Source organism: Vulpes vulpes, unplaced genomic scaffold (assembly GCF_048418805.1).
Source record: "Vulpes vulpes isolate BD-2025 unplaced genomic scaffold, VulVul3 Bu000000642, whole genome shotgun sequence".
Lineage (NCBI taxonomy): Eukaryota > Metazoa > Chordata > Mammalia > Carnivora > Canidae > Vulpes > Vulpes vulpes.
The window spans coordinates 710,902-855,080 of NW_027325668.1; the positions used below are offsets into that span (position 1 = coordinate 710,902).

The 144,179-nt window shown below is 32.2% G+C and overlaps 1 protein-coding gene, 1 long non-coding RNA gene and 1 pseudogene across 8 annotated transcripts; 2 read left to right on the plus strand and 1 right to left on the minus strand.

Annotated features, from left to right (window-relative positions):
- The first annotated feature begins 7,152 nt into the window (after positions 1-7,152).
- Positions 7,153-11,694, plus strand: LOC140596397 (procathepsin L pseudogene; annotated as a pseudogene).
- Positions 11,695-24,353: 12,659 nt separating this feature from the next.
- LOC140596405 (uncharacterized) lies at positions 24,354-63,811 on the minus strand. Of its 5 annotated transcripts, none has more exons than XR_011998390.1 (6): positions 63,673-63,811; positions 54,377-55,434; positions 50,772-50,972; positions 33,623-33,670; positions 33,155-33,201; positions 24,354-24,384 (listed from the first exon to the last, which is right to left on the minus strand). It is a non-coding gene; the product is annotated as an uncharacterized lncRNA (long non-coding RNA). The 5 variants fall into 5 exon arrangements; XR_011998389.1 differs by lacking the exon at positions 24,354-24,384 and adding an exon at positions 31,549-32,319; XR_011998392.1 differs by lacking the exons at positions 24,354-24,384; positions 50,772-50,972 and adding an exon at positions 31,549-32,319.
- Positions 62,173-73,028, plus strand: LOC140596404 (small ribosomal subunit protein uS11). Of its 3 annotated transcripts, XM_072745065.1 has the most exons (3): positions 63,795-63,932; positions 64,099-64,224; positions 72,107-73,028. In XM_072745065.1, the coding sequence occupies exons 2-3, from the start codon at positions 64,169-64,171 to the stop codon at positions 72,570-72,572; spliced, it is 522 nt and encodes a 173-aa protein (XP_072601166.1). In that variant the 5' UTR covers positions 63,795-63,932; positions 64,099-64,168; the 3' UTR covers positions 72,573-73,028. The 3 variants fall into 3 exon arrangements, with proteins under 3 accessions (XP_072601168.1, XP_072601167.1, XP_072601166.1); XM_072745067.1 differs by lacking the exons at positions 63,795-63,932; positions 64,099-64,224 and adding an exon at positions 62,173-62,314; XM_072745066.1 differs by lacking the exon at positions 64,099-64,224 and having other exon boundaries at positions 63,546-63,932.
- Positions 73,029-144,179: the final 71,151 nt, after the last annotated feature.

Genomic DNA, 144,179 nt, shown 5'->3' on the forward strand with positions numbered 1-144,179 from the left:
AGCTCACTGTACACACATAAACAGACGCATTTTAAACTAGAAGATGAGCCTAGCTGAGCCCAGCCCAAATTGCTAAATAGCAGAATCAGGAGCTAAATAAAAGATTGTTGTTTTAAACCATTGAATCTTTGGGATGATTTTTCATATAGCCAAAGCTATCTTATTATACAAGCACACTTAATATTTCTAAAAAGGCAATTTGTTTGAATTTTGATATTTTTATTATTTTTATAAAGACCCTATAATAATGAACATGCAATTATCATTTAGTATAGAGTTATTTTCAGCTCTAGTCACACAGCTCTGTGCTTATTGTGTGGATGCCTGGAAATCCGGCACTGTCTTTCAGCCAAGATAAAGGCATTTACCTTTAGGCATTTACTAATGATTTATCATGTGCTATTTAATACCTGAAACTCCCTTGTGGCTCTTAGGCCCAGTTGGTTTATTGATAGCTTACACCTTGTGTAACCAGTTAGCCTGAATTAATTATGTAAACAGGGTCATGAAAGACCTCACTGGAAACTTTCTAGTTGCTCTCCCCAAATTAGTATTTGTTTTACAAATTTTGGTAATTCAATCTAGAAACAAAATACATCCTTGTGTTCATAGCAAGGCTTAAGGCAGGTGCTTCTGGAAGTTTTGGGGCCCCTAAATCTTGCCTGAAGTCTCTTTTTTTTTTCTGCTTTATAGTATCTTTTGCCCTTATTAAAAGATTTGCATTAATATGCTTTATGGTGACTCTATAAGTCTATTCAATTAACCGATGTGTTGTACTCTGCAGGCTGTGTGTGAGTGTTTAGGTGCTCTTCAAAAATTAAGAACAAGATTTGTGAAATTTTTCTTAGTATAGATCTAAGGAAACCATAGCTGCACAAGATCAAGATCAAAGTTAAATTTGTTTTCTGGTTTTTTTTTTTTTTTTTTTGCTTTTTGATAAGGGTCTTTGTGTATGTGTGTTTATGTGGTTACATTTTGTTTGAACTTCTGGTTCTGGAGCAGTGTAAAGAAGTTCAATTACAAAAAAGGGAAAAGAGAAAACATGAAAGTCAGCTTCAAACACAAAAAGTAAACATATATTATTCACAAGTATAAGGACAAGAAAATAGAAAATGATTTAACATTATAATCCAATGACAAGTCAAAAGAAAAATAAAACATTTAATAGAATCAACTTCACACATGACAACAATAGAACATGATTAAAGGATATTAGGGCTGTAAACAGAACACATGCCCAAAGTAATATCTTTTAAATACTGGATATGTTGCCTGAATATCCCTTGATAAAAATTCCCTGAAGTTGATGATTTAAGGATTCCTGGTGAAATTCAAACATGTTACTAAAATATGGAAACAGCTTATTAATTAAGCAATATATGCCCCAAGACGATGAGCAAAAATATTATTTTTTTTGTAAGTTTCCTAGAGAAGAAAGTTCTTGATAAAGTTGATTGTAGCACAAAAGAGTTATGATTAAGTCAGCAAGAATATTTGAAGGTGTAGTGGAATAAAAGGACTAGAGGGTATGCTAGAGCAAAAAGTCCTAGAAACACAGGAGTAATGACTGAGAAAAGAAACACGGAAGATAATGGTTATTTTGACAAAGGAAGTAGTTACTTAATGTGGATCATGGTTTCTTCATAAATGTACAAGGGTTTACATTTACCCCATGGAGGTGTACTACAGCCCCATAGATCTCTTAGAGTATACTACACCTCGAATACTGAGCTGAACATAGTGAAAATACTCAATGGTTTACTGTATCCAACATCCTCCAAGTGCAAAATACTACTAGAGAGTGGCTTAATTCCACTAATATTATGTTACTAAGTATTATGGGTAATAGATTAATGAAACCTTTTATCCTTCTTCATGAGAATTTGACTTTAGGTTAATTTTCTAACTCTGTTCCCCTGGCAACTTAATAAGGTGGTATGTCCTCTATGTTTCTAAGCAACAAAGATTATGATTGAAAATAACCTCTGTTGGCAAATTTAATCTGGACTCAGAGATCTAAAAACTACTAGATAAGAAGCCATAGCTTCTTATGAGTATGATGATTCTATGCATTATGTCTTGAGAGGCCTCTAGAAGCTATGTCTAAGAAACTGTAACAAAATATATTGGCTCCTATGGAGCATGATACTTTTACCTCATGTCAGATCCTGCACCCACCGGACACACACATCCTCTTCTTGCAAGTAAGTAGTATAGGCCACTGAAATGTGCAGAAAATGAATGCTTGATGTTTCCGTCAAGCATTGGAAACTATATTTTTCATTCTATATCCTCCTCCTTAGTAGTCTGGTATCATATATGGCTTATGAGAGTCTTAGAACCTATTCCTCGATTTGGCAAAATTCCCTGGGTGAGTGTTACACTTCACATGTATGAAGTAATATAGTATGCTAATAAAATATGATCAGTTCATCACTATTTTGAACTTCATCATCTACAAAGGCCAAATGAGGTTACATTCATAAAAACCTGGGGTTAAGAACTGGGGATTGGGAATTCAACACCTTTTGGGGAAACAAAATTCAACCCATAATAGAAACATAACCTTGCAGGACTAAAATCATAAAGGTCAGATATATTGCCTCATTATTTAGGCATCCCTGAATTTTGTCAGGTATTTTTAAAATTAGAAGTAGCATAGAAATAATAGATATTTCCTTCAATCACCATTGCAACTTTCTTCCTTCAAGAGTCAAATGATTTCCTCACAAGATGAGACCAAAATGAAGTGAACACTTCCAACCCCTTCTTACCCTCCAAAAGCTTATTCTGATGCACTTTCAAGACATCAAATTCAATAAACATGACAGATATTGAATAAGGAAACTGTATAAGCAGAACATTTAGAAAAATCTGCAATAATTTGTGAGAAGTGTCTATACAAGTGCAAGACACTGGTCTTTTTCACATATTCCATGAGTCAAGCCTTTGTTACAGTATATTTCTGATTTATATACTTGTTAAAAGAGATACAGAGAAATGGGGTACAGTCAGTTGTATGAAATCAGTAAATATTTAAAAGGTGTGAAATAGAATTAAAATGTCAAAGTCAGCTTTATAATTAAAAAAGCAAGTTACAATATGACAAATGACATATTCATTACAATTTGCTTCTCAGAAAACTAGAGGTTACCAATTAAAAACCTAAGTTTAAGTCTCTTAAGTTTTTAACAATAACAAAAGCTGTTAAGGAACTCTTCCAAAAATCATCCAGATATATGTTTTCATCATATTTTCAGTCATAATTTCACTTTTTTAAAGAGATAGTTATATTTGGCTATCAGAAATGCTATCTGAAACATATCCCTAACTTATTTAATGTTACATGTCATTGTTTTCCATTATGATATGCCATAAGGAAATATTTAGTGCCAGGTTGAGTACTCAGGAAAAATTATAAATACACACTTGGCAAAGTTCCTGGGTTAATGATCTATGGGATAAATACCCAAACACCTCACGTTAAGAAAACTATTTAAAATATCTTTGTAGCGAAATTTAAAAAAAATGTTATTGTTAAGAAGATTTATGAAAATCACATGGGATACTACTCAATAATTGTCAAATAAACCACTAAAGTTTACCGTATGCTTTTGCAAAAGATCTACTTGTGTAAAGTTTCTGAGCAAGTTTGTTCCACATTGTGCTAAATTATCATCCTGAAAAAACTCAGAAAGTTCCTCAAATAAATGATTCTATACATATTATGTTTCATTAAAGGTATCCAATATGTCACATAAAGCTATTGCTTTGGACACATATGTTTTAAAAAATACCAAAATGGTAGGAGAACTTAACATTTCTTTCCATATCCACAAAACTTCTTTTCTTTTTTTTCCCCATTTTTGAGATATTTGACAAGATTTACTGTAGTATAATATGTCTTAACTCCTACATTGAACTTGAAGCTATTAAAAGTTGCAATAAAGACAGGGTAAGTCCTTACACCTCTTCTAGGTGGACTGGGCTTATTATTATTATGCTGTGAAGGATAACCATGTTAGTCCTCTAGGTTCACATTAGCTTTCTTTCCTCATTTGAAAAGGAACTTGTCTATGCTATTTTTTGATTAACTATCTTCTAATTAATCCAAATAGTCTTTGCACTGCCACTCTGAAAATTCCAAAAATTCTTCAATTTAATCCATGTTTAAGTACCTGTGAGAGAGGAGGGAAGAGCAAGATGGTGGAAGAGTTGGGGCCCTCAACTCACCTGGCCTGACAAACTTACCTAGATAAATTTCAAAACATCCTGAACACCTACTTATTCGACCTGAGATTCAAAGAGAGAATAGCTGGTATGCTACAGAGAGAAAAGTTTTGGCTTTCTAAAAGATAGAAAGGCTAAATAAATAAATAAGAATAAAGTGGGGAGGGGCACTCCGAGGAGCACAGCTCTCACTCAGCCCGGCACCTGGCAGGGGATGGGGCATCTCCCCCAGGCACAGACACCTGAGAATCAGCACAGCAGGCCCCTCCCCCAGGAGACCAGCTGGAAGAACTGGGGAAGAGCAAGTTTATTGACCAAGCAGCACTGAAATCTCCATGACTGAGGGAAAATCAAGGGAAAATAGAATCTAGAACTAGAGGGCCCCTTTTCCCCCCCTTTTCCATTATGACTCATTTTCATATTAGACTAAAAATCTCCAGTATTTTTTCTCTTTTCCCACCTTAACTATAATATTTTACCACCTCTTCATTTTTAAGTTTTTTCCTTTTTGACTTTCATATTTCTACAATTATATGTCTTAGATGTATTTTTCACTTCTGGATTCCCTTCAACATAATTTAATTTTGGGAGATATATGAGTTATGGGTTTTTGTTTCTTGTTTATTCTGCCTCGTTTTGTTTTACAATGGTGTAAGTTAATACCTTTTAACACACGTCAACATACACCCAGAAACAAGTGGAATAATGTGCTGATTCATTCTGTGAGATTATATTCTCTCTTCCTTCCCATTCTGCGCCCCCCTCTTTTATCTTGTTTTGGTGTTCAAAGTTGGGGCCTTAAATAAGTATTGATGGTATATATAAATTTAGGATAGAGCATCCTCTAACATACAGAACAAAATACACTCAAAACCAAGAGGAATACCCTCTAGGACCCCTCAGGTAGACTACATTATCTCCACTATCATTTATTCACCACCACCATCCCCCGCCCCCCCCTTTTTTCTCTTTTTTACTTTCTTTTTCTTATTCTCTGTGGTTTTTGGCCCTTTATTTTTACTAATTTGTTTTAAAATTTGTTTTTCACTTTAGTGATCCTTTTGTTTTATGTTGTTCTGTTTTATTTATTTATTTATTTATTTATTTATTTATTTATTTATTTATTTATTTATTTATGGTCTCTGACCTCTTCGGAATCATCTAGGGTATATTTTACTTAGGGTGTGGTTGATATTTTTGTTTCAACCCACTCATACAGCCACTCTGCACTGGATAAAGTAACTAGAAGGAAGAATTCACCAAAAAAGAAAGAACCAATAACAGAGTTACAGAATTTGGATTTAAATCCAATGTCAAAAAGTCAATTCAGAAGTACAAATACAAAGCTACAGATGGCTCTGGAAAAAAGCCTAAAGGACTCTAGAGACTTTGTTATTGCAGAAGTGAGATCTAATCAGGCCTAAATTAAAAAGAGATTAAATGAGATGCAATCCAAACTGGATTTCCTAACTGCTAGGGTTAATGAGGTGGAAGAGAGAATGGGTGACATAGAAGACAAGTTGATGGTAAGGAAGAAAGCTGAGGAAAAAAGAGAAAAACAATTAAGAGCCAATGAAGAAAGGGTTAGGGAAATAAATGATAGCTTGATAAGGAAGAATTTACATATAATTTGACTCCAGAAGAGACTGAGAGATAGATAGGACCACAAAGTATAAAATTTTTTTTTTAATTTTTATTTATTTATGATAGTCACACAGAGAGAGAGAGAGAGAGAGAGAGAGAGAGAGAGAGAGAGGCAGAGACATAGGCAGAGGGAGAAGCAGGCTCCATGCACCGGGAGCCTGATGTGGGATTTGATCCCGGGTCTCCAGTATCGCGCCCTGGGCCAAAGGCAAGCGCCAAACCACTGCGCCACCCAGGGATCCCAGGACCACAAAGTATATTTGAACAAACCATAGTTGAGAACTTCCCTAATTTGGGGAGGGAAACAAGCATTCAGATCCAAGAGTTAGAGATTCCCCCCACCCCAATCAATACAAACCATTCAACACCTCACATTTAATAGTGAAGCTTGCAAATTTCAAAGATTAAGAGAAAATTCTTTTTTTGATAATAAATTTATTTTAGAGTTAGGAGTTCTTATGTCCTGTCTCCCTTTCTGATTTTTCCCAAACATTTAAGAGAAAGTTCTTAATGCAGCATGAGAAAAGAGATTCTTAATTTATATGGAGAGAAATACCAGATTAACAGCAGACCTCTCCACAGAGACCGGTCAGGCCAGAAAGGGCTGGCAGGATATATTCAGGGTCCTAAATAAGAAGACTTTCATTCAGAATTGGAGAGAAAAAGAGCTTCCAGAATAGGCAGAAACTGAAAGACTATGTGACCACCAAACCATCTCTACAATAAATATTAAAGGGGACCCTGTAAAAGAAAGAGGGAGCTCAAGGAAATAATCCACAAAAACAGGGACAGAATAGGTATTACGATAACACTATAAATTCATATCTTTCAATAGTTACTCTGAATGTGAATGGGCTAAATGATCCCATCAAAAGACACAGGGTATCAGACTGGATAAAAAAGAAAGTCCCATCTATTTTCTGTCTTACAAAAGACTCATTTTAGACCTAAGGACACTTCCAGCCTGTAAATGAAGGAGTGGAAACCATCTACCATTCAGATGCTCCTCAAAGGAAAGCTGGGGTAGCAATCCTCAAATCAGATCAATTAAAGTTTATCCCAAAGACTGTAGTAAGAGATGAAGACAGACACTATATCATACTTAAAGGATCAATCCAGCAAGAAGACCTACCAATCATGAATATGTATGCTCTTAATGTGGGAGATGCCAAGTATATCAATTAATAATGCCAAGTATATCAATTAATAACCAAAGTAAAGAGATACTTAGAAAATAATACACTAGACTCATGGGCCTTGGCGATCCGTGGGGTGCACCTGCGCAGCTGTGGATGCCGCAGGTTTTTGAAACATGAATTGTTCACTCTTCTTGACTGCCCTTTGCTTGTGAATAGCCTCAGCAGCTCCAAAACTCGATGAAAGCTTAAATGCATAATGGTACCAGTGGAAGGCAATGCACAGATTATATGGCATGAATGAAGAAGGATAGAGGAGAGCAGTGTGGGAGAATATGAAAATGATTGAACTGCATAATTGAGAATATAGCCAAGGGAAACATGGCTTCACAATGGCGATGAATACCTTTGGTGACATGACCAATGAAGAATTCAGGCAGGTGATGAATGACTTTCAAAACCAGAAGCACAAGAAAGGGAAAGTGTTCCAAGAACCTATCTTTGCTGAGATCCCCAAATCTGTGGACTGGAGAGAGAAAGGTTACGTAACTCCTGTGCAGAATCAGAGTCAGTGTGGTTCTTGTTGGACTTTTAGTGCAACTGGTGCCCTCAAAAGACAGATGTTCCGGAAAACAGGCAAACTTGTGCCACTGAGTGAGCAGAACCTGGTGGACTGCTCTAAGGCTCAAGGCAATGAGGGCTGCAGTGGTGGCCTGATGGATAACACCTTTCATCATGTTAAAGACAATGGAGGCCTAGATTCAGAGGAATCTTATCCATATCTTGGAAAGGACATAGAGACCTGTAACGACAAGACTGAGTGTTCTGCTGCCAATGACACTGGCTTCATGGACCTCCCTCAATGGGAAAAGACCCTAATGAAGGCAGTGGCAACTCTAGGGCCCATCTCTGTTGCTACTGATGCAGGCATTTCCAGTTCTACAAAGCAGGCATTTAATTTGATCCAGACTGCAGCTGCAAAGATCTAGATCATGGTGTTCGGGTGGCTGGCTATGGCTTTGTAGGAACAGACTCAAATAATAAATTTTGGATTATCAAGAACAGTTGGGGTCCAGAATGGGGCTGGAATGGCTATATAAAAATGGCCTAAGACCAGAACAACCATTGTAGAATTGCCACAGCAACCAACTATCCCATTGTGTGAGCTGATGGACCACAAGATTAGAGGACTTGAGGACAGCATATCTGGAGGAAGTTTATCTTAAAATTGACCAAACTCTTATTGTGTAAGATAAGACACTTGAATCATTGAGAATCCAAGTTGTGATTTGAATTCTGTGACATTTTTATCATTTTCTGTGACATTACCACTACTTTAATTACTGCTATATATGGCTTTATAATGTTGAAGACTTATTACTTAATTCTAAAATTTTTGACTTCTTATTTATTCAAAGGATATATAAACTTTACCTTTTGAAATAAATTTTAATTCAATAAGTAGAGGAAGAAAAAAATAAAATAATACACTAATAGTAGGAGACTTCAACACAGTCCTTGTCAGTAAATATCAGATCTTCTAAGCATGACATCACCAAAGAAACAAGGGCCTTAAATTATACACTGGACCAGATGGATTTCACAGATGTTTACAGAGCTTTCTAACTGAACACAACTGAATACACATTCTTCCCAAGTGCACATGGAACTTTCTCCAGAATAGACCACACACTAGGTCACAAATGAGGTCTCAACCGATACCAAAAGATAGGATTGCCCCCCTGCATATTTTCAGACCACAATGCTTTGAAACTAGAACTCAGTCATAAGAAGAAATTTGGAAGAAATTCAAACACATGGAGGTTAAAGAGCATCCTACTAAAAGATGAATGGGTCAACCAGGAAATTAGAGAAGAATCTATGGATTCAGGGAAACTAATGAAAATGCAGATACAACCATTCAAAAAATCTGGGATACAGCAAAGAGGTCCCAAGAAGGAAATACATCTCAATACAAGTCTCCTTCAAAAAACTGGAAATAACTCAAATACACAAGCTAAACTTGCACCTAAATGAACTGGAGAAAGAACAGCACATAAAGCCTACACCAAGCAGAAGAGGGGAGATAATAAAGATTCAAGCAGAACTCAATGAAACAGAGACCAGAAGAACTGCAGAACAGATAAAAAAAGAAGAACAGGAGTTGGTTCTTTGAAAGAATTAATAAGATAGATAAACCCTTAGCCAGCCTTATTAAAGAGAAAAAAAAAAAAAAACCCTCAAGGTAATAAAATCACAAGTGAAAGAGGAGGGATCAGAACCATACCAAGGAAATACAAATGATTTTAAAAAACATTTTATGAGCAGCTATAAGCCAATAAATTAGGCAATCTAGAAGAAATGGATGCATTTCTGGAAAAATCACAAATGACCAAAACTAGAACAAAACGAAATAGAAAACCTGAACAGGCCAATAACCAGCAAGGAAATTGAAGCAGTTATCAAAAACCTGCCACGACGCAAAATTCCAGGGCCAGATGGCTTCTGAGGGGAATTCTATCAAATGTTTAAAGAGGAAATAATATTCTACTAAAGCTGTTCTGAAGGATAAAAAGGGATGGAATACTTCAAAATTTGTTCTAACAGGCCAGCATCACCTTGATTCCAAAACCAAAGACCCCACCAAAAAGGACAATTATAGAATAATATCCCTGATGAACATGGATGCAAAATTTCTCAACAAGATACTAGCCAATAGGATCCAACAGTACATTAAGAGGATTATTCACCATGACCAAGTGGGATTTATCCCTGAGATGCAAGGTTGGTTTAACACTCATAAAACAATCAATGTGATAGATCACATCAACAAGAGAAAAAAACAAGAACCATAGGATCCTCTCAATAGATGCAGAGAAAGCATTTGACAAAATACAGCATCCATTCCTGATCAAAACTCTTCACAGTGTAGGGATAGAAGGAACATTCCTCAGCATCTCAAAAGCCATCTATGAAAAGCCCACAGCAAATATCATTCTCCATGGAGAAAAACTGAGAGCCTTTCCCCTAAGATCAGGAACATGACAGGGATGTCCACTCTCGCCATTGCTATTCAACATAGTACTAGAAGTCCTAGCCTCAGGAATCAGACAACAAAAAGAAATAAAAGGCATTTAAACTGGCAGAGGAAGGCAAACTCTCCCTCTTTGCACATGACACGTTACTGTGTGTAGAAAACCCAAAAGACACCACCCCAAGATTGCTAGGACTCATACAGCAATTCAGCCATGCGGCAGGAGTCAAAATCAATGCATAGTAATCAGTGGAATTCCTATAAACTAAAATGAGACTGAAAAAAGAGACATCAAGGAGTCAATCCCATTTACAATGGCACCCAAAACCATAAGATACCTAGGAATAAACCTAACCAAAGTGGTAAGGGATTTATGCCCTAAAAACTACAGAACACTTCTGAAAGATTTTGAGGAAGACACAAAGGGATGGAAAAATATTCCATGCTCACGGATTGGAAGAATTAATACTGTGAAAATGTCTATGCTACCCAGGGAAATTTACACATTCAATGCAATCCCTATCAAAATACTATGGACTTTCTTCAGAGAGTTGGAAAAAATCATCTTAAGATTTGTATGGAATCAGCAAAGGGAATATTGAAAAAGAAAACCAGAGCCAGGGGCATCACAATGCTGGATTTCAAGCTGTACTACAAATCTGTGATCCTCAAGACAGTGTAGCATTGGCACAAAAACAGACACATAGGTCAATGGAACAGAAGAGAGAACCTAGAAATGGGCCCTCAACTCTATGGTCAATATTCGACAAAACCAGAAAGAATATCCACAGGAAAAAGGACAGACTCTTCAATAAATGGTGCTGGGAAAATTGGACAGCCATGTGCAGAAGAATGAAACTAGACAATGCTTTTACACCATACACAAAGATAAACTTAAAATGGATGAAAGATCTAAATGTGAGGTGAGAATTCCTCAAAATCCTAGAGGATAACACAGGCAACACCCTTTTTTAACTTGGCCACAGCAACTTCTTGCAAGATAAATCTATGAAGGCAAAGGAAACAAAAGCAAAAATGAACTATTGAGACTTAATCAAGATAAAAAGCTTCTGCACAGCAAAAGAAACAGTCAACAAAATAAAAGACAACCTACAGAATGGGAGAAGATATTTGCAAGTGACCTATCAGATAAAGGGCTACTATCCGAGATCTATAAAAAAAACTTATTAAACTCAACAGCAAAGAAACAAACAATCCAATTATGAAATGGGCAAAAGACATAAATAGACATTTCACCAAAGAAGACCTACACATGGCCAATAAGCACATGGGAAAATGCTCTGCATCACTGGCCATCAGGGAAATACAAATCAAAACCACAGTGAGATACCACCTCACACCAGTGAGAAGATTAAGAAGATTAAGAAGATTAAGATTAAGAAGATTAAGAAGATAGAAAACAGCAAATGTTGGAGAGGATGTGGAGACAGGGGAACTGTTGGGAACTTGGTGGGAATGTGAACTGGTTCAGCTACTCTGAAAAACAGTGTGGAGGTTCCTCAAAGAGTTAAAAATAGAGCTACCCTACGACTCCGCAATTGCCCTGCTGGGGAGTTACCCCAAAGATACAGATGCAGTGAAAAGCTGAGACACCTGCTCCCCAATGTTTATAGCATCAATGTCCACAACAGCTAAACTGGCATGAGCCATGATGTCCACTGACATATAAATGGATAGAGAAGATGTGATATATATATATATATATCTAATATGTGATAGATAGATAGATATATAATATGTGATATATATATAATGTGTGTGGAATAATGGAATATTACTCAGCCATTAGAATGGACAAATACCTACCATTTGCTTCGACGTGGATGAGAGGGTATTATGCTGAGTGAAGTAAGTCAATTGGAGAAGGACAATCATTATATGGTTTCACTCATATGGGGAATATAAGAAATAGTGAAAGGGATTATAAGGGAAAGGAGGGAAACTGAGTAGGAAAAAATAGAGAGGGAGACAAACCTTGAGAGAATCCTAACTCTGGGAAATGAACAAAGTAATGCAGAAGCGGAGATGAGTAGGGGGTTGGGGTCACTGGGTGTCAAGCATTGAGGAAGGCACTTGATGGGATCAGCACTGGGTATTATAGTATATGTTGGCAAAAGAAACTTCAATAAAAAATAAATATTAAAAAAGTACCTGTGAGAGATCTCTTATTCTATAAATGCTCTAGTGGGGTAAGAGTATTTTCTCTTCTGGCAGAGGGGCTAACATTGAGGATATTTTTCAATCTATTGTTCTAGGACTTTCAAGAATATGCTCTCTTTTAACTGCCACAGCACAGGACGATATCAGAATTCACATATTCATGACTGTGTGGCTTAGAGCATTAGGTTAATTTCTAAGATCACAGATCTATGGTGAACTGTCACTCATGGATGGCTTGTATCATTTTTTCTGTCCTATGAAGCTGTGTATTTCTATCATTAATTAGCTATGTCATCATAGTAAAGTTACCACACCAATCAGAATTTCATTTTCTTTATTTGTAAAATAAAGGTTGGGGTGGGCAGCTGCTACCTTGTAAATTTTGATACATACAGAGGCTTTATCATCTATTACCTAAAATGAAGCATTTTTTAGAGTGAAAGGGCACTGCTTATAATTATGCCAGAGAACAGGCATACATGAGCGAGCAACGTCGTTCTGAACAAACTTCTAACTGGTGTGTTTTCATGCACTTTTAATCCAATTCAGTACATCTTCCATAGAATAATTATCTGTGGCTTCTCCCTCATCATGGAGTGTAAAATTCAAAAAGGCGAGAACCTTTCTCATTTGGTCACCCCTTTATTCCTAGAACCTAATACACATGCCTGGAATTTATAAGACAATAGACAATTTTTGTTTTTAATGTCTAAAAGAACGATTAGATGAGTCCACGGTTGTTTGGGAAAATGGATTAATGGTTAAAGGAAGAAGAAAAAAGAAGAGAATAGGTGTTAACCAAATATAACTACATAATACAGAATTTCTAAGTAACAGAGATGGCTATGCAGGAAAACACTGGACTTTGGTACATATTAGTAGAATCTACTCCAGATAATTCCTGTACTATCTTAGCTTACCCTAAGTAGCCATGATTTTTCATAGTAGCCCTTTTCGTCAGCCCTTAGATGTAAGCATATAGAACCTATTAGTTTATTGACAGTCAATATCAGAACTTGAGTCTCCTGATAACCTCCCTGTCCAGAATTTTTCCAATACAACATGCTCAGAACTGATAACAATGCTGCGTACCTATACACATTCTGTAAGTATGTTAATGAACACAGAGTCCTTAATAATTATTAGGACTCTGTTCCTGGAAACGATTTTTGGGTAGATAATGACTTGGGAAACAATTATAATTTAAAGTTAATTAAATAACTAAAATTTCACATATAAAATGATCACGTATTTGATAATACATGTTTAAGACAGATAAGAAAAAATGAAATCTTATGAGAGTTTAACAGCTCCCTCTACAAGATGGAACTCTAGGTGATATTTTGTCTGCCCCTGCCTATATATATATATATATACATACATATATATATATATATGTATATACACACACACACACACACACACACATATTCATTCACTCTTTCATTTTAAACATTTCTAGGGAGACAGTCACTTTCAGTAGTTCTTCAGTGATGGTACTTTGCTGGTGTAAACTCCAGGCCAGGCTCCGCCTCTGAGTGGTGACCTCTAACCTGTGCTCCATCTCTGAGGGGTCACAACCTCCTGGCCTTGGTCTCAGAGGGGTGAACACACAGTCTGCAAACCAAGCAAGAAAGATTTCTTTCTGACCCAGCAACAAACTGCTCAAAACTTGCAGCTGAAAACTATGCCAAACCGCATATACAGGTTTTTATACAACTAGAGATTTCTAGTTAAAAACCTAAGTTGAGTCTGTTCTTTAAGCCTATAAAAACTGTTAAGAAAGTTTTCCAAAAATAATCCAAATATATGTTTTAAAAATATAGTCCACTAAAATGTAGATATATATGTGCACATGTATTTATAGGCAGCGATATATATTCCTCCCTAGTGTTCAGATTTTCTATGTAAAAATAATTTAAAAATAAATTACAGGTAAATGCTTCTTAATAAGATGCATATAAGCTGAATTACCCAAGACTTTAAGTTTCACCATCCCAAAGTAATGACATAGGAATTTCTCTACCAATTACTGAAGTTTAAGAAATTCTCATTGAGACGTTTTGTTTTGTTTTCCTACTTCATTTTTGAGTTTTCAGATTTGGGGAACACCTGTTGAATAAGTTTAAGTACATGGATAAGGGGGGGGTGGGGAAAAATGGGAGTAGGGTCCCCAAGTCACCTGCGCTCACCCGACTTACCTAGATAACTTTCAAATCATCCTGAAACCCTATGAATTCTACCTAAGATTTAAAGAGAGAATAGCTGGAATGCTACAGAGAGAAGAGTTTGCACTTCTAACAAGGTAGGAAGCCAAGGGAAGAAAAAATAAAAAAGATTCCAGTGGCGGAGGGGCCCCACAAGGAGCCGGGCTAAGGCCAGGCAGCAAAAGCCTCCAGGACAGGAAAGCCCAGCCTGGAGAAGCAGGAAGTTTAAAAATCTGAACCGAATTCTTTCCAGAGGGGAAGGCGCTCAACAGGGAAACCGGGCAGAACCACAGGAGGGGCAATGGCACCTCCAACTCCCCGGGGTCACTAGGAGAGGAGGGCACCTGGGAGAGAGTGCACCAAAGACCACGGGTTGAGCTCTGTGAAGGGCTGGAGCACGCACCCGGCGGGACCTCGGGAGAAGCTCAGGCAGCGTCTCTGGCTGCAGGAGGCTGCACCCTGCTACCTTCGGGAGCCCGGGCCCCAGGAGTGCAATTCCAGCAGAACAGGCCCGGGGTCCCAGGGGACAAAGCAGACACAGCCCAGGATCCTGTGCTCCTTCTGGGACAGGCAGAGGCAGGGAGGGCAGAGGATAGCAAGGACCCTCCTGCTGCCAGGCACCCCCAGGCTGTGCAGATCAGCACCCCCTGCTCCTGGGAGCATCCAGGCGAGTGCAGACCAGTAGCCGTGGGAGTTACTGGGAGAGCTGACTCCAGAGCTAGAAGGGTGGCCGCACCAGTGTGGTTGTTCCTCCTGGTGTCACCCTGTGCCTGGGACAGAGTGGGGCCACCAGGGAACTGGGGCCTCAGGGGGTAAACAGCTCCCACTGAGCCATGCACACACCTGAGAGTCAGCACAGCAGCCCCTCCCCCACAAGACCAGCTGGAAGGACAGGGGAAGAGCAAGTTTTTGGCCTAGCAGCACTGGAAAGCCCCAGGGAAGTTGAGGGACTTATGGTATATAGAACCAGAGGATACCCCTCCTTGTCTTTTGTTTTTGTTTTTTCTTTTTTTTCTTCCTTTTTTTCCGGTACAATTCATTTTTAGCCACTCTGCACTGAGCAAAATGACTAGAAAGAAGAACTCACCACAAAAGAAAGAATCAGAAACAGTACTCTCTGCCACAATTTGATTACAATTTGATGTCAGAAAGCCAATTCAGAAGCACAATTATAAAGCTACTGGTGGCTCTGGAAAAAAGCATAAAGGAATCAAGAGACTACATGACTGCAGAATTTAGATCTAATCAGGCCAAAATTAAAAATCAATTAAATGAGATGCAATCCAAACCGGAGGTCCTAACGATGAAGGTTAATGAGGTAGAAGGAAGAGTGAGTGACATAGAAGACAAGTTGATGGCAAGGAAGGAAGCTGAGGAAAAAAAGAGAAAAACAATTAAAAGACCATGGGGAAAGGTTAAGGGAAATAAATGACAGCCTTAGAAGGAAAAATCTACATATAATTGGGGTTCCAGAGGGCGCCAAAAGGGACAGAGGAACAGAAAGTGTATTTGAAGAAATTATAGTTGAGAACTTCCCTAAGTTGGGGAAGGAAACAGGCATTCAGATCCAGGACATAGAGAGGTTCCCCCCAAAATCAATAAAAAACATTCAACACCTCAACATTTAATAGTGAAACTTGCAAATTCCAAAGATAAAGAGAAAATCCTTAAAGCAGCAAGAGACTAATTATATGGGGAGAAATATTAAATTAACAGCAGACCCCTCCACAGAGACCTGGCAGGCCAGAAAGGGCTGACAGGATATATTCAGGGTCCTAAGTGAGAAGAACATGCAACCAAGAATACTTTATCCAGCAAGGCTCTCATTCAGAATAGAAGGAGAGATAAAGAGCTTACAAGACAGGCAGGAACTGAAAGAATATGTGACCACCAAACCAGCTCTGCAAGAAATATTAAGAGGGACTCTGTAAAAGAAAGAGGATACCGAAAGATATAACCCACAAAACAGGGCCTGAATAAAATAGGTATTATGATGATACTAAATTCATATCTTTCAATAGTAACTCTGAACATGAATGGGCTTAATGATCCCATCAAAAGACTCAGGGTTTCAGACTGGATAGAAAAGCAAGACCCATCTATTTGCTGTCTACTGGAGACTCATTTTAGACCTAAGGACACGTACAGCCTGAAAATGAAAGGTTGGGGAACCATTTACCATTCAAATGGTCCTCAAAAGAAAGCAGGGTAGCAATCCTCATATCAGATAAATTAGAGTTTATCCCAAAGACTGTAGTAAGAGATGAAGAGGGACACTATATTATACTTAAAGGATCTATTGAACAAGAGGACCTAACAATCATGAATATTTATGCCCGTAATGTGGGAGCTGCCAAGTATACCAATCAACTAATAACCAAAGTCAAGACATAGTTAGATAATAATACACTAATACTGGGAGACTTCAACATGGCACTTTCTGCAAATGACAAATTTTCTAAGCTCAACATCTTCAAAGAAACAAGAACTTTAAATGATACACTGGACTAGATGGATTTCACAGATATTTACAAAACTTTACATCCAAACGCAACTGAATACACATTCTTCTAAGTGCACATGGAAGTATCTCCAGAATAGACCATCTACTGGGTCACAAATCAGGTCTCAAGGGATACCAAAAGACTGGGATTGCCCCCTGCATATTTTCAGATCATAATGCTTTGAAACTTGAACTCAATCACAAGGAGAAATTTGGAAGAAATTCAAACATGTGGAGGTTAAAGAGCATCCTGCTAATAGATGAATGGGTCAACCAGGAAATTAAAGAATAAAAAAGATTCATGGAAACTAATGAGAATGAAGATACAACTATTCAAAACTTTGAGATACAGCAAAAGCAGTCCTGAGAGGGAAATACATTGCAATACAAGCATCCCTCAAAAAATTGGGAAGAATTCAAATACACAAGCTAACTTTACACCTATAGGAACTGGAGAAAAAACAGCAAATAAAATCTACACCAAGCAGAAGAAGAGAGTTAATAAAGATTCGAGCAGAACTCAATGAAACAGAGACCTGAAGAATTGTAGAACAGATCAACAAAACCAGGAGTTGGTTCTTTGAAAGAATTAATAAGATAGATAAACCCTTAGCTAGCCTTATTAAAAACAAAAGAAAAAAGGCTCTAATTAATAAAATCATGAATGAAAAAGGAGAGATTACAACCATACCGGAAATACAAACGATTTTTAAAACATATTATGAGCAGCCATATGCCAATATTTTAGGCAATCTAGAAGAAATGGAAGCGTTTCTGGAAAACCACAAATTACCAAAACTAGAATGGGAAGAAATAGAAAACCTGCATAAGACAATAACCAGGGAGGAAATTGAAGCAGTCATCGAAAACCTCCCAAGACAGAAAAGTCCAGGGCCAGATGGCTTCCCAGGGGAATTCTATCAAACATTTAAAGAAGGAACAATACCTATTCTACTAAAGCTGTTCTGAATGATAGAAAGGGGTGGAATACTTCCAAACTCATTCTATGAGACCATCATCACCTTAATTTCAAAACCAGACAAAGACTCCACCAAAAAGCACAATTATAGAACAATATCTGATGAACTCAGATGCAAAATTTCTCAACAAGATACTAGCCAATATAATCCAACAGTACATTAAAAGGATTGTTCATCATGACCAAGTGGGATTTATCTGCTGGTTCAACACTCATAAAGCTATCAATGTGATTGATCATATCAACAAGAGAAAAAACAAGAACCATACGATCCTCAATAGATGCAGAGAAAGCATTTGACAAAATACAGCATCTATTCCTGATCAAAACTCTGCAGAGTGTAGGGATAGAGGGCACATTCCTCAGCATCTTAAACGCCATCTATGAAAAGCCCACAGCAAATATCATTCAATGGAAAAACACTGGGAGCCTTTCCACAAGATCAGGAACACAACAGGGATGTCCACTGTCACCACGGCTATTCAACACATAGTACTAGAAGTCCTAGCCTCAGCAATCAGACAACAAAAAGAAATCAAAGGCATTCAAATTGGTAAAGAAGTCAAACTCTCCCTCTTTGCAGACGACATGATACTTACTGTACACAGAAAACCCAGAAGATCCACCCCAAGATTGCTAGAACTCATACAGCAATTCAGTAATGTGGCAGGAGACAAACATCAATGCATAGCAATCAGTGGCATTTCTCTACACTATCAATGAGACTGAAGAAAGAGAAATTAAGGAGTCAATCCCATTTACACTTGCACTCAATAGCATAAGATACCTAGGAATAAACCTAACCAAAGTGGTAAGGGATCTATGCCCTAAAAACTACAGAACACTTCTGAAAGAATTTGAGGAAGACACAAAGAGATGGCAAAATATTCCATGCTCATGGATTGGCAGAATTAATACTGTGAAAATGTCAATGCTACCCAGGGAAATTTACACATTCAATGCAATCCCTATCAAAATACCACGGACTTTCTTCAGAGAGTTGGAAAAAATCATCTTAAGATTTGTATGGAATCAGAAAAGACAGCCGGGGGAATATTGAAAAAGAAAACCAGAGCTGGGGGCATCCCAATGCCGGGTTTCAAGCTGTACTACAAAGCTGTGATCCTCAAGATAGTGTAGTATTGGCACAAAAACAGACACATAGGTCAATGGAACAGAAGAGAGAACCTAGAAATGGGCCCTCAACTCTATGGTCAATATTCGACAAAACCAGAAAGAATATCCACAGGAAAAAGGACAGACTCTTCAATAAATGGTGCTGGGAAAATTGGACAGCCACGTGCAAAAGAATGAAACTAGACAATGCTTTTACACCATACACAAAGATAAACTTAAAATGGATGAAAGATCTAAATGTGAGGCGAGAATTCCTCAAAATCCTAGAGGATAACACAGGCAATACCTTTTTTAACTTGGCCGCAGCAAGTTCGTGCAAGATAAATCTATGAAGGCAAGGGAAACAAAAGCAAAAATGAACAATTTTAATCAAGATAAAAAGCTTCTGCACAGCAAAAGAAATATTCAACAAAATAATAGACAACCTACAGAATGGGAGAAGATATTTGCAAGTGACCTATCAGATAAAGGGCTACTATCCAAGATCTATAAAGAAGTTATTAAATTCAACACCAAAGAAACAAAGAATCCAATCATGAAATGGGCAAAAGACATGAACAGACATTTCACCAAAGAAGACCTACACATGGCCAACAAGCACATGGGAAAATGCTCTGCATCACTTGCCATCAGGGAAATACAAATCAAAACCACAATGAGATACCACCTCATACCAGTGAGAATGGTGAAAATTAACAATACAGGATACAAGAAATGTTGGAGACGATGTGGAGAAAGGGGAACCCTCTTGCACTGTTCTGAAAGTGTGAGCTGGCACAGCCACTTTGGAAAACAGTGTGGAGGTTCCTCAAAGAGTTAAAAATAGAGCTACCCTAGATCCCAGCAATTTCCCTTCTGGGGAGTTACCCCAAAGATACAGATGCAGTGAAAAGCCGAGACACCTGCACCCCAACGTTTATAGTGGCAATGTGCACAATAGTCAAACTGTGGAAGGAGCTTCGTTGTCCATTGAAAGATTAATGATAAAAGAAGATGTGGTATATGCATACAATGGAATATGACTCAGCCATTAGAAATGACAAATACCCACCATTTGCTTCAACATGGATGGAATTGGAGGGTATTATGCTGAGTTAAGTCAGTCAATCAGAGAAGGACAAACATTATATGGTCTCATTCATTTGGGGAATATAAAAAATAGTGAAAAGGGAAAGGAAAGAAAACGAGTGAGAAATATCAGTGAAGGTGACAGAACATGAGAGACTCCTAAGTCTTTGAATCAAACAAGGGGTAGTGGACGGGGAGGTGGGCGGGGGGATGGGATGACTGGGTGATGGGCACGGAGGGGGGCACTTGATGGGATGAGCACTGGGTGTTATGCTATATGTTGTCATATTGAACTCCAATAAAATACATATACATATGTATTATATGTATTTTATACATATAATATTATACATATAATATTTTATATTTTGTTTATTTTATTTTTATATTTATATTTTATATTGTACATATAATATTTTATACATATGTATTATAAGTAATATATATATGTATATGTTGTATGTGTGTGTGTGTATATATATATATATATATATATATATATATATATATATATAAATATAAATGTCCCAGGCTTTAAGCAGGATAAAGGCTCTCCTTACTTTATCTGGTGCTATGTGCTCTAATGAAGTAAAATTCTTGGCAACTGGGAATCGTCATATTCTTAAAGCTTTTGAAAGTATCATTTTTATATTTACCAGATGCCTTATAGAGTCCAAATTCTCATAAAGGGAGAAAATAGTCTTCCTTCCTAGTTTTCTTACACACACAAAAGGTACATGGATAAATGTCTAGGAAAACCTTCGACTTATGAATAAATACCTAAGGAAAATTAGAAAAATTCCTAAGTTTGTATCTGACTTTCATCTCATTGGGACCATATAAAAGTCAGTAATTTTAGGTTACTTGGATGACTAGTTAAGTGTCCAACTCTTGGTTTCTGTTCAGGTCATAATACCAATGATTGGGCTCCATGCTCAGCACAAATCTACTTGAGTTTCTTTGCCTCTCTCTCTCTCATTCTCAATCTCTCTCTTTCTGAAAGAAATAAAATCTTTTTAAAAAAAATAATTTTTAAATGTTTTAGATAATAACTCAATTTTCTCAAGCCATAGAAGAACCATCCCAGAGCAAATTAAACTTTAATGTGTATCAATGAATTCCAAGATATATAATATTATGAAAAAAGTATTTCTTCTTATTTCTGGGATTAATCAATGAATAATAAAAGGTACATTTGCCTAATCAATAAACAGAAGCAATTTAGAAAAAAAATAGAGACTGATGATTTAAATATAAGCCTCAGTTGCTACAAATACGGTGCAATATGGGTTCTATTACTGAAAGTACCAAAACTGGTGTATAATATATATATTTCATGAAATTCACCTGTAGTATACTCATCTGCAATGATACCCAACTGCTGTCATCCATTTTCTTTGTCTATAATACAGGTGAGTGAAGCTAAGTGATAAGAGATTAGTCATGATAGAAAGGAGGAACTAGAATTAAAATAAAAGAAAAAGCAAAAGCAAAGCAAAACAACAACAAAATGATATAAATGGTTCCTTTCTATAGCTTATAAATATTCTCCTCAGGTTAAAATTATTTTTAATACATTGCAAACAGGAGACAATTGTACAAATTCAATTGACAATTTCAATTGAAATGAAAGGATTCAAGGATTTTCATATCCCCTATGTGAAAAGCTGCTTTTCACTTTATTAACTTTTTAGTCAGCATCCTCATCTCTCACCCAAACCCTAACAGCTGATACTCTGAAGTAGAGCCTAATTTTTTTCTTTTTCCCATGGTAACTCATCTCATGTTTTTGACTGCAACTGATTCCATATATGAACAAATAAATGATTTAATAGCCTTTAAATCATTTGACATGTTAAAAAAGATATCATGCAAATCAAAAGTATTATCACCTTTATTTATTTTTTTTTTAATTTTTTTAAAATTTTTTATTTATTTATGATAGTCACAGAGAGAGAGAGAGAGGCAGAGACACAGGCGGAGGGAGAAGCAGGCTCCATGCACCGGGAGCCTGATGTGGGATTCCATCCCGGGTCTCCAGGATTGCGCCCTGGGCCAAAGGCAGGCGCCAAACGGCTGCGCCACCCAGGGATCCCTGCGACACAGTTCAAAGCACAAACCGTCCTTCAGCAGCTCACGTGAAAGCCTGCCAGTAGGCAGCAGAACCAAGTTACCAAAAAAGGCATTAGAAGAAGGAACCGGCCGCCGCCAGAGCCTGTGGTAGTGGTCCCTCGCCAGCCTCCGTGCAGAGCCAGTTTCACTCACCCCGTGGGAGTGGGATGTACCCCCACACTGGTGCCACCTCAACTTTGGGTAGGATATTAAGCCCGATTATGCCACATTCAATTCAAGTGGTTTTTTATTTTTTTATTTTCCTCACAGTCTTCACCACATCCAACTTATTATTCCCATGGTACTACTGTAGCTGGGGGTGCTTATGGGACCCCACACAGGAGTTCCTACCTTCTAACCTCTGTTCAAAGAACATGTGCACCTGCTTCATCCTCTTCCCATATGAGAAAATCCATTTGAACTATTCACACAATTGAACATCTTGGTGCATTAAAAAAAAAAAAGGGTAGAAAAAAGAAAAAAAAGAAAAGAAAAGATAAGAAAAGAAAAGGAAAGAAAAGAAAGGGTGTTTGAGTTTCCCTCTGAAGAAACGAAAAAGAAAAAAAGAAAAAGAAGCAGCAGGGTGTGGTGCGCCGTCCCCTCCCCCACGGGCCCAATCAGTACCTGCTGTGAAGGCGTTTGTGGCCTCTGACGTCCTGGAATCAGGATCCAGGGCAGGACGTCGAGCTTGAGCGCTGCACAGCGGCTGGCACGGACCCGGCCCACACCCGACAGGGGCAGCGCCACGTGGTTGAGGGCGTGGAGGGTCCGCGGCCGCCGTGCGCCAGGCCCCGGGGCCACCGCAGCTCCGCCCGGGCCGACTTCCCCTTCCCGAGGCCGCCTGCAGCTGGTCCAGGACGTTCCCCAGAGCTGGACGCCGTCCTGCAGCCTTTGTCCCCGGCTGCGGCGAGGCCTGTCCACGGGGTCTCCGGGCAGGGCCTGCAGGGCTCCCAAGTGCTCGCGGCAGAGGCCTCGCCGCCTGGACGGAGGCCTGGGCCTCGCTGAAGAGCGGGTCGGCTTCCGTCACACACACGGGGACGCGCTCCTGGGCCTCGTCCGCGACGCGGCCCCGCTCCAGCTGGGGCCCACAGACGCCCCCACCACTCGGCTGGGTTCTCAGCCCTCCGCAGAGGACACAGGGGCGACACCCCGGCCGCACCCTCAGCGCTCCGCGGGGGGCATCCGCGTGACCTCATTGCGCACGGCGTACCGGACGTCAGGCGCACGTCACGCACGCACGTCACGCACGCTGGCCGCACGCAGCGCCCCTCCTCGGCGGTGTCCTAGACGTGAGCCGCCGCCTGTCCTGGGTCTCGTCGACACACGAGACGCTCCTGGCGGTCCGGGGGAGAGCGCCCGGGTCTGGGCCGTGGGCCGAAGACGCCAGATCTGGCGGGTCCTCGCGGCGTGTGTGTTCTCCTCAGGGAGGCCGCGCTGCTTGCGTGGGGAGGCCTGGGCAGGCAGAGCACATGCACCTGCCGGCCGGCTCCATGGCACAGGATGACGGGGCGGGTCCTGGATGTGGGGAGCCTCCTCCAGGGCTTCCAGCCAGATCTCCAGGGGCACCTCCCTGCCGTGACAGGACCGGCTCCCTCCATTGTCCAGGGATGTGCTGCACTGTGGGGTGACTGGGCCCCTAGTCAGACCCTCGACCAGTTGGGGCTGCCTGCCCAGATGCTTGGCCTCCACGACACGTTGGACAACTGACGCCCCGTCGAGCTTCCTCAGCTGGGGATGGGAGTGCTCCAAGGCGGCCGTCTTCACCGGGAACTAGTCAGCTCCCTCCAGGCCTACTACGTTTCTGCAAGGTACGTTCTCAAAGGATCATCATAAGGATGATTCCCGGGCTTGCTTCAGGGGCAGGTTCTCTTCCTTGGCAGGAGTGTGGTCAGGAGTCTGCATCATGATCATTTCATGATATATACAAATATTGAATCATTATGTGTGCACCTGAAAGCAACATGACGTTACATGTCATGGATACCTAAACAAAAAGTGATTTTTTACAAACAAACAAAAAAACCCCCACAAAACAGAGAGAGAGGATACAGTAAGGTTTATTACTCACATAATGAAGCCTTCTTAAAAAAAAAACAAAACAAAACAAAAAAAAAAAAAAACGGTTATCTCACGAGCAGGTCCAAAAGCAGAGCCTGGAGATAACAGATAAAAGACACCAGTTAGGCTTTTCTTGAAATTAGGGGATCTGCTTGAGTGAATGTTCCCATGAATGGGCCTGGGATTTGCATGGTTGGAACTTCCTACTCGTGCCAAAGGAGGGAGCACCCAGCCTTTCTTATCAGCTTAGCCAGTTGTGGGGCAGATGACACAGGGCTTGAAAACTTTCAGCAGTTAAATGTCAAAGATGAAGTCAGAGTTTGTTAAGATGCCAGAAGACAATGGCCCTTAAGGGCCTTTGCAACCACTGCTTTCTCTCCCATGAATCATCTTTGATCCAGTGTAACAAAATGTGGGTGGTTTCTTGTATTCTGGACTTATGGTGTAAGCTGACGGGACCTTGTTTTAAGTACTTAACATTCTAAATTCAGAGACCCACCGGAAATTGGAATTGTTGAGAGGTGCCGGTTAGAGAAAGGACACACGTTAACCCTGCTCATTCATCCCTACCAATTACTATAGAATGAACATTGGAAAATAATACTATGGTTGACATGTTGCAGAGATTGCTGTTCATGGAAAGCCTTCCCACTTTGGGGACATGGAAGGGGGCTCTATGAATTTTATTTTGAAAGTTTGGTAAAGGCTTCAAGAAGAGGAAACAGTTTTCATTCTTTGTTTATACATGTGCTTGGAACAAGGATTGCTGAAATTCTCCTGTGCTAAATGAACAGAAGGAAGGAGAATTGGAAAGAGAAAAGAAAGAGAGGGGGGAGAGAATGTGTGTATCTGTGCGTATGGGTAAGCTGCAGACATGAGAAGGAGCAGAAACACCTTCTCCAAGGATACAGGGGGAGCATTCTGCAGGGTCCCACGGGACCTCGAAGGGCAAATACAATTGGGGGATATAGCCTTGCCATGACACCTACAGATTTGAGGAGTGAAGGGGCAAAAGGGACATTAAACATTAAAGGAATTCATCAGCTAAGGGTCAGCTGAGAGATGGGGCCAAACCCACAAATGTAAAAATGCCGAGGGGAGCTGCACACAAATACTTTGTCATGGTTTGTTGGAGCTCATAGACATGAATATAATAATTATATCAAGCAAAGAAAAGACTACAATCCCACGCTAGTGAGTAAGAAAATATTGGAGTTCCCTTTCTTAACTCATGCCTCAGTACACAAAAGGAGGGAAGGGAAGTTTGGGAAAGACAGACCATAATTTTCTCTGCTTAACTCCATCTTTCATTAGCTCAAGGTAAGACTAATCTGTGCTACACAGTTGGGAAGGTGAGAGAGGAAATGGTACTGTTGAGTTTGAGAGTAAAGTTTTAAATTGTAGCAAGTCAGCCTTAAATGGGAAAGTGAGGTCCTTCCAGAAACCAAGGGAGATCAGAGAAGCTTTTGAATCTGGTTTCTCATTTTGTTTTGTTTTGTTTTAATGAACCTTTAGCAGGAAATTTTATCAACATAGTACCACATGAAGATAGTTACTAAAATATAGAACTTCAAGAAATTATTCCAGATACAGTCACATAACTGAATCATTCTGGAGCTTTCGACCTCAGTATAGGTGTTCTATCCCTGTGGGGCTACCTCTGACCATCATTGGTATGTGTTTTGTACCCTTCACTGTGGATGGTTGAGAAAGTACAGTAAACAAGTGGAATTTGAAGGTCACTGTCCTCTGTTGTGTATGTGTGTGCATGTCATTCACATACAGAATTATCCAAATATGTTTATTATGGGAAATATGATCACCCTCCACCATGGGGTGGTTTATACTAAGAATAGTAGGCTATAGAATAAAAATTAAGAACATCAATATTTGTTAAAGAACTGTTCACACAGAAGTGAGAGGAAGCACATTTAAAAGTCGTAGGTGTGACCAGAATAACATGGAGACAAACTCAGAGGAGAAAGGGAAGAGTAAAGAGTGTAAAACCTACCAAAAAAGATTACCCTAAGATAAATACTAAGATGTTGCACTGATGGTAGCATTTCAGATATCCGAGTGTCTTAAGCTATTTCTGTGACATTTATGGAGGAGTTTGAATAATAAATGGCTGTAGAGAAAAGTTGTTGAACACTAGCCATAGGAAAGTGGAAATCCCTATATATATATATATATATATCCTTTGCAATTGTCTTATAAACATTAACAGAAAACTAAACAAGTGGAAAATATTTCATCTACCTAATTTTAAAAATTATCTCAGCCGGAAAAATGTAAAAAAATGGCTATCTATATAAAAGATAGTTCCTACCTGTTTTGCAATTTATGACATCATTTCATTATGACAACTGTGAGAGCAATAATGCAATGCTGTCGGAGCCATTTTCCAGATTTGGGACCTGGGTGACTGACTGTACAACCTATGGAAGACATTTCTCTTTTCTAGATCTTAGTTTATGAATCTAGTCAATTTTGACTAAACCTCTAGACTTTACATTTTTATTTTACTCACATGTCCACAAATAATTTATATTCACACGCAGTGTAGGAAAAATAAACCACCTGTGTTTCCAACACTGTTGTCCCACGTAAAAGCTGTGTAACTTTGGACAATTGACATATGCTCTCAGTGTCTCAGTTTCCTTGTTAAGTAAGTCAAAGTAATAATAATAGTCACTCTGTAATGTAATGAGGACAAATAAGATATTATATACAAAAACTTTCACAGAGTGTCTGGTAAAAGGTGATTTCTTAGTAAATGCTATCTAATATTATAATTGCTTGTAATTCTAAAATGGCCTATGTTACATTTGTGTAAATGTATGTCTATATGAGTTTATATGTGATAGGCATATAGTGTATAAAGAGAGATAAATATATCTATAGTCCTTTTTTAGAGTGTAGGAGCATATATTTCTTTTAATATATTTAACAATTTTGAACTTTATAAAATCATTTCCACAAAATCCATATGCGTAGATATGAAACTTAAAACATAGAATTTCTAGCTCTCGAGGATTCCCACAAGAGGGGAAAAAGATTCTCTTCATGACTGGAAGAATAGAAGCACTTTGAGACAAACATGTGCTTCAGACTATAATCCACTTTCCTTTCCTACCATGGCACAGACAGCGTTATGAACCAGAAAATTGTTTGAGCAGCCACAGATAAGGAATTACAAATCTGGAGGTTCAAGAGTTGTATAAAGCAGATGTAAGGTTAATTTGCATGGTTTAGTTCCCTCCCAGATTTTTTTCAATATATTTCAATGGCTTAAAACTCTGAAAAACTGATAGGAAATAAAAAGGTTTCTATAGGCTCTCTGATTTCTTGCTGACTCAGCTGTCTGAAGGCAAAGCCAATTACTATGGCTTGCATTTTCTTGTGCAGAAACCAGAACATACTCATAGTTAAATAGAGTCATTAAATATTTAGGGGAGGGAGAAAAGTTTTATGAATTGAGATGATGACAACAAAAAACTATGTATGGGTATTTTCCTCTTAAACAACAAGAAAACACTTTTCTGAGAGTAACTTGAAAATCTCAAGCATGAAATATGATTTGATTTAATATCCATTTAATGATTTTTTTATATTTTATTTTTTTATTTTATTTTATTTTATTTTTAATTTTTTTAATTTTTATTTATTTATGATAGTCACAGAGAGAGAGAGAGAGAGGCAGAGACACAGGCAGAGGGAGAAGCAGGCTCCATGCACTGGGAGCCTGATGTGGGATTCGATCCCGGGTCTCCAGGATTGCGCCCTGGGCCAAAGGCAGGCACCAAACCACTGCGCCACGCAGGGATCCCCATTTAATGATTTTTTTAAATGTTGATTTTTTGGTTGGCATGTAAGAAGAAATATCCTCTGATATAAAGCTAAATTTTATCCTTGGCGTAATAAAAAAACCAATATGGTCTTCTGAACAAAGAACTAGCTGAACAATTGGGATTCTATTATTGGCCTCACCAGTGACTTACTTGCTCAGTGACCTCAGACATCGCTTAAATGGCTTTGTGCCTCAAGGTTCCCAGCTGTAATATAGAGATTATAATGCCTGCACCTACTTCATGGGACTGTAGAACTATTTCAGTTGAGTTTGTTTAAAACCCCAAAGGTTTTTGAAACTATCAGAAATAACAGTTAAATTCAAACAAGGTTGTATTTCATTAATTTCTTTTTACTGTTTGATTTGGCTTTCTTGTAGTCTTATATAATCCTTTTTGTACTAAAATAAGTCACTAGGATGAAATTAATAGGTAAAGATTTTCGTGGGATATTAAGGAACAATTTTAACAGTGAAGGGAAATTAAGAATACACTTCTGAGATCCACTGATATAACTTCTACTCCTTGGCATATTTAACTCATGATTCAAAAGAGAATTGTAATATGATCATGTAACTTGGAACTTCTCACTAAATCTATAATTGGCAATTTTCTTTTTTTTAATATTTTATTTATTTATTCATGAGAGACACAGAGAGAGAGAGAGAGAGAGAGGCAGAGACACAGGCAGAGGGAGAAGCAGGCTCCCTGCAGGGAGCCCAAGGTGGGACTCGATCCCGGGACTCCAGGATCACGCCCTGGGCCAAAGGCAGGTCCTAAACCAATGAGCCACCCAGGGATCCCCTCAATCGAGATTTTCTCATACTGTCTCTATAAATGCACTGATAATGCATCTTCATTTCTCCAAATCCAGAAGACCTATTAAAGCCCTGTTCAAATGCCATGTCCTTCTAGATTCCTTCCCTCTTTGTAACACTATGTGTCATCCAATAAGGAGTTCTGAATAGTAGGAGGACTTGAGTAAGAGAGATAGCTCATTTTTTATATTCCTGACGTTTCATGATTTCTTACAATTATAAATACATTTGCATACAAATATATATGTATACGTTTATTATTTATTCAAAATTATTCTTGAAAAGAACTTTGAAAAGTTCTTCTCGAACTCCAAACTAGAACTCACTACTCCAACCACAGAAATATCTTATTTGCTCTGTTCTCACAACACTTCTTAGAGTCTTAGACTTTTGCATTTTTACGAAAACTTAGAATCAAGGTACGGTCGACATTTCTCACCTGTAAGTGAAATAGTCTCAACTTAATAATCCTTCCTCCTGCCATATCCCTTAGTCTATTTGGTGTCATACTTTGGTTTTTATTCTTTGTTTTGTTTTTACATATTTAAGCTTTTTATCGTTGATTTAGCTTCTTTTGGTCTCCAATATCATGCTGAAGTGCTGTCTAGTGTTCCTATGTGCAAAAGTGTACAATGTGTCTTACAAAGAAAATACATGTGGTAAGCTGCATTCAGACAAGAGTTATAGTGCTATTTGCCATTAATTCAAAGTTAATCAATCAACAATATATATTAAAGAAAGTATTTTTAAAGAGAAACATAAAACAAAGTTATATATTGATCAGTTGATAAAGATGTTGTGATCAGTTCTCAGGAATATATCCCTGCATTATCCTTAGGAAAAGTGGTTCTGTATTTGCTATTTTGGCATGTGTGGTCACTTTATAGAATATAACTACCCACCAATAATAAGAAATGGCTGTGCCTATTTTGTTTGTGTACAAACACTGCCTTCAGCAATATTTTAAAATCTCCCTTCTAATTCCACAGTAGTGCCTGTCTTGTGCACATTTCCAATTTTATGGTCATTTCAATTATAAACAAAAATTTGGCCAACTTTAAAGCTTCAGTTTCATATTCGTTTTAATGCTTGCCTCCTTCTTTCCCACAAAACTAGCCAGATAGCTATCCCAAGAATGAAACTGAGGCATACATCTTTTACTTTTTGTTATCTTGATATTCTGAGCCGCCTTCCGTGCCAAAATGGAATAGGACATGTAGTTACTCATATGAATATTGCTGTAGTTTTCTTTTCTTCACCCTGCTGCTCTTGTTAAGACTAACTGGTCATTGATACTGTTTCTGTGCAGCATCCAGATGCTGGCTCTCTTTTCACATCCAATATTGCACTCTGCACTCTGCATGTGATTATATCATTGTACACCAAAACAAATAGCCACATGTCTTTCTTCCTCAAATCATGTCATTCTTTAGATCTGGTATATGTGATATTCTATTATTTCTTCTTTTAATAGCTACCGTAGTAATCATTAATGTTATTGTAGATTTTTGCTTTCCCCCTTTTTGGGAAAATGATAGTATTATTCTTTGCCACTCCACACATTATATGAAGTCATGTGCTTCTTAGAGTAGAAACCTCTAAGAAGTAGGACATAATTTGCAATGTCCCCTTTCACTACCACAGCAATCTACATCTCACTGCAGACAGTAGAATCGTCACCAAATTATATTCTTGATGGAGTATAATGTTGAGACAAACCTCCCAGTTGATAGTATCAAAAGTAAAGTGGTGCCTTAAAAAATAAAGTATGTGGCATTGGCTTATAAATTCTCCAGATTGTAAAAGACAACGTTAATCAGAAGTTAAAGACCGCATTGGTGAAATATTTGATAAAATTGTTTTTTGAAGTAATTTACAAGGAAGACTGGATAACTAAGAAATGTTTAGATCTAAAGATTGGCATTGGTAGTATGTTTCAGTTTGGGGTGATTTCTTTAAGAAACGTATTTTGAAAAAAAGAGGCAAACTGAAAAAAAGTGGCCAGTTTGCAAGTAGGAATAAAAAATAAAATAGAGATTTCAGAAACTCAGTGATTTCAAATGTTGAAAAAATTTACCGAATTAAGACCCCAATACAAAGAGATAACACTGAGAAAACATTTTGACTCAGAAAGGCAGATCAGTGTTCAGCCTTGGTAATTTTGGTCTAGCAACGACGATGTGATTTAGCTGAATGTGAAGTTCGTAAAAGATACACATGATTGGCTCCTCCAAGTCAATAAGAGCTGGCTCTAGCATCCCCCCTGTCTCTCATCTTCCAATAAGCTATCTTTGGCTTTCTCTCATAGTCATAGAAGGAGTTCCAGAAAATAGGCAGAAGTATTCAATAACACTTGAGGCCTAAATGCATAACTGATCCACTGTGATTTCCCTTATATTTTATTGCGCAGAGCGCATCACAAGGATGTGAAAAATCATGAATGTGGAAAATGATTCCAAATCATAAATGTGGAAAGTGATTCCAAACCATGATATGAGTTTCCATAAAGTCCTATTACAATGCATACACATTTGCTAAATCTAATAAATGTTACTTAAGGCTACTAATAGGAGAGAGAATTAAGAAAGAAATATTAAATGGTAATAGTTCTAGTTTTTATTTTTTGTGATATTTCAATTACAACAATATATATTCCATCTAAGCTGTGAAAGATGAAGAAATTTACAAAATTTCATTTTACCCATTAATCATCTGCCAACCATTAAACTTAGTCTTGTAAAAGTTGTTACATTTTTATTTTTAAAGACTGTTTTTAGATAGATTTGCTTTGGTAACAAATAGCCCCCAAACTTCAGTGGCATAAAACATTACTTTTAGTAATTTTAAGCACATTTACTTTTAATCAGGAGCTATATGTTTGTATGCTTTATATGCCTTTCCATTACGGACTGTGATTAAAGGAACAATCTCTGCTTGGGACATCTCTGTTGGCAAAAAGACAAAGCAAGATAGCTGGTAGAAACTTAGAGTTACCTTTTCTACTCAAGTGTGTTAAGTCATATCTGCTCCCGATTAAATTGACAGCTTGTTATTGAAAATAGTAACAGTGACAATAATAATACAATAAAAAATGAACTTATTTCCTTAAACTAAAATATTATGGTGAATTTATATCAGATAGTCATAATAAGTAAGTATTTTAGGGAAGAGTAAGAGTGATAAGCTTATAGCAGACAATGGCTCATAGAAATCCTGAAATATTTCTGGAAAACATAAGGGAGGGAATCAGTATTGGGGTAGGCCATTTTTTCCTCCTTAGAAATAGCTCTCAGATCTTTTCTTCTTTATCCTTGTCTCCAGTCTCTCGAAAGTCCTTCTTTTTGTACAGTAACCCTTGACGTATCTTAAAAGGACAACAGAAAGCAAGGACCCCGAGTTTACATCCACATAAACCTAAAACTCTTCATACATTTTTCAAACACCATGACACTATATAATCTCACATTACCTAAACTTCATCACTAGGAAATAAGGATTCCATTAATTTGCTATTCTAATTTGTGAAAGAAACTTATTCATTCCAACAGGTCTACAACTGAAGTTCCAAATTCAGCTGCAACCTTATGCATCTAAAGACTAAGGGGAGTTTTATTAGTTTCTTAGGGCCACTGTAACAAACTACTAAAAATTGGGTAGCTTAAAACAACAAAAATTTATTTTCTCCTAATTCAGAAGATTGGAAGTTCAAATTAAAGTGTTGACAAGATTGGTGGTGACCGGAGGTTCTCTCCTTGTTCCTGGTGGTTGCTGGCCATTCTTGAAATTACTTGACTTGTAGATATATCACTCCACTCTCTGCCTTTGTCTTTACATGGTGCTCTCCTTTTGGATTTGTTTATGAATCTCTTTCTTCTTATGAGAACACCAGTCATATTGGATTTAAGCTCCACCTTAATCCACTATGTTTTCATCTTAACTTGATTGTATCTACAAAGACACCACTTTCAAATAAAGTCACCTGCATGGGTTCTGAGTGGATATATATTTTGGGAGATTACTATTCAAGCCAGTATAGGAGGCTCAACCAAATCTATTCAGGATAAACTCAAAGACCCACATCAAGACCCATTTTAATCAAACTGCCAAAAGCCAAAACCAGAGAATCTTGTAGGTAACAAAAGAAAAATGACTTATCATATATAAGGGATCTTCACTAAAATTATAAGCAGATTTCTCACCAGAAATTTTGGAGGCCATAAGAAAGTGAGCTGATATATTCCAAGTTCTAAAAGAAGAAAAAGTATAAACCAAGAATAATATATCCAGCAAAATTGTACTTCAAAAATATCATAAATTAAGATTTTTGTCTTATAAAAATCTGAGGGAATTTGTTACCACTACACATGCTCTGCAAGAAATACTAGAGTCTTGAATGTCAAAAGGAAAATATAATAGATGGTAACTGAAAGATGTATGAAGAAACAAGGATTTCAGGAAATATAAATATATAAGCAATTACAAAAGCTATTATTACTGTAACAATAGTTGGTAACTTTACTTTCTGTTTTTTGTAGGAATAAGAAATGAAAACTTTTTAAAATACTATTATTAGTCTAAAAGTATCATTGGAAGTTTGGTTTGTAATTCCACATTTTGTTTTCTACATAATTTAAAAAAACTGGTGAATTAAAAAAATATCAACTTACGGTTTTGGATATACAGCATATAAAGATGTAATTTTGTGACATCAGCACCTGAAAGGAATAGGGATAGAGCTATAAAGGAGCAGAGCTTTCATATAGTATTGACAAATTCAAATTAGCATATTATTATAGTTTCAGGTATAATTTTAAATATAATCCTCATAGTATTCACAAAGAAAATAGCTTTAGAATACACACAAGAGGGGGTTAGACAGGACTTTAAATGTTTCACTAAAAGAATCAACTAAACATGAAAGAATATGGTAATGCAAGAAATTAGGGACAAAAAAGCTATAAGACATATTTGATGTAAATCAAATAGCAAAATGACAGAAGTCTTTATCAGTAATTACATTAAATATAAATTGATTAAATTCTCCAATCCAAACATAGAGAATGGCTGAATGGGTTAAAACATGGTTAAACTATCTGCTGTCTATAAGAGACTCACTTTAGATCCAAGACACGAACGTGTGGAAAGTGAAAAGATGGAAAAAACCCTTGCAAATAGTAACCAAAAGAGGAGAGGGTGGCTATAGTAACACTAGAAAAAATAAACTTTAAATGAAAAAAAGGTAATAAAAGTTAAGGGACATTATATATTAATGTTCATACGGCATGATACAAAATTATAAACATTTATATACCTAATAACAATCAAAATATATAAAGCAAGGTTGTCTTCCCTTGGTAATCTAATCTTTCTTCTTGGAAGAAGCCTTAAAGAAATAGTTTTGCAATAATAGTTTGATGCTTTAATACTTCACTCTCAATAATGATTAGAAAAATCAGAAGAGATTTCTCTGGAGAGGGAAGAAGGAAATAGAGGACTTGAACCACACAACTAAACCAGTTACATCTAACAAACATATATATAGAGTTCTCTACCCAACAACAATCATTCTTTTCAACTGTACATGGGATATTTTCCAGGAAATTGGAACCCTTGTGCACTGTTGATCAGAATGCAAATTTGCACAGCCATTGTAGATAAACAGGGAGGTGTGTATGTGTGTGTGTTTTAAGATTTTATTTATTTATTCATGACAGACACACAGAGAGAGAGAGTGAGAGAGAGAGAGGCAGAGACACAGGCAGAGGGAGACGCAGGCTCCTTGCAGGGAGCCCGATGCAGGACTTGATCCCAGGACTCCGAGATCTTGCCCTGGACCGAAGGCAGGTACTAAACCACTGAGACACCCAGGGATCCCCTCAAGATGGTCAATTTTAATATATCATGTATATTTTACCACAATTTTAAACTGGAAAAAATGATTATTTACCGTTAAAGCAAAAATAATAACAATGTGGTGTGGAGTTTATAACATATGGGGAAATAAATGTGTGACAACAATAACAAATGGCCATGAGGATAGAAATGGAAGTATACTATTATAAGGTTCTCACACTTTACATGAAATGGTTTAATATTACTTGAAGTGTTGAAACGTTAAACATATATACCATCAACCTGCAATCACTAAAATAAGTATTTATAGTTAATTGGTGAACAAAAGTGATATGTGAATTCATAAAAATATCCAATTAGTATAAATTAAAGAGAAGAAAAAGGCAACAAAGAACACATGGAAAAATGGAAACAAAAATAGTAAGATTTAAACCTTGAATGGTTAAACATAACACTACTGTGTTATCTGAGACATATACCTGAGAGGAAAAAAAAAGCAATACCTATACAAAGATTTATATGCAAATTGTTTGTAGTTTTATTCATAATATTCATAATATTATTATTCATAATATCTTAAAACTGAGGGGCACTTGGGTAGCTCAGCGGTTGAGCATCTGTCTTTGGGTGAGGTCATGATCCTGGGTTCTTGGGATCAAGTCCCACATCAGGGTCCCCCCAGGGAATCTGCTTCTCCCTCTGCTCATGTCTCTGCCTCTCTCTCTCTGTGTGTGTCTCTCATGAATAAATAAAATCTTAAAAAAAATAAGACACACACAAAAAAGCATATACTATAGGATCTAACTAAAGAAAATTTTAGAAAATTCAAACCAATAAAAGATGTCAGAAATAAAATCAGTTATTGCCTAGGAAAGATTGGAGGTAGCTTGGTTGGGAACTGTGATTACCAAGGGAAGACACAAATTTTTGTAGGTTATGGAGATGGGTTCAATATCCTGATTGTATTAATTGTTTCACAGGTTTATATATTGTCACAACTTACCAAATTCTAACTATAAATTAGACTTTATTGTAGTTAATTACATCTCAAAAAATAAAACTAGCATAAAGGCTGAAACAGAGACATTAGCAATCCCATTTTAAACAACAAATATAAAGATTAAAAAATTACCTTTTATTATAAGACATAGTTTACATATGTTTTCTCTAACTAGAATTCCTATATGCAACATTCCAGAGAAGCTGTGTTAAAAGACACTGTGTTAAGAAGTAATGTCTAAAAATTTGTCAGTCTATACCATCTGTACCCATTGTATAAACATCTTTCTGTTAGATAACTTGAAGATTTATTATGGAAGCAGCAAATATAGTGCATGTTCACCAAAAATGTATCACATACTGTAGGAGAAGACACAGGCCATTGTATATCAACTAATTGGTCATGGAAAAACTATATATATTAAAAACAAAAAACTTCAACACATTAAGTCAATCATACTTTTGGAACAAGACACATTATTGGTTTCATTTTAAAATTTAGGAGATCCGTGGGTGTAAAATTCATACAATATTGTTTCTTGTGATTCCTTTTAAAAATGCAAATATCTCCTAGGCCTGCAAATTTCCTGAAATTCAACACCTTCTGCTCTGTTGAAATACACAGATATGTTCATCTTTAATTAATAGCTCACTACAGACTGAAATTTAGTACCCTTCAATTATTATGGTTTGATTTAGAGAAACAATACTTAATTTTTTTTTTTATAGTCAAACTTATGGGCACCTGGGTGGCTCAGTCAGTTAAGCGACCTACTTTTGATCTCAGTTTAGGTTTTGATCTCAGGGTTGTGAGTTCCAGCCCTGTGTTGGGCTCCATGCTGGGTGTGGAGCCTACTTAAAAAGAAATAAAATAAAACAAAAATCAATCAATCAATAAACAGTCAAATGTATTATATTAGTGGTATATGTTATTAAAACTACCTCTCAGAATGCATGGGTTGGAAAGATAATGAAAATGTTTCCCAGTTTGGGAATTACCTCCTTGTCATACGTCAAAAAGTTATTAGAATTAATTATTAATATTAATATTAATCAATTAATATTTACTTCCATCACTTTGTTCATATCTGCATAAGTCCCTATATTGCAGATACCTTATGTAGTCTTAATCTATATCTATACCTGTATGTAACCAAGTGTGCTGGAAATCTGAGACAAAAGAATAGCTTAAAATGGATGAGCATATTTTAGTCTATATGAAATTTACTATCAATTGAGACGATAGGTCTTAATTGATTTTAGTTATGTGTGTATGGGGGAGAGTGTAGGTAAAGGAAACATTAATTGTATCTTTGCCTCAAATTCTGACTCAATAGAAACTTGAATTTTTCATTTTAAATGTTATTTGTTTAACTATGTTAAGTTTATTTTTACCTGAGAAACTTAGGAATCACAGAGACACAAAGATAGTAGTGATCCCATTCTAAATAGTGTGGATATAAAATCTTTTCCTTATGGTGCTAGTTTGTACAGCTCATTTCCATGCCCTGTTACTCACTAATGCTATTATAGTTAAATTGGAATCTTTCTAGTGACAATCACACTACATGAAATGTTTCCTTGTAATTATATTAGAAGAAGATATGTTGTGAAAACTGTTAGCTTGACTAGTTAAAACTTGTAAAATGTATGTTATTCTTGCACTTAGCTACATATTTTTGGAAGAAAAAAAAGTATATACAGTGTTCCTTGGCACCTGTGCGTATGTGTGCTCTCTCTAAAACAAACAAACAAACAAATAAATAAATAAATTATTTTTAAAAAAGAATCTCTGATTTGTAGCCAATTCCAGCAAAAATGTGGGTAACCTGGGGACCCACTACTTGTGATTGGTGTTTGAGGTGGGACAGTCTGAAGCTTTAATCATTGGGGTCTGCATACTGATCCTGGGTAGTTAGTAACGGAATTAAAATAAATTGTAGGACATGTAATTGGTATCTGCAGAAAATTGGAGAATTTCTTGGTGTAGAAAATCTACATATTTGGTGTCTAAAGTGTTGCCAAGAGAGAAACAATTTTCTTTTAAAGTCAAAATATACTCCCATAAACCTGGAATTCCCCAGAAAATACATTGTCTCCATAAGGATGAAATAGGAATTATGCCTCCCCTGCCACACTATGGAAATGAAAAATGTCTGGATTCTTTATCATTGAGTGAGGGCAGAAAATAATTCTAAAATAAGCAGAACGCACTGTATTTATAACCAAGTGCCATTTTACATATATGCAAGTTTGTTTTGGACATAGATATTATTCTTTTTTCATGATGCCATAATGAGGTCATACATTATGGTTGCATATTTGTTTAAAAAGGTTGTAAGCTTCCAGAAGGTGGGGATAGTAGCGTTGAATTTCTCTCATTATCTTCCTGCTGCTGGGTCCAGAGCAAATGTGCAATAAATGACTTGGGTGAAGAACATGGATTATTTGTGCCAGAAGGAGCAGTAGTGTTTGGGGGAAAGGTCATGGCCGAATGCCCTTATGGATTTTGCTTATCTTGGGCAAGGGATGTTAGAATAATTGTAAAATATGGAGAAATTCCTTTTCACTCTGGAAATTTGGGTTATTTTGTGTGCAGAGACCGATATCCTGATGGCTGAGTTATAACTAGAAGAAAAACACTGAATGTGGTTGGGGACAGCCATTTCTCTTTCTTTTATGGGAAGAAATTATGGTTATTACCTGAGATTTCATAGCCATGAATAGAGTACTGATAGAAAGATTCTGAAGTATCTCAGATTTTTCTAGGTATTGTTCTAATCCAAAGAATCAAGGGTTCATAGGTAGTATGAATTAGGAAGCATACAGTTATAATGTTAAGGATTAAACAAACACAAAGACAATGACTCTGAATCCAGACTGCCTAGATTCATATACCAACTCAGCATTTTTTAAAGACTTTATTTATTTATTTATTTAATTATTTGACAGAGAGAGAGAGAGAGAGAGAGAGCACAAGCAGGAGGAGTGGTAGGCAGAGGCAGAAGGAGAGAGAGAGGGAGAAGCAGACTCCCTGCTGGACAAGGAGACTAATGCAGGGTTCCATCCCAACCCTGAGATCATGACCTGGGCTGAAGGCAGACGCTTAACCAACTGAGCCACTCAGGCACCCCTAGCCACTCAGTTGCCCCCCAACTCAGCTTTAACTAGCTGTATAACTTGGAGATACTATTTCTTTGTCTGTACAATGGGGACACCCACAAATTTCACCTCATACAATCATTGACAATATAAGTGAGTTAATTTAGATAAAGTGTGTTTAGGTCATATCTTGACACAATATTACCATATTAATATTATCTCTCTGCTTTCTTACCTGGACACCAGTAAGCTGAGGGGAAGGGAATATACTATTCAACTCTACCTGTTCCACAGCTCTAAAGGCTGCAACATAATAATAACAATAAAAATGATAATAAAATTTATTAACATCTTGTATATCAGTCGCTGTAATTTTATATTTATTTCTTTCCCTTATTACAATGAGGATAGTAACATCAATATGTCCATCTTACAAAGAAACTTATCATTAAAGAAACTTATTACCTTGCTTAAAAACAAACAAATAATAAGCAATGATGTTAAATTCCGGCTTAGTCTAACTTCTGAGTACTCTTTTAAAACCAGTTATGCCATCTTAAAAGGAGAAGAATTTGATAAAACATGCATTGGATAGATGAAAGAACAAATGAATTTCAAAAAAAAACCACATCATCTCTTTTCACAATAAATTTACTTTATGGATATGTTTAGTAATGATAATGACTTCACATTCATTTCAGCACTGGTAAATGTGTTTTTTTTCAGTATCTTTTAAAGGTACTACAGCAAAGTGGTCTCCATAAGGCAAAATAAAATGTGGTGCCCTGGTATCTGTTTCTTTAATTGAGCTTTTAAAATATATATCATTTGAATGAAATTATAATGATTTCATTAACCTATTTTGCCCTTTCTCAAATATACTGACTATAAATGTGATAGGAAATTACAACTGCCCATTGCTGGAAGAAAGCAATCAAGCTAGATTGACCAATATGATTATTACATGCCTGTCTGACAACTTTTTCCCCCTAGATACTGAAGCTGAAGTTGGCAGACCATATAAATATCTATTTGTCTATTTATGAAAAAATTAAATCAGGAAAACTCAGGATCAAAATTTTAATTAATCAGTTTTACAGAAGGAAATCTCAAATTTTTAGTTCTTAGGGATTTCCATTTTAATAGTAATTATAAAACATTCTGGCTTAGTTTGTTATACAGAGGTGATGGATATACATTCAGTGATTTTCAACGGGAAGCTTAAAATGCATTCCCAAATACCAAAATGTTTTACTGTGAAATAATTTTAAAATTTAGGAGAAAAAGAGACTATTAAGCTCTTAAAGGTGTTTAGGTTCATTTGCTAGATACCATATAAGCCAGATGCTATATGAGATATAAGGACTTGCGGATTTAGTAATTTTCTCATCTTTCAAATGTGAAGAAGTGTTGTTAGATATGCCGACATATAGATACCCAGAGGAAAAAAAGAAACAAAAAGCGATGTGGTACTGGAGAGGAGGAAAATAAAATAGCAATCAAATAAAGAACAAAGATGCACTGCATTGTATAGGGGAATGCAACAAAATATTTTCTCTTTCTCCTTCCACCCCTTCTCACCTCACTCTCTCTCTCTCTCTCTCTCTCTCTCTCTCTTTCTCTATCTCTGTTTCTGTCTCTGTCATCTCTCTCTCTCTCTCTCTCTCTCTCTCTCTCTCTCACACACACACACACACACACACACATTCACACTTACACTCTGGATTGTGACCTGTAGTTTAAAAAAAAAAAAAAAAGAAATCTAAAGTGTTTGGCTGCTGGCACAGAAGCCCCATTTATAGGTGTAGTCTTTTAGGAATAGAGATTACAGAGAATCATACATCAGAAAATGAAAAATTTTCTTTCCAAAAAATCATTGATCATTTTATTATATATATATAACTATTTAATTCACCCTACAGGCCATTTTTTCAAATAATTGCTACTTTTGCCCTTGCTTTCCAACATTATTCACTCATTTTACCCATTTGAGAAAAATCCTCCCCTTAATGAAATATATCTCAAAACAGCTAGCATAAAAGACAAAAGAGTAGTTAGAATATTGAGATTGGCTTATTTTTGTGGGTTGAAAGGATTTTCAACCCACAAAAAAGGGCTTGTTTTCAAATAGGTAGTCTCTACATACATACCTGTGAACAGGATCTAAATACCTCCTATTTAAATAATTTATTATTTGGTTAATGACTGAAAAAGAAATTACTTGTCTTCGTCCAGTAAAAAGTTATGCTCTGAATTAGTATGATGTCTTCTTGTTCAAACCACACATAAATACACAGAGACCTTGATTTTTGCTGAAGATGTGTCCTGAGATTTGATGTATAAACCCATAGTTTGCCCCCCTTTTGGTCTTTCCTGGCACTTGGAGTCCCCATCATATTTTAATATGCTTTATATTCCAATTAGCAGTCCGCTTAAAAATCAGGTTGAAAATTTCTTGTTTATGGGAAGGGACTTTTGTTTTCTCTGTAACACCATTAAGAATTAGAACTGCTGTTTGAAATAGCAGGAATAGACAAAAAAATCCATTGATATAATATTGGACGACGTCTTTCCATAGAATGCTTATTACAAATGATAAACAGGCCTTACCAGGAAGTCCAGGTCATTTAACTTTCTCAAATTATAATTATAATTACCTGTATTTTGAGTGACAGGACCAGGTATCTAGAACCTCAGAGAAGATGCTGTTTTCTCTCTCTCTCTTTTTTTTTCCCCATACCAACAAATTTAAGGGCAGTTTTGAAATAAGACATGTTAATTCTGGAAACGACAATATCACTCTCCAATTTTCTTACAATGCTGGTGCTTTCCTTCCCAGTGTCCAGTAAATTTCCTCAGATCCCTACACTGGGAATAATTAGAATACATATCTCTGTAATCCACATTCCAAGAAGCAAACTCAGAGCAAATCACAATTTTTCTTTTTGCAGAGTAACTTAGTTTATGTTTGTGAGGGGGAAAAAACAATAAGCATAAACTTACCTGTATCAACACATGATTGATTAATAACCTCAAACCCTTTCTGTTTATTTGTATTGGAAAATTGGGTACACGCTAACCATAATAATTTTTTTCTTGGTGAAATTCCAAACACTACTTTGAGTTATAAATAATTTTATGCAAGCAGATGTAGAACTTTTTTTCTTTCTTTCTTTAGTTAACTCTGAGTCTGGGGAGTTCTGCTCAGGAGTGAATTAGCAATTTTGCTTCCATCAGAACCACTTCTCTGCAGAGGTTTATTCTCCAAATAAACCTTTTTTTCCACTTAAAGTCTCCCTAGCAGCCACAAACCCTGTGGCTTCCAAATTTTGCACCTTCTAAGATTTTTCCACCAGCCTTCCTTTCCACTCTCATCTTCATCCCACACCTTTCTTTCATGAAATACCTTCCACTTAATTCACCAGACAATTGTAGAAAATTTTGCTGACCCGGAGTCACTGAAAGCCCAGAAACCAATATGTGGAACACAGGAACCTATATATATGCCTAGGACTTCAGAGTAAGGAGCTTAGGTGGTTCATCAATGAGGAATAGTTATATAAGAATACATATTAAATATACAGAGACAAAGATAAAAATAGAGGGCAGCCTGGGTGGCTCAGCGGTTTAGTGCCTCCTTCAGCCCAGGGTGTGATCCTGGAGACCCGGGAGGGAGTCGATGTCAGGCTCCCTGCCTGGAGCCTGCTTCTCCCTCTGCCTGTGTCTCTGCCTCTCTCTCTCTGTGTGTGTGTCTCATAAATACATAAATAAAATATTTAAAAGAGAGAGAGAGAGAATAGAGATATACTATAGAGATTTATGTACTATATATAAAGAAAAAGATATATGTGCCAGTAGGAATTTGTTTGAAAAGTGTAAATGGAAGAAAAAAAAAAGAAAAGAAAAGTGTAAATGGGCAAACTCTCCCTTAGTTTTTAAATTTTGTTTTGTTGTTGTTTAAAACAGTTTTAATTGTGCCCATTGTTCACAAGAGCGTGAAGAAATTGACACTCATGTTTAACAGCTGGTTTGAAAAAAAGTTCAAATTTTTCTGTAGTGTGATTTAGGAATATAAATACCAATGTATATTAGAAATCAGAAAACTGTGCAAAATATCATATGTAACAATTAGACTTCTAGGCACTCCTCACAAGAAGAATTTACAGATATGTTCACGTTCACCTCAAGTATGCTTAATACAACATTTTTATAGTAGTGAAATGTTGACAGTGATGTAAATACCCAACACAGAGAAATTATTAAATTAATAGTACACATGTACACATATACACACATGTACTGGAAAAATATATAGCTATTAAAATGGCATTATAGAAGACTACTAAATGATTAAGAAACTGTTCATGATCTATAAGATGACAAAGGGTCCTTAAATTATATATATATATAACAAGATATACACATGTGTGCATATGCATATATGTATATATACAAAATTAAACCTGGAATGAAGCCCACAAAAATGTTAATAATTTATCCCTGAGGTATGATAGTTTTGTTTTGTTTTGTTTTTGGTGAGAATATTTAAATTCTAATGTCTTAGCAATTTTCAATTATGTAACAGTGTTGTTGTCTATAGTTACCATGTTTCACATTAGATCCTCAGACTTCTTTTATCTTGTAGCTGAAAGTTTGTACCCTTTAACTAAGTTCTCCCTCTTTTCCCTCTTACCAGAGATGGATCCATCTCTGGCAACTGCTTTTCTACTATCTGTTTCTATGAGTTTTGTGTTTCTGTGTTTTGGATTTTTTGTTTGTTTTTCTTTTTAGATTTCACACATACATAATATCATGCAGTATTTGTTTTTTTCTGTCTGGCTTATTTCAGTTAGCATAAGCCCTCAAGATCCATATTGTCTTCAATGCCAGAATTTCCTTCTTTCCCATGGCAGAATAATATTTCATCATGTGTTTATATATATATCACATCTTTTTTTAATCCATTTGTCCATTAAGTGACACATATTATTTCCATATCTTGCCTGTTGTAAATAATGCTATTTTCATTTCCTTTGGATATGTACCCCAAAGTAGGATTGCAGGATCATATGATAGTTCTATTTTTAACTTATTATGGAAAGTCCATACTGGTTTCCTTAGTGGCTATAGATAATTATATAGATAAATATATAAATTCTTTGTTGAGTGAATGAATGAATACAAAACTAATGGAATAATTTAATGAAAAGTAAATGTTCAGGGTTAATTATAGTTATATTGCCTGATCTGTGCATACCACCCTCTCCCCTTTATTCACTCCTGAATACAAAATTCTTCTATCACTCCATGTCTCTCATAGTGTTTAACACAATGCCAGAATGGTGTAAGGTGGAAAATCGAAGCCTATTTATAAGGTGGGATTCCCTCTATGTTAAGAAGTTCTGTGTATATGATACCTATGTGTTTTACACCAACAAACATGTTAAAAAGTAACATCTATTATCATAAATTGAATTCACTGCAGTTTTTACCACTTTTCCCTTAATACTCTTCTAATTATTATTTTTTATTTTTATGTTATAATTTCTCTGGTCAGCCCTTCTAGTGAATGATTTTGTCTTCTAGCACAGTATTTTTCTACCTAGTGGTGGTAAAGAAAGTTTTATTTCCTGATTTATCTTCAAATGCAGACCAATAATTACATAAAATACAATAAGAATTTTTAGAAAGAAATGTTAAAAAAAGACATGCCAAATAAAAACCCAAGCTTTTATATTTCATTCTAAATATAGGAATCCACTTCCATAAATAAGGAGTCCATAGGCAAAAGTGATGATAAGGGAGATTAATAACTATTTTTTCATGGAAATCTTGATAGATCTCTTTGAAACTCAGTGTTTTCACCTGCAACATGGGAATTAAGATAACTAGACTGAAGGATTATTAAAAACATCAAACAACTCACGTAAAATATCATGTAAGCAGGTTATCATGTATGCATGTTTGTGTATGTGACATCATTACGATTATTTATTTTCATTACTTGAGCCGTCTGATTCTCAAGCACTTCATAGTGTGTTCCCTGGTCTCCTCCACTCCTGGTTCCCTCAGGCAGAACATTATATATATTTTAACCAGAAGTTTCTTTTCTTTCCAAAAAGACCACTTTATTTTGACTCTGTTCTACTACTTCCCTTAGATGTTTGAAAACTGTTTTTAATATCTTCATCCTCAAGCTCATCAATTTCTGTTTTATACAGAGAGATTTCCTTTGTTATTTCTAAGTAGGATACTTTCTTGGTTTTGCTTTTTTAAGTGGCTTTTTATACTCCTATGCTGTCATATACTGTACTTCACCATATCCTTTTCAAGATTTCCCTTTTTCTTCCTTCAAAAATTTATCTTCCGGAAAGCATTCCTATCTGCTCATGCTTTCACATGAGTTAGTGAAATGTGAAATTTGTTCCCCAAAGTAATGTTCCAGTTCACTTTGACACAGGAAAATACAACAATAAACTGTAATTGTTCTCCTGTAAACAGGTACGTAACCCTCCGTTAAGCTGCTCCTGTGTGTGCAATGGAACTTGAAGTAGCGTGAGTAACCTGCTTGTGAGGAGACCACATAGAACTAAGACACACACACAAAAATGATCCCTGGAAGCTCTTTGTTCAGCCTTGCTCTACTTTCTAATAGTGGATTTTGCCTTCATTTCATTTGCTTTTCTTCTCCACGTTTTGTTTTGCACCACAGTCCTCTCTAAAGAGTGCAAGCCAGTAGTTCTCCTTGAGTCAGTCTCTCTGCATGGTCACATTCCACAGTGCCACTTTTGCATCTGGTAGCACATTTATGGTTTTGCTACTTTGATCTGTTTAATTGTACTTCCTACTGTTCTCTAGAGAACTCTCTTCGTATCTGTCTACAACCTGTGCTCCTCCTGTAAAAAGCAATGTCAGCTGCATTAAATAAAATTCATTTTTGAGTGTATATTAGAGTCCCAGTTTCACTTGTGTATTTTACTTTCCTGGAAGTACCTGAGAATCTCCTTGTAAAAAAGTCTCCAGGCCATATATACAGACAGAAGCTATAAAAGCAGGCTTGTCTCATTTCTCTGGCACCTTGCACTATACACCCTTCACACACAATCCCCCACCACTGCGTATGGGCTGCTGATGGGGTTGCTGGGAAATGTCTTCACATATTTCATCAGTGTTCAGACAGATGGTCTTAAACAGAAACTGTTTGTGTTGTTGTTTTCCTAATCAAACATTTGCTTCATAGAAATAAAATTAATATTCTTCCCACTTTCCTCTTAAAGCATGGTATCTCTTCAAATTCCTCAACCCAATAGCTTTTCTCCTTGCTACCGTTGTGCCTATCATATGTTTTATGCTATGCTTAGAAAATTCTTGAAATCAAGGTCCAGTTTCATTGTCTACAACTTTTAGTCTTTCAATTTTCAAAAATTACCAAGGCGAGATTCTGTTTGCAATTACTATTTTTAAATAGTGTAGTAAATCATATGTAAGATGTGCTTAAATATGTAAAACATTTCTTTAGAGTACTTACTTCCTTGAACTTAGTTCTTGAGCTGATCATTTCCAATAAATAAGCAAGTGCTTATTATTTTGTTGCCACCTTGCATCAGCTCAGACTCCTTCTTTCCTATTTCTGAAGTTCCTTTATAAATATTGCTACCATCATTTAGGGAGCACAAGTATCACCATTGTTTTTCTTTAGTGCCAACTTAAACTGCAACTTTTTTTTTCCTTTTACTCTCCATACTCTATCTCTGCACAACCTCAGATGTCTGTAGGAAGTGTCTTTGTTCTTGTCTGTTTTTCTCTTCTCTCACCATCCTATCTTTACAGACCTGTTATTTCCATTTGGATTACTGCTTCCATGTCCTCACCCTGACTTTCTCAGTCTATGTACTCCTTTAAAGATTTCTGCAGCTATTTTACTCTTTAAAGCTGTTGGCTTGATTCCTTCCCTGGGGAATTTTCTTTATATCATTTTTAAAAATATGAGCCACCACTTTGTGACAGCTGGAAAGGTGAACAGGAATTCTCTATTCTTGATTATTCCTCTTATATTTTTAAAAATTTCTTCTTCTCATAGGGACATTCTCAGCCTCCAAATACCTCTGCCAAATTTCTCAGCTGTTGAGAGATTAATTTCAGCTATTACCATAGCAGGATCAGAAAAACTAACATCTTTCACATTGCATTATAGAACCTCTATTTTCCCTTGTGTGTGTGTATGTATATGTATATGTATATATGTGTGTGTGTATATATATATATATATATATATATATATATATATATTAAAAAAATCTATCAGCTCCTATCATTTTTCCAGGGATCTTTTTGGTAATACAACTATAAATGTGTGTATGTAAGTTAGCATCATTTGATCTCATATTGAAGATTGGCTTACACTTTGATTTTATTGCCAAGTATCTTGGAGTCAGAAAAACCTCAAACACTAGCCCCAGAGGGAAGGGTGGAAGTAAGCTCTGGTGGCAGTTTAATGAATGTTTACCCTTTTGAATCAAAGAGTAGTAATCCTTCCCCCCATTGATATTATCACTTACTATAGATAAGCATTTCCATTCTGTGTCTCTAATTTTCCTGCCCTCAGTCTTACCCACTGATTTATAGAATACATTATTTGCTACAATTATCATCCCATACAATGTTGCTTCTGACCAAGGCATTCACTTTACAACAAAAGAGTAAAGCAAAGGACTCATACCCAAGGGAATCACTCACCTTGTTGGGTGCCTCATTACCCAGAAGCAGTTGGTCCAGTTATATAGTGGAATGGCTTATAGAAAATACCTGGTAGAATTGAAGAAATGTTCTAAATTTTTTTTTATTTATGACCACAAATGTTTTTTTCTGTCTTAGAAAACAGATTGGAAACTCAATGGTTGAAAGTGAGAATGACTCCTTTCATTATAATCCCTCAGAACACCCTCAAAAATGATTTTGTCTCCCCTCCCTATAATTTACTGCTTTGATGGTTTACAGGTGTTCGTTTCCAAAGGCGGAATTGTTTTACAAGGGCACAGTGATGGTTTCAATGAACTCGAAATTAAAAACAAAACAAAGAAAAAAAACCTTACTCTTACTGAGTTTCTAATGCAACCAAATTAATAGGTAAAGGCCAACTGTTTGTAGTTACAATCTTAATAGTAAGGTGCAATATAATTTCTGCTACACAGTAGAAGCAGAGAGGATTATGTTTGTCCAACTCATGGGTTCTCAAGGCCACAGCAATCAAATATCAAACATAGCATGATATTTAAGGAGTCAAAGTTTGAATCACCTTACTAAGCAGAGTATCACAAACTTTTGAGGCACTGACTGAGTATAAATGGAACATAGCGTGGAAAGTGAAAGAAACAAGTTTTAAATAGCAACTAAATACCAGTTGTTAAACAAAGACTAGACAAATAATCATATTGTCTTCATTGTTCTGTATCTTATCAGTTGCCTTTTTTAAAGCTTTTCTTTTCTCAGCACGCCATGACTACATTGGTCAGTAGAACTTGCGATTCTTGATCTCAGGATTGTGAGTTCAAGCTCCATACTGGGTATGGAGTATACAATAAATAAATAAACAAGTAAATAATATGAATTTAAAAAGTGAAGACTTTCTTTTTTTCTGCACAATTTTTATAAAGGGTTGAGGGAATGACTTATTAATCAGTCTTTACAGGTTATAGAAGGGGGTTTGTGATTACACTAGAAAAGAAATAAAGACTATCTAATGCTATATATAGTATAACATATGATGAGGATTTCAGGAAAAGAGCAAACACATTGTCACTTGCACATCATCTTTGTCAGTCACATGATCTTGTTGCCATTGTTTGGGAGATAAGCTTGAATAGAAGGCTGTGTACTGGCACTGAGGAAAAGGATTGTTGGTACTCAGAACCATTCTCACCACCTTCCGTGCTCTCTCCTATAGCTTAGAAGCATGTCTAGAACACAAATTTCCCAGGGTGCTTTGTGGCAGGGCTTTGGTTTAGATTATAATAATATGAGTGACTGTTAGATCTGGAAGGCAGAAGTGAAACAGTTCTATTCTTCCTTTTGCATCAGAAAGCAAAAGCATGGATATGGTGAATGTGAGAATTTTTAGTGTCTGCTGGCCATTAAGAATCATTCTCTTCAGTGTTACAGCCTGCCCTGCAGCAACCAACAGCAGTGACTTCCCGTACCTTTTGAGCAGGGTTGGAAATAGGAACTTCATAATTCCCCCAAAGCTATCAACAAACCTGAGATCTATTGGTGGTATGCCCTGACCTTTTACTTCTCAGTCCTTTCAACAGATTTGTAAGCACTTAATTTGCTGTGCTAAACTCTAAATTGCTTGCAATATTTAAAGAGGTTTATGTTATCCTAATAGAACCATCAATGACAAAAGGTTATACATAAAGTGAATGAGGATTTATAAAGATTTATAAAATAATACTACATGGACTTCTATGCTCATTTAAATAACACTATGCATGTAACAAAATAATTTCTAGTAAATAAAGGGCTCTTAATATCAGTAATCAAATAATATCAATAAATAAAAGGCAAACATCTACAGAGAAATTAGACAAAAGTTGTTAAGAACCAGTACTTAAGAATGCGGTCATTGCTATCCCCTGCTAATTTCTTCTCTGAAAATCCAACTCAACAAAAATAGGCCAAAAAGCAAACCAAAAAAAAAAAAAAAAAAAACCTCACAGAAAGAAACAACAACAAAACCAACAAAGGGGAATAGATAAAGCATCCATATAATGTTACTTTAAGAAAAGGGGTAATAAAAAAAAAAAAGAAAAGGGGTAATAGGAAAACTTCCCAACAGAGAAAAAACATGGAAGAAAACCGAGACATTAAAGCAGATAAAATTTGAATCCAACACTCCCAACATTAACACAAAAATATTAAATATGTAATCACAACTTTTACAAAAAAAAAAAAAAAAAAAACACTAAGCACACAGGAAAGAATGGCCAGTAAAGAGGAAGATAAATAGGAAGAAAAGAAACAGAACAGTAGGATACATAGAAAAGTGAAATGAGAAAAATTAACAAAAGGAAACTAAATTCAAATAAGTAGTGAACAAGTAGTAAAGAAAAGACAGGAACCAAATATATAACATGTGCAAAACTGAATATGTGAAGGAGAAAATGAAATAAACAAATGTTCCGTTGAGTTTATTAGGAAAGATCCATTTGGCTTCTTGGTGAAAAAGAGTATGTCACTTATAAAGGAAAGGAAACAAGACAGATAAATTGAAAATGAAGGTCCAGGTAATCACTTTGGCTGCAATATTCATTGATAGAAGATCAACACTTGCAAAGAGACTCAAGGAAAGAAAATATGATACAAGGATCTTATATCCAGCAAAGTCATCTTCCAAGTATAAAGTATATAGACAAAACAGTTTTTACCGTAAAATAGCAGGATACATTTTTCATACAAGCCTTTCTGGAAGAAAGGCTATAGTTAGGTAAGAAGTGAATGGAAAGATCCTGGCAAAAGACTATTAGGGAGAATTTATTTATTTACTTATTTTTAGAGATTTTATTTATTTATTTATTCATGAGAGACACAGAGAGAGAGACAGAGGGAGAAGCAGGCTCCGTGCAGGGAGCCTGATAAGGAACTGCAGGATAGTGCCCTGGGCGGAAGGCAGGCGCTAAACCGCTGAGTCACCCAGGGATCCTCCAGTGGAATGAATTTAATATATTCAACTAAAAATTGAAACCATAAAAACCAAGGCAGGAATAGGAATAATAGGATAGAATATAAATATTGGATATTCTGATAATATCAAATGAATAAAGGAAAACAAAATAATTTGGATATTAAAATAATTCTCCTTATTACCTTATGCACAATAGCTTGCAGCCAAAGGACATCTTTTAAAACGACAAATTCGGGCAGCCCCGATGGCACAGCGGTTTAGTGCAGCCTGCAGCTCGGAGTGTGATCCTGGAGACCTGGAATCGAGTCCCACGTCTGGCTCCCTGCGTGGAGCCTGCTTCTTCCTCTGCCTGTGTCTGTGCCTCTCTCTCTCTCTCTGTGTCCCTATGAATAAATAAATTTAAAAAATAAAATGATAAATTCAGGGACAAAAGCATAGATTTCATACAAAGATAAACACAAAAGGAAGATAATATTAAGTGACGGAGCAGAGGAAGGTATGAGGGAGGAAGAGAATGCAAGATTTTTTTCTCATAATGAATACAAAGGGGAGCCTAAATATTTTATTCAAAAGTCTCATTATAAAAATAATCACTTAAAAACTTACTAAATATTAGAGTAGTCATAATATATATGTATAATGTAGCTATATATGTAGATTATATATGTATAATATATCAGAAGATATATATTTATACTCAAACATAAGCACAAATATATACAAAATCTGATATAGCACATCACTTTAGAGTCACGGGAAAGAAGGAGGGAAAGGAGGAGGAGGAAAAAAGGGGGAAGAAGGAGGAAAGGGAGAGGAGAAAAATGGGGAAGAAGAGGAGAAAGAAAACAGATTAATTCCATAAATATTTTTTTTTTTATAATTGAGCTTTAATGAATAGTAGGAAACAATTCAGCATTGCTTCCACTCTCCAAGGGTAGGTTTTCTTTGTTATAAATATTGTTAAATGTTTCCCCAGGCAAGTGAAATATTTTAATGTAGAACTATAGACAAAATATAAATGAATATTGGAGGATATGTATCAATGATGAGTTTGAGAACTTGAAAATCTTTTACCTTAATATTGTCTCTCCGAATTAATTATTTAATGAATATTTTATTATTATCATAAAGAAAAAGAACTGTGTTGGAAAGGGACAGGGAAGGCAATTAGCTGTATGTGATTATTTAAAAAAGAGCAAGTGGTAGGAACATGTGAAGGTATCTTTTTATTTTGATTATTTTCACATATCTGGTTACAGAAACTATCATCTTTTCAGTGCTTCAAAATGCACTAGAATATTAGTTACTGTATACAGGCAGGATTATTTTTTTACTTGTTTGTCTTGTTTTTACAGTTTGCTGCCTTATTCCTAGCACCTAACACCATACCTGATCTGATATATGGTAGATGCTCATTGATAGTTGTTGAATGAGAGATCATTTTTGGAGAAGTGTTCTTGTATTAATTCTTGTTCGCAAAGCTAATGGAAAAGAAACTATCAGGTTAAAAACTGTTTGCTCCTAATAATTATTTTCATCAAATGAAAACACTTCCAGTCATGAGATCAACACAAGAAAGCATTTCATAGAATAAAACATGCAGCCATAAATATATGGAAAAGTTATAGTCATTGTTTATACACATACTAAAAAAATAACTCTATATTGAGTAGTATGTAACCTAAAATTAGAGAAAATAGCTGACATTTTGCTCAACGAATTATTACTTGCAATAGCCCCAATTGGGGAAACATCTATATTTTCTCATATTCTTAGGGCTTTTGACGTGTGTTGCTAAGTTGCCTATTCACCTATTGATATGTCTACAAGCACCTTACCACATATATTCCCGGAACAACTGTAAATTATTGTGCATTAAAAAATCATTTTCAGTTATGACAGCCTAGTGAACGATATCTGGTTATCAGTTGATCACAATTAACATTGGACTACATAAATGCAATTATTGATTACTTGTATTTCCTCCTTTGAAAGTTTCTAGGCATAACAGCTTTTTTCAGTTTCTCTATTACTATTTTTTCAAATGACCATTTTATCTCTTTTTTGTTTAAGGATATCAGATTTTTATTTCACTATTTTTTGGAAAATTATATTCTCTCACATTTTTTTTGCCTAAGTCTTTTGTTTTGAAATTTTATGATTTTTGACATGCAGAAATCTTATATTTATTTAAGCTAATCTTTATATATGGATATATATACACATATATATTCACACCCTTCAAAAATAATTTGTGCATATTATAATTCTTCAAAATATATCTTTGAGTAATATCTTATTTTAAAATATATTTTGAGACACATACATTATCTACATTTTGCAGTAGGAATTTAATCTCTCCAGCATCATTATTGAAACAAATTGATCCTCTACCTACAGGTGTCAACAGCTGAATATTTGCTTCACTTGCATTTCTTCTGAGGCCTTCTTTGGTGTTCCATTGATTCATTTTTTTGAGAATGTATAGTGCATTGCTCTTACTCATTTTTATTTTTCTGATGTTAGAGATAAAAATATTCAATTGTCATTTGTTAAATAAATCATTACATTCAATGGTTCAAAAATGTTTCAAACTAATTGAGAAGCTGTACATTTAGAATTGTTACTTCCACCCAATCCTCACTCATCTTGAGACCACTACATTACTATGTTTTTGTTATTATATTACTTTTTCTTCACACAAATAAAGCAAACAGGAATATGTACTTATATTTCTTCCTCTTACAAAAAGTTGACAATCCATAGAGAGTGTTCTTCAGGTAACGTAGCATTATAGCCTGCAATTTTTCTGTATCTGTGTGTTTAAACCGCAGTTTATTTAACTTGTTTTTATTTGTGGAAGCTTTAATAGTTTCTAGTCTTCTGCTGTTACAAATGATGTAACAGAGAAACACTTTACAAATGGACTTTATTATTGTGCAGATGTATCTTTACTATAAAACATGCAAGGTAGTACTCATATGTCAAAATTTTCATTACTTAGTCTAACGTATTCATGGTTTTACGTCAGAAAATTTGGAGAGCTGGTATTGGGAGGGCAAGTCTTCTTTATCCTGAGAAAATCTGGCCTTAGCTGCGGCTAAGTTAGAGGAAAATAAAGCATGGAGAATTTACTACAGTTCTGAACTGCCTCTGCTTACAAATGATACATGGCACCTCTTATTATAATCTGTTGGCTGGAATCAAGAACATGCCCACCAACCCAACACTAAAGAAGTAGGTTGAGAAACATTTCAAAGTACATGGAAAATGCAAAATTACTTTCTGTACAATGGTTAAACCAAATAGAACCAAATAGTCCTTTGCTTATTTCTTCCCACACATTCTGCCAAACAGAAGCAAATCTCTATCCAGTAATTGTACCCAATGAGAATCTCATGTATTTTTCAAACTACTAGCATAAAACAGGCACACTCAAGAGGTAACTGGAAAAAGTCTAATGAGAGAGAGTTACACAAGGTGGTATTTATACAGGAGTTGGGATGATTAAGGGAAATGTAAAGAACGGTGAAGCGCCTGCCCTGAACATGAAGCAGCAGCAAGCAATCAATGCGTCTTTTACCCCTTAGACGTGAAGGGATAAAGAAGGGAACGGCTATCAGAACGCTCTTAGAAGTACAGTTGTGTAATGCATGACCAGAAGCTGTGGACAGTAGTAGAGAAATACACATGTTTAAAAACAAAACAATACAAAAACACCACCACCAACAATAAAAAACACACAAACCCTCAAACGAGCAGAGAGAAACACAGAGAAATAAGAAACCTGATATGTATCTCTCTTTCATCTTCCTCTAGCGTCCGATGTGTGCATTCCATGGGCTGATCACAACTAGCAGCAGAGGCAAGACAACCAGATTGATGAAGTCCATGGAGGTCAGCCTCTGCGACACAGCAGGATTGGGATGGGGGGAAGGTAAGTCTGGGATGAGCAAATAGGGAATATCCAGTTCATCACAAACCCTCAGGTAATGTCACATAGTTTCTTCATATGTTCAAATGTGGTTCCTTTGAGTCCGGAGCTCAATGGTCTAAAATGACAGGGCATCAGCTTTCATCTCTCCATAAATTCATGCAGAAAATGCATGGTAGATCAAAGGCAGGATTACTACATTCACTAACAGGCAAATATATCAAGCACTTGTCCACAGAAATTTTGGAATTCCTGCTGGGAAGACAGAGTGAAGCTGTTCTATCCTGGGGAGTTCTCCTTTGTCTCTAGCAAGAGTGCGAGGAGATACATAAAACAAGCAAATGTGATAATGTAGATTCTCTGTGTAATATAAGTGCCTGACATGAAGCTTTTTGTTGTTGATGGTGGTGTTGTATGAGCGGTTGACATTAGGTTTTTTTTATGGCCAGGAAATTTTTATTAAAAGACAGTCATCTTGAATAAATATATTATTAGTTCTGTGACCCAACTACTAGCAAAACAACCAGGCATGGAATTAGGCCACCCCCGCCATGAAGTTTCCTTTCGCAAAAAAGCCTTAGTTAACTGAGATACTTGACAGCTTGAGGGACCCTGCTTTTACATCCCCAACCCTAATTCCTGCTCTTATGCTTTAAATTAGCTGGTGAAAAGTGAACGCATGAAACTCTATAAACACTCCACACTTGAACCCTAATAAAGGCAGAACCCCAAGTTCAGGGTTGTCTGTCTCTCTGTCCGTCCCTTTCTCTCTCCATCTTCTATGTCTCTCACCCCCTTCTCTCTACCTTGCCTTTACTCTGTGCCTTTGGCATGCCATATTCCCTCCAGGACGTGTGAGTTATAAATCTTGTTCTTCGAAGTTCCTTGATGATTTCTTGCCGAAATGTGTCCTATAACCAAAATAAAAATCATATGAGCCAGTGCAGCCACAGTATTAGCAATCTTGAAGATTCACTACAAATCCAGAATAGGCAAAGGTATAGAAACATAAAATAAATGACTGATTGCTTATGGCTTGGAAGGTAGCTGGGATCATAAGGTGGTGAAAGCTAAAGGGTACTGGATTTTTTTTTAAGGTTTTACTATTTTAGAGTAGCTTAGGTTGCCAACAAGACTGAGAGGGAGGGAGAGATCCCATCTCTCCCCCTATATCCCACACACATTATCCCATTATCAACAATCAGCCTACTTTTTTTTTTTCTACCAAAACGGTAAGCTACTTTGACACATCATAATCACCTAAAGTCTATAGTTCACCTTAGGGTTCACTCTTGGTGTTATTCATCCTATGGGTTTGAATGAATATATAATGACATACATACATCATTATTATATCATACAGAGTATTTTCGCTGTTCTAAAAATCCTCTGTGCTCTACCTATTCATTTTTCCAACCACCCCGACCCCAGCTGACTACAGATACTTTTATTGTCTCCAGAGTTTTATCTTTTCCAGAATGTCACATATTTGGAATCATGTAGCCTTCTCTATTTGTTTCTATTTCTTACTAAAATGTTAATATATATGCTAATATACTAGTACTGAAAGTTCTTCATTGTCTTTTTGTGGCTTGATAGCTCATTTATTTTTAGTGCTAGATAAATATTTATTCATTCATTCATTCATCCATTCACTCATTCACTCTTCTACTCAAGGCCATGTTGGTTTTTTCCAACTTTTGGCAAATTAAACTGAAGCTGCTATAAACATACATGTGCCAGTTTTTGTGTGGGCACGATTTTCTATTTATTTGAGTAAATACCAAGGAGAATGTGGCTAGATTATATATTAAGAGTATGTTTAGTTTTGCGAGAAACTTTGAAATTGTCTTCCAAGTGCCTGTTCCACTTTTGATCCTCACCAATAGTGTGTGAAATTTCCTCTTGCTTCCTATCCTTACTAGGACCTGGTGTTGTCAGTGTTCTGGATTTTGGCCATTCTAGTAAGTGTGTGCAGGTATCTCCCTGTTATTTTCATTTTCACTTACCTGATAACATATATTGTGAAGCATTTTTTAATACGTGTATCTGCCATTTGTGTATTATCTTTGGTAAAGTATCAGTTAAGGTCTTTGGCTTATTTTTATTTATTATTATCATTATTTTTAAAGATTTATTTATTTTTATTTTACATAAAGAGAATGTGCAAGCAGGGGGAGGGACAAAGAAAGAGGGAGAGTGAGAATCCTTAAGCAGATTCCCCACTGTGCATGGAGCCAAATGGGAGGCTTGATTCCAGGACCCCAGATTATGACCCACGCCAAAATCAAGAGTCAGATGCTTAACCAACTGAGTCACCCAAGTGCCCCTAACCTATCTTTGGCTTATTTTAAAATCGAGCTGTTTGTTTTCCTATTATTGAGTTTTAAGACTTCTTGGCATATTTAAGGGGCCCCTGAATGCTCAGTCGATTAAGTGACCAATTCTTGGTTTGGCTCAAGTCATAATCACATAGGTAGTGAGGTAGAATGGGAGCCTGGCGTTCCTTCCCCACACTGAGCCCCACCTCAGGGTCTGAGCTCAGCAAGGAGTCTTCTTGAGGATTCTCTTCCTTTGCTCCTACCCCCACTCATGCTTCCCATGCATCTTCTTTCACTCTCTTTCTTTCTAAAATAAATAAATAAATCTTGTAAATAAAAAAGAGTTCTTTGTATATTTTGGATAATGGTTTTTTATCAGGTGCATTTTTTGGAAAAAAATATTACCCATTCTGTGGCTTATCTTCTAATTCTCTGGATATTGATTTTCATTGAGCAAAAGCTTTTAAATTTAATGAAATTCAGCTTATCTTTTTTTTTTTCATGGATCTTGCCTTTGGTGGTGTGGTAAAAAGACCTTATGATAGCCAAGGTAATCTAGGTTTTCTCATATACTCTCTTCATGGAGTTTTATACTGTTCTTTTTCACATGTAGGTGAGTTATTTTTTGTAAAGGGTACAAGATTTGTGTCTAGGCCCATGTTTTTGCAGATGATTGCCCAATTTTTCAGCATCATTTTTTGCAGAGACTATCTTTATTGTATTACCTTTTCTCCTTTGTCAAAGATCAGTTGACTGTATTTATGGAGATCTATTTCTGGGATCTCTGTTTTGGCCCATTACTCTATTTGTCTGTTCTTTTGTCAATGCCACACTGCCTTGATTACTATAGCTGAGTAGTAAGTCTTAAAACCAAGTAGCATCTGCCCTCCAACTCTGTTGTTCTCCCTCAATAGTGTGTTGGCTATTCTAGATATTTTGTCTCTCCATATAAATTTTAGAATTAATTTTTGATACATATAAAATAACCTGATGGGATTTTAATTGGTATTACATTGATAGCTCCCTCTATCCCCCCTTTATATATATATATATATATATATATATATATATTATTACATTTTCATAATATTGAATCATCTTGTCCATAAAAATAGAATATATCTCCATTTATTTAGTTTTTGTTTGTTTTTTTGTTCATCTAAGTATTTCATTTTTTTACTTATTTATTTGTTTATTTATTCAGAGAAAGAGAGAGAGAGAGAGAGAGAGAGGCAGAGACACAGGTAGAGGGAGAATCAGGCTCCATGCAGGGAGCCTGATGTGGCACTCGATGTCGGGTCTCCAGGATCAGGCCCTGGGCCGAAGGTGGTGCTAAACCACTGAGCCACCTGGGCTGCCCTAAGTATTTCAATTTTGAGACTGTTAATGTAAATGTTATTGTGGGTCTTTTTTTTCCAATTTTTTATGTAAATTACAGTTAACCATTCAATATTAGTTTCAGGTTCAGAACCTAGTGATTCATCACTTACATACAATACCCCATGCTCATCAAAAGTGGTCTCCTTAATACCCATCCCCCATGTAATGCATCCCCTGCTCACCTGGGAAGAGTGATCATCAGTTCCTTCTATGTAGCTAAGTGTCTTTTTCCTGGTTTGCCTCTCTTTTACCCCCTGTTCATCTGTTCTGCTTCTTAAGTTCCATATATGAGTGCAATCATAAGGCATTTATCTTACTTGACTGACTTACTTTGCTTAGCATAATACTCCATAGCTCCATCCACGTTGTTGCAAATGGAAAGATTTCATTCTTTTTATGGCTGAGTAATATCCCATTTATTTATATATACACATTTGCTTATCTATTCATCAGTCGATGGCATTTGGGCTCTTTCCATAATTTGGCTATTGTTGATAGTGTTGCTATAAACACTGGGGTGAATGTATCCCTTCGAATTAGTATTTTTATATCCTTTGGGTTAATACACAGTAGTGCAATTCCTTGATCATAAGGTAGTTCTATTTTTAACTTTTTCAGGAAATTCTGTACTATTTTTCAGAGTGGCTATACCGGTTTTCATTTCCACCAACAGTGTGAGAGGTTTCCCCTTAAAATACAACATCCATTCATAATAAAAACCCTCAGCAAAGTAGGGATAGAGGGAATCTATATCAATATCACAAAGGTCATATGTGAAAAACCCGCAGCTAATATCATTGTCTGTGGGGAAAACAGAGCTTTTCCTCTATGGTTAAAAACAAGACAGTGTGGTCCACTCTCACCCATTGTTATTTAACATAGCAGTGGAAGTCCTACCCTCAACAGTCAGACAGCAAAAAGAAATAAAACACATCCAAATTGGCAAGGGAGAAATCAAACTTTCACTATTTACAGATGACATCATACTCTATACGGAAAACCTAAAAGACTCTACCAAAAAGTTGCTAGAACTGGCACGCAAGTTCGGTACAGTCACAGGGTAGAAAATCAATATACAGATATCTGTTGCATTTCTATACATCAATAGTGAAACAGCAGAAAGAGGAATTAAAGAATTGATTCATTTACAGTTGCACTCAAATCCATAAGATATTTGGAGTAAACTCAACGAAAGAGGTGAAAGTCCTGTATTCTGAAAACTATAATATACTGATGAAAGAAACTAAAGAGGATGCAAAGAAATGGAAAAACATTCCATGCTCATGGATCAAAAGAACATATATTGTTAACATATCTATACTACTGAAAGCAATCTACATATTTAATACAATTCCTATCAAAATACCACCAGGATTTTTCACAGTGCTAGAACACACAATCCTAAAATTTGTATGGAACTAGAAGAGACCTTGAATAGCGAAAGCAATCTTGAAAAAGAAAAACAAAGCTGCAGGCATCACAATTCTGGACTTCAAGCTGTATTACAGAGCTGTAGTGATTAAGACAGTGTGGTACTGGCACAAAAACAGACCAAAATCAGTGGAACAGAGTAGAGAACCCGGAAATGGATTCTGACAACTATATGGTCAGCTGATCAACAAAGCAGGAAAGAATACCCACTGGAAAAAAAGTCACTTTAACAAAAAATAGTGCTGGGAAAACTGGACAGCAACATGCAGAAGAATGAAACTGGACCACTTTCTTACGTTCAAATGGATTAAAGATCTAAATGTGAGATCTGAAACCATCAAAATCCAAGAGGAGAACACAGGCAGCAACCTTTTTGACACCAATTGTAGCAACTTCTTATTACATATGTCTCCTGAAGGGAAAGAAAAACAAAAATAGACTATTGGGATTCATCAATGTAAAAAGCTTTTGCACAGTGAAGGAAACAATCAACAAAACTAAAAGGCAACCTTGTAGAATAGGAGAAGATATTTGTTAATGACATATCTGATAAAGGGTTAGTATCCAAAATCTATAAAGAACTTATCAAACTCAACACCCAAAAAATGAATCATCCAGTTAAGAAATGAGGAGAAGACATGAATGGACATTTTTCCAAAGAAGACATAGAGATGGCTAACAGACTCAACATCAATGAAAACATGCTCAACATCAATCATCAGGGAATTACAAATCAAAAGTACAAAAGATCTCATTTCACACCTGTCAGAATGGCTAAAATTAACAACATAGGAGACAAGTGTTGGCTAGGCATTGTGTTTTTAATTTCAAATTCCACTTGTTCATTGCTGGCATGTAGGAAATCAGTTGACCTTTGTATATTAACCTGTCATTCTGTAGCCTCGCTATACTCATTTAATAGTTCCAGAAATATTTTTGTTGAATTTTCAGACTTCTACATAGATAGGTGTGGAGTGAAGAGAAATTAAGAAAAATGGAGTGCTTTGGCATGTTTCAAAATGGTTTCTCTTCCCCTTCCCTGCTGTAAGCCCCAGGGAATTTTTTTAATAGTATTTATTGTGGGAATCTGATGGAGCTCCTAGAAGTGAGTCTAACAGTATTGTGGGAGTTTCTTCTATGACTAGATCCCCTTGGAGTTTTTAATCCCCAGAGTTGCTTGCTCTGAGACTCCAGAAATTCAAGTTTTCAAGTACAAGCACAGTTCAAATTTTCATCTCAGGCCTGGTTCCTACAGGTGTTTCCGCTTGTGAGTGTCTGCTCCAGGTAAGCTATGACTCCCTCCTGTTATTCATTCACCTTTCTATATATCCAATCTTGGGATCAGTGATTTTTCCTGTGTCTTCCCCCTCTTAAAGATCTGAGAAGAGTTGATTTTTAAGTCTATTCAGCTTGTTTACTTGTTGTTAGGACAGAGAGTTGACTTCTCAGCTTCCTATGTGCAGAACTGTAAATCACAGTTCCAGTAATGAAAATGTTCTAAAATCGTGGAGATGGTTGTACATATCTCTGAATAGGAAAAGACCAATGAATTGTACATTTTAAATGGGTGAATAGTGTGGTATGTGAGATATGGCTCAACAAAGTTGTTAAAAAATATTTGGATTCTAAACAATATAAATGTTTTGTATGCCTGTGTCCCTGAGGTGTTATACCAGTCTTTCTAGAGAATATGTGCAAACGTTGTGATTTATGGTGAACACCTGTTCTCCTGGGTTTCTGGAGCCTCAGAAACTGGTCTTGTAGGCAATGGCTATATACCTACGTGGTGGACCACCAATAAAAGCCTTGGTGTTGTAGGCTCAGGTGACCTCACTGGTAGACAATACTTCAAACAGGTTTCCTCATCTTGTTGCTAGGGAAATTAACCATGTCCTCTACTGAGGGAGAACTTTCGGGAGCTTACATCTGGATTCCTTCAGACTTTGCCCCATGTACTATTTTCCTTTAATCATTTTGCTTTATAAAAAATCACTTTGCTTTTTGTCCATTTGCTGTAATAAGCCATAATTATGTGTACAAGAACTTCTGAGCCCTGTGGGTTCTAGCAAATCACTGAATCTGGTGATAGTCTTGGAAACCTCTGACATAGCTGCTTCGGGAAAGTCTTATGTAGAGATCAGCAGCCCTCTTCCTTATCTGGAACACGTAGGAGCAAAGATTGTAAAGATGTGAAAAGGGAGTGTGTAGAAAACTCATGCCTATCTTTAATCCTCACTTGAAAGTGACACAGAGATTGGGAATTATAGGGTTCCTCACTGCTGGACAGGGCATCTTGGCAACGTAAGGTAAAATATGAACTCTGGTGAGTGATGCTGCAGGCAGGCAGGTGCGCCGCTCCCTACACTTAGCCTCCCCCCGCCCCCTGCCCTCTCTCCCTTTGCTGCTGAGAGCGTTGGAGAATGTGCTGCAGCTGGTGCGTGGGCAGGTGCAGCCACCATCTGCTCTCGGAGTCCGCATGCGCACAAGCACCTCGCACCCAGGATCTGGCCCAGGCCCCACGGATCCCAGAACCTGCCGGGGACGTGGCTAACCCCGCCCCCTCGCGGTGGCGATTGGCTGAACCGTTCCTGAGGGCGAGGCGCGGTCAAGGCGGGCGAGGGTCTCCCCTGTGAAGTCGGGGCGAGACGTGTCCAAGGAGGTGAGACCGTGGGAGGGGTGTGGGCGGGGGTCGGGTCCTCCCTGCCCCAAGGGTCCTTGAGAAGCCAGTTGGTTTCTCCCGGCGCTTGTCTCCTCCCACCGCCTCCTCTCATTGGCCAGGCCCGGGAGGCGGGTGCGCTCCCATTGGCCGGGGGCTGTGTCTGTCCCTGCCAGGGTGGGGGCGGGGTCTCCGCCGCGCTGAGCTTGCCCTTGGGTCTGGCGCTGGGTAGAGCTGCTGCCGCCGCCGCCGCCGCCGCCGCCGCCGCCGCCGGTGCCTCTGCTGCTGCTGCAGCTCGAGCATCCGGGAGCCGCCGCCGCCGGTGCCTCTGCTGCTGCTGCTGCTGCAGCTCGAGCATCCGGGAGCCGCCGCCGCCAGCGCTGCGTCCACCGCCGCCGCCTCCCCTGCCAGGACCCCGAGACACCCCGAGCGCGAGCGGCGGCTGCTGCTTGCCTGCGCCCCCTCTGCCCCCCCTCCCTTCCGTGACCTGCCCACCCCTGCAGCCCTCGCCTGCACCTTCTCCAACACCCCGGATTCCTGCACCACCTGCTCGGGCAGCCCCGGCGGGCTCTGGGACTTGCGGTGCGAGCCGAGGGGAAGGCGAGCTCCGACCCGGTGCCTGCCTGACGGGCTGTCGCGGCTGCACCACCACCAGCAGCAGCAGCAGCAGCAGGAGACACTCTTCCGCCCACCGCAACCCCATTCTGCGGGTGCGTCGCAGCTGCCGCTTCTGCTGCCTCCAGTCCGGGTCCGAGGGTTCGAGCACCGCAGCGGGGACCGAGGGTCCAGCCAGGAGGACGCCGGCGGCCCCTGCACTCTGGGGCCCCCGTCACCAGCATCTTCTCGCCCCCTCGTTCCTTCCCAGCCCCTTAGAGAAGGGACCGTGACCTGGAGACGCGGCGCCGTCCTCCGCTTCTACAGCGTCTGCGGGCTCCTCTACCAGGTCATCCCCGCCCCGCCGAGGGAGCATCAGCTTCACGCCCTTCCCCATCACGCCCACTGCACCCCGCATTTCCACTCTGCCCCTTCCAGTCCCCTAGTCCCCGGCGATGTGCACCCCCCCCCCTACTCCCCGGTGCGGCAGGGGCGGCGGCAGTTGGCTCCAGCCCTCGGGTCTCCGGCCCTGGCTCAGCCTTGCGCTCCCAGCAGGCAGCCCCGTGCGCGGCCCCTTCCGCCTCTTCACCCACCTGAGCTGCCTCCATCCCTCACTCAGTCCCCGCCAGCAGCACCCCCCACCCCTCCCGCCTTCCGGCGGGCACTTGGCGCCTTCTCTGAACATCACACCCTCCCACCCACCCCCACCGGCCACCTCCCACATCACGCTCCTGACCCGCCCTCTCCACCCTCCTCCTCGCTCTCACCTCCCCCTTTCCGGGTCGCCTTGCTCTTTTCTCTGCTTCCCACCATCACATCCGTGTGTCTTTGAAAAGTGAGTGAGAGCCTGGGAGCGAGCTACGGAGACGGCGAGAACAGCAGCAGCGGCAGCGCCATGTGCACTGCAGTGACATCCCCGGGGGCAGGTGTGTCGTGAGACGTGTCATGCACCTCCGAAAGGAGAGGAGACTGTCTGGGATGTAAAAGAGCGAGAGAAAGGAAGAAGGAAAAGAAAAAGAAAAAGGGGGTAAGGAGAGAGAGAATAAATCAAGAAATAAACAAGGGAAAGGGGAAGGGAAAAGTTAAAAGACTCAAAGCTACTTTATCAACAAGCCTGTTTTTTAAAATTAATCAGCCTGTCTGGTTTTCTTTTCCTCTCTGTTCTTTTTTTTTGTTTTCCTTTTTTCTTTAAGCAAAGAAATCTACGCACCTAAGCAGTTACTTTACTGCGAAGGGATTTCCCCTCGGATTCCCGACCTCTCTATGGCTCTGCTCCTGCCGCTTCTTTCCGTCATTAATATTGTCCTTTCACGTGCAATGTACGAACCCCTGCGACCGCGGTGGGGGGAACCGCACAAAACGCTGTTATGATGCAAATCACTGGGTTTGGATGCAGAGCGGCTGGGGAACCGGGGTGCACTTTTCCTCAGATCCTCCCTCTTGCAGGAGGAGGAGGGGGCCCTGTGGAAGGGGAGGAGGACGCGGGTGATGAAGTGAATGGCCATGTGCGGAGTAGGAGGGCGTGGGGAGAGCGCACTTGGGGGGTGGTGAGGCGGGGGCGGCAGGCCAGGGCTGGGGGGGCCGGGCCGGGGGGAGGAAAGTTGTTGCTTTGAAGAGAGGAGTCATACAGGGATGCGGGAGTGAGATACAGGAAGGATGGATGGGAAATGATGGACTATAGGATTTTCAAAGCTAGGTGACTCTTGATTTCTTGCTAAATCTTTGCCCACCTCTAACCCCTCTGTCGTCATTTCTGTAGTTGTGGGAAGGATAAGTTGATCAAATGTATTTGTCCCTTGGTAAAATGAATCTGGAAGTAAGACACAAGTAGACCGCAGGCGTGCAAAACCCAATTGGCCTTTGGAGGATTTAAATGAGGTCAATGAACCGTCTTTCAGCAAGTCCTTGGAATGCATCCTGCCTCCTATCTTGCAGGATATGGACTGGGATGGATTTTATTTATGCATATTTATGATGTGAAGGAAAACAGAGTGGACAGAGTTTTTCTGAATTAACTAACTGACCTTGCGGAGGTATTTCTTACCATCTTTTTTGTGTTTTATGTTAAATGTAAATTCCAGATATGAAATGTGCCAGCATCCCCGAGAAAGCCGGCAGCCTTCTCCCTGCTTACGCTGCCTCCTCCCATTTCCCACCATTCGCACTCCCACCTTCTCACAAGTACCCCGGGAGGCTGACACATCACTTGGGTCTCTAATCCATGCTGAAACGTGTTCCTAGATGCCCTATTTCACCTCTCAGTAACTTGCATTTCTCAACTCTGCATGTGTGTGTGTGTGTGTGTGTGTGTGCGCGCGCGCGCGCGTGCTCTCTACGCAGGGTAGTGGGAGTGTGATGTGGGGAAATCAGTTAATTCGGTGATTGCGATGAAAACTCGACACCGCTGGATGTGTTTTCCCTGCCAATCTGTGCGTGCTGGCCCCGGCACGTCATTGCACACACTGCTGGGCTGGTGTGAGATTATTTATTATAGAGCATGTGGGCAAAGGACTGCACTTGGGGGTCGCCTCCTCTGCCTTCAACATTTCCCATGAATTGTCGATTCACTGCAGTGCAAAATAACTGTCTGCTGGTGTCTCATTCTCTCAGCCTGGAGGAGGATTTTCTCTCTCTCTACCCGGAGAGATTCCATCAGCTGCATTCTCTTTTATTAAAAACATGGGTCTCTTGTATTAAGTATGTAAGCCAATTATTTAAAAAGTGCTGCTTTTCACAGCAGATTAGAGGTGGTGGTGCAAGGGGTGTGGGCATGCCAGAGAAAATGCACCACTGCAACCCACAGCAGCACCAGCATCAGGTCCAAGTATATAAATAAATAAGCGTCCTCTACAGCAACCAGGGAGAAAGCACCAGCCCAACAGGGTCTGTGTACTTATGAGCATCTTAGATCAGGCCATGTTAAGACACCAAAGGACAGAAGAGGATTTAAAAGGAAAAAAAAAAAAAAAACTAGAGGGGGAGGGGGTGCAAAGCACCATTGGATTGTAGTCTCATGTTTATGGCTGCCTCACATTGATCAAACACTGCTCCACAGACACATCGCACTTTGTTGATATTGTCAGTTCCTGCTCAAACAAATTGCTCAGGCCTTCCTTGTTTTACTCTTGGCCAAAAACATTGCTTCAGGGTTGAGGTTGTTTCTCCCAGCATCCTACACTTTTATTAGGACTTGGTTAGGTTGTAAAATGAAAAGCTTTATTTCCTGGACACAGATTAAACACTTAGCAGGTCTTTCCTTTCCATGTGCAGAGAAAGAAGGGTGGCGGCGGAACTAGTGAGCAACTAACTGATTTTGGCTAGAGGGAGTCTGTTCTGCCTGCTGGTAGTTATGACTAGGCAAATGCTATAGGCAGCCTATAGCTTCTTATTTTTAGCTTTATCGGAACTATGGTGGTATCTGTGACTTAAGTAATACTGATCAATTAATTTAGCATTTCTATTATTATCCCCTTTCTTGCACTATGCCTTATTTTAGACAAGAAGACTCATTTGAACGTATCTTCTCTGTGTTTTATATTGTCACCAATATTTTACTCTTTCTGGGAAGCAAAATCAACCTTTTGGCTTGTTAATATGTAAAGTTAATGAGCCAGTGGTGAGAATCAAGTCAATGATAAAATAAGTTAAAAAAAATAGTACTATTCTAAAAATCTACCATTTTGTCTTCAGTGGATTCTTAGGAAATGAAAATGAATCATTAGAAGGAAATAAATATGTTTCTGACCAAAGCACAACTCGCAATGTATAGACTAGATAGACTAGACTAGATAACAAAAATTTGCTTCTGTGTTAGTTTATGGGGCATCCTTGTTTATTTTCCTCCATCACAGGTAGGGGAAAAATCTGGAATGAGGGTACAGAACAGTTTAGAGAAATGAATTTCTTTAGAAGGAGGCGTGCAAAAGCTTGCCACCTGGAACTAAAACCTCTCTTGGTTACAGAGCAGATCCAGTTCAATTGCTAACCCTGGCTGAAGCTGTGTCCCCTTTCCATGCCTGAGGGGGCACTGCAAAGATGGAGACTGTCTTGTTTAGCACAAGAAAACGGTCCTAGAAAGGGCAAAGAAGAAAGGACAAAATACAACCAGAAAATAGACATACATAGAGATTTTGTTGAGAACTTTGTTTCCTTTTTAGATTTAGTCTTACAGAAAAACACATCCAACACAAATACTGGGATTTTAGTGTTTGGTTTTGTCTTGTTTTATTTTCCATGAGATATTTTGATGAATGATCTGTTATTTTAGAAAGACTTTCAAATTGAAGGTCAATTGGACATGCATAGTACTTGCCTTAGTGAATACACTGAACATAAACTTCCCCTTACATTTTTAGAAAGTGTATTATAAAGTACAAACACACCTACATACACTTAATAAAATACTGATAACTTAATGCTTCTCAAAAGCCTCTCTCTCCCATTCATTTCCTTCTATTTGTAATAGCCTTAGTCTTGTTGAGCTCATTTCTTATGTTGAATGCAAGAACCCTATTCCTCCCTTTCTTGATTAACAACTGAAACTTTAAAGAGTAGAATCTGTACATAAGAGCCAAAGACTATGATTTAAATGGTCAAACCCCAAACACTTAGTAATTAGGAAAATCTCCCTGCAAATATGGGGAGTCTCTGGGCAGATTTTCTATCAAGATATGGAAACTTACTTCATTGTCTTCACCATTTCTACAACTATTAGAACTGTGGGAGCATAACATGACCAAAGTAAGCATTGATTGAGAGGCCTCTTTCTGCTTTCTCCCCTGAAAGATCAGATACTTGAGAACTATTTGCCCCACGTTGAAATAGTGAGATGCCATTTTTTTTTTTAATGAAAAAAATTACTTGAATTACTTAAGGAGCAAATGGAAGTACAAAAATGCTGGAAGAAATGTGAGTCATGCATTTTAAAGTGACGTAAAATCAATATCAAATAATATTAATTTTCTTTTTAAAATGAGAAATCTATGGGGTATCAGATGGTTGAGACAAGTAAGGTTTATTTATTATGAAGGATTTGGGGTACATTCATAATATAAATAGACCTATCGTATTGATGTTTTATTTGATAACACTGATGTGCGTTCCACGAGATTTATTGAGAAGGCGTCCTCATTTTAATAGGCTCATTGAATAACCTTGGCAAAACCACCCAATGTGTAACAGCTGGCTTAGTAGGCTGAGGAAGTGGTGAGAAATCACAAACTGAGGAAGCCAAACTCAAAAGCTGAAGTTAGAGTTCTTTGTGGAATTGGCAGGTATTGGTTTTTTGGTCCTCCTAGAACAGCTCTAGTGCCCAATGACTACTAAACTTAAGCTTCCTGAGGGCAAGCCCTGAGCCTTTGTCATCTGTGCAATCTTCTTATTCTCAATTTAGTAGATACATAATAAATAGTGTTGGCATGAATAGGTATGTCCTAATGGACTTAAGTAGCTGCATCTCTTCATAATATGTCAGCACTTAAACTTTTTTAAGTTGTTGGACCCTGGCTCACGGGTGCCAACGTGTCCAGGTGACTCTGACCCCAGACAGGCAGATGCAATTAGCAAGAGGGTTTATTGAACGTTTGTGCAAATGGGCTCTCTGCCTCCCAGGAGGAAGAGAGCCCAATTAGCAATTACAGGCATCTTTTAAAGGTAAAAGAAAAAAAAAAAAAACCTCTTAAAGACAAAAGAACCTTGGCAGTAGCATAGCATTCAGGTTATCGATTTCTCAGGTCAACATGAACCTATTCAGGGACATTCCAATCAGGGAGTGGGGGGAAATGGTTTTCTTATCACAAACAGAATGCTTTTTGTTGCTAAAACTTCAGGAAGGCACCTGGATGGGCTGCCTCTGGATTAGGGCTGGTACTACTTAAAGGGGGGGGGGGGGGGTTTCTTCAGTATCTTTATAATTTGGGAGCTGTCAGGGATGGGATGTGATGTGAGGAAAAGGCAAGAGTTTGTTTTCTTTGCACTCAGTTATTTTCTCTTACCCTTTTTATGAGGGTTAAAAAGTATATTTTTGAATAAATTTTCTTAGGCTTTAACAATGATTAACGTTTCCCCTTAAAAACACACAAGCAAGATATACATTTCTGAATTTGTGATAGAGCTGAGCATCTATTCTGAATCTTCTTTTGTGCTTATGAAACTAAGTAATGAGACCCTTCCACTACACGAATAGACACAGGGCTGAAGTTGTAAAGGGATCTGCCTTAGAGAGGGCTGGCTACTAATTATTTACATTCTATTTTAGAGGTCTTTGAAGTAAATATTAAGACAGTCATTATTCAACATTTGATATAACTCTAAGTCAACAAATAGTTTTTACTTGAATCTTTAAATTATCTTTCAGCCACTTGAATGCTGAACAGGAAGCTCCAATTTAGCGATAAACAGTCATTCTGGGGGCTAGATGCAGAGGTCATTAGAGATTAGAAAATAAAAATATTTATTTTTAAATAAAATAAATATTTTATCCCATTGTTATTTTGTTTATTTTTAAATAAAATAAATATTTTATCCCACTGTTATTTTGTTTATTTTTAAATAAAATAAATATTTTATCCCACTGTTATTTTGTTTATTTTGTATTATTTTGTATTTTGCTTTGAGAAATAAAAAAATCTCAGAGCTAAGTATGATCAAGTAGTGCAAATCACTTCACATTAAGAAAGCAACAGTTCTTATTGGTCAAATTGATCCCCTAACAATTTTATGTTTTTGATGATGGCTTATTTACAGTAACGGCGCACTCATTGTTTATCTAAAGTCATCTTTGGGAATAGAGCAAGAAAGCACCTTTCCTGACAAGCATGTGCTGCCAACTGTTAAGTGTATAGCTGTTATATTGATTCAGTATGATTTATAAAAAACAATTAATTTGTTCTTATAGAGAAATATTTTTGGCTTCTTTGTTAAAAGTGTTTGCCTTTCAAAATGCAAGTGACTCCCTTAAGGTTTACTTAAACATCCAAACTCAAATTTATGGTGTGTAAAATACATTTTTACTCTCTTAATGAATTCATATTTGATGTTAGCTTGTCCTCTATCCCCTCTGGGGGAAAATGCCCATGACACCTACGTATCTTCCATTCATTCTCATACCTTATATGCCCCCTACTTTCCAATCTTAAGTAGTAGATTTAGGTTGAAATGAGAGATGGTTAGAATATTTGTGTTAAAAAGCAAACAAAAAATATACAATAAGCTTGTCTAATTGTCACTCCTTTGCTGCTCTCTATTTTCTCTTTTTTTTAATTTTTTATTTACTTATGATAGTCACAGAGAGAGAGAGAGAGAGAGAGAGAGAGAGAGAGGCAGAGACACAGGCAGAGGGAGAAGCAGGCTCCATGCACCGGGAGCCTGATGTGGGATTCGATCCCGGGTCTCCAGGATCGTGCCCTGGGCCAAAGGCAGGCGCCAAACCGCTGCGCCACCCAGGGATCCCTGCTCTCTATTTTCTATTTTGAAGTCTGAGTAACACAGTAACTCAGCTTCCTTTGCACTGTCCAGGAATATAATATCCCCCCAGTCCCGACCATACTCCTAACCTGAAAGACCTATTAAAAGTAATTAATGAGGAATGAAGAGTGGTTCAAGAAAGGGAGATTTGCTAAAGCCTATGTGCTGAATACGTACAGTTTGGGTGATTTTCCTTTTGACCTCCACAATGCATACCCCAATGTTTTAGCAAGGATAAAACTCCTATAATGTGCTTTTGCTTGTTTTTGTTATTGCTATTATTGCGTTTTGTGAGAGTTCAAACTCCTTACTTTCATAATGAAATGGCAAAAAGGAGAGGCAAGGAAGGTGAGTCAGCCAGCCAAACACACAGAAACACCTGGCAAAGCTGACTAAATTAGCATATGCTAGGGTGAGTATTTCCCTCTGTTGTTACATAATCCCTTTCTAATAGGAAATCTGTTCTCATACTTAACCCTTTCAGGAGGGTTGACATTCTCCCACTGTTATTTTGTTTATTTTGTATTATTTATTTTCTCATGAATTGTGTAAACCATCTATTGAGGGGCTTTTATGTCAAATTCTTCCCCCCCCCCCTTCAGTGTTTCTGTATACAAATGTTCCATTCTGTGCCCAACTTCAGGATTCAAGAATCAACTTTTCTATAGCTTTCACTGAGAGGATCTAATTAGCATTTTGGGCTCTCTTTACTCATGTGCAGCTTCCTTTAGAAAATGTATTAGTTCTATGAGGTTCCCCTAAGGATTCATAATACTCTAGCTTGTTACATGTACTGTGGTATTCAGTGTGCCTTAATTATGCACGTGGCCTCATTTCAAAGCCTTTTCAAGGATCATGTGGGATAGAACAGGAGTGTGGCTGTAAGTTCACCGTCATGTATTAATGTGTAGGTGGTATTCAGAGAAGGATGTTTCTGAAGGCAATTATATACCCATGACTCCAGTATAGCAAGCAGCTACATTCTACACTTACTAGTTACCCTGCCAAGGCAGAATGAAATTCACCATTGTGATACATAATACAGTATCTGTTATTTCTAAGTAGTTCTTTGGCCTGGGAATGAAATAAAATAATGAGTGAAAATGTGTATCCCTTATCTTGAATAGGGATTGTCCCTTTCACTCTCTCAAAACAAGAATCAAAAATTGTTCCTAAATCAATACTCTATTCCATAACTAGTCCGTTAACACATTTGCTGTGGTGGGATCTTCAAGTTACGCTGGTTATTATTTGAGGCTATAGATTTTTAGATAGTATTAATTGCCTTCAACTGCATGGGCTGCCAAATGTCAGTGCACTGTCAAATCTGAGACATGATTTTTTCGATTTTTGTTTTGGATGCAATTTGAACAACTGTGAAACTATATAGGGACATTGAACCCAACAGAGCAAGAGGAGAGAAAGAGAAAGAAAGACAAATGTTTTTTAAATAGGGACTTCATTTGTGGAGGGATGGTTATAAGAATTGGCTCATTTAGTACATGTCACCACTTATATGGAGGATATTTTCCTGCATTGCACGAGTTTGAAGGCATACTTATCTTAATTGTACCTTTTGACTTGCATTGGCCTATGTGTCATATCATCAGAAAACTTCAGTTTGACTTGTAAGTACACTTTTTTCTTTTATTTATGACTACTGCAATCAAAAGCATTTTGTATATACTAACTAACTTTGATATATACTAACAATTTTAACCAATTTTTGTTTTGAAGACGCGCAGAAATGGCACCTCGTAAGGGGAAGGAAAAGAAGGAAGAACAGGTCATCAGCCTTGGACCTCAAGTTGCTGAAGGAGAAAATGTGTTTGGTGTCTGCCACATATTTGCATCCTTCAATGACACTTTTGTCCATGTCACTGATCTTTCTGGCAAGGAAACCATCTGTCGTGTAACTGGTGGGATGAAGGTGAAGGCTGACCGAGATGAGTCTTCTCCCTACGCTGCCATGTTGGCTGCCCAGGATGTAGCCCAGAGGTGCAAGGAGCTGGGTATCACTGCTCTCCACATCAAACTCCGAGCCACAGGAGGAAATAGAACCAAGACCCCTGGACCTGGGGCCCAGTCAGCCCTCAGAGCCCTTGCCCGCTCAGGAATGAAGATTGGGCGGATTGAGGATGTCACCCCCATCCCCTCCGATAGCACCCGCAGGAAGGGGGGTCGCCGTGGTCGCCGTCTGTGAACAGGATTCTTCAAACTGAAAATAGTTTGAAAATAGTTTGAAAATAGTTTGAAAATAGTTTAACAGAAAATTGTTAATAAATTGCCTTTGTGTAAGCTAAAAAAAAAAACTTTGAAACTTTGTAAGCACATTATTTGAGCCACATTATTATTTGAAAGCCACATTATTATTAATGATAGTTTAAAAAAATACTGGTCTCCAGTAACTCACTGGAGTTTTTTATTAAGAAAAATTTTGGCCAACATCTGATGTGTTTAAGTAGACAAAAGAATGCCATCTGCCCTTGATATTTGAAACATTTTATTTTGTCTATGCTGTGATCTATATAACCCCTTTGTGTATTTTTATTATAGTATTTTGAATGTTTGGTATTTATCTGTCTGTTTGTTCTACTGGATTATAAACCCATAAAGTACAGGGTCTTATTCTTCATTTTATTTCAAGTGCTTAATCTAAGGTCTGGTCTGTGTCTTTTTTTTTTTTTTTTTTTTAATGTTTTCATTCTACTGATTGATTAGTTCTCTTCCAATCCATTTAATCCTGACACATCTCTTTACTTGGATCCAAATAATATTTAAGTATTTATGTTATAACTGCCAAAGTGCCAATACACTATTCTGAATAGAATAAATATTTGCAATGAATGTTTATTCGTATTTAAGGTACAGAGAGAGTACAAAAAAATGGCTACTAAGAAACACAAACAATTCTGAATAATGACATCCTTCACAAAACTATGAGACCATTGCTTTCAATTAGGGCAAGCAATTCGAATTTGCACTGAAAACATTCATCTCATAGCTTTGAATCTCCCTGATTTCTCCGGGCATCATAACCCCTTGTCTTTTTTTTTTTTTTTCTTTACTTATTAAAGATTTCTATCTGTAGCCCTCCAAATATTCCTGATGATGGCTTTAGGTAAACATGAAACCAAATCATCTTACTGTTCTACTTAGAGTAACCAGTATTTCCGGATAAATGTATGAACAAAGAGGAATTACAAACTGACCTTGATCTGCCAGATTATCAGTGGGGACTGACCTGCTTTTGTTATTGCCAAAGCTGTGGAGTAGATGTTCTGGGAATCTTCTCTGAAGTATGGATTCAGGGTGCACTTCACTTAACTTGACTTGGGAAGATTACATCCATTTTATTTGAAAGGCCTTTTAAAGAAAATCCTAAATGTTTTGGGGTTTTTCTTGATACTTAGTCATACTTCTGCAATTGAAGACACATGTTTGCTGTGGTTGAATTTGATTTATTTCCCTTTTAGCATTTTGAAAGACCGTGGGTGGTAGGATGGGAATATTAACTGCTTTTTGAAGAGAATTTAAATATACTTACTGGGAGCTGAACACCAAGGGAAAAAAGACTTTCTACAATTCGTAGTGACTTTAATGCCACATAAAGTGTTTTAAGAATGCTTTTTCTTAAAAGTCCCAGGGAAATATAGCTTTTCTTTAAAGCCATAGAATTTTTCTTCAAATTTAGAAAATCAATTTCTTGATATCTTTTGGATTTTTAACTGTTTCATGACTTTGGGCATCTGAAAAGGTATTATTGACTAGGCTAACGTAAGATTTACCTGATGGGGGATCCCTGGGTGGCGCAGCAGTTTGGCGCCTGCCTTTGGCCCAGGGCGCGATCCTGGAGACCTGGGATCGAATCCCACATCGGGCTCCCGGGGCATGGAGCCTGCTTCTCCCTCTGCCTATGTCTCTGCCTCTCTCTCTCTCTCTCTGTGACTATCATAAATAAATAAAAAATTAAAAAAAAAAAGATTTACCTGATGGAAGGTGCTGAAATCACTCTATCGTCATTGTGTAGAAATGCACATTCAGTAAATAAAAATATCCCAAGCAGATTAAACTAGTTCAATTTATTAAATGTTGTTACCACTTTATGGAGTTGATATTAAGAATTATATTCACCCATAGCTGCTGTACTTAGAATCTTCTTTATGTTAAACTGTGACTGTCAATGTGATGCAACAGCTGCAGAATAACCTTCTAATGTGGCTTCGGTTCGGCCCTTACTGACTGACTTTACAGAGCCTAGGGAATAAACAGGAAGGTAGATTCAGAAGCAGTTTTTGTTGACTGTTTCCCTGTTATGGTGAAAAAAATATTATAATATGTTACTGAATTTTTATTATATAGAGAATATTCTTGTAAATCCATTTATAGAAGTGACATGATTTTTTAATGTGTAACCACTTAATATCAGAAACACTGGAAATGTGAGGAAGAGTTATACCTGTTTATTTCTCAAGAGTTTTAGTCATAATGACCCACTCAGAAAATGAATTTTTTTAATTTGATAGAAGGAAAGCATTTCAGGCCAAAGTTTTTGTCCAGAGTCACCAAATTAAAAACAATATCCGTTATATTCTTCAAAAGAATACTGAACAATGTCTTTATGGAAAGACCTGATGCTAACTAGCATGAAAATGAAGTGTGTTCAGTAAAAATTATATATTTTTAATATATAAAGTTATATATCTAGTTTTAATATAAAAAACGTATCTTTAAAAGGCCAAGTAAAATTTACATATGATAGTTTCATGCCCATTGGCCTGCATTTTTTTCTTTAAACATAAAAATGCTATGGGTGAGGTAAGACTAATCGTATTCTGAAACTTCAATCCTCCCTATCCTTTCACTTCCGTGGAATAGCTAAGATGAAAGTATTGATACAGTGATAAGTTCATAGTTTTTTAGAGATCTAGTAGAGTTCAGTAAGGTCAGATTTATTTTAAACCTTCACTTCGCTTTACCGAATTTTATTGGCTCCACAAGTACAGACGACCAACAAAGCAGAACATCAAGTTATCCTTGAAGGACAGGACAGCCTGAAAGTGTATTTTGTAATACCACAACTTTGTTTGATGGATGGGTGTGGACAAGTTGGGAAGACAGTCTTCCTATCATTTAATGATGGTCTTATCACAAGCCAGTAGTAAACTTGATCAGGTGTTAGAGATAATTTCCTCTGAAAACTTTCATATCATCTTGGGGGACTGAACAGAGAATGGGAGTAACTTGTGACAGGGGAGGAGGCATGAATCACAGCCCTGATCCTTCAGGAGAACATACGCAGCAGCCATGCCAAACTACTGCTAGCGTGGAGGCACAGTAAAGACTCTGGCCTCGTGGTGGTAGGTTCCATATTCTGTACAGCGAGGAGATATCGCTGGACTAACTCAAACTCTGAATTTTGGAAGTGCCCTGCAGCAGCAAGACATAATGGTAGGAATGAAAAGGCCTCAGTTCTCATCTACACCATGCCACTATTTTAGAGACCTTGGGCGAGTTACTTTCTTTTGCTTTCTTCTTTTCTGTGTGAGGGGGAGGGAGAGGGAGAGAGGAAATCTTAAGTAGGCTCCATCTCCAGCGTTAGCCCAATGGGGGGCTTGATCTCACAACCCTGAAATCATGACCCCAGTCAAAATCGAGAGTCAGATGCTTAACTGACCGAGACACCCAGTAACCAAGCAAGTTACTTCTGCAGTTTCTTCTGTAGACTGAGAAACTGGAATCACACTCATTCTTTGGTCATGGGTTGTAGAAGAATATTATGGATGATTGAAGACTACAGAAATGGCATATCTCTTTTCACTTTCCACCTAAAAATAGTTTGTAACACAGTGTAACATTCACTGTGTAGTCTTAAAAAATACCTTTTACTAAAATTTAATTTTTGATATCTACCCGTGCATTATTCAGTTAAGATTTTACACTGTAAAGAGATTTTTATTCTGATACATATGTCTACATAAATTTCAGAGCTTTCTGTCTCTGTCAATGAGTTTTATGAATTAGTTTTGTAGTCATCAGCCTGAGCTTGGGTCATACATGCCTTTCTCATGAAATTACATCCGTAGATATCAACTTCAAAAATTAGTAAATTTTTGCTGTTAGTCCTTTATTTTATTTTTTTTCTCTTTAAATTTTTTACTTAAATTATAGGTAGTAATACAGCACAACATTGGTTTCAGAAGCAGAATTCAGTGATTCATCACTTTCATACAACACCAGCTCTCATTCCATTAGCCATTTTTATTATAAGAAAATAGACTGTTTCAATTTTAAATTGAATTTTGCTTTTGTGCATTATTCAATGTGTGCATGTGTAAATTTCTATAATCATTTTATTCTTCATAGGCTTTGGTTTTCTTAAGCATAACTTACTCATTCACTGTTTAATTTTTTTAAACCAATATCTACTTGCAGGCACTGTTTTAAATGTTAGATATACACAGTAACAAGGTGGAAAACGGTTTCCACCCTCATGGGGTTAATAGTCTAGTAGCTGAGACACTAGTTACACAAAAATATGTAACACCCTAGCTTATTTTCTAAAATAAAAAATCCATTTTTATAGTAATATGTTTTCAATAGTTACCTAATGTGGATGTATCAATGAAAATATGAAATCACTGATTTAAGAGCATTACTATAAGCCTCACTGAGCTTTTAACATTTTTTTTTTATTTAAGTTTGGCCTAAAGAGCTCTCATTTCCTCCAGTTGTTTATCCTGAAAACATTCTCAGTATGATTCCAGTTTCTTTCTTTTTTTTTTATTAATACAACTTGAAAGAAGCTGACAAGTGAACAAGAAATATTCAAGCATGGTCTATTCTAACTGATTTGTTCAAGAGGATGATTCATTTAATTTCATAAAGGCTCAGTGGGCCAGAACAGTAGATGACCAGGTCAGCAGAGGGAATGTAGGGGAGAAGAGGTCTGTGAGAAGAATCTATGTAACAAGCAACAATATTTAGTTTTTTTAGAGCTGAAGTTCTGCTTGAGCAATTCTGATGTTACCAGTGACAGTCATTTAAAGAGCTGCTGATGCCTCAGGGAAAACATTTTTAAGGTGTCCTATCCAGAAACAATGCTCCTTATACTGTGTCATATATATTAAAACTCTGTCCCTTGCTTATATTACAATACTACATTGTGCCTGATTAAAACCTGTGCTACTAGTATATGGCTTCTCGAGACTGCCGATGAAATGTTGTTCTTGAAATATTTCCTCCTGCTCAAGCTGCCCTGAATATGGCTGAAATAAGAATCACCTGATAAATAAAGCTGGAGAATAGATGAGAATACCACTTAAAAACTTTAAAAATAAAATGAATTGTATATACAGTTGTGTGAAATGTTGGAATATGTAAAATAATGAGTGGGATACAAATATTCTCGATATCTTTATATTATTTCTTTTAGTATTTAACTTTGATTGATGACCTCAACATGCACATGAGGTCATATTCCTAACAGGTCATATGGTGTTTTTATATTATTATTTATTGTCCATCGGTGTCCCCGGGGTAGATGATATATATATCTTGTAGTAGATAGAGTAAAAAAAAAAAAAAAGATATATACTTTTGGAAATCATAATGGTGGTGGTCAAGCATGTACAGTTAGTCTACTTAGAGATTTACTTATCTGGATTACAGAATGCAGTGCCTTGCACAACTAAAAAACCTCAGCTTAACTGTTATCTTTAATTTTGCTTTTTCTTTTAAATGAAACGTTAAAATCAAAGCAATTGAAGTAAATGCTCTGTTGCAGGTAATAATTTGCAAGCATATAGTTTTATATTAAATGACTTATTTTTGAGAGTATATTCAATTCTCTGAAGTAAGTCAGAGATGCATACATATTTTAAACTTTTATATAGAGAACTAGGTGGTGCTGTTCTGTCATCTTTGTGTCTCAGTGACTTCTTAAAACACTTTCATTCAATAAGTGCATTAGGTAAGATACAGTATTCTAGTAGCATTACTTTTTATTAACCAGCTAAGTTTATAGTGATCTTACATGTTTGTTTTCAGCAGTATTTTCATACAGCAGAAAAAACTTTCTTCTAAGCAGTTAACTTTTATCATACTGTACAACTTCCCTTTTTTTAACATTTAAGATAATATGAAATCTTTATGTTACTATGTGCTTTAAAAGGCTCTGTACCTGGCTTTTTCATTTTCCAAAATTCTTACTATTTTGAGTCAGAATTTAAAGTGGTAAAATTTTGTACAATTTGAGTTGATGTCATATCAAAAAGTCATAAAATACAGAAGCTCAAGGAAAACATTTTAATTATTTGAAATGCTAAAAATTGGGATCCCTGGGTGGCGCAGCGGTTTGGCGCCTGCCTTTGGCCCAGGGCGCGATCCTGGAGACCCGGGATCGAATCCCACATCAGGCTCCCGGTGCATGGGGCCTGCTTCTCCTTCCGCCTGTGTCTCTGCCTCTCTCTCTCTCTCTGTGACTATCATAAATTAAAAAAAAAAAAATTAAAAAAAAAAAAAAAGAAATGCTAAAAATTGAATTAAGCTTTAACACAAAAGAAATAAGATAGATTTCCTTGAAAAGAAATTGTTTGCTTAATACACTTCTCTGTAAGAAAACTGACATAGGTAGGCTGTCAGTTAGTGTTTTCATGTTTCAGGATATCATTAACGAAAATAATCGAATCAAATCAAAAACAATCGAGTTGAAACGAAAATAATTGAGTTGAAACAAAAATAATCCAATCGAAATGAAAATCGAATCAAAACGAAAATAATCGAATGGAATAAAAAGAATACAGTCAAAAGAAAAATAATCAAATCGAAATGAAAAAAATGGAATGGAATCGAATCGAATTGAAGAAAATCAAATCGCATCGAATCGATAAATATCGAATGGAATGGAATTGAATCCAAACGAAAATAATCGAATCAAAACGAAGATAATCGAATCGAATAAAAACATAATCGAAACGAAAATAAGCGAATCGAAACGAAAAAAATCGCATCAAAACGAAAATAATCGAATCGAAACCAAAATAATCAATCAAAATGAAAATAATCGAATCGAATCGAAAATAATCACATCAAAACGAAAATAAACGAATCGAATCAAAAAATTCGAATCGAAAAGAAACGAATTGAATCGAATCGAAAAAAATCAAATCGAATAGAAAATAATCGAATTGAAATGAAAAAAATCAAGTAGAAGCGAAAATAATCTAATCGAAACCAAACTAATTAAATGGAAATGAAAATAACCGAATCGAATCGAAAATAATCAAATCGAATCGAAAATAATCAAATCGAATCGGAAATAATGGAATCGAAACCAAAATAATCAAATCGATATGAAAATAATCGAATCGAAAATAATCAAATCGAAACCAAAATAATCGAATCGAAATGAAAAAAATCAAGTAGAAGCGAAAATAACTAAATCGAATCGAAAATAATCTAATCGAAATAAAAATAATCAAATCGAAACGAAAATAATCAAATAGAAACGAAAATAATTGAATCAAAAAGAAGCGAATTGAATTGAATCGAAAAAAATCAAATCGAATCGAAAATAATCAAATCGAAATGAGAAAAATCAAATCGAATCAAAAATAATTGAATCGAATCTAAAACAAATCTAACTGAAAATAATCAAATTGAATCGAAAATATTCGAATAGAAAAGAAACGAATTGAATCGAATCGAAAAAAATCAAATCGAATAGAAAATAATCAAATCGAAACGAAAATAATCAATTGAAATGAAAATAATCGAATCGAAACCAAAATATTCAAATCCACATGAAAATAATTGATCGAATCGAAAATAATCAAGTCGAATAGAAAATAATCGAATCGAAATGAAAATAATCAATCGAAACGAAAATCGAATCAAATTAAAAATAATCAAATCGAAACGAATATAATCTAATTGAATAGAAAATAATCAAATCGAAACGAAAATAACCGAATCGAAATTAAAATAATTGAATCGAAACGAAAATAAATAATCAAAACGACAATGATCGAATTGAAACGAAAAAAAATCAAATTGAAACACAAAAATAATCGAATCGAAAAGAAAAAAATCCAATCGAATAGCATCGAATCGAAAAAATCGATTCGAATTGAATCGAAAATATCGAATCGAAACGAAAATAAATGAATCAAAACAATAATGATTGAATCGAAACGAAAATAAATGAATCGAAACGAAAAAATCATGTAGAAGCGAAAAAATCAAATCAAAAATAATCAAATCGAAAATAATCAAATAGAAATGAAAATAATCGAATCGAGATGAGAAAAGTCAAATCGAAATGAAAATAATCGAATCGAAACGAAAATAATCGAATCGAAAAGAAAATAAACGGATCGAATCGAAAAAATTCGAATTGAAAAGAAACGAATTGAATCGACATGAAAATAATCGAATCGGATAGAAAATAATCGAATCGAAACAAAAATAATGAATCGAAACGAGAAAAATCGAATTGAAAAGAAAATAATCGAATCGAAAAAATTCGAATACAAAAGAAACAAATTGAATCGACATGAAAATAATCGAATCGAATAGAAAATAATCGAATCAAAACGAAAATAATCAATCGATACAAAAATAATCGAATTGAAACCAAAATAATCAAATCCACATGAAAATAATCGAATCGAATCAAAAATAATCAAATCGAAACTAAAATAATCAAATCGAATCGAAAATAATCAAATTGAATAGGAAATAATCGAATCGAAATGAAAAAAATCAAGTGGAAGCGAAAATAATCGAGTTGAAACCAAAATAATTAAATCGACATGAAAATAATCGAATCGAAATAATAAAATAGAAACGAAAATAATCGAGTCGCAACCAAAATAATCGAATCGACATGAAAATAATCGAATCGAAACGAAAATAATCGGATGGAATAAAAAGAATAAAATCTAAACAAAAATAATCAAATCGAAATAAAAAAAAGGAATCGAATCGAATCTAAGAAAATCAAATCTCATCGAATCAATAGAAACCGAATGGAATGGAATCGAATCGAATCGAAAAAAATCGAATCGAAATGAAAATAATCGAATCGAAATGAAGATAATCGAGTTGAATAAAAACATAATCGAAACGAAAATAATCGAATCGAAACAAAAAATCGCATCAAAACGAAAATAATCGAAACCAAAATAATCACACAACATGAAAATAATCGAATTGAATCGAAAATAATCACATCGAAACGAAAATAATCAGATAGAATCAAAAGTAATCAAATTGAAACCAAAATAATCGAATCAAATCAACAATAATCGAGTCGAATCGAAAATAATCGAATCGAAATGAAAATAATCGAATCGAATCGAAAATAATTGAATCGAAATGTAAATAATCAAATCGAAGTGAAAATAAACGAATCGATTTAAAAATTCGAATTGAAACGAAAATAATCGAATCGAATCAAAAACAATCGAGTTGAAACGAAAATAATTGAGTTGAAACAAAAATAATCCAATCGAAATGAAAATCGAATCAAAACGAAAATAATCGAATGGAATAAAAAGAATACAGTCAAAAGAAAAATAATCAAATCGAAATGAAAAAAATGGAATGGAATCGAATCGAATTGATAAATATCGAATGGAATGGAATTGAATCGAAACGAAAATAATCGAATCAAAACGAAGATAATCGAATCGAATAAAAACATAATCGAAACGAAAATAATCAATCGAAATGAAAATCAAATCGAAGCCAAAATAATCAAATCCACATGAAAAAAATCAAATCGAATCGAAAATAATCAAATCGAAACTAAAATCATATCGACATGAAAAAAATCAAATCGAATTGAAAATAATCAAATCGAAACTAAAATCAAATTGACATGAAAAAAATCAAATCGAATCAAAAATAATCAAATCGAAACAAAAATAATCAAATTGAATCAAAAATAATCAAATCGAATCGAAAATAATCAATCGAAACGAAAATAATAGAAACGAAACCAAAATAATCAAATCGACATGAAAATAATGGAATCGAATCGAAAGTAATCAAATAGTAACTAAAATAATCGAATAGAATAGAAAATGATGAAATCGAAACGAAAATAATCAATCGAAATGAAAATCAAATCGAAAACAAAATAATCAAATCGACATGAAAAAAATCAAATCGAATAGAAAATAATCGAATCAAAACAAAAATAATGAATCAAAACGAGAAAAATCGAATCGAAAAGAAAATAATCGGATCGAATCGAAAAAATTCGAATTGAAAAGAAACGAATTGAATCGACATGAAAATAATCGAATCGAATAGAAAATAATCGAATTGAAACGAAAATAATCAAATAGAAATGAAAATAATCGAATCGAAAAGAAACAAATTGAATTGAATCGACAAAAATCAAATCGAATTGAAAATAATCAAATCGAAATGAGAAAAATCGAATCGAATCAAAAATAATTGAATCGAATCTAAAATAAACAAATCTAACTGAAAATAATCAAATCGAATCGAAAAAATTCGAATAGAAAAGAAACGAATTGAATCGACATGAAAATAATCGAATCGAATAGAAAATAATCAAATCGAAACGAAGATAATCAATCGATACAAAAATAATCGAATCGAAACCAAAATAATCAAATCCACATGAAAATAATCGAATCGAATCGAAAATAATCGAATCAAAACTAAAATAATCGAATCGAATCGAAAATAATCAAATTGAATAGGAAATAATCGAATCGAAATGAAAAAAATCAAGTAGAAGCGAAAATAATCGAGTTGAAACCAAAATAATTAAATCGACATGAAAATAATCGAATCGAAATAATAAAATAGAAACGAAAATAATCGAATCAAATCGATAATAACCGAATCGAAATGAAAATTATCGAGTCGCAACCAAAATAATCGAATCGACATGAAAATAATCGAATCGAAATGAAAATAATCGAATGGAATAAAAAGAATAGAATCTAAACAAAAATAATCAAATCGAAATGAAAAAAATGGAATCGAATCGAATCGAATCTAAGAAAATCAAATCACATCGAATCGATAGAAATCGAATGGAATGGAATCAAATCGAATCGAAAAAAATCGAATCGAAACGAAAATAATCGAATCGAAATGAAGATAATCGAATCGAATCGAAAATAATTGAATCGAAACGTAAATAATCAAATCGAAGTGAAAATAAACGAATCGATTTAAAAATTCGAATTGAAACGAAAATAATCGAATCGAATCAAAAACAATCGAGTTGAAACGAAAATAATTGAGTTGAAACAAAAATAATCCAATCGAAATGAAAATCGAATCAAAACGAAAATAATCGAATGGAATAAAAAGAATACAGTCAAAAGAAAAATAATCAAATCGAAATGAAAAAAATGGAATGGAATCGAATCGAATTGAAGAAAATCAAATCGCATCGAATCGATAAATATCGAATGGAATGGAATTGAATCGAAACGAAAATAATCGAATCAAAACGAAGATAATCGAATCGAATAAAAACATAATCGAAACGAAAATAAGCGAATCGAAACGAAAAAAATCGCATCAAAACGAAAATAATCGAATCGAATCAAAAAATTCGAATCGAAAAGAAACGAATTGAATCGAATCGAAAAAAATCAAATCGAATAGAAAATAATCGAATTGAAATGAAAAAAATCAAGTAGAAGCGAAAATAATCTAATCGAAACCAAAATAATTAAATGGAAATGAAAATAACCGAATCGAATCGAAAATAATCAAATCGAATCGAAAATAATCAAATCGAATCGGAAATAATGGAATCGAAACCAAAATAATCAAATCGATATGAAAATAATCGAATCGAAAATAATCAAATCGAAACCAAAATAATCGAATCGAAATGAAAAAAATCAAGTAGAAGCGAAAATAACTAAATCGAATCGAAAATAATCTAATCGAAATAAAAATAATCAAATCGAAACGAAAATAATCAAATAGAAACGAAAATAATTGAATCAAAAAGAAGCGAATTGAATTGAATCGAAAAAAATCAAATCGAATCGAAAATAATCAAATCGAAATGAGAAAAATCAAATCGAATCAAAAATAATTGAATCGAATCTAAAACAAATCTAACTGAAAATAATCAAATTGAATCGAAAATATTCGAATAGAAAAGAAACGAATTGAATCGAATCGAAAAAAATCAAATCGAATAGAAAATAATCAAATCGAAACGAAAATAATCAATTGAAATGAAAATAATCGAATCGAAACCAAAATATTCAAATCCACATGAAAATAATTGATCGAATCGAAAATAATCAAGTCGAATAGAAAATAATCGAATCGAAATGAAAATAATCAATCGAAACGAAAATCGAATCAAATTAAAAATAATCAAATCGAAACGAATATAATCTAATTGAATAGAAAATAATCAAATCGAAACGAAAATAACCGAATCGAAATTAAAATAATTGAATCGAAACGAAAATAAATAATCAAAACGACAATGATCGAATTGAAACGAAAAAAAATCAAATTGAAACACAAAAATAATCGAATCGAAAAGAAAAAGATCCAATCGAATAGCATCGAATCGAAAAAATCGATTCGAATTGAATCGAAAATATCGAATCGAAACGAAAATAAATGAATCAAAACAATAATGATTGAATCGAAACGAAAATAAATGAATCGAAACGAAAAAATCATGTAGAAGCGAAAAAATCAAATCAAAAATAATCAAATCGAAAATAATCAAATAGAAATGAAAATAATCGAATCGAGATGAGAAAAGTCAAATCGAAATGAAAATAATCGAATCGAAACGAAAATAATCGAATCGAAAAGAAAATAAACGGATCGAATCGAAAAAATTCGAATTGAAAAGAAACGAATTGAATCGACATGAAAATAATCGAATCGGATAGAAAATAATCGAATCGAAACGTAAAAATTCGAATCGAAAAGAAACGAATTAAATCGACATGAAAATAATCAAATCGAATAGAAAATAATCGAATCGAAACAAAAATAATGAATCGAAACGAGAAAAATCGAATTGAAAAGAAAATAATCGAATCGAATCGAAAAAATTCGAATACAAAAGAAACAAATTGAATCGACATGAAAATAATCGAATCGAATAGAAAATAATCGAATCAAAACGAAAATAATCAATCGATACAAAAATAATCGAATTGAAACCAAAATAATCAAATCCACATGAAAATAATCGAATCGAATCAAAAATAATCAAATCGAAACTAAAATAATCAAATCGAATCGAAAATAATCAAATTGAATAGGAAATAATCGAATCGAAATGAAAAAAATCAAGTAGAAGCGAAAATAATCGAGTTGAAACCAAAATAATTAAATCGACATGAAAATAATCGAATCGAAATAATAAAATAGAAACGAAAATAATCGAGTCGCAACCAAAATAATCGAATCGACATGAAAATAATCGAATCGAAACGAAAATAATCGGATGGAATAAAAAGAATAGAATCTAAACAAAAATAATCAAAGCGAAATAAAAAAAAGGAATCGAATCGAATCTAAGAAAATCAAATCTCATCGAATCAATAGAAACCGAATGGAATGGAATCGAATCGAATCGAAAAAAATCGAATCGAAATGAAAATAATCGAATCGAAATGAAGATAATCGAGTTGAATAAAAACATAATCGAAACGAAAATAATCGAATCGAAACAAAAAATCGCATCAAAACGAAAATAATCGAAACCAAAATAATCACACAACATGAAAATAATCGAATTGAATCGAAAATAATCACATCGAAACGAAAATAATCAGATAGAATCAAAAGTAATCAAATTGAAACCAAAATAATCGAATCAAATCAACAATAATCGAGTCGAATCGAAAATAATCGAATCGAAATGAAAAAAATCGAATCAAATCGAAAATAATTGAATCGAAATGTAAATAATCAAATCGAAGTGAAAATAAACGAATCGATTTAAAAATTCGAATTGAAACGAAAATAATCGAATCGAATCAAAAACAATCGAGTTGAAACGAAAATAATTGAGTTGAAACAAAAATAATCCAATCGAAATGAAAATCGAATCAAAACGAAAATAATCGAATGGAATAAAAAGAATACAGTCAAAAGAAAAATAATCAAATCGAAATGAAAAAAATGGAATGGAATCGAATCGAATTGAAGAAAATCAAATCGCATCGAATCGATAAATATCGAATGGAATGGAATTGAATCGAAACGAAAATAATCGAATCAAAACGAAGATAACCGAATCGAATAAAAACATAATCGAAACGAAAATAAGCGAATCGAAACGAAAAAAATCGCATCAAAACGAAAATAATCGAATCGAATCAAAAAATTCGAATCGAAAAGAAACGAATTGAATCGAATCGAAAAAAATCAAATCGAATAGAAAATAATCGAATTGAAATGAAAAAAATCAAGTAGAAGCGAAAATAATCTAATCGAAACCAAAATAATTAAATGGAAATGAAAATAACCGAATCGAATCGAAAATAATCAAATCGAATCGAAAATAATCAAATCGAATCGGAAATAATGGAATCGAAACCAAAATAATCAAATCGATATGAAAATAATCGAATCGAAAATAATCAAATCGAAACCAAAATAATCGAATCGAAATGAAAAAAATCAAGTAGAAGCGAAAATAATTAAATCGAATCGAAAATAATCTAATCGAAATAAAAATAATCAAATCGAAACGAAAATAATCAAATAGAAACGAAAATAATTGAATCAAAAAGAAGCGAATTGAATTGAATCGAAAAAAATCAAATCGAATCGAAAATAATCAAATCGAAATGAGAAAAATCAAATCGAATCAAAAATAATTGAATCGAATCTAAAACAAATCTAACTGAAAATAATCAAATTGAATCGAAAAAATTTGAATAGAAAAGAAACGAATTGAATCGAATCAAAAAAATCAAATCGAATAGAAAATAATCAAATCGAAACGAAAATAATCAATTGAAATGAAAATAATCGAATCGAAACCAAAATATTCAAATCCACATGAAAATAATTGATCGAATCGAAAATAATCAAGTCGAATAGAAAATAATCGAATCGAAATGAAAATAATCAATCGAAACGAAAATCGAATCAAATTAAAAATAATCAAATCGAAACGAATATAATCTAATTGAATAGAAAATAATCAAATCGAAACGAAAATAACCGAATCGAAATTAAAATAATTGAATCGAAACGAAAATAAATAATCAAAACGACAATGATCGAATTGAAACGAAAAAAAATCAAATTGAAACACAAAAATAATCGAATCGAAAAGAAAAAGATCCAATCGAATAGCATCGAATCGAAAAAATCGATTCGAATTGAATCGAAAATATCGAATCGAAACGAAAATAAATGAATCAAAACAATAATGATTGAATCGAAACGAAAATAAATGAATCGAAATGAAAAAATCATGTAGAAACGAAAAAAATCAAATCAAAAATAATCAAATCGAAAATAATCAAATAGAAATGAAAATGATCGAATCGAGATGAGAAAAGTCAAATCGAAACGAAAATAATCGAATCGAAACGAAAATAATCGAATCGAAAAAAAAATAAACGGATCGAATCGAAAAAATTCGAATTGAAAAGAAACGAATTGAATCGACATGAAAATAATCGAATCGGATAGAAAATAATCGAATCGAAACGTAAAAATTCGAATCGAAAAGAAACGAATTAAATCGACATGAAAATAATCAAATCGAATAGAAAATAATCGAATCGAAACAAAAATAATGAATCGAAACGAGAAAAATCGAATTGAAAAGAAAATAATCGAATCGAATCGAAAAAATTCGAATACAAAAGAAACAAATTGAATCGACATGAAAATAATCGAATCGAATAGAAAATAATCGAATCAAAACGAAAATAATCAATCGATACAAAAATAATCGAATTGAAACCAAAATAATCAAATCCACATGAAAATAATCGAATCGAATCAAAAATAATCAAATCGAAACTAAAATAATCAAATCGAATCGAAAATAATCAAATTGAATAGGAAATAATCGAATCGAAATGAAAAAAATCAAGTGGAAGCGAAAATAATCGAGTTGAAACCAAAATAATTAAATCGACATGAAAATAATCGAATCGAAATAATAAAATAGAAACGAAAATAATCGAGTCGCAACCAAAATAATCGAATCGACATGAAAATAATCGAATCGAAACGAAAATAATCGGATGGAATAAAAAGAATAGAATCTAAACAAAAATAATCAAATCGAAATAAAAAAAAGGAATCGAATCGAATCTAAGAAAATCAAATCTCATCGAATCAATAGAAACCGAATGGAATGGAATGGAATCGAATCGAAAAAAATCGAATCGAAATGAAAATAATCGAATCGAAATGAAGATAATCGAGTTGAATAAAAACATAATCGAAACGAAAATAATCGAATCGAAACAAAAAATCGCATCAAAACGAAAATAATCGAAACCAAAATAATCACACAACATGAAAATAATCGAATTGAATCGAAAATAATCACATCGAAACGAAAATAATCAGATAGAATCAAAAGTAATCAAATTGAAACCAAAATAATCGAATCAAATCAACAATAATCGAGTCGAATCGAAAATAATCGAATCGAAATGAAAATAATCGAATCGAATCGAAAATAATTGAATCGAAATGTAAATAATCAAATCGAAGTGAAAATAAACGAATCGATTTAAAAATTCGAATTGAAACGAAAATAATCGAATCGAATCAAAAACAATCGAGTTGAAACGAAAATAATTGAGTTGAAACAAAAATAATCCAATCGAAATGAAAATCGAATCAAAACGAAAATAATCGAATGGAATAAAAAGAATACAGTCAAAAGAAAAATAAATCGAAATGAAAAAAATGGAATGGAATCGAATCGAATTGAAGAAAATCAAATCGCATCGAATTGATAAATATCGAATGGAATGGAATTGAATCGAAACGAAAATAATCGAATCAAAACGAAGATAATCGAATCGAATAAAAACATAATCGAAACGAAAATAATCAATCGAAATGAAAATCAAATCGAAGCCAAAATAATCAAATCCACATGAAAAAATCAAATCGAATCGAAAATAATCAAATCGAAACTAAAATCATATCGACATGAAAAAAATCAAATCGAATTGAAAATAATCAAATCGAAACTAAAATCAAATTGACATGAAAAAAATCAAATCGAATCAAAAATAATCAAATCGAAACAAAAATAATCAAATCGAATCGAAAATGATCAATCGAAACGAAAATAATAGAAACGAAACCAAAATAATCAAATCGACATGAAAATAATGGAATCGAATCGAAAGTAATCAAATAGTAACTAAAATAATCGAATAGAATAGAAAATGATGAAATCGAAACGAAAATAATCAATCGAAATGAAAATCAAATCGAAAACAAAATAATCCAATCGACATGAAAAAAATCAAATCGAATAGAAAATAATCGAATCAAAACAAAAATAATGAATCAAAACGAGAAAAATCGAATCGAAAAGAAAATAATCGGATCGAATCGAAAAAATTCGAATTGAAAAGAAACGAATTGAATCGACATGAAAATAATCGAATCGAATAGAAAATAATCGAATTGAAACGAAAATAATCAAATAGAAATGAAAATAATCGAATCGAAAAGAAACAAATTGAATTGAATCGAAAAAAATCAAATCGAATTGAAAATAATCAAATCGAAATGAGAAAAATCGAATCGAATCAAAAATAATTGAATCGAATCTAAAATAAACAAATCTGGGATCCCTGGGTGGCGCAGCGGTTTGGCGCCTGCCTTTGGCCCGGGGCACGATCCTGGAGACCCGGGATCGAATCCCACGTCAGGCTCCTGGTGCATGGAGCCTGCTTCTCCCTCTGCCTGTGTCTCTGCCTCTCTCTCTCTCTCTCTGTGACTATCATAAATAAATAAAAATTAAAAAAAAAATTAAAAAAAAAAAATAAAAATAAAATAAACAAATCTAACTGAAAATAATCAAATCGAATCGAAAAAATTCGAATAGAAAAGAAACGAATTGAATCGACATGAAAATAATCGAATCGAATAGAAAATAATCAAATCGAAACGAAGATAATCAATCGATACAAAAATAATCGAATCGAAACCAAAATAATCAAATCCACATGAAAATAATCGAATCGAATCGAAAATAATCAAATCAAAACTAAAATAATCGAATCGAATCGAAAATAATCAAATTGAATAGGAAATAATCGAATCGAAATGAAAAAAATCAAGTAGAAGCGAAAATAATCGAGTTGAAACCAAAATAATTAAATCGACATGAAAATAATCGAATCGAAATAATAAAATAGAAACGAAAATAATCGAATCAAATCGATAATAACCGAATCGAAATGAAAATTATCGAGTCGCAACCAAAATAATCGAATCGACATGAAAATAATCGAATCGAAATAATAAAATAGAAATGAAAATAATCGAATCAAATCGATAATAACCGAATCGAAATGAAAAAAATGGAATCGAATCGAATCGAATCTAAGAAAATCAAATCACATCGAATCGATAGAAATCGAATGGAATGGAATCAAATCGAATCGAAAAAAATCGAATCGAAACGAAAATAATCGAATCGAAATGAAGATAATCGAATCGAATCGAAAATAATTGAATCGAAACGTAAATAATCAAATCGAAGTGAAAATAAACGAATCGATTTAAAAATTCGAATTGAAACGAAAATAATCGAATCGAATCAAAAACAATCGAGTTGAAACGAAAATAATTGAGTTGAAACAAAAATAATCCAATCGAAATGAAAATCGAATCAAAACGAAAATAATCGAATGGAATAAAAAGAATACAGTCAAAAGAAAAATAATCAAATCGAAATGAAAAAAATGGAATGGAATCGAATCGAATTGAAGAAAATCAAATCGCATCGAATCGATAAATATCGAATGGAATGGAATTGAATCGAAACGAAAATAATCGAATCAAAACGAAGATAATCGAATCGAATAAAAACATAATCGAAACGAAAATAAGCGAATCGAAACGAAAAAAATCGCATCAAAACGAAAATAATCGAATCGAAACCAAAATAATCAATCAAAATGAAAATAATCGAATCGAATCGAAAATAATCACATCAAAACGAAAATAAACGAATCGAATCAAAAAATTCGAATCGAAAAGAAACGAATTGAATCGAATCGAAAAAAATCAAATCGAATAGAAAATAATCGAATTGAAATGAAAAAAATCAAGTAGAAGCGAAAATAATCTAATCGAAACCAAAATAATTAAATGGAAATGAAAATAACCGAATCGAATCGAAAATAATCAAATCGAATCGAAAATAATCAAATCGAATCGGAAATAATGGAATCGAAACCAAAATAATCAAATCGATATGAAAATAATCGAATCGAAAATAATCAAATCGAAACCAAAATAATCGAATCGAAATGAAAAAAATCAAGTAGAAGCGAAAATAATTAAATCGAATCGAAAATAATCTAATCGAAATAAAAATAATCAAATCGAAACGAAAATAATCAAATAGAAACGAAAATAATTGAATCAAAAAGAAGCGAATTGAATTGAATCGAAAAAAATCAAATCGAATCGAAAATAATCAAATCGAAATGAGAAAAATCAAATCGAATCAAAAATAATTGAATCGAATCTAAAACAAATCTAACTGAAAATAATCAAATTGAATCGAAAAAATTCGAATAGAAAAGAAACGAATTGAATCGAATCGAAAAAAATCAAATCGAATAGAAAATAATCAAATCGAAACGAAAATAATCAATTGAAATGAAAATAATCGAATCGAAACCAAAATATTCAAATCCACATGAAAATAATTGATCGAATCGAAAATAATCAAGTCGAATAGAAAATAATCGAATCGAAATGAAAATAATCAATCGAAACGAAAATCGAATCAAATTAAAAATAATCAAATCGAAACGAATATAATCTAATTGAATAGAAAATAATCAAATCGAAACGAAAATAACCGAATCGAAATTAAAATAATTGAATCGAAACGAAAATAAATAATCAAAACGACAATGATCGAATTGAAACGAAAAAAAATCAAATTGAAACACAAAAATAATCGAATCGAAAAGAAAAAAATCCAATCGAATAGCATCGAATCGAAAAAATCGATTCGAATTGAATCGAAAATATCGAATCGAAACGAAAATAAATGAATCAAAACAATAATGATTGAATCGAAACGAAAATAAATGAATCGAAACGAAAAAATCATGTAGAAGCGAAAAATATCAAATCAAAAATAATCAAATCGAAAATAATCAAATAGAAATGAAAATAATCGAATCGAGATGAGAAAAGTCAAATCGAAATGAAAATAATCGAATCGAAACGAAAATAATCGAATCGAAAAGAAAATAAACGGATCGAATCGAAAAAATTCGAATTGAAAAGAAACGAATTGAATCGACATGAAAATAATCGAATCGGATAGAAAATAATCGAATCGAAACAAAAATAATGAATCGAAACGAGAAAAATCGAATTGAAAAGAAAATAATCGAATCGAAAAAATTCGAATACAAAAGAAACAAATTGAATCGACATGAAAATAATCGAATCGAATAGAAAATAATCGAATCAAAACGAAAATAATCAATCGATACAAAAATAATCGAATTGAAACCAAAATAATCAAATCCACATGAAAATAATCGAATCGAATCAAAAATAATCAAATCGAAACTAAAATAATCAAATCGAATCGAAAATAATCAAATTGAATAGGAAATAATCGAATCGAAATGAAAAAAATCAAGTAGAAGCGAAAATAATCGAGTTGAAACCAAAATAATTAAATCGACATGAAAATAATCGAATCGAAATAATAAAATAGAAACGAAAATAATCGAGTCGCAACCAAAATAATCGAATCGACATGAAAATAATCGAATCGAAACGAAAATAATCGGATGGAATAAAAAGAATAGAATCTAAACAAAAATAATCAAATCGAAATAAAAAAAGGAATCAAATCGAATCTAAGAAAATCAAATCTCATCGAATCAATAGAAACCGAATGGAATGGAATCGAATCGAATCGAAAAAAATCGAATCGAAATGAAAATAATCGAATCGAAATGAAGATAATCGAGTTGAATAAAAACATAATCGAAACGAAAATAATCGAATCGAAACAAAAAATCGCATCAAAACGAAAATAATCGAAACCAAAATAATCACACAACATGAAAATAATCGAATTGAATCGAAAATAATCACATCGAAACGAAAATAATCAGATAGAATCAAAAGTAATCAAATTGAAACCAAAATAATCGAATCAAATCAACAATAATCGAGTCAAATCGAAAATAATCGAATCGAAATGAAAATAATCGAATCGAATCGAAAATAATTGAATCGAAATGTAAATAATCAAATCGAAGTGAAAATAAACGAATCGATTTAAAAATTCGAATTGAAACGAAAATAATCGAATCGAATCAAAAACAATCGAGTTGAAACGAAAATAATTGAGTTGAAACAAAAATAATCCAATCGAAATGAAAATCGAATCAAAACGAAAATAATCGAATGGAATAAAAAGAATACAGTCAAAAGAAAAATAATCAAATCGAAATGAAAAAAATGGAATGGAATCGAATCGAATTGAAGAAAATCAAATCGCATCGAATCGATAAATACCGAATGGAATGGAATTGAATCGAAACGAAAATAATCGAATCAAAACGAAGATAATCGAATCGAATAAAAACATAATCGAAACGAAAATAAGCGAATCGAAACGAAAAAAATCGCATCAAAACGAAAATAATCGAATCGAAACCAAAATAATCAATCAAAATGAAAATAATCGAATCGAATCGAAAATAATCACATCAAAACGAAAATAAACGAATCGAATCAAAAAATTCGAATCGAAAAGAAACGAATCGAATCGAAAAAAATCAAATCGAATAGAAAATAATCGAATTGAAATGAAAAAAATCAAGTAGAAGCGAAAATAATCTAATCGAAACCAAATTAAATGGAAATGAAAATAACCGAATCGAATCGAAAATAATCAAATCGAATCTAAAATAATCAAATCGAATCGGAAATAATGGAATCGAAACCAAAATAATCAAATCGATATGAAAATAATCGAATCGAAAATAATCAAATCGAAACCAAAATAATCGAATCGAAATGAAAAAAATCAAGTAGAAGCGAAAATAATTAAATCGAATCGAAAATAATCTAATCGAAATAAAAATAATCAAATCGAAACGAAAATAATCAAATAGAAACGAAAATAATTGAATCAAAAAGAAGCGAATTGAATTGAATCGAAAAAAATCAAATCGAATCGAAAATAATCAAATCGAAATGAGAAAAATCAAATCGAATCAAAAATAATTGAATCGAATCTAAAACAAATCTAACTGAAAATAATCAAATTGAATCGAAAAAATTCGAATAGAAAAGAAACGAATTGAATCGAATCGAAAAAAATCAAATCGAATAGAAAATAATCAAATCGAAACGAAAATAATCAATTGAAATGAAAATAATCGAATCGAAACCAAAATATTCAAATCCACATGAAAATAATTGATCGAATCGAAAATAATCAAGTCGAATAGAAAATAATCGAATCGAAATGAAAATAATCAATCGAAACGAAAATCGAATCAAATTAAAAATAATCAAATCGAAACGAATATAATCTAATTGAATAGAAAATAATCAAATCGAAACGAAAATAACCGAATCGAAATTAAAATAATTGAATCGAAACGAAAATAAATAATCAAAACGACAATGATCGAATTGAAACGAAAAAAAATCAAATTGAAACACAAAAATAATCGAATCGAATAGCATCGAATCGAAAAAATCGATTCGAATTGAATCGAAAATATCGAATCGAAACGAAAATAAATGAATCAAAACAATAATGATTGAATCGAAACGAAAATAAATGAATCGAAACGAAAAAATCATGTAGAAGCGAAAAATATCAAATCAAAAATAATCAAATCGAAAATAATCAAATAGAAATGAAAATAATCGAATCGAGATGAGAAAAGTCAAATCGAAATGAAAATAATCGAATCGAAACGAAAATAATCGAATCGAAAAGAAAATAAACGGATCGAATCGAAAAAATTCGAATTGAAAAGAAACGAATTGAATCGACATGAAAATAATCGAATCGGATAGAAAATAATCGAATCGAAACAAAAATAATGAATCGAAACGAGAAAAATCGAATTGAAAAGAAAATAATCGAATCGAAAAAATTCGAATACAAAAGAAACAAATTGAATCGACATGAAAATAATCGAATCGAATAGAAAATAATCGAATCAAAACGAAAATAATCAATCGATACAAAAATAATCGAATTGAAACCAAAATAATCAAATCCACATGAAAATAATCGAATCGAATCAAAAATAATCAAATCGAAACTAAAATAATCAAATCGAATCGAAAATAATCAAATTGAATAGGAAATAATCGAATCGAAATGAAAAAAATCAAGTGGAAGCGAAAATAATCGAGTTGAAACCAAAATAATTAAATCGACATGAAAATAATCGAATCGAAATAATAAAATAGAAACGAAAATAATCGAGTCGCAACCAAAATAATCGAATCGACATGAAAATAATCGAATCGAAACGAAAATAATCGGATGGAATAAAAAGAATAAAATCTAAACAAAAATAATCAAATCGAAATAAAAAAAAGGAATCGAATCGAATCTAAGAAAATCAAATCTCATCGAATCAATAGAAACCGAATGGAATGGAATCGAATCGAATCGAAAAAAATCGAATCGAAATGAAAATAATCGAATCGAAATGAAGATAATCGAGTTGAATAAAAACATAATCGAAACGAAAATAATCGAATCGAAACAAAAAATCGCATCAAAACGAAAATAATCGAAACCAAAATAATCACACAACATGAAAATAATCGAATTGAATCGAAAATAATCACATCGAAACGAAAATAATCAGATAGAATCAAAAGTAATCAAATTGAAACCAAAATAATCGAATCAAATCAACAATAATCGAGTCGAATCGAAAATAATCGAATCGAAATGAAAATAATCGAATCGAATCGAAAATAATTGAATCGAAATGTAAATAATCAAATCGAAGTGAAAATAAACGAATCGATTTAAAAATTCGAATTGAAACGAAAATAATCGAATCGAATCAAAAACAATCGAGTTGAAACGAAAATAATTGAGTTGAAACAAAAATAATCCAATCGAAATGAAAATCGAATCAAAACGAAAATAATCGAATGGAATAAAAAGAATACAGTCAAAAGAAAAATAATCAAATCGAAATGAAAAAAATGGAATGGAATCGAATCGAATTGAAGAAAATCAAATCGCATCGAATTGATAAATATCGAATGGAATGGAATTGAATCGAAACGAAAATAATCGAATCAAAACGAAGATAATCGAATCGAATAAAAACATAATCGAAACGAAAATAATCAATCGAAATGAAAATCAAATCGAAGCCAAAATAATCAAATCCACATGAAAAAAATCAAATCGAATCGAAAATAATCAAATCGAAACTAAAATCATATCGACATGAAAAAAATCAAATCGAATTGAAAATAATCAAATCGAAACTAAAATCAAATTGACATGAAAAAATCAAATCGAATCAAAAATAATCAAATCGAAACAAAAATAATCAAATTGAATCAAAAATAATCAAATCGAATCGAAAATAATCAATCGAAACGAAAATAATAGAAACGAAACCAAAATAATCAAATCGACACGAAAATAATGGAATCGAATCGAAAGTAATCAAATAGTAACTAAAATAATCGAATAGAATAGAAAATGATGAAATCGAAACGAAAATAATCAATCGAAATGAAAATCAAATCGAAAACAAAATAATCAAATCGACATGAAAAAAATCAAATCGAATAGAAAATAATCGAATCAAAACAAAAATAATGAATCAAAACGAGAAAAATCGAATCGAAAAGAAAATAATCGGATCGAATCGAAAAAATTCGAATTGAAAAGAAACGAATTGAATCGACATGAAAATAATCGAATCGAATAGAAAATAATCGAATTGAAACGAAAATAATCAAATAGAAATGAAAATAATCGAATCGAAAAGAAACAAATTGAATTGAATCGAAAAAAATCAAATCGAATTGAAAATAATCAAATCGAAATGAGAAAAATCGAATCGAATCAAAAATAATTGAATCGAATCTAAAATAAACAAATCTAACTGAAAATAATCAAATCGAATCGAAAAAATTCGAATAGAAAAGAAACGAATTGAATCGACATGAAAATAATCGAATCGAATAGAAAATAATCAAATCGAAACGAAGCTAATCAATCGATACAAAAATAATCGAATCGAAACCAAAATAATCAAATCCACATGAAAATAATCGAATCGAATCGAAAATAATCAAATCGAAACTAAAAAAATCGAATCGAATCGAAAATAATCAAATTGAATAGGAAATAATCGAATCGAAATGAAAAAAATCAAGTAGAAGCGAAAATAATCGAGTTGAAACCAAAATAATTAAATCGACATGAAAATAATCGAATCGAAATAATAAAATAGAAACGAAAATAATCGAATCAAATCGATAATAACCGAATCGAAATGAAAATTATCGAGTCGCAACCAAAATAATCGAATCGACATGAAAATAATCGAATCGAAATGAAAATAATCGGATGGAATAAAAAGAATAGAATCTAAACAAAAATAATCAAATCGAAATGAAAAAAATGGAATCGAATCGAATCGAATCTAAGAAAATCAAATCACATCGAATCGATAGAAATCGAATGGAATGGAATCAAATCGAATCGAAAAAAATCGAATCGAAACGAAAATAATCAAATCGAAATGAAGATAATCGAATCGAATCGAAAATAATTGAATCGAAACGTAAATAATCAAATCGAAGTGAAAATAAACGAATCGATTTAAAAATTCGAATTGAAACGAAAATAATCGAATCGAATCAAAAACAATCGAGTTGAAACGAAAATAATTGAGTTGAAACAAAAATAATCCAATCGAAATGAAAATCGAATCAAAACGAAAATAATCGAATGGAATAAAAAGAATACAGTCAAAAGAAAAATAATCAAATCGAAATGAAAAAAATGGAATGGAATCGAATCGAATTGAAGAAAATCAAATCGCATCGAATCGATAAATACCGAATGGAATGGAATTGAATCGAAACGAAAATAATCGAATCAAAACGAAGATAATCGAATCGAATAAAAACATAATCGAAACGAAAATAAGCGAATCGAAACGAAAAAAATCGCATCAAAACGAAAATAATCGAATCGAAACCAAAATAATCAATCAAAATGAAAATAATCGAATCGAATCGAAAATAATCACATCAAAACGAAAATAAACGAATCGAATCAAAAAATTCGAATCGAAAAGAAACGAATTGAATCGAATCGAAAAAAATCAAATCGAATAGAAAATAATCGAATTGAAATGAAAAAAATCAAGTAGAAGCGAAAATAATCTAATCGAAACCAAAATAATTAAATGGAAATGAAAATAACCGAATCGAATCGAAAATAATCAAATCGAATCGAAAATAATCAAATCGAATCGGAAATAATGGAATCGAAACCAAAATAATCAAATCGATATGAAAATAATCGAATCGAAAATAATCAAATCGAAACCAAAATAATCGAATCGAAATGAAAAAAATCAAGTAGAAGCGAAAATAATTAAATCGAATCGAAAATAATCTAATCGAAATAAAAATAATCAAATCGAAACGAAAATAATCAAATAGAAACGAAAATAATTGAATCAAAAAGAAGCGAATTGAATTGAATCGAAAAAAATCAAATCGAATCGAAAATAATCAAATCGAAATGAGAAAAATCAAATCGAATCAAAAATAATTGAATCGAATCTAAAACAAATCTAACTGAAAATAATCAAATTGAATCGAAAAAATTCGAATAGAAAAGAAACGAATTGAATCGAATCGAAAAAAATCAAATCGAATAGAAAATAATCAAATCGAAACGAAAATAATCAATTGAAATGAAAATAATCGAATCGAAACCAAAATATTCAAATCCACATGAAAATAATTGATCGAATCGAAAATAATCAAGTCGAATAGAAAATAATCGAATCGAAATGAAAATAATCAATCGAAACGAAAATCGAATCAAATTAAAAATAATCAAATCGAAACGAATATAATCTAATTGAACAGAAAATAATCAAATCGAAACGAAAATAACCGAATCGAAATTAAAATAATTGAATCGAAACGAAAATAAATAATCAAAACGACAATGATCGAATTGAAACGAAAAAAAATCAAATTGAAACACAAAAATAATCGAATCGAAAAGAAAAAAATCCAATCGAATAGCATCGAATCGAAAAAATCGATTCGAATTGAATCGAAAATATCGAATCGAAACGAAAATAAATGAATCAAAACAATAATGATTGAATCGAAACGAAAATAAATGAATCGAAACGAAAAAATCATGTAGAAGCGAAAAATATCAAATCAAAAATAATCAAATCGAAAATAATCAAATAGAAATGAAAATAATCGAATCGAGATGAGAAAAGTCAAATCGAAATGAAAATAATCGAATCGAATCGAAAATAATCGAATCGAAAAGAAAATAAACTGATCGAATCGAAAAAATTCGAATTGAAAAGAAACGAATTGAATCGACATGAAAATAATCGAATCGGATAGAAAATAATCGAATCGAAACGTAAAAATTCGAATCGAAAAGAAACGAATTAAATCGACATGAAAATAATCAAATCGAATAGAAAATAATCGAATCGAAACAAAAATAATGAATCGAAACGAGAAAAATCGAATTGAAAAGAAAATAATCGAATCGAATCGAAAAAATTCGAATACAAAAGAAACAAATTGAATCGACATGAAAATAATCGAATCGAATAGAAAATAATCGAATCAAAACGAAAATAATCAATCGATACAAAAATAATCGAATTGAAACCAAAATAATCAAATCCACAAGAAAATAATCGAATCGAATCAAAAATAATCAAATCGAAACTAAAATAATCAAATCGAATCGAAAATAATCAAATTGAATAGGAAATAATCGAATCGAAATGAAAAAAATCAAGTGGAAGCGAAAATAATCGAGTTGAACCCAAAATCATTAAATCGACATGAAAATAATCGAATCGAAATAATAAAATAGAAACGAAAATAATCGAGTCGCAACCAAAATAATCGAATCGACATGAAAATAATCGAATCGAAACGAAAATAATCGGATGGAATAAAAAGAATAGAATCTAAACAAAAATAATCAAATCGAAATAAAAAAAAGGAATCGAATCGAATCTAAGAAAATCAAATCTCATCGAATCAATAGAAACCGAATGGAATGGAATCGAATCGAATCGAAAAAAATCGAATCGAAATGAAAATAATCAATTGAAACGAAAATCGAATCAAATTAAAAATAATCAAATCGAAACGAATATAATCTAATTGAATAGAAAATAATCAAATCGAGACGAAAATAACCGAATCGAATTTAAAATAATTGAATCGAAACGAAAATAAATAATCAAAACGACAATGATCGAATTGAAACGAAAAAAAATCAAATTGAAACACAAAAATAATCGAATCGAAAAGAAAAAAATCCAATCGAATAGCATCGAATCGAAAAAATCGATTCGAATTGAATCGAAAATATCGAGTCGAAACGAAAATAAATGAATCAAATCGAATCGAAAAAATTCGAATAGAAAAGAAACGAATTGAATCGACATGAAAATAATCGAATCAAATAGAAAATAATCAAATCGAAACGAAGATAATCAATCGATACAAAAATAATCGAATCGAAACCAAAATAATCAAATCCACATGAAAATAATCGAATCGAATCGAAAATAATCAAATCGAAACTAAAATAATCGAATCGAATCGAAAATAATCAAATTGAATAGGAAATAATCGAATCGAAATGAAAAAAATCAAGTAGAAGCGAAAATAATCGAGTTGAAACCAAAATAATTAAATCGACATGAAAATAATCGAATCGAAATAATAAAATAGAAACGAAAATAATCGAATCAAATCGATAATAACCGAATCGAAATGAAAATTATCGAGTCGCAACCAAAATAATCGAATCGACATGAAAATAATCGAATCGAAATGAAAATAATCGAATGGAATAAAAAGAATAGAATCTAAACAAAAATAATCAAATCGAAATGAAAAAAATGGAATCGAATCGAATCGAATCTAAGAAAATCAAATCACATCGAATCGATAGAAATCGAATGGAATGGAATCAAATCGAATCGAAAAAAATCGAATCGAAACGAAAATAATCGAATCGAAATGAAGATAATCGAATCGAATCGAAAATAATTGAATCGAAACGTAAATAATCAAATCGAAGTGAAAATAAACGAATCGATTTAAAAATTCGAATTGAAACGAAAATAATCGAATCGAATCAAAAACAATCGAGTTGAAACGAAAATAATTGAGTTGAAACAAAAATAATCCAATCGAAATGAAAATCGAATCAAAACGAAAATAATCGAATGGAATAAAAAGAATACAGTCAAAAGAAAAATAATCAAATCGAAATGAAAAAAATGGAATGGAATCGAATCGAATTGAAGAAAATCAAATCGCATCGAATCGATAAATATCGAATGGAATGGAATTGAATCGAAACGAAAATAATCGAATCAAAACGAAGATAATCGAATCGAATAAAAACATAATCGAAACGAAAATAAGCGAATCGAAACGAAAAAAATCGCATCAAAACGAAAATAATCGAATCGAAACCAAAATAATCAATCAAAATGAAAATAATCGAATCGAATCGAAAATAATCACATCAAAACGAAAATAAACGAATCGAATCAAAAAATTCGAATCGAAAAGAAACGAATTGAATCGAATCGAAAAAAATCAAATCGAATAGAAAATAATCGAATTGAAATGAAAAAAATCAAGTAGAAGCGAAAATAATCTAATCGAAACCAAAATAATTAAATGGAAATGAAAATAACCGAATCGAATCGAAAATAATTAAATCGAATCGAAAATAATCAAATCGAATCGGAAATAATGGAATCGAAACCAAAATAATCAAATCGATATGAAAATAATCGAATCGAAAATAATCAAATCGAAACCAAAATAATCGAATCGAAATGAAAAAAATCAAGTAGAAGCGAAAATAATTAAATCGAATCGAAAATAATCTAATCGAAATAAAAATAATCAAATCGAAACGAAAATAATCAAATAGAAACGAAAATAATTGAATCAAAAAGAAGCGAATTGAATTGAATCGAAAAAAATCAAATCGAATCGAAAATAATCAAATCGAAATGAGAAAAATCAAATCGAATCAAAAATAATTGAATCGAATCTAAAACAAATCTAACTGAAAATAATCAAATTGAATCGAAAAAATTCGAATAGAAAAGAAACGAATTGAATCGAATCGAAAAAAATCAAATCGAATAGAAAATAATCAAATCGAAACGAAAATAATCAATTGAAATGAAAATAATCGAATCGAAACCAAAATATTCAAATCCACATGAAAATAATTGATCGAATCGAAAATAATCAAGTCGAATAGAAAATAATCGAATCGAAATGAAAATAATCAATCGAAACGAAAATCGAATCAAATTAAAAATAATCAAATCGAAACGAATATAATCTAATTGAATAGAAAATAATCAAATCGAAACGAAAATAACCGAATCGAAATTAAAATAATTGAATCGAAACGAAAATAAATAATCAAAACGACAATGATCGAATTGAAACGAAAAAAAATCAAATTGAAACACAAAAATAATCGAATCGAAAAGAAAAAAATCCAATCGAATAGCATCGAATCGAAAAAATCGATTCGAATTGAATCGAAAATATCGAATCGAAACGAAAATAAATGAATCAAAACAATAATGATTGAATCGAAACGAAAATAAATGAATCGAAACGAAAAAATCATGTAGAAGCGAAAAATATCAAATCAAAAATAATCAAATCGAAAATAATCAAATAGAAATGAAAATAATCGAATCGAGATGAGAAAAGTCAAATCGAAATGAAAATAATCGAATCGAAACGAAAATAATCGAATCGAAAAGAAAATAAACGGATCGAATCGAAAAAATTCGAATTGAAAAGAAACGAATTGAATCGACATGAAAATAATCGAATCGGATAGAAAATAATCGAATCGAAACAAAAATAATGAATCGAAACGAGAAAAATCGAATTGAAAAGAAAATAATCGAATCGAAAAAATTCGAATACAAAAGAAACAAATTGAATCGACATGAAAATAATCGAATCGAATAGAAAATAATCGAATCAAAACGAAAATAATCAATCGATACAAAAATAATCGAATTGAAACCAAAATAATCAAATCCACATGAAAATAATCGAATCGAATCAAAAATAATCAAATCGAAACTAAAATAATCAAATCGAATCGAAAATAATCAAATTGAATAGGAAATAATCGAATCGAAATGAAAAAAATCAAGTAGAAGCGAAAATAATCGAGTTGAAACCAAAATAATTAAATCGACATGAAAATAATCGAATCGAAATAATAAAATAGAAACGAAAATAATCGAGTCGCAACCAAAATAATCGAATCGACATGAAAATAATCGAATCGAAACGAAAATAATCGGATGGAATAAAAAGAATAGAATCTAAACAAAAATAATCAAATCGAAATAAAAAAAAGGAATCAAATCGAATCTAAGAAAATCAAATCTCATCGAATCAATAGAAACCGAATGGAATGGAATCGAATGGAATCGAAAAAAATCGAATCGAAATGAAAATAATCGAATCGAAATGAAGATAATCGAGTTGAATAAAAACATAATCGAAACGAAAATAATCGAATCGAAACAAAAAATCGCATCAAAACGAAAATAATCGAAACCAAAATAATCACACAACATGAAAATAATCGAATTGAATCGAAAATAATCACATCGAAACGAAAATAATCAGATAGAATCAAAAGTAATCAAATTGAAACCAAAATAATCGAATCAAATCAACAATAATCGAGTCAAATCGAAAATAATCGAATCGAAATGAAAATAATCGAATCGAATCGAAAATAATTGAATCGAAATGTAAATAATCAAATCGAAGTGAAAATAAACGAATCGATTTAAAAATTCGAATTGAAACGAAAATAATCGAATCGAATCAAAAACAATCGAGTTGAAACGAAAATAATTGAGTTGAAACAAAAATAATCCAATCGAAATGAAAATCGAATCAAAACGAAAATAATCGAATGGAATAAAAAGAATACAATCAAAAGAAAAATAATCAAATCGAAATGAAAAAAATGGAATGGAATCGAATCGAAGAAAATCAAATCGCATCGAATCGATAAATATCGAATGGAATGGAATTGAATCGAAACGAAAATAATCGAATCAAAACGAAGATAATCGAATCGAATAAAAACATAATCGAAACGAAAATAAGCGAATCGAAACGAAAAAAATCGCATCAAAACGAAAATAATCGAATCGAAACCAAAATAATCAATCAAAATGAAAATAATCGAATCGAATCGAAAATAATCACATCAAAACGAAAATAAACGAATCGAATCAAAAAATTCGAATCGAAAAGAAACGAATCGAATCGAAAAAAATCAAATCGAATAGAAAATAATCGAATTGAAATGAAAAAAATCAAGTAGAAGCGAAAATAATCTAATCGAAACCAAACTAATTAAATGGAAATGAAAATAACCGAATCGAATCGAAAATAATCAAATCGAATCTAAAATAATCAAATCGAATCGGAAATAATGGAATCGAAACCAAAATAATCAAATCGATATGAAAATAATCGAATCGAAAATAATCAAATCGAAACCAAAATAATCGAATCGAAATGAAAAAAATCAAGTAGAAGCGAAAATAATTAAATCGAATCGAAAATAATCTAATCGAAATAAAAATAATCAAATCGAAACGAAAATAATCAAATAGAAACAAAAATAATTGAATCAAAAAGAAGCGAATTGAATTGAATCGAAAAAAATCAAATCGAATCGAAAATAATCAAATCGAAATGAGAAAAATCAAATCGAATCAAAAATAATTGAATCGAATCTAAAACAAATCTAACTGAAAATAATCAAATTGAATCGAAAAAATTCGAATAGAAAAGAAACGAATTGAATCGAATCGAAAAAAATCAAATCGAATAGAAAATAATCAAATCGAAACGAAAATAATCAATTGAAATGAAAATAATCGAATCGAAACCAAAATATTCAAATCCACATGAAAATAATTGATCGAATCGAAAATAATCAAGTCGAATAGAAAATAATCGAATCGAAATGAAAATAATCAATCGAAACGAAAATCGAATCAAATTAAAAATAATCAAATCGAAACGAATATAATCTAATTGAATAGAAAATAATCAAATCGAAACGAAAATAACCGAATCGAAATTAAAATAATTGAATCGAAACGAAAATAAATAATCAAAACGACAATGATCGAATTGAAACGAAAAAAAATCAAATTGAAACACAAAAATAATCGAATCGAATAGCATCGAATCGAAAAAATCGATTCGAATTGAATCGAAAATATCGAATCGAAACGAAAATAAATGAATCAAAACAATAATGATTGAATCGAAACGAAAATAAATGAATCGAAACGAAAAAATCATGTAGAAGCGAAAAATATCAAATCAAAAATAATCAAATCGAAAATAATCAAATAGAAATGAAAATAATCGAATCGAGATGAGAAAAGTCAAATCGAAATGAAAATAATCGAATCGAAACGAAAATAATCGAATCGAAAAGAAAATAAACGGATCGAATCGAAAAAATTCGAATTGAAAAGAAACGAATTGAATCGACATGAAAATAATCGAATCGGATAGAAAATAATCGAATCGAAACAAAAATAATGAATCGAAACGAGAAAAATCGAATTGAAAAGAAAATAATCGAATCGAAAAAATTCGAATACAAAAGAAACAAATTGAATCGACATGAAAATAATCGAATCGAATAGAAAATAATCGAATCAAAACGAAAATAATCAATCGATACAAAAATAATCGAATTGAAACCAAAATAATCAAATCCACATGAAAATAATCGAATCGAATCAAAAATAATCAAATCGAAACTAAAATAATCAAATCGAATCGAAAATAATCAAATTGAATAGGAAATAATCGAATCGAAATGAAAAAAATCAAGTGGAAGCGAAAATAATCGAGTTGAAACCAAAATAATTAAATCGACATGAAAATAATCGAATCGAAATAATAAAATAGAAACGAAAATAATCGAGTCGCAACCAAAATAATCGAATCGACATGAAAATAATCGAATCGAAACGAAAATAATCGGATGGAATAAAAAGAATAAAATCTAAACAAAAATAATCAAATCGAAATAAAAAAAAGGAATCGAATCGAATCTAAGAAAATCAAATCTCATCGAATCAATAGAAACCGAATGGAATGGAATCGAATCGAATCGAAAAAAATCGAATCGAAATGAAAATAATCGAATCGAAATGAAGATAATCGAGTTGAATAAAAACATAATCGAAACGAAAATAATCGAATCGAAACAAAAAATCGCATCAAAACGAAAATAATCGAAACCAAAATAATCACACAACATGAAAATAATCGAATTGAATCGAAAATAATCACATCGAAACGAAAATAATCAGATAGAATCAAAAGTAATCAAATTGAAACCAAAATAATCGAATCAAATCAACAATAATCGAGTCGAATCGAAAATAATCGAATCGAAATGAAAATAATCGAATCAAATCGAAAATAATTGAATCGAAATGTAAATAATCAAATCGAAGTGAAAATAAACGAATCGATTTAAAAATTCGAATTGAAACGAAAATAATCGAATCGAATCAAAAACAATCGAGTTGAAACGAAAATAATTGAGTTGAAACAAAAATAATCCAATCGAAATGAAAATCGAATCAAAACGAAAATAATCGAATGGAATAAAAAGAATACAGTCAAAAGAAAAATAATCAAATCGAAATGAAAAAAATGGAATGGAATCGAATCGAATTGAAGAAAATCAAATCGCATCGAATTGATAAATATCGAATGGAATGGAATTGAATCGAAACGAAAATAATCGAATCAAAACGAAGATAATCGAATCGAATAAAAACATAATCGAAACGAAAATAATCAATCGAAATGAAAATCAAATCGAAGCCAAAATAATCAAATCCACATGAAAAAAATCAAATCGAATCGAAAATAATCAAATCGAAACTAAAATCATATCGACATGAAAAAAATCAAATCGAATTGAAAATAATCAAATCGAAACTAAAATCAAATTGACATGAAAAAATCAAATCGAATCAAAAATAATCAAATCGAAACAAAAATAATCAAATTGAATCAAAAATAATCAAATCGAATCGAAAATAATCAATCGAAACGAAAATAATAGAAACGAAACCAAAATAATCAAATCGACACGAAAATAATGGAATCGAATCGAAAGTAATCAAATAGTAACTAAAATAATCGAATAGAATAGAAAATGATGAAATCGAAACGAAAATAATCATTCGAAATGAAAATCAAATCGAAAACAAAATAATCAAATCGACATGAAAAAAATCAAATCGAATAGAAAATAATCGAATCAAAACAAAAATAATGAATCAAAACGAGAAAAATCGAATCGAAAAGAAAATAATCGGATCGAATCGAAAAAATTCGAATTGAAAAGAAACGAATTGAATCGACATGAAAATAATCGAATCGAATAGAAAATAATCGAATTGAAACGAAAATAATCAAATAGAAATGAAAATAATCGAATCGAAAAGAAACAAATTGAATTGAATCGAAAAAAATCAAATCGAATTGAAAATAATCAAATCGAAATGAGAAAAATCGAATCGAATCAAAAATAATTGAATCGAATCTAAAATAAACAAATCTAACTGAAAATAATCAAATCGAATCGAAAAAATTCGAATAGAAAAGAAACGAATTGAATCGACATGAAAATAATCGAATCGAATAGAAAATAATCAAATCGAAACGAAGCTAATCAATCGATACAAAAATAATCGAATCGAAACCAAAATAATCAAATCCACATGAAAATAATCGAATCGAATCGAAAATAATCAAATCGAAACTAAAAAAATCGAATCGAATCGAAAATAATCAAATTGAATAGGAAATAATCGAATCGAAATGAAAAAAATCAAGTAGAAGCGAAAATAATCGAGTTGAAACCAAAATAACTAAATCGACATGAAAATAATCGAATCGAAATAATAAAATAGAAACGAAAATAATCGAATCAAATCGATAATAACCGAATCGAAATGAAAATTATCGAGTCGCAACCAAAATAATCGAATCGACATGAAAATAATCGAATCGAAATGAAAATAATCGGATGGAATAAAAAGAATAGAATCTAAACAAAAATAATCAAATCGAAATGAAAAAAATGGAATCGAATCGAATCGAATCTAAGAAAATCAAATCACATCGAATCGATAGAAATCGAATGGAATGGAATCAAATCGAATCGAAAAAAATCGAATCGAAACGAAAATAATCAAATCGAAATGAAGATAATCGAATCGAATCGAAAATAATTGAATCGAAACGTAAATAATCAAATCGAAGTGAAAATAAACGAATCGATTTAAAAATTCGAATTGAAACGAAAATAATCGAATCGAATCAAAAACAATCGAGTTGAAACGAAAATAATTGAGTTGAAACAAAAATAATCCAATCGAAATGAAAATCGAATCAAAACGAAAATAATCGAATGGAATAAAAAGAATACAGTCAAAAGAAAAATAATCAAATCGAAATGAAAAAAATGGAATGGAATCGAATCGAATTGAAGAAAATCAAATCGCATCGAATCGATAAATACCGAATGGAATGGAATTGAATCGAAACGAAAATAATCGAATCAAAACGAAGATAATCGAATCGAATAAAAACATAATCGAAACGAAAATAAGCGAATCGAAACGAAAAAAATCGCATCAAAACGAAAATAATCGAATCGAAACCAAAATAATCAATCAAAATGAAAATAATCGAATCGAATCGAAAATAATCACATCAAAACGAAAATAAACGAATCGAATCAAAAAATTCGAATCGAAAAGAAACGAATTGAATCGAATCGAAAAAAATCAAATCGAATAGAAAATAATCGAATTGAAATGAAAAAAATCAAGTAGAAGCGAAAATAATCTAATCGAAACCAAAATAATTAAATGGAAATGAAAATAACCGAATCGAATCGAAAATAATCAAATCGAATCGAAAATAATCAAATCGAATCGGAAATAATGGAATCGAAACCAAAATAATCAAATCGATATGAAAATAATCGAATCGAAAATAATCAAATCGAAACCAAAATAATCGAATCGAAATGAAAAAAATCAAGTAGAAGCGAAAATAATTAAATCGAATCGAAAATAATCTAATCGAAATAAAAATAATCAAATCGAAACGAAAATAATCAAATAGAAACGAAAATAATTGAATCAAAAAGAAGCGAATTGAATTGAATCGAAAAAAATCAAATCGAATCGAAAATAATCAAATCGAAATGAGAAAAATCAAATCGAATCAAAAATAATTGAATCGAATCTAAAACAAATCTAACTGAAAATAATCAAATTGAATCGAAAAAATTCGAATAGAAAAGAAACGAATTGAATCGAATCGAAAAAAATCAAATCGAATAGAAAATAATCAAATCGAAACGAAAATAATCAATTGAAATGAAAATAATCGAATCGAAACCAAAATATTCAAATCCACATGAAAATAATTGATCGAATCGAAAATAATCAAGTCGAATAGAAAATAATCGAATCGAAATGAAAATAATCAATCGAAACGAAAATCGAATCAAATTAAAAATAATCAAATCGAAACGAATATAATCTAATTGAACAGAAAATAATCAAATCGAAACGAAAATAACCGAATCGAAATTAAAATAATTGAATCGAAACGAAAATAAATAATCAAAACGACAATGATCGAATTGAAACGAAAAAAAATCAAATTGAAACACAAAAATAATCGAATCGAAAAGAAAAAAATCCAATCGAATAGCATCGAATCGAAAAAATCGATTCGAATTGAATCGAAAATATCGAATCGAAACGAAAATAAATGAATCAAAACAATAATGATTGAATCGAAACGAAAATAAATGAATCGAAACGAAAAAATCATGTAGAAGCGAAAAAAATCAAATCAAAAATAATCAAATCGAAAATAATCAAATAGAAATGAAAATAATCGAATCGAGATGAGAAAAGTCAAATCGAAATGAAAATAATCGAATCGAATCGAAAATAATCGAATCGAAAAGAAAATAAACTGATCGAATCGAAAAAATTCGAATTGAAAAGAAACGAATTGAATCGACATGAAAATAATCGAATCGGATAGAAAATAATCGAATCGAAACGTAAAAATTCGAATCGAAAAGAAACGAATTAAATCGACATGAAAATAATCAAATCGAATAGAAAATAATCGAATCGAAACAAAAATAATGAATCGAAACGAGAAAAATCGAATTGAAAAGAAAATAATCGAATCGAATCGAAAAAATTCGAATACAAAAGAAACAAATTGAATCGACATGAAAATAATCGAATCGAATAGAAAATAATCGAATCAAAACGAAAATAATCAATCGATACAAAAATAATCGAATTGAAACCAAAATAATCAAATCCACAAGAAAATAATCGAATCGAATCAAAAATAATCAAATCGAAACTAAAATAATCAAATCGAATCGAAAATAATCAAATTGAATAGGAAATAATCGAATCGAAATGAAAAAAATCAAGTGGAAGCGAAAATAATCGAGTTGAACCCAAAATCATTAAATCGACATGAAAATAATCGAATCGAAATAATAAAATAGAAACGAAAATAATCGAGTCGCAACCAAAATAATCGAATCGACATGAAAATAATCGAATCGAAACGAAAATAATCGGATGGAATAAAAAGAATAAAATCTAAACAAAAATAATCAAATCGAAATAAAAAAAAGGAATCGAATCGAATCTAAGAAAATCAAATCTCATCGAATCAATAGAAACCGAATGGAATGGAATCGAATCGAATCGAAAAAAATCGAATCGAAATGAAAATAATCGAATCGAAATGAAGATAATCGAGTTGAGTAAAAACATAATCGAAACGAAAATAATCGAATCGAAACAAAAAATCGCATCAAAACGAAAATAATCGAAACCAAAATAATCACACAACATGAAAATAATCGAATTGAATCGAAAATAATCACATCGAAACGAAAATAATCAGATACAATCAAAAGTAATCAAATTGAAACCAAAATAATCGAATCAAATCAACAATAATCGAGTCGAATCGAAAATAATCGAATCGAAATGAAAATAATCGAATCGAATCGAAAATAATTGAATCGAAATGTAAATAATCAAATCGAAGTGAAAATAAACGAATCGATTTAAAAATTCGAATTGAAACGAAAATAATCGAATCGAATCAAAAACAATCGAGTTGAAACGAAAATAATTGAGTTGAAACAAAAATAATCCAATCGAAATGAAAATCGAATCAAAACGAAAATAATCGAATGGAATAAAAAGAATACAGTCAAAAGAAAAATAATCAAATCGAAATGAAAAAAATGGAATGGAATCGAATCGAATTGATAAATATCGAATGGAATGGAATTGAATCGAAACGAAAATAATCGAATCAAAACGAAGATAATCGAATCGAATAAAAACATAATCGAAACGAAAATAATCAATCGAAATGAAAATCAAATCGAAGCCAAAATAATCAAATCCACATGAAAAAAATCAAATCGAATCGAAAATAATCAAATCGAAACTAAAATCATATCGACATGAAAAAAATCAAATCGAATTGAAAATAATCAAATCGAAACTAAAATCAAATTGACATGAAAAAAATCAAATCGAATCAAAAATAATCAAATCGAAACAAAAATAATCAAATTGAATCAAAAATAATCAAATCGAATCGAAAATAATCAATCGAAACGAAAATAATAGAAACGAAACCAAAATAATCAAATCGACATGAAAATAATGGAATCGAATCGAAAGTAATCAAATAGTAACTAAAATAATCGAATAGAATAGAAAATGATGAAATCGAAACGAAAATAATCAATCGAAATGAAAATCAAATCGAAAACAAAATAATCAAATCGACATGAAAAAAATCAAATCGAATAGAAAATAATCGAATCAAAACAAAAATAATGAATCAAAACGAGAAAAATCGAATCGAAAAGAAAATAATCGGATCGAATCGAAAAAATTCGAATTGAAAAGAAACGAATTGAATCGACATGAAAATAATCGAATCGAATAGAAAATAATCGAATTGAAACGAAAATAATCAAATAGAAATGAAAATAATCGAATCGAAAAGAAACAAATTGAATTGAACCGAAAAAAATCAAATCGAATTGAAAATAATCAAATCGAAATGAGAAAAATCGAATCGAATCAAAAATAATTGAATCGAATCTAAAATAAACAAATCTAACTGAAAATAATCAAATCGAATCGAAAAAATTCGAATAGAAAAGAAACGAATTGAATCGACATGAAAATAATCGAATCGAATAGAAAATAATCAAATCGAAACGAAGATAATCAATCGATACAAAAATAATCGAATCGAAACCAAAATAATCAAATCCACATGAAAATAATCGAATCGAATCGAAAATAATCAAATCGAAACTAAAATAATCGAATCGAATCGAAAATAATCAAATTGAATAGGAAATAATCGAATCGAAATGAAAAAAATCAAGTAGAAGCGAAAATAATCGAGTTGAAACCAAAATAATTAAATCGACATGAAAATAATCGAATCGAAATAATAAAATAGAAACGAAAATAATCGAATCAAATCGATAATAACCGAATCGAAATGAAAATTATCGAGTCGCAACCAAAATAATCGAATCGACATGAAAATAATCGAATCGAAATGAAAATAATCGAATGGAATAAAAAGAATAGAATCTAAACAAAAATAATCAAATCGAAATGAAAAAAATGGAATCGAATCGAATCGAATCTAAGAAAATCAAATCACATCGAATCGATAGAAATCGAATGGAATGGAATCAAATCGAATCGAAAAAAATCGAATCGAAACGAAAATAATTGAATCGAAATGAAGATAATCGAATCGAATCGAAAATAATTGAATCGAAACGTAAATAATCAAATCGAAGTGAAAATAAACGAATCGATTTAAAAATTCGAATTGAAACGAAAATAATCGAATCGAATCAAAAACAATCGAGTTGAAACGAAAATAATTGAGTTGAAACAAAAATAATCCAATCGAAATGAAAATCGAATCAAAACGAAAATAATCGAATGGAATAAAAAGAATACAGTCAAAAGAAAAATAATCAAATCGAAATGAAAAAAATGGAATGCAATCGAATCGAATTGAAGAAAATCAAATCGCATCGAATCGATAAATATCGAATGGAATGGAATTGAATCGAAACGAAAATAATCGAATCAAAACGAAGATAATCGAATCGAATAAAAACATAATCGAAACGAAAATAAGCGAATCGAAACGAAAAAAATCGCATCAAAACGAAAATAATCGAATCGAAACCAAAATAATCAATCAAAATGAAAATAATCGAATCGAATCGAAAATAATCACATCAAAACGAAAATAAACGAATCGAATCAAAAAATTCGAATCGAAAAGAAACGAATTGAATCGAATCGAAAAAAATCTAATCGAATAGAAAATAATCGAATTGAAATGAAAAAAATCAAGTAGAAGCGAAAATAATCTAATCGAAACCAAAATAATTAAATGGAAATGAAAATAACCGAATCGAATCGAAAATAATCAAATCGAATCGAAAATAATCAAATCGAATCGGAAATAATGGAATCGAAACCAAAATAATCAAATCGATATGAAAATAATCGAATCAAAAATAATCAAATCGAAACCAAAATAATCGAATCGAAATGAAAAAAATCAAGTAGAAGCGAAAATAATTAAATCGAATCGAAAATAATCTAATCGAAATAAAAATCAAATCGAAACGAAAATAATCAAATAGAAACGAAAATAATTGAATCAAAAAGAAGCGAATTGAATTGAATCGAAAAAAATCAAATCGAATCGAAAATAATCAAATCGAAATGAGAAAAATCAAATCGAATCAAAAATAATTGAATCGAATCTAAAACAAATCTAACTGAAAATAATCAAATTGAATCGAAAAAATTCGAATAGAAAAGAAACGAATTGAATCGAATCGAAAAAAATCAAATCGAATAGAAAATAATCAAATCGAAACGAAAATAATCAATTGAAATGAAAATAATCGAATCAAAACCAAAATATTCAATCCACATGAAAATAATTGATCGAATCGAAAATAATCAAGTCGAATAGAAAATAATCGAATCGAAATGAAAATAATCAATTGAAACGAAAATCGAATCAAATTAAAAATAATCAAATCGAAACGAATATAATCTAATTGAATAGAAAATAATCAAATCGAGACGAAAATAACCGAATCGAATTTAAAATAATTGAATCGAAACGAAAATAAATAATCAAAACGACAATGATCGAATTGAAACGAAAAAAAATCAAATTGAAACACAAAAATAATCGAATCGAAAAGAAAAAAATCCAATCGAATAGCATCGAATCGAAAAAATCGATTCGAATTGAATCGAAAATATCGAATCGAAACGAAAATAAATGAATCAAATCGAATCGAAAAAATTCGAATAGAAAAGAAACGAATTGAATCGACATGAAAATAATCGAATCGAATAGAAAATAATCAAATCGAAACGAAGATAATCAATCGATACAAAAATAATCGAATCGAAACCAAAATAATCAAATCCACATGAAAATAATCGAATCGAATCGAAAATAATCGAATCGAAACTAAAATAATCGAATCGAATCGAAAATAATCAAATTGAATAGGAAATAATCGAATCGAAATGAAAAAAATCAAGTAGAAGCGAAAATAATCGAGTTGAAACCAAAATAATTAAATCGACATGAAAATAATCGAATCGAAATAATAAAATAGAAACGAAAATAATCGAATCAAATCGATAATAACCGAATCGAAATGAAAATTATCGAGTCGCAACCAAAATAATCGAATCGACATGAAAATAATCGAATCGAAATGAAAATAATCGAATGGAATAAAAAGAATAGAATCTAAACAAAAATAATCAAATCGAAATGAAAAAAATGGAATCGAATCGAATCGAATCTAAGAAAATCAAATCACATCGAATCGATAGAAATTGAATGGAATGGAATCAAATCGAATCGAAAAAAATCGAATCGAAACGAAAATAATCGAATCGAAATGAAGATAATCGAATCGAATCGAAAATAATTGAATCGAAACGTAAATAATCAAATCGAAGTGAAAATAAACGAATCGATTTAAAAATTCGAATTGAAACGAAAATAATCGAATCGAATCAAAAACAATCGAGTTGAAACGAAAATAATTGAGTTGAAACAAAAATAATCCAATCGAAATGAAAATCGAATCAAAACGAAAATAATCGAATGGAATAAAAAGAATACAGTCAAAAGAAAAATAATCAAATCGAAATGAAAAAAATGGAATGGAATCGAATCGAATTGAAGAAAATCAAATCGCATCGAATCGATAAATATCGAATGGAATGGAATTGAATCGAAACGAAAATAATCGAATCAAAACGAAGATAATCGAATCGAATAAAAACATAATCGAAACGAAAATAAGCGAATCGAAACGAAAAAAATCGCATCAAAACGAAAATAATCGAATCGAAACCAAAATAATCAATCAAAATGAAAATAATCGAATCGAATCGAAAATAATCACATCAAAACGAAAATAAACGAATCGAATCAAAAAATTCGAATCGAAAAGAAACGAATTGAATCGAATCGAAAAAAATCAAATCGAATAGAAAATAATCGAATTGAAATGAAAAAAATCAAGTAGAAGCGAAAATAATCTAATCGAAACCAAAATAATTAAATGGAAATGAAAATAACCGAATCGAATCGAAAATAATTAAATCGAATCGAAAATAATCAAATCGAATCGGAAATAATGGAATCGAAACCAAAATAATCAAATCGATATGAAAATAATCGAATCGAAAATAATCAAATCGAAACCAAAATAATCGAATCGAAATGAAAAAAATCAAGTAGAAGCGAAAATAATTAAATCGAATCGAAAATAATCTAATCGAAATAAAAATAATCAAATCGAAACGAAAATAATCAAATAGAAACGAAAATAATTGAATCAAAAAGAAGCGAATTGAATTGAATCGAAAAAAATCAAATCGAATCGAAAATAATCAAATCGAAATGAGAAAAATCAAATCGAATCAAAAATAATTGAATCGAATCTAAAACAAATCTAACTGAAAATAATCAAATTGAATCGAAAAAATTCGAATAGAAACGAAACGAATTGAATCGAATCGAAAAAAATCAAATCGAATAGAAAATAATCAAATCGAAACGAAAATAATCAATTGAAATGAAAATAATCGAATCGAAACCAAAATATTCAAATCCACATGAAAATAATTGATCGAATCGAAAATAATCAAGTCGAATAGAAAATAATCGAATCGAAATGAAAATAATCAATCGAAACGAAAATCGAATCAAATTAAAAATAATCAAATCGAAACGAATATAATCTAATTGAATAGAAAATAATCAAATCGAAACGAAAATAACCGAATCGAAATTAAAATAATTGAATCGAAACGAAAATAAATAATCAAAACGACAATGATCGAATTGAAACGAAAAAAAATCAAATTGAAACACAAAAATAATCGAATCGAAAAGAAAAAAATCCAATCGAATAGCATCGAATCGAAAAAATCGATTCGAATTGAATCGAAAATATCGAATCGAAACGAAAATAAATGAATCAAAACAATAATGATTGAATCGAAACGAAAATAAATGAATCGAAACGAAAAAATCATGTAGAAGCGAAAAAAATCAAATCAAAAATAATCAAATCGAAAATAATCAAATAGAAATGAAAATAATCGAATCGAGATGAGAAAAGTCAAATCGAAATGAAAATAATCGAATCGAAACGAAAATAATCGAATCGAAAAGAAAATAAACGGATCGAATCGAAAAAATTCGAATTGAAAAGAAACGAATTGAATCGACATGAAAATAATCGAATCGGATAGAAAATAATCGAATCGAAACGTAAAAATTCGAATCGAAAAGAAACGAATTAAATCGACATGAAAATAATCAAATCGAATAGAAAATAATCGAATCGAAACAAAAATGAATCGAAACGAAAAAAATCGAATTGAAAAGAAAATAATCGAATCGAATCGAAAAAATTCGAATACAAAAGAAACAAATTGAATCGACATGAAAATAATCGAATCGAATAGAAAATAATCGAATCAAAACGAAAATAATCAATCGATACAAAAATAATCGAATTGAAGCCAAAATAATCAAATCCACATGAAAATAATCGAATCGAATCAAAAATAATCAAATCGAAACTAAAATAATCAAATCGAATCGAAAATAATCAAATTGAATAGGAAATAATCGAATCGAAATGAAAAAAATCAAGTGGAAGCGAAAATAATCGAGTTGAACCCAAAATAATTAAATCGACATGAAAATAATCGAATCGAAATAATAAAATAGAAACGAAAATAATCGAGTCGCAACCAAAATAATCGAATCGACATGAAAATAATCGAATCGAAACGAAAATAATCGGATGGAATAAAAAGAATAAAATCTAAACAAAAATAATCAAATCGAAATAAAAAAAAGGAATCGAATCGAATCTAAGAAAATCAAATCTCATCGAATCAATAGAAACCGAATGGAATGGAATCGAATCGAATCGAAAAAAATCGAATCGAAATGAAAATAATCGAATCGAAATGAAGATAATCGAGTTGAATAAAAACATAATCGAAACGAAAATAATCGAATCGAAACAAAAAATCGCATCAAAACGAAAATAATCGAAACCAAAATAATCACACAACATGAAAATAATCGAATTGAATCGAAAATAATCACATCGAAACGAAAATAATCAGATAGAATCAAAAGTAATCAAATTGAAACCAAAATAATCGAATCAAATCAACAATAATCGAGTCGAATCGAAAATAATCGAATCGAAATGAAAATAATCGAATCGAATCGAAAATAATTGAATCGAAATGTAAATAATCAAATCGAAGTGAAAATAAACGAATCGATTTAAAAATTCGAATTGAAACGAAAATAATCGAATCGAATCAAAAACAATCGAGTTGAAACGAAAATAATTGAGTTGAAACAAAAATAATCCAATCGAAATGAAAATCGAATCAAAACGAAAATAATCGAATGGAATAAAAAGAATACAGTCAAAAGAAAAATAATCAAATCGAAATGAAAAAAATGGAATGGAATCGAATCGAATTGATAAATATCGAATGGAATGGAATTGAATCGAAACGAAAATAATCGAATCAAAACGAAGATAATCGAATCGAATAAAAACATAATCGAAACGAAAATAATCAATCGAAATGAAAATCAAATCGAAGCCAAAATAATCAAATCCACATGAAAAAAATCAAATCGAATCGAAAATAATCAAATCGAAACTAAAATCATATCGACATGAAAAAAATCAAATCGAATTGAAAATAATCAAATCGAAACTAAAATCAAATTGACATGAAAAAAATCAAATCGAATCAAAAATAATCAAATCGAAACAAAAATAATCAAATTGAATCAAAAATAATCAAATCGAATCGAAAATAATCAATCGAAACGAAAATAATAGAAACGAAACCAAAATAATCAAATCGACATGAAAATAATGGAATCGAATCGAAAGTAATCAAATAGTAACTAAAATAATCGAATAGAATAGAAAATGATGAAATCGAAACGAAAATAATCAATCGAAATGAAAATCAAATCGAAAACAAAATAATCAAATCGACATGAAAAAAATCAAATCGAATAGAAAATAATCGAATCAAAACAAAAATAATGAATCAAAACGAGAAAAATCGAATCGAAAAGAAAATAATCGGATCGAATCGAAAAAATTCGAATTGAAAAGAAACGAATTGAATCGACATGAAAATAATCGAATCGAATAGAAAATAATCGAATTGAAACGAAAATAATCAAATAGAAATGAAAATAATCGAATCGAAAAGAAACAAATTGAATTGAACCGAAAAAAATCAAATCGAATTGAAAATAATCAAATCGAAATGAGAAAAATCGAATCGAATCAAAAATAATTGAATCGAATCTAAAATAAACAAATCTAACTGAAAATAATCAAATCGAATCGAAAAAATTCGAATAGAAAAGAAACGAATTGAATCGACATGAAAATAATCGAATCAAATAGAAAATAATCAAATCGACACGAAGATAATCAATCGATACAAAAATAATCGAATCGAAACCAAAATAATCAAATCCACATGAAAATAATCGAATCGAATTGAAAATAATCAAATCGAAACTAAAATAATCGAATCGAATCGAAAATAATCAAATTGAATAGGAAATAATCGAATCGAAATGAAAAAAATCAAGTAGAAGCGAAAATAATCGAGTTGAAACCAAAATAACTAAATCGACATGAAAATAATCGAATCGAAATAATAAAATAGAAACGAAAATAATCGAATCAAATCGATAATAACCGAATCGAAATGAAAATTATCGAGTCGCAACCAAAATAATCGAATCGACATGAAAATAATCGAATCGAAATGAAAATAATCGAATGGAATAAAAAGAATAGAATCTAAACAAAAATAATCAAATCGAAATGAAAAAAATGGAATCGAATCGAATCGAATCTAAGAAAATCAAATCACATCGAATCGATAGAAATCGAATGGATTGGAATCAAATCGAATCGAAAAAAATCGAATCGAAACGAAAATAATCGAATCGAAATGAAGATAATCGAATCGAATCGAAAATAATTGAATCGAAACGTAAATAATCAAATCGAAGTGAAAATAAACGAATCGATTTAAAAATTCGAATTGAAACGAAAATAATCAAATCGAATCAAAAACAATCGAGTTGAAACGAAAATAATTGAGTTGAAACAAAAATAATCCAATCGAAATGAAAATCGAATCAAAACGAAAATAATCGAATGGAATAAAAAGAATACAATCAAAAGAAAAATAATCAAATCGAAATGAAAAAAATGGAATGGAATCGAATCGAATTGAAGAAAATCAAATCGCATCGAATCGATAAATATCGAATGGAATGGAATTGAATCGAAACGAAAATAATCGAATCAAAACGAAGATAATCGAATCGAATAAAAACATAATCGAAACGAAAATAAGCGAATCGAAACGAAAAAAATCGCATCAAAACGAAAATAATCGAATCGAAACCAAAATAATCAATCAAAATGAAAATAATCGAATCGAATCGAAAATAATCACATCAAAACGAAAATAAACGAATCGAATCAAAAAATTCGAATCGAAAAGAAACGAATTGAATCGAATCGAAAAAAATCAAATCGAATAGAAAATAATCGAATTGAAATGAAAAAAATCAAGTAGAAGCGAAAATAATCTAATCGAAACCAAAATAATTAAATGGAAATGAAAATAACCGAACCGAATCGAAAATAATCAAATCGAATCGAAAATAATCAAATCGAATCGGAAATAATGGAATCGAAACCAAAATAATCAAATCGATATGAAAATAATCGAATCGAAAATAATCAAATCGAAACCAAAATAATCGAATCGAAATGAAAAAAATCAAGTAGAAGCGAAAATAATTAAATCGAATCGAAAATAATCTAATCGAAATAAAAATAATCAAATCGAAACGAAAATAATCAAATAGAAACGAAAATAATTGAATCAAAAAGAAGCGAATTGAATTGAATCGAAAAAAATCAAATCGAATCGAAAATAATCAAATCGAAATGAGAAAAATCAAATCGAATCAAAAATAATTGAATCGAATCTAAAACAAATCTAACTGAAAATAATCAAATTGAATCGAAAAAATTTGAATAGAAAAGAAACGAATTGAATCGAATCAAAAAAATCAAATCGAATAGAAAATAATCAAATCGAAACGAAAATAATCAATTGAAATGAAAATAATCGAATCGAAACCAAAATATTCAAATCCACATGAAAATAATTGATCGAATCGAAAATAATCAAGTCGAATAGAAAATAATCGAATCGAAATGAAAATAATCAATCGAAACGAAAATCGAATCAAATTAAAAATAATCAAATCGAAACGAATATAATCTAATTGAATAGAAAATAATCAAATCGAAACGAAAATAACCGAATCGAAATTAAAATAATTGAATCGAAACGAAAATAAATAATCAAAACGACAATGATCGAATTGAAACAAAAAAAATCAAATTGAAACACAAAAATAATCGAATCGAAAAGAAAAAAATCCAATCGAATAGCATCGAATCGAAAAAATCGATTCGAATTGAATCGAAAATATCGAATCGAAACGAAAATAAATGAATCAAAACAATAATGATTGAATCGAAACGAAAATAAATGAATCGAAATGAAAAAATCATGTAGAAACGAAAAAAATCAAATCAAAAATAATCAAATCGAAAATAATCAAATAGAAATGAAAATGATCGAATCGAGATGAGAAAAGTCAAATCGAAACGAAAATAATCGAATCGAAACGAAAATAATCGAATCGAAAAAAAAATAAACGGATCGAATCGAAAAAATTCGAATTGAAAAGAAACGAATTGAATCGACATGAAAATAATCGAATCGGATAGAAAATAATCGAATCGAAACGTAAAAATTCGAATCGAAAAGAAACGAATTAAATCGACATGAAAATAATCAAATCGAATAGAAAATAATCGAATCGAAACAAAAATAATGAATCGAAACGAGAAAAATCGAATTGAAAAGAAAATAATCGAATCGAATCGAAAAAATTCGAATACAAAAGAAACAAATTGAATCGACATGAAAATAATCGAATCGAATAGAAAATAATCGAATCAAAACGAAAATAATCAATCGATACAAAAATAATCGAATTGAAACCAAAATAATCAAATCCACATGAAAATAATCGAATTGAATCAAAAATAATCAAATCGAAACTAAAATAATCAAATCGAATCGAAAATAATCAAATTGAATAGGAAATAATCGAATCGAAATGAAAAAAATCAAGTGGAAGCGAAAATAATCGAGTTGAAACCAAAATAATTAAATCGACATGAAAATAATCGAATCGAAATAATAAAATAGAAACGAAAATAATCGAGTCGCAACCAAAATAATCGAATCGACATGAAAATAATCGAATCGAAACGAAAATAATCGGATGGAATAAAAAGAATAGAATCTAAACAAAAATAATCAAATCGAAATAAAAAAAAGGAATCGAATCGAATCTAAGAAAATCAAATCTCATCGAATCAATAGAAACCGAATGGAATGGAATCGAATCGAATCGAAAAAAATCGAATCGAAATGAAAATAATCGAATCGAAATGAAGATAATCGAGTTGAATAAAAACATAATCGAAACGAAAATAATCGAATCGAAACAAAAAATCGCATCAAAACGAAAATAATCGAAACCAAAATAATCACACAACATGAAAATAATCGAATTGAATCGAAAATAATCACATCGAAACGAAAATAATCAGATAGAATCAAAAGTAATCAAATTGAAACCAAAATAATCGAATCAAATCAACAATAATCGAGTCGAATCGAAAATAATCGAATCGAAATGAAAATAATCGAATCGAATCGAAAATAATTGAATCGAAATGTAAATAATCAAATCGAAGTGAAAATAAACGAATCGATTTAAAAATTCGAATTGAAACGAAAATAATCGAATCGAATCAAAAACAATCGAGTTGAAACGAAAATAATTGAGTTGAAACAAAAATAATCCAATCGAAATGAAAATCGAATCAAAACGAAAATAATCGAATGGAATAAAAAGAATACAGTCAAAAGAAAAATAAATCGAAATGAAAAAAATGGAATGGAATCGAATCGAATTGAAGAAAATCAAATCGCATCGAATTGATAAATATCGAATGGAATGGAATTGAATCGAAACGAAAATAATCGAATCAAAACGAAGATAATCGAATCGAATAAAAACATAATCGAAACGAAAATAATCAATCGAAATGAAAATCAAATCGAAGCCAAAATAATCAAATCCACATGAAAAAATCAAATCGAATCGAAAATAATCAAATCGAAACTAAAATCATATCGACATGAAAAAAATCAAATCGAATTGAAAATAATCAAATCGAAACTAAAATCAAATTGACATGAAAAAAATCAAATCGAATCAAAAATAATCAAATCGAAACAAAAATAATCAAATCGAATCGAAAATGATCAATCGAAACGAAAATAATAGAAACGAAACCAAAATAATCAAATCGACATGAAAATAATGGAATCGAATCGAAAGTAATCAAATAGTAACTAAAATAATCGAATAGAATAGAAAATGATGAAATCGAAACGAAAATAATCAATCGAAATGAAAATCAAATCGAAAACAAAATAATCCAATCGACATGAAAAAAATCAAATCGAATAGAAAATAATCGAATCAAAACAAAAATAATGAATCAAAACGAGAAAAATCGAATCGAAAAGAAAATAATCGGATCGAATCGAAAAAATTCGAATTGAAAAGAAACGAATTGAATCGACATGAAAATAATCGAATCGAATAGAAAATAATCGAATTGAAACGAAAATAATCAAATAGAAATGAAAATAATCGAATCGAAAAGAAACAAATTGAATTGAATCGAAAAAAATCAAATCGAATTGAAAATAATCAAATCGAAATGAGAAAAATCGAATCGAATCAAAAATAATTGAATCGAATCTAAAATAAACAAATCTGGGATCCCTGGGTGGCGCAGCGGTTTGGCGCCTGCCTTTGGCCCGGGGCACGATCCTGGAGACCCGGGATCGAATCCCACGTCAGGCTCCTGGTGCATGGAGCCTGCTTCTCCCTCTGCCTGTGTCTCTGCCTCTCTCTCTCTCTCTCTGTGACTATCATAAATAAATAAAAATTAAAAAAAAAATTAAAAAAAAAAAAATAAAAATAAAATAAACAAATCTAACTGAAAATAATCAAATCGAATCGAAAAAATTCGAATAGAAAAGAAACGAATTGAATCGACATGAAAATAATCGAATCGAATAGAAAATAATCAAATCGAAACGAAGATAATCAATCGATACAAAAATAATCGAATCGAAACCAAAATAATCAAATCCACATGAAAATAATCGAATCGAATCGAAAATAATCAAATCAAAACTAAAATAATCGAATCGAATCGAAAATAATCAAATTGAATAGGAAATAATCGAATCGAAATGAAAAAAATCAAGTAGAAGCGAAAATAATCGAGTTGAAACCAAAATAATTAAATCGACATGAAAATAATCGAATCGAAATAATAAAATAGAAACGAAAATAATCGAATCAAATCGATAATAACCGAATCGAAATGAAAATTATCGAGTCGCAACCAAAATAATCGAATCGACATGAAAATAATCGAATCGAAATAATAAAATAGAAATGAAAATAATCGAATCAAATCGATAATAACCGAATCGAAATGAAAAAAATGGAATCGAATCGAATCGAATCTAAGAAAATCAAATCACATCGAATCGATAGAAATCGAATGGAATGGAATCAAATCGAATCGAAAAAAATCGAATCGAAACGAAAATAATCGAATCGAAATGAAGATAATCGAATCGAATCGAAAATAATTGAATCGAAACGTAAATAATCAAATCGAAGTGAAAATAAACGAATCGATTTAAAAATTCGAATTGAAACGAAAATAATCGAATCGAATCAAAAACAATCGAGTTGAAACGAAAATAATTGAGTTGAAACAAAAATAATCCAATCGAAATGAAAATCGAATCAAAACGAAAATAATCGAATGGAATAAAAAGAATACAGTCAAAAGAAAAATAATCAAATCGAAATGAAAAAAATGGAATGGAATCGAATCGAATTGAAGAAAATCAAATCGCATCGAATCGATAAATATCGAATGGAATGGAATTGAATCGAAACGAAAATAATCGAATCAAAACGAAGATAATCGAATCGAATAAAAACATAATCGAAACGAAAATAAGCGAATCGAAACGAAAAAAATCGCATCAAAACGAAAATAATCGAATCGAAACCAAAATAATCAATCAAAATGAAAATAATCGAATCGAATCGAAAATAATCACATCAAAACGAAAATAAACGAATCGAATCAAAAAATTCGAATCGAAAAGAAACGAATTGAATCGAATCGAAAAAAATCAAATCGAATAGAAAATAATCGAATTGAAATGAAAAAAATCAAGTAGAAGCGAAAATAATCTAATCGAAACCAAAATAATTAAATGGAAATGAAAATAACCGAATCGAATCGAAAATAATCAAATCGAATCGAAAATAATCAAATCGAATCGGAAATAATGGAATCGAAACCAAAATAATCAAATCGATATGAAAATAATCGAATCGAAAATAATCAAATCGAAACCAAAATAATCGAATCGAAATGAAAAAAATCAAGTAGAAGCGAAAATAATTAAATCGAATCGAAAATAATCTAATCGAAATAAAAATAATCAAATCGAAACGAAAATAATCAAATAGAAACGAAAATAATTGAATCAAAAAGAAGCGAATTGAATTGAATCGAAAAAAATCAAATCGAATCGAAAATAATCAAATCGAAATGAGAAAAATCAAATCGAATCAAAAATAATTGAATCGAATCTAAAACAAATCTAACTGAAAATAATCAAATTGAATCGAAAAAATTCGAATAGAAAAGAAACGAATTGAATCGAATCGAAAAAAATCAAATCGAATAGAAAATAATCAAATCGAAACGAAAATAATCAATTGAAATGAAAATAATCGAATCGAAACCAAAATATTCAAATCCACATGAAAATAATTGATCGAATCGAAAATAATCAAGTCGAATAGAAAATAATCGAATCGAAATGAAAATAATCAATCGAAACGAAAATCGAATCAAATTAAAAATAATCAAATCGAAACGAATATAATCTAATTGAATAGAAAATAATCAAATCGAAACGAAAATAACCGAATCGAAATTAAAATAATTGAATCGAAACGAAAATAAATAATCAAAACGACAATGATCGAATTGAAACGAAAAAAAATCAAATTGAAACACAAAAATAATCGAATCGAATAGCATCGAATCGAAAAAATCGATTCGAATTGAATCGAAAATATCGAATCGAAACGAAAATAAATGAATCAAAACAATAATGATTGAATCGAAACGAAAATAAATGAATCGAAACGAAAAAATCATGTAGAAGCGAAAAATATCAAATCAAAAATAATCAAATCGAAAATAATCAAATAGAAATGAAAATAATCGAATCGAGATGAGAAAAGTCAAATCGAAATGAAAATAATCGAATCGAAACGAAAATAATCGAATCGAAAAGAAAATAAACGGATCGAATCGAAAAAATTCGAATTGAAAAGAAACGAATTGAATCGACATGAAAATAATCGAATCGGATAGAAAATAATCGAATCGAAACAAAAATAATGAATCGAAACGAGAAAAATCGAATTGAAAAGAAAATAATCGAATCGAAAAAATTCGAATACAAAAGAAACAAATTGAATCGACATGAAAATAATCGAATCGAATAGAAAATAATCGAATCAAAACGAAAATAATCAATCGATACAAAAATAATCGAATTGAAACCAAAATAATCAAATCCACATGAAAATAATCGAATCGAATCAAAAATAATCAAATCGAAACTAAAATAATCAAATCGAATCGAAAATAATCAAATTGAATAGGAAATAATCGAATCGAAATGAAAAAAATCAAGTGGAAGCGAAAATAATCGAGTTGAAACCAAAATAATTAAATCGACATGAAAATAATCGAATCGAAATAATAAAATAGAAACGAAAATAATCGAGTCGCAACCAAAATAATCGAATCGACATGAAAATAATCGAATCGAAACGAAAATAATCGGATGGAATAAAAAGAATAAAATCTAAACAAAAATAATCAAATCGAAATAAAAAAAAGGAATCGAATCGAATCTAAGAAAATCAAATCTCATCGAATCAATAGAAACCGAATGGAATGGAATCGAATCGAATCGAAAAAAATCGAATCGAAATGAAAATAATCGAATCGAAATGAAGATAATCGAGTTGAATAAAAACATAATCGAAACGAAAATAATCGAATCGAAACAAAAAATCGCATCAAAACGAAAATAATCGAAACCAAAATAATCACACAACATGAAAATAATCGAATTGAATCGAAAATAATCACATCGAAACGAAAATAATCAGATAGAATCAAAAGTAATCAAATTGAAACCAAAATAATCGAATCAAATCAACAATAATCGAGTCGAATCGAAAATAATCGAATCGAAATGAAAATAATCGAATCGAATCGAAAATAATTGAATCGAAATGTAAATAATCAAATCGAAGTGAAAATAAACGAATCGATTTAAAAATTCGAATTGAAACGAAAATAATCGAATCGAATCAAAAACAATCGAGTTGAAACGAAAATAATTGAGTTGAAACAAAAATAATCCAATCGAAATGAAAATCGAATCAAAACGAAAATAATCGAATGGAATAAAAAGAATACAGTCAAAAGAAAAATAATCAAATCGAAATGAAAAAAATGGAATGGAATCGAATCGAATTGAAGAAAATCAAATCGCATCGAATTGATAAATATCGAATGGAATGGAATTGAATCGAAACGAAAATAATCGAATCAAAACGAAGATAATCGAATCGAATAAAAACATAATCGAAACGAAAATAATCAATCGAAATGAAAATCAAATCGAAGCCAAAATAATCAAATCCACATGAAAAAAATCAAATCGAATCGAAAATAATCAAATCGAAACTAAAATCATATCGACATGAAAAAAATCAAATCGAATTGAAAATAATCAAATCGAAACTAAAATCAAATTGACATGAAAAAATCAAATCGAATCAAAAATAATCAAATCGAAACAAAAATAATCAAATTGAATCAAAAATAATCAAATCGAATCGAAAATAATCAATCGAAACGAAAATAATAGAAACGAAACCAAAATAATCAAATCGACACGAAAATAATGGAATCGAATCGAAAGTAATCAAATAGTAACTAAAATAATCGAATAGAATAGAAAATGATGAAATCGAAACGAAAATAATCAATCGAAATGAAAATCAAATCGAAAACAAAATAATCAAATCGACATGAAAAAAATCAAATCGAATAGAAAATAATCGAATCAAAACAAAAATAATGAATCAAAACGAGAAAAATCGAATCGAAAAGAAAATAATCGGATCGAATCGAAAAAATTCGAATTGAAAAGAAACGAATTGAATCGACATGAAAATAATCGAATCGAATAGAAAATAATCGAATTGAAACGAAAATAATCAAATAGAAATGAAAATAATCGAATCGAAAAGAAACAAATTGAATTGAATCGAAAAAAATCAAATCGAATTGAAAATAATCAAATCGAAATGAGAAAAATCGAATCGAATCAAAAATAATTGAATCGAATCTAAAATAAACAAATCTAACTGAAAATAATCAAATCGAATCGAAAAAATTCGAATAGAAAAGAAACGAATTGAATCGACATGAAAATAATCGAATCGAATAGAAAATAATCAAATCGAAACGAAGCTAATCAATCGATACAAAAATAATCGAATCGAAACCAAAATAATCAAATCCACATGAAAATAATCGAATCGAATCGAAAATAATCAAATCGAAACTAAAAAAATCGAATCGAATCGAAAATAATCAAATTGAATAGGAAATAATCGAATCGAAATGAAAAAAATCAAGTAGAAGCGAAAATAATCGAGTTGAAACCAAAATAATTAAATCGACATGAAAATAATCGAATCGAAATAATAAAATAGAAACGAAAATAATCGAATCAAATCGATAATAACCGAATCGAAATGAAAATTATCGAGTCGCAACCAAAATAATCGAATCGACATGAAAATAATCGAATCGAAATGAAAATAATCGGATGGAATAAAAAGAATAGAATCTAAACAAAAATAATCAAATCGAAATGAAAAAAATGGAATCGAATCGAATCGAATCTAAGAAAATCAAATCACATCGAATCGATAGAAATCGAATGGAATGGAATCAAATCGAATCGAAAAAAATCGAATCGAAACGAAAATAATCAAATCGAAATGAAGATAATCGAATCGAATCGAAAATAATTGAATCGAAACGTAAATAATCAAATCGAAGTGAAAATAAACGAATCGATTTAAAAATTCGAATTGAAACGAAAATAATCGAATCGAATCAAAAACAATCGAGTTGAAACGAAAATAATTGAGTTGAAACAAAAATAATCCAATCGAAATGAAAATCGAATCAAAACGAAAATAATCGAATGGAATAAAAAGAATACAGTCAAAAGAAAAATAATCAAATCGAAATGAAAAAAATGGAATGGAATCGAATCGAATTGAAGAAAATCAAATCGCATCGAATCGATAAATACCGAATGGAATGGAATTGAATCGAAACGAAAATAATCGAATCAAAACGAAGATAATCGAATCGAATAAAAACATAATCGAAACGAAAATAAGCGAATCGAAACGAAAAAAATCGCATCAAAACGAAAATAATCGAATCGAAACCAAAATAATCAATCAAAATGAAAATAATCGAATCGAATCGAAAATAATCACATCAAAACGAAAATAAACGAATCGAATCAAAAAATTCGAATCGAAAAGAAACGAATTGAATCGAATCGAAAAAAATCAAATCGAATAGAAAATAATCGAATTGAAATGAAAAAAATCAAGTAGAAGCGAAAATAATCTAATCGAAACCAAAATAATTAAATGGAAATGAAAATAACCGAATCGAATCGAAAATAATCAAATCGAATCGAAAATAATCAAATCGAATCGGAAATAATGGAATCGAAACCAAAATAATCAAATCGATATGAAAATAATCGAATCGAAAATAATCAAATCGAAACCAAAATAATCGAATCGAAATGAAAAAAATCAAGTAGAAGCGAAAATAATTAAATCGAATCGAAAATAATCTAATCGAAATAAAAATAATCAAATCGAAACGAAAATAATCAAATAGAAACGAAAATAATTGAATCAAAAAGAAGCGAATTGAATTGAATCGAAAAAAATCAAATCGAATCGAAAATAATCAAATCGAAATGAGAAAAATCAAATCGAATCAAAAATAATTGAATCGAATCTAAAACAAATCTAACTGAAAATAATCAAATTGAATCGAAAAAATTCGAATAGAAAAGAAACGAATTGAATCGAATCGAAAAAAATCAAATCGAATAGAAAATAATCAAATCGAAACGAAAATAATCAATTGAAATGAAAATAATCGAATCGAAACCAAAATATTCAAATCCACATGAAAATAATTGATCGAATCGAAAATAATCAAGTCGAATAGAAAATAATCGAATCGAAATGAAAATAATCAATCGAAACGAAAATCGAATCAAATTAAAAATAATCAAATCGAAACGAATATAATCTAATTGAACAGAAAATAATCAAATCGAAACGAAAATAACCGAATCGAAATTAAAATAATTGAATCGAAACGAAAATAAATAATCAAAACGACAATGATCGAATTGAAACGAAAAAAAATCAAATTGAAACACAAAAATAATCGAATCGAAAAGAAAAAAATCCAATCGAATAGCATCGAATCGAAAAAATCGATTCGAATTGAATCGAAAATATCGAATCGAAACGAAAATAAATGAATCAAAACAATAATGATTGAATCGAAACGAAAATAAATGAATCGAAACGAAAAAATCATGTAGAAGCGAAAAATATCAAATCAAAAATAATCAAATCGAAAATAATCAAATAGAAATGAAAATAATCGAATCGAGATGAGAAAAGTCAAATCGAAATGAAAATAATCGAATCGAATCGAAAATAATCGAATCGAAAAGAAAATAAACTGATCGAATCGAAAAAATTCGAATTGAAAAGAAACGAATTGAATCGACATGAAAATAATCGAATCGGATAGAAAATAATCGAATCGAAACGTAAAAATTCGAATCGAAAAGAAACGAATTAAATCGACATGAAAATAATCAAATCGAATAGAAAATAATCGAATCGAAACAAAAATAATGAATCGAAACGAGAAAAATCGAATTGAAAAGAAAATAATCGAATCGAATCGAAAAAATTCGAATACAAAAGAAACAAATTGAATCGACATGAAAATAATCGAATCGAATAGAAAATAATCGAATCAAAACGAAAATAATCAATCGATACAAAAATAATCGAATTGAAACCAAAATAATCAAATCCACAAGAAAATAATCGAATCGAATCAAAAATAATCAAATCGAAACTAAAATAATCAAATCGAATCGAAAATAATCAAATTGAATAGGAAATAATCGAATCGAAATGAAAAAAATCAAGTGGAAGCGAAAATAATCGAGTTGAACCCAAAATCATTAAATCGACATGAAAATAATCGAATCGAAATAATAAAATAGAAACGAAAATAATCGAGTCGCAACCAAAATAATCGAATCGACATGAAAATAATCGAATCGAAACGAAAATAATCGGATGGAATAAAAAGAATAGAATCTAAACAAAAATAATCAAATCGAAATAAAAAAAAGGAATCGAATCGAATCTAAGAAAATCAAATCTCATCGAATCAATAGAAACCGAATGGAATGGAATCGAATCGAATCGAAAAAAATCGAATCGAAATGAAAATAATCAATTGAAACGAAAATCGAATCAAATTAAAAATAATCAAATCGAAACGAATATAATCTAATTGAATAGAAAATAATCAAATCGAGACGAAAATAACCGAATCGAATTTAAAATAATTGAATCGAAACGAAAATAAATAATCAAAACGACAATGATCGAATTGAAACGAAAAAAAATCAAATTGAAACACAAAAATAATCGAATCGAAAAGAAAAAAATCCAATCGAATAGCATCGAATCGAAAAAATCGATTCGAATTGAATCGAAAATATCGAGTCGAAACGAAAATAAATGAATCAAATCGAATCGAAAAAATTCGAATAGAAAAGAAACGAATTGAATCGACATGAAAATAATCGAATCAAATAGAAAATAATCAAATCGAAACGAAGATAATCAATCGATACAAAAATAATCGAATCGAAACCAAAATAATCAAATCCACATGAAAATAATCGAATCGAATCGAAAATAATCAAATCGAAACTAAAATAATCGAATCGAATCGAAAATAATCAAATTGAATAGGAAATAATCGAATCGAAATGAAAAAAATCAAGTAGAAGCGAAAATAATCGAGTTGAAACCAAAATAATTAAATCGACATGAAAATAATCGAATCGAAATAATAAAATAGAAACGAAAATAATCGAATCAAATCGATAATAACCGAATCGAAATGAAAATTATCGAGTCGCAACCAAAATAATCGAATCGACATGAAAATAATCGAATCGAAATGAAAATAATCGAATGGAATAAAAAGAATAGAATCTAAACAAAAATAATCAAATCGAAATGAAAAAAATGGAATCGAATCGAATCGAATCTAAGAAAATCAAATCACATCGAATCGATAGAAATCGAATGGAATGGAATCAAATCGAATCGAAAAAAATCGAATCGAAACGAAAATAATCGAATCGAAATGAAGATAATCGAATCGAATCGAAAATAATTGAATCGAAACGTAAATAATCAAATCGAAGTGAAAATAAACGAATCGATTTAAAAATTCGAATTGAAACGAAAATAATCGAATCGAATCAAAAACAATCGAGTTGAAACGAAAATAATTGAGTTGAAACAAAAATAATCCAATCGAAATGAAAATCGAATCAAAACGAAAATAATCGAATGGAATAAAAAGAATACAGTCAAAAGAAAAATAATCAAATCGAAATGAAAAAAATGGAATGGAATCGAATCGAATTGAAGAAAATCAAATCGCATCGAATCGATAAATATCGAATGGAATGGAATTGAATCGAAACGAAAATAATCGAATCAAAACGAAGATAATCGAATCGAATAAAAACATAATCGAAACGAAAATAAGCGAATCGAAACGAAAAAAATCGCATCAAAACGAAAATAATCGAATCGAAACCAAAATAATCAATCAAAATGAAAATAATCGAATCGAATCGAAAATAATCACATCAAAACGAAAATAAACGAATCGAATCAAAAAATTCGAATCGAAAAGAAACGAATTGAATCGAATCGAAAAAAATCAAATCGAATAGAAAATAATCGAATTGAAATGAAAAAAATCAAGTAGAAGCGAAAATAATCTAATCGAAACCAAAATAATTAAATGGAAATGAAAATAACCGAATCGAATCGAAAATAATTAAATCGAATCGAAAATAATCAAATCGAATCGGAAATAATGGAATCGAAACCAAAATAATCAAATCGATATGAAAATAATCGAATCGAAAATAATCAAATCGAAACCAAAATAATCGAATCGAAATGAAAAAAATCAAGTAGAAGCGAAAATAATTAAATCGAATCGAAAATAATCTAATCGAAATAAAAATAATCAAATCGAAACGAAAATAATCAAATAGAAACGAAAATAATTGAATCAAAAAGAAGCGAATTGAATTGAATCGAAAAAAATCAAATCGAATCGAAAATAATCAAATCGAAATGAGAAAAATCAAATCGAATCAAAAATAATTGAATCGAATCTAAAACAAATCTAACTGAAAATAATCAAATTGAATCGAAAAAATTCGAATAGAAAAGAAACGAATTGAATCGAATCGAAAAAAATCAAATCGAATAGAAAATAATCAAATCGAAACGAAAATAATCAATTGAAATGAAAATAATCAAATCGAAACCAAAATATTCAAATCCACATGAAAATAATTGATCGAATCGAAAATAATCAAGTCGAATAGAAAATAATCGAATCGAAATGAAAATAATCAATCGAAACGAAAATCGAATCAAATTAAAAATAATCAAATCGAAACGAATATAATCTAATTGAATAGAAAATAATCAAATCGAAACGAAAATAACCGAATCGAAATTAAAATAATTGAATCGAAACGAAAATAAATAATCAAAACGACAATGATCGAATTGAAACGAAAAAAAATCAAATTGAAACACAAAAATAATCGAATCGAATAGCATCGAATCGAAAAAATCGATTCGAATTGAATCGAAAATATCGAATCGAAACGAAAATAAATGAATCAAAACAATAATGATTGAATCGAAACGAAAATAAATGAATCGAAACGAAAAAATCATGTAGAAGCGAAAAATATCAAATCAAAAATAATCAAATCGAAAATAATCAAATAGAAATGAAAATAATCGAATCGAGATGAGAAAAGTCAAATCGAAATGAAAATAATCGAATCGAAACGAAAATAATCGAATCGAAAAGAAAATAAACGGATCGAATCGAAAAAATTCGAATTGAAAAGAAACGAATTGAATCGACATGAAAATAATCGAATCGGATAGAAAATAATCGAATCGAAACAAAAATAATGAATCGAAACGAGAAAAATCGAATTGAAAAGAAAATAATCGAATCGAAAAAATTCGAATACAAAAGAAACAAATTGAATCGACATGAAAATAATCGAATCGAATAGAAAATAATCGAATCAAAACGAAAATAATCAATCGATACAAAAATAATCGAATTGAAACCAAAATAATCAAATCCACATGAAAATAATCGAATCGAATCAAAAATAATCAAATCGAAACTAAAATAATCAAATCGAATCGAAAATAATCAAATTGAATAGGAAATAATCGAATCGAAATGAAAAAAATCAAGTGGAAGCGAAAATAATCGAGTTGAAACCAAAATAATTAAATCGACATGAAAATAATCGAATCGAAATAATAAAATAGAAACGAAAATAATCGAGTCGCAACCAAAATAATCGAATCGACATGAAAATAATCGAATCGAAACGAAAATAATCGGATGGAATAAAAAGAATAAAATCTAAACAAAAATAATCAAATCGAAATAAAAAAAAGGAATCGAATCGAATCTAAGAAAATCAAATCTCATCGAATCAATAGAAACCGAATGGAATGGAATCGAATCGAATCGAAAAAAATCGAATCGAAATGAAAATAATCGAATCGAAATGAAGATAATCGAGTTGAATAAAAACATAATCGAAACGAAAATAATCGAATCGAAACAAAAAATCGCATCAAAACGAAAATAATCGAAACCAAAATAATCACACAACATGAAAATAATCGAATTGAATCGAAAATAATCACATCGAAACGAAAATAATCAGATAGAATCAAAAGTAATCAAATTGAAACCAAAATAATCGAATCAAATCAACAATAATCGAGTCGAATCGAAAATAATCGAATCGAAATGAAAATAATCGAATCGAATCGAAAATAATTGAATCGAAATGTAAATAATCAAATCGAAGTGAAAATAAACGAATCGATTTAAAAATTCGAATTGAAACGAAAATAATCGAATCGAATCAAAAACAATCGAGTTGAAACGAAAATAATTGAGTTGAAACAAAAATAATCCAATCGAAATGAAAATCGAATCAAAACGAAAATAATCGAATGGAATAAAAAGAATACAGTCAAAAGAAAAATAATCAAATCGAAATGAAAAAAATGGAATGGAATCGAATCGAATTGAAGAAAATCAAATCGCATCGAATTGATAAATATCGAATGGAATGGAATTGAATCGAAACGAAAATAATCGAATCAAAACGAAGATAATCGAATCGAATAAAAACATAATCGAAACGAAAATAATCAATCGAAATGAAAATCAAATCGAAGCCAAAATAATCAAATCCACATGAAAAAAATCAAATCGAATCGAAAATAATCAAATCGAAACTAAAATCATATCGACATGAAAAAAATCAAATCGAATTGAAAATAATCAAATCGAAACTAAAATCAAATTGACATGAAAAAATCAAATCGAATCAAAAATAATCAAATCGAAACAAAAATAATCAAATTGAATCAAAAATAATCAAATCGAATCGAAAATAATCAATCGAAACGAAAATAATAGAAACGAAACCAAAATAATCAAATCGACACGAAAATAATGGAATCGAATCGAAAGTAATCAAATAGTAACTAAAATAATCGAATAGAATAGAAAATGATGAAATCGAAACGAAAATAATCAATCGAAATGAAAATCAAATCGAAAACAAAATAATCAAATCGACATGAAAAAAATCAAATCGAATAGAAAATAATCGAATCAAAACAAAAATAATGAATCAAAACGAGAAAAATCGAATCGAAAAGAAAATAATCGGATCGAATCGAAAAAATTCGAATTGAAAAGAAACGAATTGAATCGACATGAAAATAATCGAATCGAATAGAAAATAATCGAATTGAAACGAAAATAATCAAATAGAAATGAAAATAATCGAATCGAAAAGAAACAAATTGAATTGAATCGAAAAAAATCAAATCGAATTGAAAATAATCAAATCGAAATGAGAAAAATCGAATCGAATCAAAAATAATTGAATCGAATCTAAAATAAACAAATCTAACTGAAAATAATCAAATCGAATCGAAAAAATTCGAATAGAAAAGAAACGAATTGAATCGACATGAAAATAATCGAATCGAATAGAAAATAATCAAATCGAAACGAAGCTAATCAATCGATACAAAAATAATCGAATCGAAACCAAAATAATCAAATCCACATGAAAATAATCGAATCGAATCGAAAATAATCAAATCGAAACTAAAAAAATCGAATCGAATCGAAAATAATCAAATTGAATAGGAAATAATCGAATCGAAATGAAAAAAATCAAGTAGAAGCGAAAATAATCGAGTTGAAACCAAAATAATTAAATCGACATGAAAATAATCGAATCGAAATAATAAAATAGAAACGAAAATAATCGAATCAAATCGATAATAACCGAATCGAAATGAAAATTATCGAGTCGCAACCAAAATAATCGAATCGACATGAAAATAATCGAATCGAAATGAAAATAATCGGATGGAATAAAAAGAATAGAATCTAAACAAAAATAATCAAATCGAAATGAAAAAAATGGAATCGAATCGAATCGAATCTAAGAAAATCAAATCACATCGAATCGATAGAAATCGAATGGAATGGAATCAAATCGAATCGAAAAAAATCGAATCGAAACGAAAATAATCAAATCGAAATGAAGATAATCGAATCGAATCGAAAATAATTGAATCGAAACGTAAATAATCAAATCGAAGTGAAAATAAACGAATCGATTTAAAAATTCGAATTGAAACGAAAATAATCGAATCGAATCAAAAACAATCGAGTTGAAACGAAAATAATTGAGTTGAAACAAAAATAATCCAATCGAAATGAAAATCGAATCAAAACGAAAATAATCGAATGGAATAAAAAGAATACAGTCAAAAGAAAAATAATCAAATCGAAATGAAAAAAATGGAATGGAATCGAATCGAATTGAAGAAAATCAAATCGCATCGAATCGATAAATACCGAATGGAATGGAATTGAATCGAAACGAAAATAATCGAATCAAAACGAAGATAATCGAATCGAATAAAAACATAATCGAAACGAAAATAAGCGAATCGAAACGAAAAAAATCGCATCAAAACGAAAATAATCGAATCGAAACCAAAATAATCAATCAAAATGAAAATAATCGAATCGAATCGAAAATAATCACATCAAAACGAAAATAAACGAATCGAATCAAAAAATTCGAATCGAAAAGAAACGAATTGAATCGAATCGAAAAAAATCTAATCGAATAGAAAATAATCGAATTGAAATGAAAAAAATCAAGTAGAAGCGAAAATAATCTAATCGAAACCAAAATAATTAAATGGAAATGAAAATAACCGAATCGAATCGAAAATAATCAAATCGAATCGAAAATAATCAAATCGAATCGGAAATAATGGAATCGAAACCAAAATAATCAAATCGATATGAAAATAATCGAATCGAAAATAATCAAATCGAAACCAAAATAATCGAATCGAAATGAAAAAAATCAAGTAGAAGCGAAAATAATTAAATCGAATCGAAAATAATCTAATCGAAATAAAAATAATCAAATCGAAACGAAAATAATCAAATAGAAACGAAAATAATTGAATCAAAAAGAAGCGAATTGAATTGAATCGAAAAAAATCAAATCGAATCGAAAATAATCAAATCGAAATGAGAAAAATCAAATCGAATCAAAAATAATTGAATCGAATCTAAAACAAATCTAACTGAAAATAATCAAATTGAATCGAAAAAATTCGAATAGAAAAGAAACGAATTGAATCGAATCGAAAAAAATCAAATCGAATAGAAAATAATCAAATCGAAACGAAAATAATCAATTGAAATGAAAATAATCGAATCGAAACCAAAATATTCAAATCCACATGAAAATAATTGATCGAATCGAAAATAATCAAGTCGAATAGAAAATAATCGAATCGAAATGAAAATAATCAATCGAAACGAAAATCGAATCAAATTAAAAATAATCAAATCGAAACGAATATAATCTAATTGAACAGAAAATAATCAAATCGAAACGAAAATAACCGAATCGAAATTAAAATAATTGAATCGAAACGAAAATAAATAATCAAAACGACAATGATCGAATTGAAACGAAAAAAAATCAAATTGAAACACAAAAATAATCGAATCGAAAAGAAAAAAATCCAATCGAATAGCATCGAATCGAAAAAATCGATTCGAATTGAATCGAAAATATCGAATCGAAACGAAAATAAATGAATCAAAACAATAATGATTGAATCGAAACGAAAATAAATGAATCGAAACGAAAAAATCATGTAGAAGCGAAAAAAATCAAATCAAAAATAATCAAATCGAAAATAATCAAATAGAAATGAAAATAATCGAATCGAGATGAGAAAAGTCAAATCGAAATGAAAATAATCGAATCGAATCGAAAATAATCGAATCGAAAAGAAAATAAACTGATCGAATCGAAAAAATTCGAATTGAAAAGAAACGAATTGAATCGACATGAAAATAATCGAATCGGATAGAAAATAATCGAATCGAAACGTAAAAATTCGAATCGAAAAGAAACGAATTAAATCGACATGAAAATAATCAAATCGAATAGAAAATAATCGAATCGAAACAAAAATAATGAATCGAAACGAGAAAAATCGAATTGAAAAGAAAATAATCGAATCGAATCGAAAAAATTCGAATACAAAAGAAACAAATTGAATCGACATGAAAATAATCGAATCGAATAGAAAATAATCGAATCAAAACGAAAATAATCAATCGATACAAAAATAATCGAATTGAAACCAAAATAATCAAATCCACAAGAAAATAATCGAATCGAATCAAAAATAATCAAATCGAAACTAAAATAATCAAATCGAATCGAAAATAATCAAATTGAATAGGAAATAATCGAATCGAAATGAAAAAAATCAAGTGGAAGCGAAAATAATCGAGTTGAACCCAAAATCATTAAATCGACATGAAAATAATCGAATCGAAATAATAAAATAGAAACGAAAATAATCGAGTCGCAACCAAAATAATCGAATCGACATGAAAATAATCGAATCGAAACGAAAATAATCGGATGGAATAAAAAGAATAGAATCTAAACAAAAATAATCAAATCGAAATAAAAAAAAGGAATCGAATCGAATCTAAGAAAATCAAATCTCATCGAATCAATAGAAACCGAATGGAATGGAATCGAATCGAATCGAAAAAAATCGAATCGAAATGAAAATAATCGAATCGAAATGAAGATAATCGAGTTGAGTAAAAACATAATCGAAACGAAAATAATCGAATCGAAACAAAAAATCGCATCAAAACGAAAATAATCGAAACCAAAATAATCACACAACATGAAAATAATCGAATTGAATCGAAAATAATCACATCGAAACGAAAATAATCAGATACAATCAAAAGTAATCAAATTGAAACCAAAATAATCGAATCAAATCAACAATAATCGAGTCGAATCGAAAATAATCGAATCGAAATGAAAATAATCGAATCGAATCGAAAATAATTGAATCGAAATGTAAATAATCAAATCGAAGTGAAAATAAACGAATCGATTTAAAAATTCGAATTGAAACGAAAATAATCGAATCGAATCAAAAACAATCGAGTTGAAACGAAAATAATTGAGTTGAAACAAAAATAATCCAATCGAAATGAAAATCGAATCAAAACGAAAATAATCGAATGGAATAAAAAGAATACAGTCAAAAGAAAAATAATCAAATCGAAATGAAAAAAATGGAATGGAATCGAATCGAATTGATAAATATCGAATGGAATGGAATTGAATCGAAACGAAAATAATCGAATCAAAACGAAGATAATCGAATCGAATAAAAACATAATCGAAACGAAAATAATCAATCGAAATGAAAATCAAATCGAAGCCAAAATAATCAAATCCACATGAAAAAAATCAAATCGAATCGAAAATAATCAAATCGAAACTAAAATCATATCGACATGAAAAAAATCAAATCGAATTGAAAATAATCAAATCGAAACTAAAATCAAATTGACATGAAAAAAATCAAATCGAATCAAAAATAATCAAATCGAAACAAAAATAATCAAATTGAATCAAAAATAATCAAATCGAATCGAAAATAATCAATCGAAACGAAAATAATAGAAACGAAACCAAAATAATCAAATCGACATGAAAATAATGGAATCGAATCGAAAGTAATCAAATAGTAACTAAAATAATCGAATAGAATAGAAAATGATGAAATCGAAACGAAAATAATCAATCGAAATGAAAATCAAATCGAAAACAAAATAATCAAATCGACATGAAAAAAATCAAATCGAATAGAAAATAATCGAATCAAAACAAAAATAATGAATCAAAACGAGAAAAATCGAATCGAAAAGAAAATAATCGGATCGAATCGAAAAAATTCGAATTGAAAAGAAACGAATTGAATCGACATGAAAATAATCGAATCGAATAGAAAATAATCGAATTGAAACGAAAATAATCAAATAGAAATGAAAATAATCGAATCGAAAAGAAACAAATTGAATTGAACCGAAAAAAATCAAATCGAATTGAAAATAATCAAATCGAAATGAGAAAAATCGAATCGAATCAAAAATAATTGAATCGAATCTAAAATAAACAAATCTAACTGAAAATAATCAAATCGAATCGAAAAAATTCGAATAGAAAAGAAACGAATTGAATCGACATGAAAATAATCGAATCGAATAGAAAATAATCAAATCGAAACGAAGATAATCAATCGATACAAAAATAATCGAATCGAAACCAAAATAATCAAATCCACATGAAAATAATCGAATCGAATCGAAAATAATCAAATCGAAACTAAAATAATCGAATCGAATCGAAAATAATCAAATTGAATAGGAAATAATCGAATCGAAATGAAAAAAATCAAGTAGAAGCGAAAATAATCGAGTTGAAACCAAAATAATTAAATCGACATGAAAATAATCGAATCGAAATAATAAAATAGAAACGAAAATAATCGAATCAAATCGATAATAACCGAATCGAAATGAAAATTATCGAGTCGCAACCAAAATAATCGAATCGACATGAAAATAATCGAATCGAAATGAAAATAATCGAATGGAATAAAAAGAATAGAATCTAAACAAAAATAATCAAATCGAAATGAAAAAAATGGAATCGAATCGAATCGAATCTAAGAAAATCAAATCACATCGAATCGATAGAAATCGAATGGAATGGAATCAAATCGAATCGAAAAAAATCGAATCGAAACGAAAATAATTGAATCGAAATGAAGATAATCGAATCGAATCGAAAATAATTGAATCGAAACGTAAATAATCAAATCGAAGTGAAAATAAACGAATCGATTTAAAAATTCGAATTGAAACGAAAATAATCGAATCGAATCAAAAACAATCGAGTTGAAACGAAAATAATTGAGTTGAAACAAAAATAATCCAATCGAAATGAAAATCGAATCAAAACGAAAATAATCGAATGGAATAAAAAGAATACAGTCAAAAGAAAAATAATCAAATCGAAATGAAAAAAATGGAATGCAATCGAATCGAATTGAAGAAAATCAAATCGCATCGAATCGATAAATATCGAATGGAATGGAATTGAATCGAAACGAAAATAATCGAATCAAAACGAAGATAATCGAATCGAATAAAAACATAATCGAAACGAAAATAAGCGAATCGAAACGAAAAAAATCGCATCAAAACGAAAATAATCGAATCGAAACCAAAATAATCAATCAAAATGAAAATAATCGAATCGAATCGAAAATAATCACATCAAAACGAAAATAAACGAATCGAATCAAAAAATTCGAATCGAAAAGAAACGAATTGAATCGAATCGAAAAAAATCTAATCGAATAGAAAATAATCGAATTGAAATGAAAAAAATCAAGTAGAAGCGAAAATAATCTAATCGAAACCAAAATAATTAAATGGAAATGAAAATAACCGAATCGAATCGAAAATAATCAAATCGAATCGAAAATAATCAAATCGAATCGGAAATAATGGAATCGAAACCAAAATAATCAAATCGATATGAAAATAATCGAATCAAAAATAATCAAATCGAAACCAAAATAATCGAATCGAAATGAAAAAAATCAAGTAGAAGCGAAAATAATTAAATCGAATCGAAAATAATCTAATCGAAATAAAAATCAAATCGAAACGAAAATAATCAAATAGAAACGAAAATAATTGAATCAAAAAGAAGCGAATTGAATTGAATCGAAAAAAATCAAATCGAATCGAAAATAATCAAATCGAAATGAGAAAAATCAAATCGAATCAAAAATAATTGAATCGAATCTAAAACAAATCTAACTGAAAATAATCAAATTGAATCGAAAAAATTCGAATAGAAAAGAAACGAATTGAATCGAATCGAAAAAAATCAAATCGAATAGAAAATAATCAAATCGAAACGAAAATAATCAATTGAAATGAAAATAATCGAATCAAAACCAAAATATTCAATCCACATGAAAATAATTGATCGAATCG

Coding starts and splice junctions, on each gene's coding strand:
- LOC140596404 (XM_072745065.1), top strand. CDS start 64,169: ATGGCTCTGCTCCTGCCGCTTCTTTCCGTCATTAATATTGTCCTTTCA. Junction 64,225..72,106: donor ATTGTCCTTTCACGTGCAAT/GTACGAACCCCT, acceptor TTTGTTTTGAAG/ACGCGCAGAAATGGCACCTC.